This window comes from Neofelis nebulosa, chromosome 10, assembly GCF_028018385.1.
Source record: "Neofelis nebulosa isolate mNeoNeb1 chromosome 10, mNeoNeb1.pri, whole genome shotgun sequence".
In the NCBI taxonomy this organism is placed as follows: Eukaryota; Metazoa; Chordata; class Mammalia; order Carnivora; family Felidae; genus Neofelis; species Neofelis nebulosa.
In genome coordinates, this window is record NC_080791.1 from 62,568,059 (window position 1) to 62,712,237 (window position 144,179).

Genomic DNA, 144,179 nt, shown 5'->3' on the forward strand with positions numbered 1-144,179 from the left:
GGAAAAGCCTTACCTTGGGTCTGACACTGAGATCAGACCTGGAACTGGTGAAGGTATTTAGCATGGTATTTTCTGGCAAATAACAAAGCAGGCAGTGAAAGTGGCAAGTGGAAATGCCATGGATTGTACACATGCTTGCTGAATTTGAGAAGAATCCAGTAGGCACGGAGAGGCTGAGGGGATCAGGGTTAGAGCAGTGGGAGGCAATCCTAGAGATGCCAAAGAGTTCTAATTGTACAGGATGTTGTAAATAAATACAGGGATGTCACTTTTGCTCTGAGTGAGATGTAAGGAGCCTAAAGGTTTATGGAATGCCTAGATTTGTCTCATTTATTTTGTAAAGCAAAATAATGTAATAACACTAACAATAATTATGAATGCACTATATATTTTGCTTATTATGTTCCAAGTTGTGGTGAAAATTTCCATGGTATACTTAATGTTTCTATGGTTGCTCATTTTACAGTTGGGCAATTTGCTTTAACAAGCCATCAGTTCTAATCTTTTCATGCTTTCTAGAAAGAAAATTGCTTTCTTCATTCTTATATATTGATATATTGTTTCTATGGCATCATTTCAAAATGTTTCCACTTGTTAATGTAATGGGTGAGGACAGAATTTTGGGAAGATGGTGGCATTGGAGAACACTGGGCTCACCTCGGCCAGCTGATCGCTTAGATTCCACCCACATCTGTGTAAATAACCCAGAAAACTGCCAGAAGACTAGTAGAATGGACTCTCCAGAGCCAAGCATAGACAAGAGGCTCACAGAAGAGGGTAGGAAGGGCAGAGAGGCCGTGCATGCTACATGGACTGGCGAGAGGGAGCCAGGGCAGTGAAGGGTCAGCCCGCTGGACAAGGCAGAGCCCCCAAGTCTGGCTTGCAAAAGCGGAGGGGCCAGACTTCGTGAGTTCTGATAGCCAGTGGGACTTCACATCTATCTAGAATGTTAAAAGTCAACAGCTCTGCTCTCAGAGAGCAGGGAGGGTGAAAGGATGCTGGGAGGGAGAGTTGTTGGGTCCCAGAAGGACAGAGCTTAGTGGGGGAATAAAGGCGATGGCAAGCGCCATTTCCCTCTCCCATCTCCCAGTCAAAATTCCAAAGGGAACGACTTCCCATCACCAGAATTGTTGGCATCACGCAAACGCCCAACACTGTGCTTCTGTGGATCCATCCCTCCAACCAGCCGGCCTCCCTCGTGGTGCTGCAGGGCCCCTCCTGCAGGAGACCACCCATGGCAAAGCAAGATAAGCCTGCCCCTCCCACCCCTGTGCACCTAGTGGATCCACCTTGGCTAATATGCCCTTGGCCAGATCCCATCAAAGTAGCACCACAAGCCTGGCAGTGTGCAAGCAGTCCAGACAGGGTCCACACCACTCCACATACAGGGAAAGTGTCCTGTAGTTTGGAGCTACCACAGGGATTACCCAAAATGATGAGACAGGAAAATTCTCCTCAAAAGAAACTCCAGGAAGTAGCAACAGCTAATGAATTGATCAAAACCAATTTAAGCAATATAACAGAAGAAGAAATTAGAATAATAGTCATACAATTAATCGCTGGGCTTGAAAAAAGCATAAAGGACAGCAGAGAATCTATTGCTACAGAGATCAAGGAACTAAAAAATAGTCATGATGAAATTAAAAATGCTATAAATGATGTGCAAAATAAAATGGAGGTGGCCATAGCATGGATTGAAGAGGCAGAGGAGAGAATAGGTGAATTAGAAGATAAAGTTATGGAAAAACAGGAAGCTGAGAAAAAGAGAGATGAAAAAAATAGGAGTATGAGGGGAGAATTAGAGAACTAAGAGATGCAACAAAACAGAACAATATCAGTATCATAGCAATTCCAGAAGAAGAAGAAGAAGAGAGAGAGAAAGGGGCTGAAGGTATACTTGAACAAATCACAGCTGAGAACTTCCCTGATCTGGAGGGGAAAAAGCCACTTAAATCCAAGAGGCACAGAGAACTCCCTTCAGACATAACTTGAATTGATCTTCTAAACTAAATATCATAGTGAAACTGGCAAAATACAAGGATAAAGAGAAAATTCTGAAAGCAGCTAGGGATAAATAGGCCCTAAAATACAAAGGTAGACACATAAGAGTAATAGCAGACCTACCTACTGAAACTTAGCAGGCCAGAAATGAATGGCAAGAAATCTTCAATGTGATGAACAGAAAAAAATATGCAGCTGAGAATCCTTTATCCAGCAAGTCTGTCATTCAAAATAGAAGGAGAGATTAAAGTTTTCCCAAACACACAAAAACTGAAGGAATTCATCACCACTAAATCAGCCCTACAAGAGATACTAAGGGGGATTCTGTGAGTGAATTGTTGCAAGGCCCAGAAAGTACCAGAGACATCACTACAAGCATGAAACCTACAGACATCATAATGACTCTAAACCCATATCTTTCAATAACAACACTGAATGTAAATGGACTAAATGCACCAACCAAAAGACATGTATCAGAATGGATAAAAAAAACAAGACCCATCTATTGGCTATCTATAAGAAACTCATTTTAGACCTGAGGACACCTTCAGATTGAAAGTGAGGGGATGGAGAACTATCTATCATGTTATGGAAGTCAAAAGAAAGTGGGAGTAGCCATACTTAGATCTGACAAACTAGACTTTAAATTAAAGGCTGTAATAAGAGATGAAGAAGGGCATTCCATAATAATTACAGGGTCTATCCATCAGGAAGAGCTAACAATTATAAATGTCTATGCGCCAAATATGGGAGCCCCCAAATATATAAAACAACTAATCACAAACATAAGGACCTTATTGATAAGAATGTGGTCATTGCAGGGGACTTTAATACACCACTTACAACAATGGATAGATCATCCAGACACAGGATCAATAAAGAAACAAGGGCCCTGAATGATACATTGGATCAGATGGACTTGATATATATAGAATATATATATTTAGAATTATTTATATTTAGAATTCTGCATCCCAAAGCAACAGAATATACTTTCTTCTGAGTGCACGTGGAACATTCTCCAGCATAGATCACATACTGGGTCACAAAACAGCCCTTCATAAGTATACAAGAATTGAGATCATACCATGCACACTTTCAGACCACAATGCTATGAAACTTGAAATCAACCACAGGAAAGATTCTGGAAAACTTCCAGAAGCATGGAGGTTAAAGAACACCCTACTAAAGAATAAATGGGTCAACGGGGCAATTAGAGAAGAAATTTAAAAATATATGGAAACAAATGAAAATGAAAATACAACCCAAACGCTTTGGGATGCAGCAAAGACAGCCCTGAGAGGAAAATACATTGCAATCCAGGCCTATCTCAACAAACAAGAAAAATCCCAAATACAAAGTCTAACAGCACACCTAAAGGAAATAGAAGCAGAACAGCAAAGACACCCCAAACCCAGCAGGAGAAGAGAAATAATAAAGATTAGAGCAGAAATAAACAATATAGAATCTAAAAAAAAAAAAAAAAAAACCTGTAGAGCAGATCAATGAAACCAGAGTTGGTTTTTTGAAAAACATAAACAAAATTGATAAACCTCTAGCCAGGCTTCTCACAAAGACAGGGAGATGACCCAAATAGATAAAATCATGAATGAAAATGGAATGATTACAACCAAACCCTCAGAAATACAATTATCAGGGAATACTATGAAAAATTATATGCCAACAAACTGGACAACATGGAAGAAATGGACAAATTCCTAAACACCCACACACTTCCAAAACTCAAACAGGAAGAAATAGAAAATTTGAACAGACCTATAACAAGTGAATAAATTGAATCAGTTATCAAAAATCTCCCAACAAATAAGAGTCCAGGACAAGATGGCTTCTCAGGGGAATTCTACAAGACATGTAAAGCCTATCCTTCTCAAGCTATCCTTGAGATAATACCTATCCTTCTCAAGCTGTTCCAAAAACTAGAAAGGGAAGGAGAACTTCCAGACTCATTCTATGAAGCCAGCATTACTTAGATTCCTAAACCAGACAGAGACCCAGCAAAAAAAGAGAACTACAGGCCAATATCCCTGATGAATATGGATGCAAAAATTCTCAACAAGATACTAGCAAATCAAAATCAACAGCATATAAAAAGAATTATTCACCATGATCAAGTGGGATTCATTCCTGGGCCGCAGGGCTGATTCAACATTTGCAAATCGATCAATGTGATACATCATATTAATAACAGAAAAGAAAAGAACCATATGATCCTGTCAATGGCTGCAGAAAAAGCATTTGACAAAATTCAGCATCCTTTCTTAATAAAAACCCTCAAGAAAGTCTGGATAGAAGGAACATACTTAAACATCATAAAAGCCATTTATGAAAAGCTGACAGCTAATATCATCCTCAATGGGGAAAAACTGAGAGCTTTTCCCGTGAGATCAGGAACATGACAGGGATGTCTACTCTCACCGCTGTTGTTTAACACAGTGTTGGAAGTGCTAGCATCAGCAGACAACAAAAGGAAGCCAAGGGCATCAAAATTACCAAAGATGAAGTCAAGCTTTCACTTTTTGCAGATGACGTGATATTATACATGGAAAACCAGAAAAGTCTGCTAGAACTGATACATGAATTCAGCAAAGTCGCAGGATACAGAATTAATGTACAGAAATCAGTTGCGTTAGTGTATTCGTATACACTAATAATGAAGCAACAGAAAGACAAATAAAGAAACTGATCCCATTCACAACTGCACCAAGAATCATAAAATACCTAGGAATAAACCTAACCAAAGATGTACAAGATCAGTATGCTGCAAACTATAGAAAGCTTATGAAGGAAATTGAAGAAGATACAAAGAAATGGAAAAACATTCCATGCTCATGGTTTGGAAGAATAAATATTGTTAAAATGTCAATACTACCCAAAGCTATCTACACATTCAATGCAATCCCAATCAAAATTGCACCAGCATTATTCTCGAAGCTAGAACAAGCAATCCTAAAATTTGTATGGAACGACAAAAGACCCCTAATAGCCAAAGTAATATTGAAGAAGAAGACCAAAGTGAGAGGCACCACAATCCCAGACTTTTGCCTCTACTACAGATCTGTATTCATCAGGACATTATGGTATTGGCACAAAACCAGACACCTAGACCAATGGAACGGAATAGAGACTCCAGAATTGGACCATAAATGTATGGCCAACTAATCTTGACAAAGTAGGAAAGAATATCCAATGGAAAAAAGACAGTCTCTTTAACAAATGGTTCTGGGAGAACTGGACAGCAACATGCAGAAGAATGAAACTAGACCACTTTCTTACACCATTCACAAAAACAAACTCAAAATGGATTAAGGACCTGAATGTGAGACAGGAAACCATCAAAATCCTAGAGGGGAAAACAGGAAAAAGCCTCTCTGATATCAGCAACAGCAATTCCTTACTTGACACATCCTCAAAGGCAAGGGAATTAAAAGCAAAAATGAACTATTGGGACCTCATCAAGATAAAAACTTCTGCATTGCAAAGGAAACAATCAACAAAATTAAAAGGCAACCAACCGAATGGGAAAAGATATTTGCAAATGACATATCAGACAAAGGGCTAGTATCCAAAATCTATAGAGAACTCACCATATTCCACACCCAAAAACAAATAATCTAGTGAAGTAACGAGCAGAAGACATGAATAGACACTTCTCTAAAAAGACATCCAGATGGCCGATAGGCACATGAAAAGATGCTCAACGTCACTCCTCATCAGGGAAATACAAATCAAAACCACACTGAGATGTTACCTCATGCTGGTCAGAGTGGCTAAATGAACAAATCAGAAGACTATATATGCTGGCGAGGATGTGGAGAAACGGGAACCCTCTTGCACTGTTGGTGGGAATGCACACTGATGCAGCCACTCTGGAAAACAGTGTGGAGGTTCCTCAAAAAAATTAAAAATAGATCTACCCTATGACCTAGCAGTAGCACTGCTAGGAATTTACCCAAGGGATAGAGGAGTACTGATGAAGAGGGGCACTTGTACCCCAATGTTTATAGCAGCATTTTAAACAATAACCAAATTATGGAAAGAGCCTAAATGTCCATCAACTGATGAATGCATGAAGAAGTTGTGGTTTATATATACAATGGACTACTACTTGGCAATGAGAAAGAATGAAATATGGCCTTCTGTAGCAACATGGATGGAACTGGAAGGTGTTATGCTAAGTGAAATAAGTCATACAGAGAAAGACAGATACCATATGTTTTCACTCTTATGTGGATGCTGAGAAACTTAACAGAAGACCATGGGGGAGGGGAAAGGGAAAAAAAAGTTACAGAGAGGGAAGGTGGCAACCATAAGGGACTCTTAAAAACTGGGAATAAACTGAGTGTTGATGGGGAGTGGGAGGGAGGAGAGGGTGGGTGATGGGTATTGAGGAGGGCACCTGTTGGGATGACTGCTGGGTGTTGTATGGAAACCAATTTGACAATAAATTTCATATTTAAAAAAAGACATACCCAGGGAGACAGGTTTTGGTAAAACAAACAAAAAAAAAAGGTAATGGGTGAAAACACACAAACCAGCCACTTATATAGAAACAACCTTAGGGTAAATTTCTCTCTCTTTTCTACCCCCCCCCCCCACACACACACACAATGGAGAGATAGAAATATGGACAATGAATGTTAGAACTTTGGAAAGACTGTTTAGGGGTAAACTGAAATATAACAAAGGAATATATAAATTAGTTTTTGTAAATGCAATGAAATATACAATATACTGCTGCAGGAAAAATGAATAAGTCAAGTTGCAAACAACAACTAATGAAAAACTTTTAAAAATATAAGATAAAGAGGAGTTTTCTCAAAAACAAAACAGAAAGAAAGAGACCCAAAGTTATAATTTCAATCAAAAAACTTTCAGGTTAAAACAACTTCCCAGATGGGGCGCCTGGGTGGCGCAGTCGGTTAAGCGTCCGACTTCAGCCAGGTCACGATCTCGCGGTCCGTGAGTTCGAGCCCCGCGTCAGGCTCTGGGCTGATGGCTCGGAGCCTGGAGCCTGTTTCCGATTCTGTGTCTCCCTCTCTCTCTGCCCCTCCCCCGTTCATGCTCTGTCTCTCTCTGTCCCAAAAATAAATTAAAAAAATAATAATAATAATAAAATAAAACAACTTCCCAGACATAAAAGAAAGGTAGAAAGCAAACTGTTTTCAAAAACAAACAAATTATTTAAAAAACCTTTCACCCTATCCAGTATAATCTTCAGAGTTATTTGAGGCTAAACATAATATACTAAAGGGAACTAAAATAATTATGAATATTTATATAGCATGGTTATCTACATGGAAATTTGGGAGAAGCAAGAGAAATTGTGAGGATTACACGAATTTAACAATGTCATTGGTTAAATGCCAGTAGTAAAATCTTTCACGTTTACCAGCAAGAAACAACCAGATATATAGTGCAAAATGACTGTGGCCATCATTTGTAAGTCATAACCTATTATGTAATTTTTGACCCATGAAATCATGTCTTTGATTATTTTGACTTGGAAAATCCAAACTTGAAAGGTGTAGACTTGCAAAGTCTAGATCATGCTTAGCCCTATCATACCTGTGTGTAATAAGTAGACACATTTTACCTGCATGTAATAAGGGCCCATATGATTTAATTGATTATAATCCAGTAAACACATCTTCAAGGTCTTCTTGGAAGAGGAGATTATGTGAGAAGTCAAGAGAACCAGTGTTGTTTAAACCAGGACAATAAATTGGAAATTGGTCAAGGGAGCAGAAACAAGCACTAGTGAACAGCTTAGAATACGAGCATGTGCACACAGACACCCTTTACAGAATAAAATCAAGGGAGATCAGGTCTCTGCTATAACGTATGCACTATGTTAGTGTCCTTTTGATTCATTAAGAGGCCCAGGAGTACCTCAGTAGTATCAAACAACAGTGTACAAAAAGATTATTTTTCTCCTAAATTTTATTTATATTGTGCAAAATGCTTGTTCATCTTTTGTCTCAGAATGAAATTAATGTCACTACCATCTTCTTGTATAGGACATTTTTATTGGTATAGAAAGTAACATGCTTTGCAATTGACTATCATGTATGGAGTCAACAGCTCCAGCCTGACACCAAGATACTTCATTCTCAATGGGATTCCTAAACTGGAAGCTGCACACACCTGGATCTCCCTGACATTCTGCATCATGTACATCATTGCTGTCCTAGGGAACTGTGGGCTCATCCACCTCATTAGCCACAAGGAGGTCCTGCATCGGCCCATGTACTACTTCCTGTCCTTGCTGTCCCTTACAGATGCTAATGCATGTACTTTGCATGTCCCTAATACGTTATGTATCCTTTGTTTCAATCTCAAAGGGATCGACTTCATTGCCTGACTTGTGCGCGTGTTTTTCATCCACATGCTAACAAGTATGAAGTGTGGTGTGTTCATGCGTATGGCCTTGGATTGCTATGTGGCTATTTGCTATCCTCTGTGCTATTCTACCATCCTCACCAACACTGCAATTACCAAGGTTGGGTTTGCCACCTGCAGTAGAAGTGTGTTGCTCACAATCCCATTTACTTTCCTGATCACACATCTCCCCTTCTGCAGGGGAAACCTCATCCACCACACCTACTGTGACCACATGTCATTGGCTAAATTATCCTGTGGCAGCATCAAGATTGATGCTATCTATGGTCTAGTAGCTGTCATATTGATTGCAGGATTTGACATTTTCTGTACCTGCATGTCTTACACTCTGATTATCTGTGCTGTAGTAAATCTGTCATCTGCAGATGCTTGCCACAAAGCCTTTAGCACCTGCACATCACACATAGGTGCTATTGTTATCACCTATGTCCCAGCCTTCTTTAACTTCTTCACTCACCACTTTGGGGGACGCTCCATACCTCACCATGTTCATATTTTCATAGCCAACCTCTACATGTTGCTGCCTCCCACTTTGAATCCAATTGTCTCTGAAATGAAGACCAAGCAGATTCGTGAAGGAGTGATCAAATTATTTTTTACAGAGAAAGATATTTTGAGTATGAGCTAAGTCTATGTTATAAAATTCTGCATTTAGTATTAGGGTAAAGAAAAATATTCTGGAGGAAATGAATAGATGCAGAATTCACAACCATGATGTCAGGAGAAACTACCTGTCAATATTCTGCTATAATATTTATGAAATAATCGCAAAACTTTTAATCTGAGACTTTAAATAAAATCGATAGGAAAGAATATTATTTTCCACACAGGTAAACTTTAGTTAGTCCTGGTGAATGAATTCAGAGAATGGAAAATCTAAAATTTGATGTAAACTTTTGACGATTAATGCTTTTCGTCTAAGGCACTCTGTGGGAGTGTATAGAAAAGAACAAAGATGGTCAGATAGCTGAGAGACTCCAGAAGAATGGACAGTTTACATTAGGTGCAGGGAAGCCAGAAACACTCACCCACAATGTTTGTGCTGAATTCCAAGGGTACTGCCATCCCTTTTAAGCCATATTTATGTGAAACTTGTACAGCTTAGAGAACAAATTCCTCCTTGTCTGCTCATTTATTACTGATGTTCTGCTGCCTGGGTAATTATTTGGATTTCTATTTATGTATTCATGTACATACAAATGAAGCCAGAGTAAATATGATTATTGGAATTCATTGTAATCTGGGAAGTACCCTTTGGAGTTGATATCAAGTAGAATTTTGAGAAACACAATGGACATATGTGGCAGGTATTGAGTAAAGGCTTCATGAGTAGAAGAAAGGAGACTTAAAGAAAATCTATATAATTTTCCAGTCAAGGGTGTCTGGGCTTGACTTCTTTATTTGAATTTAATACTGGGGGAGAAATAGTGATCAGGGACATTGAAGAAAGGAGTATTTTATTTAGATTTCTGGAAACACCAGAGAAAAAAGTAACAGAAGTGAATGATAAATGTAGTATTCAGAAAGAGTGAGACTGAGTGAAAAGTGAAAAAGAATGAGAGCATAACCCAAGAAGTAATTGGAGTAATAGAATGTGATCAGGGAATGGACACAAATAGATAATTAGGTGGAAATATTAATTATATTGATAAATATTATATTCATATTACCTGCAAATATGTTGAATATATTTTGTTACATTATATATAGTCAAATGATTGTAAAATGTATTATTCACATCATGTATTTTGCAATGTAATTTCACATTTATAAGAAAAACTCATTTTGTTTTGTTTGTTTTATTTAATACTAACATAACAGTGCCTCTATGTAATGTAACTTGTGGACTTAAAATCAGTAAAGTTGCTGTATCTTGGAATTATGCTTTCGGATTTTGTAAATTTTACTCATTGGGGAATTTTATTTAAGCAACTAAAATAAAATACTTTTCCTAAACTGCTATTTAAAAAATTATATATTGGGGTCGCCTGGGTGGCTCAGTCAGTTAAGCATCTGACTTTGGCTCAGGTCATGATCTCGCGGTTCACGAGTTCGAGCCCCGGGCTTGGTGCTGACAGCTTGGAGTCTGCTTCGGATTCTGTGTCTCCCTCTCTCTCTCTGCCCCTCCCCTGCTCACACTCTGTCTCTCTTTCTCAAAAAATAAATAAACATTAATTTTTTAAATTATATATTGGGTCAGGTACTATAATAATGCTTCATGTATAGTATTTCATTGAACTTTAAGTCAAAACCATGGGATAGCTATAATTGTCCTCATATAGAAGAGGAATATGAGCCACACAAACAGCAGGACTGGATGAATCTCAGAAGATTAAGACTAAAATTTAAATGCAATCATGTTACTAGGCCTATGTTTTGGGGTGAGAGTGTGGGGGTGCTATTTGTTGCAATAGCAGCAAAACAAAACTTGAACACAAAGTTACAAATGTGGAGAAATAAAATGTAAAAAATAACATTTATCTGAGGCACCTGAGTAACAATCCCCAATTAATTTTATGCCATCTTCCCCATTACAAACTCAAAAATGGGATTAAGGAAAACAACAACAGCAGTATAACTCTGAAAACAAAGAATCACAACTGAACTAGAACCAGCAGTCCAGAATAGTTGAGATTTTTAAATTATAAGGTAGATCATGATGGAAGGAAGTTCTATACAGTATTCATGGGAGGGAGGGAGGGAAGGAGGGAGAGAGAGAGAGAGACAGAGAGAGAGAGAGAGAGAGAGAGAGAGAGAGAGGATTAAAGTACAGGAGAGGAAAAGACAGCAAAAAATTGTGGAAGACACTTCATTTCAAATTCCATCTCCTGCCCAAGGTCCAAGTTGTGAGCACAGCTCAATGTGCCTGGAGAGGCCCCACACCCCCACATCAACCTCACATAGTTTGATTAGCTCCAGAAACAAGGTATCAGGTATAAAGTACTCACACTTAGACTTCAATTTAATTCAATCAAAATTCTTTTCAAACTAAGAGATAGTAATATTCCCAAAAGGAAGGAAATGGAAAGAAATGACAAGGTGATATGTCACCTTGCATAGTGACATTATCCTGTTCCTGAAGCATCTCCAGAACCATTTGGCCCACCATTCAGACTGCTATATATGCAGACGTACAGAGATTGAGACAATGGAACAACAAAACAAACCTTAAAGATGGAGGGGCCCAAACAGCGAGCATTCCACATGACCCCTCCACAAGTCTCTACTAAGCACAAGTTGTGTTTCTCTTTTATTGAACTGGCAAAATTAACCCAAAATATGCTTGGAATCTTATCTCACCCTTTCCCTGAGTTCTGTCCCTTAGTATCAATGAATAACAAATGTGCTTTTCCTTGAAAAGAAAAATATCAAAGACACTGCTTGTATTTTCAAATAACTTAAACTATTTTCAGGGCACCTGAATGGCTCAGTCGATTAAGCGTCCGACTTTGGCTCAGGTCATGATCTCATGGTTTGTGAATTTGAGCCCCTATTCAGGCTCTGGGCTGACAGCTCAGAGCCTGGAGCCCACTTCAGATTCTATGTCTCCCTCTGTCTGCCCCTCCGCTGCTTGCACTCTGTCTCTCACATTCTCTCAAAAATAAATAAACATTTTTTTTAAAAAAAAACCTATTTTCAAAGAAGTTTTACGGAAAATCTGAAAAATGAACAAGACTGCACAAGATTGACTCAATTATTTTGTGAGATGATTATACGTGAGAATTTTGAATTCAACATTTCTACATTTTAGATAAGGAGTCAGAGGCATTCCAGTCAACAGAAAAGAGGTTTGATATTGGCCTGGGGTTTCCCCCTGGTTCCTGTGAAGCAATAAATATGTGTAGAAACTAGATAATTATTCACGTCTATCTACCAGTTGGGTACCTTTATGTTAAATTATCAATGCAAAGATATTTTTATCCAGCACAATGCCATGTTCACGTGCTGCGACATACCATAAACTTCTAAATTGCAATAGGGCATAGAGGGCAGTAGGCTAATGTGCACTAAGTGGTGCTGATTGTGCAGGGAAGAAAAATTGTAGATGTGGAGGGGGGCATTTGCCTAAGTATAGTTTTCAAAAGTGAAGTACTGCAACCTGCTGTAGTGATAAGAACCCTGGTTGCAGTGAAAGCCAGGAGTTTGGGGGTCATAAAAGAGGACAGTCCAGAGGAACAAAGGAGAGAGAGAGAAGGGGCGGAATAGAAGGGAAAGGAGGAGAGCTGATCACACTCTGAATATTGTACAGGAAGACATGGTACAATGCAAAAGAACAAGCAGCGATGATTTTAAGGAAAGGAAAAGGACAGATTTGGAGGAGGGGTGCAATATTCTCCACGTCTTATTACTACAAATATAGGCACTTCATTTAGACTAACATCTATATTAATTGTTATATTACAAGTATATAGTTATTGAATATTACACATAATAACTATAAAATGAGTAAATGAAGTACACAAAACTTTTTATTTTTTTAAGCTTTTATTTTTGAGTAACCTCTATACCCAAGGTGGGGTTCAAACTCACAACCCCGAGATCCAGAGTAGCATGATCTACCAATCGAGCCAGCCAGGCACTCCTGAGGTATAGAAAACTTTTTAGGGTGGTTATTCCTCTGTATTGGATTTACAAGTGATTTTCTAACTTTTTAATACTTTTCTGTGTTTTCCAGAGTGTCTACATAAAGGACGTATTTCTTTAGTAATAAGAGAAAAACAGGTTTTAAGTTTATTTATGTCTTTTGAGAGAGAGAGAGAGAGAGCGAGCAAACTTGAGCAGGGGAGGGGTAGAAAGAGAGGGGGAGAATCCCAAGCAGGCTCCACTTTGTCAGCGTGGCCCGATGTGGGGCTCCAACTCATGAACCAGGAGATCATGACCTCAGCAGAAATCAAGAGGCTGACATTTAACCCACTGCACCACACAAGTGCCCTGAGGGAAAAAAAAAGTTATTGATGTTCATCACCACATTTGGTGGTCACATTTCTCACTTGGGAAAAGGCATTAACTTTAATGTGTTTTGTTTTTGTTGTTCCCTTTTCTACTCAGAAGCTTCTAAATATAGATCTGTTACCACCAGGCCAGAAGTTTATTCTCTTTCAATGAGAATCCCTCTGAGACATCTACTTCTGGAGCCTCAGTCTACCTGGGACATCTCACTGGAGATTCTCCAGGGAAACAAAAATCCTATGTAAGAAGATGTCATCCCAGATTTTGAAGAACTCCTAAGTATTCTCAGCCATGAATAGAATTGTGCCTAACACTGAGGTGAGTTTGGGAAATTTTCACAAATGGTTATTTTAGGAAAGGTAACAACACTGATGGCTAAGAACACAATGGCCTAGAATATGCAGACAGTTTTAAAAATAGACATTAGCAAGGGGCAATGAATTCCTCTTTCCCTTTCACTTCTGCAGGGGTAATGAGTCTCTTTCTTCCTGTGTGGCTTCTGCTGGACTCTTACTTTCCAGTCACCCACTCATTTTATTGTGGTGTTCACATAAAAGACAGCGGACACGGGAGATTGTAATCTTTACATTTCTCTGGTCTAGGACAATGAAGTGCTGGTTCCTCCATGGGGGGGACATTTCTGGAGAGGTCTGGGAGAACTCTCTCACAAGAAGAGTTTATTTACATGAGAGGCAATCACCTTAGGAGCCAAAGACCACGAGCCAGTGAACCTTGTATTCTTCTGTATACTCTTTCCGTGGTGACTTCTATGTACCCTGGCCAATAGGAGTGGACACAAGAGTGATTTCCAGATGATTTAGGTAACAGGAATCTATGTCTTGTGTCTTTAGAACCATGTGCTACATGTCATCGTATTGCAAGTTTCTACACAGTCCTGCTGGATGGGGGATTGTTCCGCATTGATTTGCTGCATGGAAAGGTGCCCATCCAGAGCTTAAGGACCATTTTATGTTTTCGATGGAGAGAAACAGTTGACCATTTGGTAACTACAACTTTCCTCAAACATCCCTGAATCTGTAAATTCCTTGAACCATCACTCAGTTCTATTTTCTTTACAAGTATTAGCAATCCAAAAATATGATATTATCTTTTTTTACTGATAAACTGTCCAGCTATAATAAAAGAAATATTATTTACATTAAGCATTATAGACAATTAGTAATCCTTAGACCTTCAAGGGCTTCCTAAATATAAAGCTTGTATTAAAAATGGCTTGGAAACTAATTTAAGAAAATGCGGAAAAGCAGAGAAGCCATTTATGAAGTTGGGGGTATCTGATTGAATTCATCTCTTCAGTAAAATTTTTACAAAAATTCCATAAAACTTGCTAATGATTTAGAAGCAGAAGTACTTTTTTTCTTCTCAAGAACTTCCTTTGAAATTTCATTGTGTAAAAAAGCATGATATTGATATCAGATACTAAGTTCTTACTAATTCAAACAATCATTTGCTCATATATAGTTTTATTGAGTATCTAAAATGTGTTACCTTAAGCACGTTATAGGGAACATTATGGGAAGACTTTACCTGGATTATTAGCTTTCTTCATAATCTTCAAGGCAGGACAAAAGTCCTGTTGATAAGAACTAGTCGGATTAGGGTGATCCTCGAAACATACTCACATGATCATAGTGACAAGACTCAGAAAGAATCTGAGAGGAGAGAATAAAAGTGGCATATTGGGAGACAATTATGGCCCAGTTCACAGAATGTGGAGGAATATAAGAGGTGTGCGGGAACTTTAGAAAGTGAGGGTAGATACTTAGACAAAATATTCAATGAGCCTCCAAGTAGTACTGTTTAGTTATTTTTATACACCACAGTTCAAAGACTGTCTTGCTAGAGTAGAGGAAAAAAATAACAAGCTGCTACCATGACAAGGTTCATGGCATTTGTGAGTATTATTACCTGAACTACTCCCTCTTATGTGGTTTCTAAGCTCACCTCTCTCTCTCCTATGCAGAAAGCAGATGCTGATAAAGAGCATAAAATGCTCTCCTCTTCTCCACAGTCATGTGCGGGGAAAACAGCTCCAGCCTGACCCCGGGATTCTTTATCTTGAATGGGATTCCTGGGCTGGAAGCTGCACACACCTGGATCTCCCTGCCATTCTGCTTCATGTACGTCATCGCTGTCGTGGGGAACTGCGGGCTCATCTACCTAATCAGCCACGAGGATGCCCTGCACCGGCCCATGTACTACTTCCTGGCCCTGCTCTCCTTCACAGATGTCACCCTGTGCACCACCACTGTACCCAATATGCTGTGCATATTCTGGTTCAACCTCAAGGAGATTGACTTTGATGCCTGCCTGGCTCAGATGTTTTTCGTCCACATGCTGACTGGGATGGAGTCTGGGGTGCTCATGCTCATGGCCCTGGACCGCTATGTGGCCATCTGCTACCCCTTACGTTATTCTATCATCCTCACCAACCCTGTCATCGCCAAGACCGGTCTTGCCACCTTTGTGAGGGGTGTGCTGCTCATTATCCCATTCACTTTCCTCACCAAGCGTCTGCCCTATTGCCGGGGCAACTTCATTCCCCATACCTACTGTGATCATATGTCTGTGGCCAAGGTGTCCTGTGGCAATTTCAAGGTCAATGCTGTCTATGGTCTGATGGTTGCTCTCCTTATTGGCGTGTTTGACATCTGCTGTATTTCTGTGTCTTACACTATGATATTGAGAGCGGTAGTGAGCCTGTCATCTGCAGATGCTCGTCACAAAGCCTTTAGCACCTGTACATCCCACATATGTGCCATTGTGATCACTTATGTTCCAGCTTTTTTCACTTTTTTTGCCCACCGTTTTGGAGGACACAATATCCCCCACCACATTCACATCATTGTAGCCAACCTTTACCTGCTCCTACCTCCTACAATGAACCCTATTGTTTATGGAGTCAAGACTAAGCAGATCCGAGAAGGTGTGTTCAAGTTTTTACTTGGAGACAAGGTTGTCTTTACTCAAGACAAATGAATTGGAAAATATACATATTGTTTAGTAGGTGGGGGGGATAAAAAAAAAAGTGACTAAAATGGTATTAAACACATGAGTTCCTCTAATACGTAGATTCTCTGAAGGCTTTGCAAATATATACTATGAAACATTTCTCCTGTAAAGATCTGTCTAGGAAGAGAATGCAGAATAAAAAATTATATACCCATTCTTTACAAGTTTTATGTTTTACATAGGGTTTACAGACTCATATGTCTAGTGAGAACTGGCAGGTAGTAAGATGACTGATGCAGATCTGGTGTCAAAGTTCTATTGTGTGAGAGAAGTGGAGGCTATGGGGAGTGATGGGGAGCAAGGATGTGCTCTCTGTAAAGAACAAATGTACACAAATCAAGCATGTTATTGCCATGGGTAATAGGCCCAGTGTTGCAATATCCTCCAGTATTTTATTTTATTTTATTTTTTTAATTTTTTTAACGTTTATTTATTTTTGAGACAGAGAGAGACACAGCATGAATGGGGGAGGGGCAGAGAGAGAGGGAGACACAGAATCGGAAGCAGGCTCCAGGCTCTGAGCCATCAGCCCAGAGCCCGATGCGGGGCTCGAACTTGCGGACCGCGAGATCGTGACCTGAGCTGGAGTCGGATGCTTAACTGACTGAGCCACCCAGGCACCCCATATCCTCCAGTATTTTAAAGACAAGCTGGATTTAGATGTTTTCTCTCATCTAAAATTGGGTAAATCCAATTTTAATTATTGGATAAATGATTTAAAAAAAATTTTTAACGATTATTTATTTTTGAGACATAGAGAGACAGAGCACAAACAGGGGAGGGTCAGAGAGAGAGGGAAACACAGAATCTGAAACAGGCTCCAGGCTCTGAGCTGTCAGCACAGAGCCCGACGCGGGGCTCGAATTCACAGACTGTGAGATCATGACCTGAGCCAAAATCGGACACTTAACCAACTGAGTCCCAGGCACCCCTGGATAAATGATATTTTAAAAATACCCTATATTTTATTCAAGACATGTCTAGGAGTTATTTTTTCCCCCATTTCAACAGTTAAACCTCCATTTAGGATGTGCTTATGATATATAATTTTGATCTTTTAGCGAAACAGACAAAAGCAATGAATTAATTACTAGTATGTGTTATAATTCATTCACTAATTCATTAATTTTTTGAGAAACTTATTTAGGTCATATTATTTGTCATACCTTAGTTTTCATGGAGATGAGACCACCCCTTGCCTCAGGGTGCTCAGAAGCTAGGCCAAGGATGCACAAGAGGAATCGTAAGTGAAAGAAAGAAGAGGTGTGATAAAAATTTATGCAGTATGGAAAGAAGAAAAGTTGGTAGGGAAGAATGGGGGAAACATGAATTTTGTATTCAGATAGTCCCAAAATTTAAATCTTGTGTCTTAATTTCTAGTCATTAGACTTTAACAGGCTATTTTAATCTCTCTAAATTTCAGCTTCTATACTTTTTATTGATTGTGGGAAAAACATACCACAAAAATTTATCTGTCTGGTTAAATGCTCTAATGTAAAAAACAAAAAACAAAAAACAAAAACAAAACTTTAGTATAATTTCTAATATATACTAACTACTTAATAAGTTATACTGAGATTGTTGTTATTATAACCTATGTGTTTCAACTCTGATTCCTTCTGAACATCGTAGTTTGAGGAGAAATCTTTCCAATTATATAGGCAGTAGAAAATCAATTTTATTTTATCTCCCAAACATGTCATCAAAATCAGCGAACAAGGTTTTCTGGATACCTTCTATGTGACTGACTCCATGTTATGCACCGAAAAATATAAATGAATACAAGAACACTAATGCATTTCTAGTCTAGTAGAAGACATAAAATGCAGTTGAATCATTATTTTAAAATGGTAACAAGGTCATTGTACAAAAACATTATTACAAAATTCATGAAAATTAAATGCTTATCAACGGCCATTAGGGATGGTAGGTAAAGATTTTACAGAGAAGGCACTAGATGAGCTGAGTCTTGATATGTGTGTAAGTATTTTAAAAGAAAGAGTGGATGGGGATTATTATTTTTAAAAATGCAAAATAGGCTACACAATCATCGCCATTCTGAGCCTAGAGATGTTTCACGGTGACAGGAGATAAACAAGAAAGAAGGAGGAGCAAAAGACTGGGTTGGAAAGGCAGATGGAGGCACCACCCGGAAGTGCCCTATGAGTTTCAGCATGATCTCAGTAGGCCAGCCGCTGCTCTTCAACTTTGAGAGATACCAAGTTCTTAGAACTGCCCTTGACCCAAAAAGAAGTTACAGCCTCATTTGTCACTTGCCTGGACTCCTCAGATCTCCAACATAACCTCTGCCTCTTAAGCCTGTCTTGCTCTCTTTCTTCCTTCTCCAAAGTTCTTCTCTCATTCCTAGAAAGTCCATTTCTCAATTTCTACTCACTTCTTCAGCACCCCACAAGAGCTTCCCAGCATTTGAGTCATTCCGGCCAAGGGAAGATTCCTTATGTATTCCTCCTGAGTTACTTTCTGTCAAAGGGTTGACAGCTTGACCCCACAGAAAAATGGCTTTGAAGAAAATAGTAAGAACAGCAAGAAACATACCCAGCATTTATTTTCCACGTACTTTTCCAAGAATTGTATACGTATTTGATCCTAAAAACAACTATCAGAATGATGCTGTTTTATGCCCGGTTTACAGATAAACAAACTGAGGCACAGAGAGGTTAAATGACTAAATGAAACCAACATACCCAGTAAGAGACAGAGCATGGATTTAAACTCAGGCCATTTGGTTCCAGAGTCTTTGATTGTAATGTCTATAATGTACTGTGTGGTTTCTCCAGACAGTACCCTCCAAAACTTAAGGGTTTGTGGCTCACTCTTTATGACTGGGATGGTGAAAAGTCCCGTGATGACCCTGCACTACCTCAAATGATTTATTTTATATTTTTTTGGACAAAATGACATACTAAAATACAGAGGCCCGACATCAGATTCTTCAAGGTGCCCCACAGGACAGTGTCATGAGCAAACATTATTATTGCCTCTTTTCTGGTTCACTCTGACAGATGACTGCTACAAAGAGCCTGAGGACAAATTTTTGCAAGTAAATACTTCACATTGAAACTTCTGGACTTGCTCCCACCATGAATGTAAATATCAATTCCTTGTTCCAATGGGACTAAATCAAAGATGACCCGAAGACCATATTTGCAAGTGTTGCCTAGTACTCCTGATTTTCTTTACCTTGCTCTCATTTTTCATAGTGGTAGTTCTATTTTAAGATACATTTTTTAAAATTTTTATTTATTTATTTTTAAATATGAAATTTATTGTCAAATTGGTTTCCATACAACACCCAGGGCTCATCCCAACAGGTGCCCTCCTCAATACCCATCACCCATCCTCCCCTCCCTCCCACATCCCCATCAACCCTCAGATTGTTCTCAGTTTTTAAGAGTCTCTTATGCTTTGGCTCCCTCCCTCTCTAACTTTTTTTTTTCCTCCTTTCCCTCCCCCATGGTCTTCTGTTAAGTTTCTCAGCATCCACATAAGAGTGAAACATATGGTATCTGTCTTTTTCTGTATGACTTATTTCACTTAGCATAACACTCTCCAGTTCCATCCACGTTGCTACAAAAGGCCATATTTCATTCTCATTGCCACGTACTATTCCATTGTGTATATAAACCACAATTTCTTCATGTATTCATCAGTTGATGGACATTTAGGCTCTTTCCATAATTTGGCTATTGTTGAAAGTGCAGCTATAAACATTGGGGTACAAGTGCCCCTATGCATCAGCACTCCTCTATCCCTTGGGTAAATTCTTAGCAGTGCTACAGCTGGGTCATAGGGTAGATCTATTTTTAATTTTTTGAGGAACCTCCACACTGTTTTCCAGAGTGGCTGCATCAGTGTGCATTCCCACCAACAGTGCAAGAGGGTTCCTGTTTCTCCACATCCTCGCCAGCATCTATAGTCTCCTGATTTGTTCATTTTAGCCACTCTGACTGGCATGAGGTGATATCTCAGTGTGGTTTTGATTTGTATTTCCCTGATGAGGAGTGACGTTGAGCATCTTTTCATGTGCCTATTGGCCATCTGGATGTCTTTTTAGAGTAGTGTCTATTCATGTCTTCAGCTCATTACTTCACTAGATTATTTGTTTTTCGGGTGTGGAGTTTGGTGAGTTCTCTATAGATTTTGGATACTAGCCCTTTGTCTGATATGTCATTTGCAAATATCTTTTCCCATTCTGTTGGTTGCCTTTTAGTTTTCTTGATTGTTTCCTTTGCTGTGCAGAAACTTTTTATCTTGATGAAGTCCCAATAGTTCATTTTTGCTTTTAATTCCCTTGCCTTTAGGGATGTGTCAAATAAGAAATTGCTGCGGCTGAGGTCAGAGAGGTTTTTTCCTGCTTTCTCCTCTAGGGTTTTGATGGTTTCCTGTCTCACATTCAGGTCCTTCATCCATTTTGAGTTTATTTTTGTGAATGGTGTAAGAAAGTGATCTAGTTTCATCCTTGTGCATGTTGCTGTCCAGTTCTCCCAGCACCATTTGTTAAAGAGACTGCCTTTTGTCCATTGGATATTCTTTCCTGCTTTGTCAAAGATTAGTTGGCCATACTTTTGTGGGTCTCATTCTGGAGTCTCTATTCTATTCCATTGTCTATGTATCTGTTTTTGTGCCAAAACCATGCTGTCTTGATGATTACAGCTTTGTTTTTAGTTAGAGGCTAAATTCTGGGATTGTGATGCCTCCCGCTTTGGTCTTCTTCTTCAATATTACTGTAGCTATTCGGGGCCTTTTGTGGTTCCATACGAATTTTAGGATTGCTTGTTCTAGCTTCGAGAAGAATGCTGGTGCAATTTTGATTGGGATTGCATTGAATGTGTAGATAGCTTTGGGTAGTATTGACATTTTAACAATATTTATTCTTCCAAACCATGAGCATGGAATGTTTTTCCATTTCTTTGTATCTTCTTCAATTTCCTTCATAAGCTTTCTATAGTTTGCAGCATACTGATCTTGTACATCTTTGGTTAGGTTTATTCCTAGGTATTTTATGATTCTTGGTGCAGTTGTGAATGGGATCAGTTTCTTTATTTGTCTTTCTGTTGCTTCATTATTAGTGTATACGAATACACTAACGCAACTGATTTCTGTACATTAATTCTGTATCCTGCGACTTTGCTGAATTCATGTATCAGTTCTAGCAGACTTTTCTGGTTTTCCATGTATAATATCACGTCATCTGCAAAAAGTGAAAGCTTGACTTCATCTTTGGTAATTTTGATGCCCTTGACTTCCTTTTGTTGTCTGCTGATGCTAGCACTTCCAACACTGTGTTAAACAACAGCGGTGAGAGTAGACATCCCTGTCGTGTTCCTGATCTCACGGGAAAAGCTCTCAGTTTTTCCCCATTGAGGATGATATTAGCTGTCAGCTTTTCATAAATGGCTTTTATGATGTTTAAGTATGTTCCTTCTATCCAGACTTTCTTGAGGGTTTTTATTAAGAAAGGATGCTGAATTTTGTCAAATGCTTTTTCTGCAGCGATTGACAGCATCATATGGTTCTTTTCTTTTCTGTTATTAATGTGATGTATCACGTTGATCGATTTGCAAATGTTGAACCAGCCCTGCAGCCCAGGAATGAATCCCACTTGATCATGGTGAATAATTCTTTTTATATGCTGTTGATTTTGATTTGCTAATATCTTGTTGAGAATTTTTGCATCCATATTCATCAGGGATATTGGCCTGTAGTTCTCTTTTTTTGCTGGGTCTCTGTCTGGCTTAGGAATCTAAGTAATGCTGCCTTCATAGAATGAGTGTGGAAGTTCTCCTTCCCTTTCTAGTTTTTGGAACAGCTTGAGAAGGATAGGTATTATCTCAAGGATAGCTTGAGAAGGATAGGCTTTACATGTCTTGTGGAATTCCCCTGAGAAGCCATCTTGTCCTGGACTCTTATTTGTTGGGTGATTTTGATAACTGATTCAATTTCTTCACTGGTTATAGGTCTGTTCAAATTTTCTATTTCTTCCTGTTTGAGTTTTGGAAGTGTGTGGGTGTTTAGGAATTTGTTCATTTCTTCCAGGTTGTCCAGTTTGTTGGCATATAATTTTTCATAGAATTCCCTGATAATTGCTTGTATTTCTGAGGGATTGGTTGTAATCATTCCATTTTCATTCATGATTTTATCTATTTGGGTCATCTCCCTGTCTTTGTGAGAAGCCTGGCTAGAGGTTTGCCAATTTTGTTTATTTTTTCAAAAAACCAACTCTTGGTTTCATTGATCTACTCTACAGTTTTTTTTAGATTCTATATTGTTTATTTCTGCTCTGATCTTTATGATTTCTCTTCTTCTGCTGGGTTTGGGGTGTCTTTGCTGTTCTGCTTCTATTTCCTTTAGGTGTGCTGTTAGATTTTGTATTTGGGATTTTTCTTGTTTCTTGAGATAGGCCTGGACTGCAATGTATTTTCCTCTCAGGGCTGCCTTCGCTGCATCCCAAAGCGTTTGGATTGTTGTATTTTCATTTTCGTTTGTTTCCATATATTTTTTAATTTCTTCTCTAATTGCCCCCATTGACCCATTCATTCTTTCATTCCTTAACCTCCATCTTTTGAAGGTTTTCCAGACTTTTTCCTATGGTTCATTTCAAATTTCATAGAATTGTGGTCTGAAAAAGCATAGGTCTTTTTCCTATGGTTCATTTCAAATTTCATAGCATTGTGAGCATGGTATGATCTCAATTACTTTATATTTATTAAGGGCTGTTTTGTGACCCAGTATGTGGTCTATGCTGGAGAATGTTCCATGTGCACTCAAGAAGAAAGTATATTCTGTCACTTTGGGATGCAGACTTCTAAATATATCTGTCAAGTCCATCTGATCCAATGTATCATTCAGGGCCCTTGTTTCTTTATTGATCCTGTGTCTAGATGATCTATCCATTGTTGTAAGTTGAGTATCAAAGTCCCCTGCAACTACCACACTCTTATTAATAAGGTTGCTTATGGTTGTGGTTAAATCTTTTACATATTTGGGGGCTCCGGTATTTGGCGCATAGACATTTATAATTGTTAGGTCTTCCCGATGGATAGACCCTGTAATTATTTTATAATGCCCTTCTTCATCTCTTGTTACAGCCTTTAATTTAAATTCTAGTTTGTCTGATATATGTATGGCTACTCCAGCTTTCTTTTGACTTCCAGTAGCATGATAGATAGTTCTCCATCCCCTCACTTTCAATCTGAAGGTGTCCTCAGGTCTAAAATGAGTCTCTTGAAGACAGAGAATAGATGGGTCTTGTTTTTTTATCCATTCTGATACCCTATGTCTTTTGGTTGGAGCATTTAGTCCATTCCATTCAGTGTTGTTATTGAAAGATATGGGTTTAGAGTCATTGTGATGTCTACAGGTTTCATGCTTGTAATGATGTCTCTGGTACTTTCTGGTCCTTGCAACATTTCGATCACGGAGTCCCCCTTAGTATCTCTTGTACAGCTGGTTTAGTGGTTGATCAATTCCTTCAGTTTTTGTTTGTTTGGGAAGACCTTTATCTCTCCTTTTCTGCATGGCAGACTTGCTGGATAAAGGATTCTTGGCTGCATATTTTTCTGTTCATCACACTGAAGATTTCCCTCCATTCCTTTCTGGCCTGCTGAGTTTCAGTAGATAGGTCTGCCACTAGTCTTATGGGTCTCCCTTTATAAGTTAGAGCCTGCTTATCCCTAGCTTCTTTCAGAACTTTCTCTTTATCCTTGTATTTTGCCAGTTTGACTATGATATGTAGTGCAGAAGATCAATTCAAGTTACGTCTGAAGGGAGTTCTCTGTGCCTCTTGGATTTCAATGCCTGTTTTCTTCCCCAGATCAGTGAAGTTCCCAGCTATGATTTGTTCAAGTACACCTTCAGCCCCTTTCTCTCTCTCTTCCTCTTCTGAAATTCCTATTGTACGGATATTGTTCCATTTGATTGCATCACTTAGTTCTCTCATTCTCCCCTCATACTCCTGGATTTTTTTTATCTCTCTTTTTCTCAGCTTCCCCTTTTTCCATAATTTTATCTTCTAATTCACTTATTCTCTCCTCTGTCTCTTCAATCTGTGCTATGGCCACCTCCATTTTATTTTTCACCTCATTTATAGCATTTTTTAGCTTCTCATGACTATTTCTTAGTCCCTTGATCTCTGTATCAATAGATTCTCTGCTGTCCTCTATGCTTTTTTTAAGCCCAGTGATTAATTTTATGAGTATCATTCTAAATTCTTATTCCATTATATTGTTTAAATCATTTTTGATCAATTCGTTAGCTGTTGTTACTTCCTGGAATTTTTTTTTTTGAGGAGACTTCTTCCATTTTGTCATTTTGGGTGGTCCCTGGGGTGAGGCCGAACTGCAAAGCATTTCCCCTGTGCTGTCTGGAGTAACTTGTGTTGGTGGGTGGGGCTGCGGTCAGACCCTGTGTCTGTCCCCAGCCCACCGCTGGGGCCACAGTCAGACTGGTGTGTACCTTATCTTCCCCTCTCCCAGGAGCAGGACTCACTGTGGAGTGGTGTGGCCCCTGTCCGGGTTACTTGCACACTGTAAGGCTTGTGGTGCTGCTTTGATGTGATCTGGCTTATTAGCCAGGGTGGATCCACAAGGTGCAAAGGGGTGGGAGGGCCAGGCTTAGCTCACTTTGCCCTAGGTGGTCTCCTGTTGGAGGGGCCCTGAAGCACCGGGAGGGAGGCAGACCCGTGGGAGGGAGGGATCCACAGAAGCACAGCATTGGGTGTTTGCATGGTGCAAGCAAATTTGGTGACAGGAAATGGTTCCCTTTCCGATTTCGGCTAGGAGATGGGAGAGGGAGATGGCACTGGCCAGCGCCTTTGTTCCCCACGGAGCTGAGCTCTGTCTTCCAGGGCTCAACAGCTCTCCCTCCCATTGTCCTCTTGCCCTCCCGCTCTCCAAGCAGAGCTGTTGACTTATAACACTCCTGATGTTAAGTCCTGCTGGCTGTCAGAACTCACAGAGTCTGGCCCTTCTGATTTTGCAAGCCAGACTCGGGGGCTCTGCCTTGCTGGGCGGGCTGCCCCTCCACCACCTGGCTCCCTCCTGCCAGTCTATGTAGCATGCACCTACTCTCCACCCTTCCTACCCTCTTTCATGGGCCTCTTGTCTATGCTTGGCTCTGCAGTCTGTTCTGCTAGTCTTCTGGTGGTTTTCTGGGTTATTTAGGCAGATGTTGTTGGAATCTAAGTGATCAGCAGGATGAGGTGAGCCCCGAGTCCTCCTAAACCACCATCGTCTCCACTGCAATCTTGATAATATATCGATACATCTTTTTTTTAAATGTTTATTTTATTTTTGAGGCAGAGAGAGACAGAGCATGAGTAGGGGAGGGGCAGAGAGCAAGAGACACAGAATCTAAGCAGGCTCCAGGCTCTGAGCTGTCAGTACACAGCCCAACACATGGCTCAAACTCATCAACTGCGAGATCATGACCTGATTCAACATCAGACGCTCAACTGACTGAGCCACCCAGGCACCTCTATTTTATGATACATCTTACCTATTCATTATGTTACTGTTTCTTGGATGCCCTTCCCAACTCTGCTCTTTAGGATTTTAGTATCATGACCACAGACCTTTACCTTATTTGTTTACTGATGTGTTTCAAACTCCAGGGTGATAGCCTGTCACATGATAGATGCAATGAAAGCATTTCATCAGGGACTTAATCTAGACAAGGTGAGTAGGAGACTCAGAGTTGAGAAAGGGACATTTCATTTGCCACCTGAAAGTAGACAAAGAGCCAACTAGACAAAAAAAAATGATCCATATATGACATGTCTTATCATATAGTTATCCTGTAAATTATGAAACTCTCATTTTATTTTATAACATAGTATGAACATTTTCATGCCAATAAGTATACCCCCAACTTATAATTTTTGTTCTAGATAGTGATCATATATTTTGTTTTGTAGGGATGGAAAAGTTTCTTTTTAGGCTGGTCTGAAAATTAAACTGATAGTCTAGCAGAAAAAAAGCATGCACATTTTATTGAATTTTTACATGTACATGGGAGCCTTCACAAGAGAATGGAGTGAAGAAATGACCAGAGCAGGAAGCTTTTATACTTTATAGACAAAGAAACAATAGGTTTGGGGAGAATTGACACAGAGGTTTGGGCTCTGGGAAGTAAAAGGTGAAGAAGTAAATAAAAAGGTAACAGTGTAACAAGGTTTGTTTATAGGTTCCTATGATGCCATTGCTGGGCTGGGGAGTCTGTCTCCACTAAAAGAATTTATTTCTTGCCTCAAAAAAAGGGGAAACTTATTCTGTGCTTACTTCTTAATTGCTTTTAGCTCAAAGTAATTTTTATGCCAAAGACGCATATTGTGAGTTTATAGATTCCGGTCTTTCAGTTTTATACAGGAATGAAATTGAATATTGAAAATTACCAAACACTGTATAGTGATATAAAATATCTCACAACCCAAAACTCCTCTCTGGAGGCAACCACCATCATCAGATCCTACATGTTTTTCCAGATTCTTCCATGTGCATAGACTTTTTAAAATCTAAATGGTAGTATACTCATTGTTTCACTCCTTTTCATTTTATAATATATTTTGTTATTCCTATATGCCATATGTCTTTATACACAACTTCTTTTATCTTTGTATGATAATTTCCCTCTTTTACATTTGGAGTATATCTTGACAATGTTGGGGGGGGCAAAAACTGTACAAATCTCATTTTATCCATTTTAGCTTAAATGAAGCTTAAAAATTATTTCTGGGAGGAATTGTCCGATCATATCTTCTCTTTCTTCAGAAGGTGATACCAATTCACACCCCCATGAGCATAGGACAAGATCAACTTTTTTCCTACATCCACTAAAAAGTGTTTTAGCAGGTTTTCAAATATTTGCCATTTGGAGAGGTAAAACAATGTATCTTTGTAATTTACATGTTTTCTTCTTTTGAATGAAATTAACCATACATCCTTATATTTATAATTGATTGGTTTTTATATGCACTATCTATCCTTACCTTCACTTGCTGTTTTATTAAGAATTTGAAAGTGATTTTCTACAGCTGTTTACTTAGTTAGGTATTCATTCCTTTGCCTGTGATATGAAACACATCCTTCTGTGCCCTTGGGTCTCTCTCTGAATGTTTTTTGTGGCTATTTGTGAAAGGGAATTTAAAAAAAACATTGAAATGTTTTTATTTATATTTGAGACAAAGAGAGATAGAGCATGAGCAGGGGAGGGGCAGAAAGAGAGAGAGGGAGACACAGAATCTGAAGCAGGCTCCAGGCTCTGAGCTGTCAGCACAGAGCCCAATGCAGGGCTCAAACTCACAGACTGTGAGATCATGACCTGAGCTGAAGTCGGGCACTTAATCGACTGAGCCATCCAGGCACACTGGGAATTCTTTAAAGAGTGAAATGTATTGATCTTTCTTTTAATGGCTACTCAGTTTTATTGCAAGTTTAGGATAGTTTTTGTTCATCTGAGGTTATTAAAATAAAAATATTCTCTGGGGTGCCTGGATGGCTCAGTTGGCTAAGCATCTGACTTTGGCTTGGGTCATGATCTCACAGATAGTGAGTTCGAACCCTACGTCAGGCTCTGCTCTGGCAGTGCAGAACCTGCTTGGGATTCTACCTCTCTCTCCCTCTTGCTCTCTGACCCTCTCCCACTTGCATTCCCTCTCTCTCAAATAAATAAATAAACTTAAAAAAATATTATCCCATATGTTCTTCTATATTATTCTTTTATTTTAACCCTCACTACTTAAAATAAGTGAAATGTAACACATATTCAAAACAGTGCACTAAGCTTAATAAATTGTCAACACTCATGCAACTACAGCATAGATCAAGAAGTAAAACACTGCCAGCCCCCGGAAGCCACTGTCACGACTTTTCTACTTACTACCTTTCCTTCCACATACATTCAAATAGTAACCACTATCTTAACTTTTTTTGCCGATATGTTAATGGTTTTCTCTGTGTACTTTCATCATTTAGCATGCATCCCTAAATGTTTAGCTTGATATATTCTGTATTCTATCTTATATAATTGGAGCCATATAGTATATGTTCTTTTGTGTGCCTGGCTTCTATTGCTCAACATAAGAATAATGCATGTTGTTGCACATATCTCTGATTCAGGCATGTCTATTGCTGCATAGCAATTCATTATGTGAATATAGCACAATTCCTTTAATCCATTCTACCATCAATAGGCATTTAAGTTACTTTCAAGTTTGGGCCATTATGAATAATATTTTCACACATTTCTTCATACTCATTCATATGCATGGCATTCCCCTGATCCAGGTTGATCTGTTAATGGATACTTCTGAATGCCCAACCATCCAAAAGCAGAGACCAATGTTTGAACTTCTGATACAAGACCATTTCCATGGGAGAACGGCCAGCCAATTGTTGGTGGATTCCATGATGATGAGAGTAATAGCAGGGGTATCATTTCCTTATGTGAGGAGACATGAATGTCAAATACAAATATGCCTTTACTGTCTGCACTACTACTCACAGAACCACTACTTGTGCCTAGAGTTCATATTATACTATTCTGAGGCCAAATAACTCATTTTTCAAATAGAGTTGTAACACTGTAATCACACCAATAGGATTCATGAAATTTACTATGTACTTTATTACCCAAAGCAGATGGGCTGAGAGAATAAAAGGATAGATTATACATGATAAGGAAAGCTGACAGCTGGGAAAAAATCTTCAAATGAGAGGTGCTATTCCCTACAGCATATGGTATATGCTTGAATAAGGACATTTTATGGTGTCATATCCTCTCTAGCCATATTTCTAAATCCAGTAACCAAGGGATGGGGGTAGGAGTAAACTTTCTTACTATTACATGTCATAACTGAGGGGGTTCAGGGAAGGCCACTTCAGAATGTGCCTCTTTGGCATGTGGATTATTTAGAGCTGAAAGACAATCTAGGCCCAGAAGACACAGGAAGAGCTTTTTACCTCCCCCTTGCCTTCCTAAAAGAATTTAGATAGGGGGGACTGTACCAGGAAGACAGCTCTGACCAAAAATAACTTTTTATATGGGAAAGATGTATCTGCATGGTGTGGCAAAACTTTGTTTACTAAAGATGTATTCTTCTCAGCTTCCTGTGAATTGCCTTCCTCCCCTTTGAGACCTCATTTCCCTCTCCCCTTCTGCTTAGCTCAGGATGGTATATAGGTTTCCCTCACTTACCAAAAATAAAACATTTCTATAACATCTTTTGTAAGCTGAAATGGCATAAAGCAAAAGAAGAAATTACCATCAATTTACATGGAAGAAATTTTGAGCATATCCAGAATATATTTTTGTATCGTCATAACTATGGATTTGGCAGCTTAGAGGTCCGAGTTTCCAAGAGAGATAAACTTCTACTAGAAAATACAGCCATGATTCTATTTAATTAAAATGCAAGATTACCCCCCAATCATTATGGATATGTCATGGCATTTTCCTAGCTGGGATGGTTAATCTCGACTATCAAGAAGAAATTGTGCTGCTTTTACACAGGTTTTGAAAGATGAAATTAATTTATGGCTTGACTAGAAGCATCGCATATTTATCTCTGGAGATACTGGATGTATAGTTTTTAATTCCGGGACAAGATAAGGGCAGTAAGGTTTATGATGTGTCATTTAAAGTGTGAATTTTCCCTGGAGACCCCAAGGTCAGTTTGCAAAAGACCTCACTGATTAACAGACACTTATTAAAAGTAGAAATTTAAATGACCAAGAAATAAATACCAAGATTTTAAACCTCATTAGTAACAGGGAAATGCAAATTAAACCACAATGACACGTTTTGACATATTTAGCAATTTGCTACATGGAAACATTTTTCAATAAGCATGGTTAATCAGAAAATAGAGCAATGGAAGCTTCTATACTGTGAAGTCCAAAGTATAAGTTGGTACACTCCACTTTGGACAGTATTTTGAACTTACCAAGTGAAATTAAACATACCCCACGACCCAGTAATTCAACCTCAGGGATACATCCTAATGAAATTCATAATTCTGTCTGTGAGGATCTGGTTTTCCTAAAGTAGACTGCAGATGTCAACATAATGATCTAAAACCACGGATGACCAATGTAATAATTTACATTCCAGCGAACGAATGAATGAAGATCATCTGTATACGGCAATCCTCAAAACTGATCTCCCTCATCCTGGGGATAGTACATGTGAATGAAGTCAACAGTGGCTACCATGAACAGAAACGAAAACCAATTCAGGTGTACATTGCTTGCAACCATAGAACTCCCACTAGTAAGACAGGAGCTGTGAATCTGAGTGCCATTCCAAAGAAATATCTTACCTTTCTTCTTTTGGGATGGGGGGGTGGGGGGGGTGGTGAGTGGGAACAATGACAAAGATAAATGATCAAACACAATAGCAGTTGGGAGTTAGGAATCAGGTAGGGGCGCCTGGTGGCTCAGTCAATTAAGCAACGGACTCAATTTCAGCTCAAGTCATGATCTCACAGTTTGTGAGTTTGAGCCGCACATTAGGCTCTATGCTGATAGTCTGCATCCTGCTTGGGATTCCTCCTCTCTCTCTGCCCCTCCCTTGCTTGCATTCTCCCTATCTCTCAAAATAAATACATACATACATAAATAAATAGATAAATAAGTAAACAAACAAACTTTAAAAGAAGTTCAGAATCAACTAAATATTTAAGGATATCATATGTCAAGCTATGTAGTTTGTATTTTTCAATTCCAACAAATAATTGTTGAATAATAATATTTTTGTTGAATAATTGTTGAAATTCTTAAATAATTGTTGAAATAATAATCCCTACAAACCAACGGAACAAAACAAGAAATGAAGACAATTGGAAGTTTCTAATATTCCGGGGTCCAGTAAAGAGATTTTGGGGGGCTAAAACATGGAAAAACAAAAGATAGGTCATAAGAAAGCATTTTTAAACGTTAAAATCAATATTACTTCTTTTTTACTTGAATGTGTAGGATGTCATATCTGCAATATAATTCTAGTACTTCCAGAATGTAAATGTTTAATTTTGTCAATTTTTTCTTCCAAAATGAAAACTCAGCCCCGTCCTTCCTTTGGCTTACCTTTTTGTTCACTTAAAATTCCACTCTTTCATCTTCAATACCTGGCCTTTAAGTGGGCAATACGAATTAAAGTGTTATTTCGTAATGCCTCCTCCCACATTCCAAATCCCATCACTCAAATGTAAGTAATTCACTGGCTATCCATGCCTTGAGGGACAAAATGAATGGGGACTTATTTTGCATGAATTTGCTCACTAGTTAACAAGATAACAGATTCCTTGCCCTGGGATGCTTGAAGGACTTCAATACAGTTGTGTAAACTTTCTTCTGGATTCCATGGAATACAATAAGCCAGTCCAGTCTATTAGCCTGCCAGGAAACTTTGGACAAAATCACTCTTACAGCAATGACTCCTCAGTTTCAATTGTTTGTCATGTTGAGGATATTTTCTACCATTTTCTTAGGAAGAACAGATTGAATGAAAAGTAAAAGAAAAATAGGAGGCAGAATTCAGACATCAGACTGGAAAAAAGTAGCCTTTAGTGGGAGGTATAGTGGACAAGATCATTTTGATCTCTTTCTCTTCCTGGTAATTTGTCCTGCTGCCCAAGTTTATGGTGTAATAAAGTGAGGCTAGAGCATTTCATGTATTTTGAAGCTGCTCAGCCTTACAAGTAAAATGAGACCCTACAGATAGGGTGGCAGTGGGAAAGAATTAGAAAATATCTTGCTTAGCAGTGCTTCTGCTTTAAACATTGGGGAAGATGGCTTTTTAAACAAATGGAGTAGTGGGGCACCTGGGTAGCTCAGTCAGGTGAGCGCCCCACTCTTGGTTTTGGCTCAGGTCATGATCTCACAGTTTTGTGAGTTCGAGCCCTGCATCTGGCTCTGTGTGGGCAGCGTGGAGCCTGCTGGGGATTCTCTCTCTGCCCCTCTCCTGCTCGCACTGTCTTTGTCTCTCTCAAAATAAATAAATAAACTTTCAAAAATGTTGTTATCTCATTTAACAAACTAGAAGTTTCATTATGAGTTTAATTCCTAGTTATTGGTGGGGAACAGGATGGAGGGCAATTGCATATGTAACTAGAGTAGCTTCTAAAAATTATGCCTTTCATGGAGGAAATTTAAATGACACCTCTCATTGTACTTTTGCTACAGAGGCAGAATTCTTCCATTTTTGCCTCAAAAGCTTCAACTTATTCCAATGAGAGTTTGAAGGTTAGAGATTTAGCTCTTGGCTACCTGAGTTTAGGGACTTCCATGAACAATAGCACCTGCTTTAGCCATGGCCCATGGCATCTCTCAGGAACACACTGCTGCCAGACTCTCTCCTTTTGAGTCTGTCTGTTTGAAATCTCCATAGGTCATTTATACCTGTGCTGCAACTTCCCTTCAAACTGCCTTCTAAGAGTAAATGGCGCGACCAGAGTCATTTTAAAATAAAACCCAAGGGGAGCCTGGGTGTTTCAGTCAGTTAAGCATCTGACTCTTGGTTTCAGCCCAGGTCATGATTTCACAGTTCATGAGTTTGAGCCCTGCATCAGGCTCTGCTCTGACAGTGCAGAGCCTACTTGGGATTCTCTCTCCCCCCTCTCTGCCCCTACCCCATTCATGCTTGCTCTCCCTCCCTTTCTCTCTCTCTCTCTTTCTCTCAGAATAAATAAATAAACTTAAAAAAAAAAAAAAAAGCCAGAGCAGGTACTGCACAGAAAGTACCTTACCTGCCTTGGTTTGCATTGGGCCAAAACCTCTGGACTGGGCAAAATGGCAATTGTTTTAAGCAAGTGCTTGAGAAGTCAGCGAGAGAACAGACATCCTGATCACAACAGTAACTGTTGTGGACTTTCTGAAGGTAAAACCAGCAGTCTGTCAATGTATAGCCCAGAGTAGTTTACCCTGTTAAAACACTCATGGCAACTTGTTTCCTTTTTCTTTACCTCGTGTAATTGCCCCTTTCTTTTCCTTATAAAAATTCCTTGCTTTTGCCCTATTAGTGAGACGCTATTTGGGTTTCTACCTGAATCTATTCTCCCTGAATTGCAAACCTTTGATCCCAAGTAATCGCTCATTTGCCTCTCATTATGGCTCTTTATTTTCAGGTTAACAAAAGGTAATGATCACATAAAGCCTAGAATCCTAGAATCTAGAAAGTCCCTAACGCTGAAAGCATAGATGTTCAATCCATCTGCACCCACCACGGCCTGTCTGAGCCAAAGAACTACCATTCTTCATTACTACTTTCCTCCCTTTTTTCTCCACAGATACTTACTGTTAGCTTAAATTACACCTCATTAGAATTAACCTCTTAAAAGACATTGGGTTTGAATACTTATCACAAAGACAGAGTTTCATAGAAATGTGTACATAGCAGTCTTGCTATACTGAAAATGGAGGATGTATTAGATTATAAGTCAAACTCAGACTAAACTCATACTAAAATTCTATGACTGAAGAAACAATAAGAGTAAGAGAGCTCCTAAGGTCTTCTAATAGAGTACCAAATAAGTATGAATATATTTCTCAAGATTTCCTAAGTGCCCATTTTATCTCCCTCACCAATTATGCAATGATGCATTCTAACTTTTTTCTTGTTTTTTTTTTAAGTTTATTAATATGTTTTGAGGGAGACAGAGACAACACAAGGCATGGAGGGGGACAGAGAAAGAGAGAGATAGAGACAATCCCAAGCAGGCTCTGCACTACTAGTGTGGAGCCTGATGTGGGGCTCGAACTCACAAAACCGTGAGATCATGACCTGAGCTGAAACCAAGAGTCAGTCATTTAACTGACTGAGCCACCCAGGTACCCCACATTCTAACTCTTTATCTTCTTTTTATTTTCAAGCTTCTCTTACTTTATGATTGATTATACATATTTTGTGAATTTGAATTTATTCACCCATTCATTCATTTATTCATTCATTCGTTTGTTCATCCACCCCACAAATACATGTTGAGTACCTGCTGGATGCCAGATACTGTTACAGGAAGCAAGATATATTACTGAATAAAACAGTCTTCCCCATGTACACTGTTTACTACAGGCTTACTTCTTTCTTACGGTAAGGCTTTGAGCTCAGGGACTTTTCATTTTTCTCTCTAATAGCCAAGACCTTTCCTTCTTCAATTTGGATAAATTTTTACTCTACTCATTGCCTGAGTTTTTTTATTAGTAAAGACTGGACATAACATAGATAACTATTAACTGAAGACTATTTAAAAAGATTTCACACATAAATAAAGTTCAAAAGTATAAAGCAGTAAAAAAAATAAAGAAATAAGTATAGATTATTTTTGAAAGGACAAAATTAAAGCTGATACTAGATTGACATCTGGAGAGAGAAAATGAAGAATAAAGCTTCCGAAATTATAAGGAAACTTTTTTTCTACATAGTTCTCCAAACTGGGTGTTGCTCAATGCCAAAATAATAAATGTTTTAAATTTTGCAGGCCAAGAGGCAAAACTAAGGATATTATATAATTATACAAAAAAGAAAACAAATTTCTATATTTTTATTGACAAAAATTAAAAACATAATAATAATTATTTAGTACCTTTTGTTGGTCACACAGGTCTACTAGTAAGAAGAGAATCCTTTTTTGTCTGTGATAACATTTCACTTAAGTATAAGTGGGATTCAAAGTTACTGTTCCCTACCATCAGAATTGATTGCAAATGTTCATATGTTAATACTGATCTATAAAATAATCATAGGGTGAAAAAAAGAGAGGGGAAAATCAAGAAACAGACTCTTACCTATGGAGAACAAATTGATGGTTACCAGAAGGAAGGTTGGTAGGAAGATGGGTTAAACACGTGATGGAGATTAATGATTATGTAAGTATTGAATCACTAAATTGTATACCTGAAACTAATACTACACTGTATGTTAACTAACTGGAATTTAAATAAAAACTTTAAAAAATTCCTTTTCATGAAGATAAGAACTCTCAAATACTGATATTAATTCTTCAGCATACAATTTTAATTGAGCACATTCATCTCTTAGAAGGCACTTGTAGAATCCTATCAGACTTTCATCTTGACATTTGCCTTTTGCATTTTATTATATTGGAGATGATGGGTTCCGGACAGGGTACCCCAGGAGTGCCTCTTTCACATGCCTGTTATGGTCCTGAAGACAATCAAGACCTAACAGACTTAAGAAGAGCTTTTGGCCTCCCCTTAACTGCCTAAAAGAGTTTAGATAGGGGACCAGCAGCAGAAAGAGAGCTATTGCCAAAGACAACTTTTTTTACACAGGGAAGATTTTGCATGGCATGGCAAACTTTTGTTTACCAAACATTGACTCTTCTCATCTCCTGTGAATTGTCTTCATCTCCTTTGAAGTCCCAAACCCATACCTGCTTCTTCTTACCTCGGGACTGCATGTAAGCCTCAATTGCTTATCAGTGGGTCTCATATATTTGGAACCCCCATACTTAGGAAATTAAATTTATTTTTCTCCTCTTAATCTGTTCCATGTTAATTTAATTATTAGACCAATCAAAGAACAAAGAGGGGTTAAGGGAAAATTTTTCCTGCCCTAGAGAGATCAATCATTTCCAAATGAAGGTCAGATGTTATATTTCTTTATACTTAACTCCTTGCCCCATTTTCATAAAAAGTTTTCATATTCTCAGAAATCAGCAAATCCCTGCACTCTACATATATTGCAAAACTTTTTTTAGGTACAGCTGTTTTTAAAGTCCGTCTGTTCCTCATCTCATTTCTACTTGTAGGTGGAGGAAGGTAGTGAGGAGTTTGGGGTTCTATAATGGAAGAGAAAAAATATGTGGGAGGGGAAATTACTGATTATGGCAGCACTTTATATCTCTCAATTGAAATATTAAGAATACATATTGTTCATAGTAGAATAATTATAACCATATATAAAAAGTGCTATGCCGGGGCGCCTGGTTGGCTCAGTCAATTAAGCGGCCAACTTCGGCTCAGGTCATGATCTCGCGGTCTGTGAGATCGAGCCCCGCGTTGGGCTCTGTGCTGACAGCTCAGAGCCTGGAGCCTGTTTCAGATTCTGTGTCTCCCTCTCTCTGACCCTCCCCCGTCCATGCTCTGTCTCTCTCTGTCTCAAAAATAAATAAACGTTAAAAAAAAAATTTAAAAACAAGTGCTATGCCTTGTCACTCCTACCTAACACAGTGATATTAGTCACTACCCATTTTAAGTATGGGTGAGGATGTTAATTCTGTCATACCATGATTAAAGTACATACATTTCCCAAACTTTGTCATGTGTATTCATGTTCTTCAGGGTCACAAAGTGTGATTTTGCTGTGACAAGATTTAGGATTTTAGTTCCCTATTATAACTCATTTCCCCTGCGTAGAGATATGAATTTTAAAAATAAGTGGCATTTTGTTACACCTAAGACTAACCAGCCACCTCTCTACATATCAAGCTATCTTTATCCAGTGATGCTAGCATTCATGCATTATGGCTTTTACACAAAGTCAGTGTTCTGAAACCTAGAACTCATTGACTTTCACTGAATTGAAGATTACACAATCTCCAGGAATTCCATAGAGTCCTATAACCTGGATTCCTGTGTGGAAATGGTGTAATCAGGGGGAGTTGAGGTCCTTAGAGTTAAAACTCAGAGTCTGAAATACAGAAATGCTATTGGCCCTAAGGATTTTCCTTTGAAGAACAAGAATAGAGGCCTTGGCCCTGTGGAGGATAAAAACAGATGCATGTGGCCATCATACATGGGTTGGGGAATTAGAGTTCTTTTTGGAGAGAGAAGCTGGGAACTGGTCAGTAATTTCCTGGGTAGACTGAGAAAACAAGGGAGAAAACTGTTGGAAACATAGCAGGGCCTTAAAAAAAGGAAACAGGTGGCTATTTGATTAGTTTCTCCATGAATCATTCTAAGATAAAATCCCCTACTCTACTTCTACCTTGAGTTTTATACTGTTTGTAGCTGATGGGAGAAATAGAACACTTCTGAGGTTATAACAGAAAAATATATGGCCAGTATCCTTGGTACTTTACTCAAGATTCTAGGAGGCAGTGTAACCTGAGACACAAAAATCAATGTGACTAATTGAGGTGGCATGAGGAAGACAGAGGAAGGAGAAAACTGATGAGCAATTTCTGGAAGGCATATTCATCAGTGTCATTGGATTCCTAGGCCAGTATTCTTTCTTTACACTAGTGGTGCACAAATAAATATATGATATCTATGAAACAAATTTTCCAGTTGGAGATGCTTTTTCAATGTCATACATTATTACACCATCGAAAGAAAGAAAGAGAAAGAAAGAAAGAAAGAAAGAAAGAAAGAAAGAAAGAAAGAAAGAAAGAAAGAAAGAAAGAAAGAAAAATATAGATGCAGACAGAGAAGGACTGGGGACTGAAAACAGGAGTGTTAAAATTTTCAATTCATTCAAAGGTATAGTGAGCAACATGTTGCTACACTCAGTAATAAGTCTTAGGCAGATCTAAAGCGCTCAATCACATTTAGGTTTTTTAACAAGACTGAGAGCCCAACATGAAGCTGAAGAGAAAGGTAAGGAAACAAATAACATCCTGAAAGAGCAATGTGGCTGTAGTGATTTGAGAGCACCTGATATGGTGCCAGTAAATTTGTTCTGATGGGTTAGTTCCCTGTATTAGCCATGTAAAAACATTAATAAGTCTCCTTAATTAATGAGTTCAGTTTCATTATTCACTACTGATAAAACTACCTACGTTATAGGGAGAATAACCAAGAATATATGGTGCCTGGGTGGCCTAGTCAATTGGGCATCTGACTCTTGATTTTGGCTCAGGTCATGATCCCAAGGCCATGGAATTGAGCCCTGTGTCAGGCTCTGTGCTGAGCATGGAACCTGCTTGAGATTCTCTCCTTCTCTCTCTCTCTCTCTCACCCTCTGCCCCTCTTCCTTGCTTGCACTCTCTCTCTCTAAAATAATAATAATAAAAGAATATTACTGTGCTTTTATATCTCCTATTTCATAACCTGAAGAATAGTTAGTACCCATGATGATAAATAGATTTCCTTACCCATATCCATACACAGAAATAGAAAAATCCTTATAACTCATTTGGAAGTTCACTAATAAAAAGACTTCCAACCATCCTAATGTTCACTATTTGATACATTCTCATTGGTCTAAGAATGTAATAATGCTTAATTAGGAACAGAATACGAGAGCTTAAGAGATTTAGTATAGAAAAAATTTTTATCTATTATCCATCTATTTATCTATCAATCAATCAATCAATCAATCATCTATTTATCTATCTACCTATCAGTAGATAGATTATCTTCATGGTAAAGAGCCAAGAATCCTGGATTCAAGATTTATAGTCAATGATACTACACTAATATCAGTTACTCACCTACAATACCATAATAATTACCCTTATTTAATATAATAAATATCTCTCATGAGGTAATTAAGATAATTGAGATGATTTATGCAAAAAATTTTATAATACTAATTAATGCATTGTAAGCAATCAATACACATTTGCCTAAACTGTTCCTTTTCAGAGAGACATCAAAGTTAACGTCAAAGCTGAAGAAGGTAACATACCCTTTAACTGGTCGCCATGGATGCTTACAACTGTACTACACTGACACTAGCATCATTCCTATTGAATGGATTGCCTGGCCTATAAAGTGCACATGTGCCTTGTTACTGCACTGGGGAATTATGGGCTCCTCTATCTCATTCATCTGGAGGAGTTCCTACACTGGCCCATGTATTTCTTGGCCTTATTCTTCTTCATTGACATTGTTCAGTGTACTAGTTCTGTACCCAAAATGTATCTTCTGGTTTGATCTAAAAGATATTAGCTTCAATGCTCACCTGACCCAGATGTGCTTTCTCCATACCTTCACAGGGATGGAATCTGGGGTGCTCATATTCATGGCCCTGAACCACTATGTGGTCATCTGTTATCCTCTGTGCTATGCCACTATCATCACCAATTCTATGATTGCCAAGGCTGGGTTTCCCACCTTTTTTTTGAGGTGTGATACTCATCATTCCCTTTACGTTACTCACCAAATGCCTATTATATTGTAAGGGCAGTATAATTTCCTATACCTACTTTGACCACATGACTATGGCCAAGTTGTCCTGTGGCAATATCAAGGTCAATGCAATCTATGGTCTGATGGTTGCCCTTCTGATTGGGGGCTTCAACATCCTGTGCATCACAGTCTCCTAGACAATGATCCTCCAGGCAGTGGTCAGTTTCTTCTTAGCAAAGTCTGAAGGCCTTCAGCACCTGAACTGTCCACATCTGTCCACATAGGACATCACCTATGTCTGACCCTTCTTCACCTTTTTCACCCACTGTTCTTGCAGTTATACAATCCCCCACAGCGTTCACATTTATAGGCTAACTCATGCCTGCTCCTGCTGCCCACCCTGAATCCTATTATCTAGGGGATAAAGACTAAAAATATACAAGAAGCTGGAAGATGGCGGCATAGGAGGACGCTGGGCTCACCGCGTCCTGCGGGTCACTTAGATACCACCTACACCTGCCTAAATAACCCAGAAAACCACCAGAAGACTAGCAGAACGGATTCTCTGGAGCCAAGAGTAGACAAGAGGTCCACAGAAAAGGGTAGGAAGGGTGGAGGGGCAGTGCACACTACATGGACTGGCAGGAGGGACCTGGGGCGGAGGGGCAGCCCGCTGGCAAAGTGGAGCCCCTGAGTCTGGCTTGCAAAAATAGAGGGGCCAGAGTGTGTTCTGACAGCAAGCAGGACTTAACACCTGGAAGGTTATAAGTCAACAGATCTGCTCAGAGAGTGGGAGGGCTGGAGGACAACGGGAGGGAGAGTTTTTGAGCCCCAGACCACAGAGCTCAGCTTGGCGGGGAACAAAGGCGCTTGGCGGGGAACAAAGGCGCTTGGCGGGGAACAAAGGCACTCGCCGGCGCCATCTCCCTTGCACATCCCCCAGCTGAAACCACAAAGGGAACCAGTTCCTGTCAGGGAGGTTGCTTGCACTGTGCAAACACCAAACGCTGTGCTTCTGCGGATCCATCCCTCCGGTGGGTCTGATTCCCTCCAGGTGCTGCAGGGCCCCACCTGAAGCAGATCTCCGAAAGAAAAGTGAGCTGAACCTACCCCTCCCACCCCTGTGCACCTTGCCGATCCACCCCAGCTAATACGCCAGATCCCCAGCACCACAAGCCTGGCAGTGTGCAAGTAGCCCAGATGGGCCATGCCACCCCACAGTGAATCCCACCCCTAGGAGAGGGGAAGAGAAGATACACACTAGTCTGACTGAGGCCCCAGCGGTGGGCTGGGGGCAGACATCAGGTCTGACTGCAGCCCCGCCCACCAATGCAAGGTATTCAAGAGAGCGCAGGGGAAGTGCCCCGCAGTCCCTCACCACTCCAGGAACTATCCAAAATGACAAAACGGAAGAACTCCCCTCAAAAAAACCTCCTGGAAATAACGACAGCTAACAAACTGATCAAAAACGATTTAAACAACGTAACAGAAAGTGAATTTAGAATAATAGTCGTAAAATTAATCACTAGGCTTGAAAACAGTATAAAGGACAGCAGAGAATCTATTACTACAGAGATCAAGGGACTAGGAACAGCCAGGAGGAGCTAAAAATGCTATTAATGAGCTGCAAAATAAAATGGAGATGACCACAGCTCGGATTGAAGAGGCAGAGGAGAGAATAGGTGAACTAGAAGATAAAATTATGGAAAAAGAAGAAGCTGAGAAAAAGAGAGATAAAAAAATCCAGGAGTATGAGGGGAAAATTAGAGAACTAAGTGATGCACTAAAGAGAAATAATCTACACATAATTGGTATTCCAGGGGAGGAAGAGAGAGCGAAAGGTGCTGAAGGTGTACTTGAAGAAATCATAGCTGAGAACTTCCCTGATCTGGGGAAGGAAAAAGGCATTGAATACCAAGAGGCATGGAGAACTCCCTTCACACGTAACTTGAATCGATCTTCTGTATGACATATCATAGTGAAACTGGCAAAATACAAGGATAAAGAGAAAATTCTGAAAGCAGCTAAGAATAAACGTGCTCTAACATATAAAGGGAGACCTATAAGTCTCGTGACCAATCTCTCTACTGAAACTTGGCAGGCCAGAAAGGAATGGCAGGAAATCTTCAATGTGATGAACAAAAAAAAAATATGCAGCCGAGAATCCTCTACCCACCAAATCTGTCATTTAGAATAGAAGGAGAAATAAAGGTCTTCCCAAACAAACAAAAACTGAAGGAATTCGTCATCACTAAACCAGCCCTACAAGAGATCCTAAGGGGGATCCTGTGAGACAAAGTACCAGAGACATCGCTACAAGCATGAAACCTATGGACATCACAATGACTCTAAACCCATATTTTTCTATAATAGCACTGAATGTAAATGGACTAAACGCGCCAACCAAAAGACATAGGATACCAGAATGGATAAAAAAACAAGACCCATCTATTTGCTGTCTATAAGAGACTCATTTTAGACCTGAGGACACTTTCAGATTGAAAGTGAGTGGATGGAGAACTATTTACCATGCCACTGGAAGTCAAAAGAAAGTGGGAGTAGCCATACTTATATCAGACAAACTAGAATTTAAATTAAAGGCTGTAACAAGAGATAAAGTAGGGCATTATATAATACTTACAGGGTCTCTCCATCAAGAAGAACTAACAATTATAAATGTCTATGTGCCGAATACGGGAGCCCCCAAATACATAAAACAATTCATCACAAACATAAGCAACCTTATTGACAAGAATGTGGTAATTGCAGGGGACTTTAATATCCCACTAAACCAAGGAAACATAAACTAATTAAAAGGAAATCCTCACAGAGGAGTTTATAAAGTAACTTCCTATCACTGATTTCCATTCTCCAGATCTCTTCCCATTAAAAATATCTGATACCAGTTTCTTGTGATTCCTTCCAGAGCCAATTTATGCATGTCTCCTCATTTCTTTTGAAAGCTACATAGCATCACATTATATTGATGTACAGTAATTAAATGTAAATAGTTCTTTGTTGGTAATCATCTATATTATTTCTAATCTTTACAGTAAAAATTAAAAATATGAATACATTAATGTTCAAGAAGTTAGCGTCTTATCAAAAAAACACAGAAAAATAAAAATCTTTTGAGCACAGGGGCGCCTGGGTGGCGCAGTCGGTTAAGCGTCCGACTTCAGCCGGGTCACGATATCGCGGTCCGTGAGTTCGAGCCCCGCGTCAGGCTCTGGGCTGATGGCTCGGAGCCTGGAGCCTGTTTCCGCTTCTGTGTCTCCCTCTGTCTCTGCCCCTCCCCCGTTCATGCTCTGTCTCTCTCTGTCCCAAAAATAAAAAAAATAAAAAAAATAAATCTTTTGAGCACAGACATTTTAGCACAGTACAAGAAAGTATAGAAATAACTAAAGAGAAAGAAAATCATGATAATAACATGATTTTGTTCACCAGAACAATTCTTGGAACATATCAAGTGCTAAATAAATATTGGTTGGAAAAATGGACAGTTGGATGGACAACTGCTAGTCTATAAAATGGGAGTTCTTTCACCAGCTGGAAAGTCAAATAGATATTGAAAGAAGTTCTAGAAGAATTTGTCTGTATCATAGATAATACGGATAGAGTGGGATACTAAGGACGTTTGAGATCTACAATCAAATGGAGTTACAAGTTAGGTTTAATTGAAGGATTCTCTCCATGGATGCCCTCCAGAAATATAGTTGGCTCTTAAAACGTTCCATGAAAAAAACAGTCACTGTTCAAGCTTGTTAATATTGGTAGTATCCTAAGGTGCAGATCAGGGCACTTGTCAGCCATGTTATAATCAGTTACCACAAGGCTTGACTGCAAGCCGTTGGGTGATCCTGAAGGGTTTGATTCTCATCCCCTGATACTGAGTGGCAGAAAGTGGTGAGTGGTCAAGTCTCCCAAGTGACATACTGTTTAATCAGCATTATTTGGACCCATCCCCACCTCCACCCCCTGCAAGCTCCCTAATCACTCTAGTTATTATTCCCCCGTTTAATGAATGTGAGCTGGTAGAATAAACATAGAAGCCAGTTTTCTAGCCCATCTTATTATCTTGGATCCTGGTATCTGCTTATCCCAGGCAAGGGATTGGTAATTAATATAATTTAAGAACCCACAGCCCAAGGGTCAGTGTTCTTTTCCTAGAGTCTGACATCTGGCCCCACAAAGTATCTGCATACTACTCCAGAATAAATCAAAGAGCCACTTTAGAGTTAGGAACAGTCAAAGTGACAGTAACAAAGTTAAGGAACGGAATGGTGAGGAAGGCCATCAAATATTTATGGTGACTTGTTTTCCCATATGTGCAATTTCGCAGTGGTGAATATCTCATAAAAGAAGCAATATTCTAAAGTTGTTTTTTTAATGGCTCAGAAGGGCCTTAACCAAGATGTCATAGATTTATTGAAGGACAAGGTAAGCTAGCGTCTAGATGTGGAGGAAGGAGATGAACTCCAGTGTGCAGAAGAAAATACAATTTAGAAATCCAAATGTAGAAGAGACTGGTGATGAAATTCACTTGCATCTATAGGTCATAACAAAGTGAAAGAGACAAGTGAATTCCCTGAGTCTCATCCTGAGACTGAGAGCATCACTCAGATAGCACACCATAGCTGGGCTGCTATTTGTCCTCATTAAATGGGAACAAGAAGAGAGGTTTACTGTGTATGGTACATGTATGGTACTATGATTTCCCTTCTTCTTCCCCTCATTGTGTACTTGATAATTTGCAAGGCGAAACCAAGTCAGTTCACTGAGCTAACAAGTGACTTTCCCTGATTAAAGTGACAATTGAGATTTATTATATTTGCAACTCTGTTTTATGGCAAAAATCACTGGGTTTTAAGGGGTCTCTTCATGATTGTCAAAGCTCATGTACTCAGTGATCACTAAACTCACAGCATCTGGAAGATAAGGGTAATAAGAATTACAAAATTGTACTTCACCCCTAAGAGATTAGAATTGTCAAACAGTTATTCCACAGATGTGACCCTGGGAGAATCACATGCCAAATTTCCTCCTGGGACCCTAGAGTTACCTGATGACTTGAATGACAAATCAGAGATACTGACTTCCAACTATAGACTCTACTGCATACTAGTTTAAGCACTGCAAAGATAATTCACTAGCATTAGAATATCAAAACCTTATCTAATTTTTATACCATGCTTTATATCTTCAACAGGTCTGGGAGCAAGAGACCACTGGAAAGGCTGATACAAAGACAAATTGTATTTGCCTAGTGCCTGCTTCCCCTGAAGAATTAAATGAATGTTATTCATCACGACATAAACACATTGAATAAACTCATTCCTTATAAACTGAACCTTGGTGGTGTTCGTGAGTATATTTGTCACCATCCACCAGTGTCATCTTCAATGTGTCAGTGAGGAGACTCTCAGTATTATGGATTTAAATGGCCTGGGTTTCTGATGGAATTGGATAGGACAAATAGAAGCCACTCCCTGGAATAAGTGGTTAGATTTGAACAAAAAGGACATAAAGCTTAGAAAGCATGAGAAGGAATGTCTTAACTCTGAATTCTGACTTGGCAAAATAGGGCTGTTTCTTTCACATCACAGTGATGTTGGATCCCATGGGAGGGATACTGGATCTCTGTATGAATCCAAAATGCAATATGTAACAGAGGACCTAAAAACCCACTACTGCTCCAATTTCTGTCATTGGATTACACAATACTAAAATATTTGGCATGAACACTGTCTAGCCACCTTCCTTAATTTAAACCAGAGTAGGAATAACTCAGAAGGCCTTGGGGCCTCCTCCTCACTGCTATTCATTACAACTTTGACGCCATGACATTAGCATTATTTTTATATTCATTATTTCTCCAGGCTGTGTGATACATTTCCAATTATATTACCTTTATTTTGTTATTGTAAGTCAAAGTCAACACCTTTTAAAAGTTTAATGCTATTCGGCCACAGGTGAAACTGGGGCATAGAGTCTGTGGCGATGGTCAGAGTAGAGACTAATAATGGAAGGTAACAACCATAGATCCCATGGTTCAGAAATAGAGCCACTGGGGGATTACTATCTTTTTTTCAGGAAGAGGAACCTTCCAGACCCTAGGGATTAAGGGATCTGTGGGAGATGGGCTGGGGTTTGGAAGTCTGTTGCATCGCAAGTATAAACGTTCTTTTGTAGGCATGACAAATGCAATGAAGTCAGAAAGGGAGATATTGCTGTAGGCTGATCCTAAAAAAACCATCGTCATGGCTAAGACAGGTGGTGCTGCTCAAGGCTGTGTTCTGGGATCCAGACACTGTAAATAAGGGATAGAAGTCTGAAAACTAGTTGCAAACAAGAAACCCCTGAAATAGGGTTAGGGCTGAGGAACAGAAGAGCATAAGGTAAGTATTGTTTAAATATTTTTGGTAGGAGTAAAGTCTCTTACGTGGTTCTTCTTAATTTCAGGTTTTTTTTTTAAGTATAGATCAACCAGGGTATTTTTTAAGTGTATTTTGTTTTTGTTTTTGTTTCTGCTATCCAGAATTTTTAGAGTAAGTTTCTATAGAAATTGCAATAGAAAACTTGAGAAAGCTCTTGGAAATAAATACTTCCTTGATTTATCTTACCTGAATTTCACTGAGCTGAGGGGCTTGGGGAAACCTTCCAAGCAGCAGTACCTCACTCCAGCTTACCACACCAACTAAATACCAGAGAAAAAGAAGAAAGTAAGAAGGAAGAATTCAATTTCCTTCTTTACTCTTCACAAACTTGCTACCTGATCCCTTAGAGAGAGTCACCAGCTTTCCTAGAGGCCTTATTACATATACAGCCTTATCAAAGAAAAGCAATTATTATTCCTCCCAGTTCATGTACCACAGGCCCAAAAGAGTATCCTTTCCAGAATTCAAATCCAAGTGTCATTCCATGTCTTAACATATTTAAGGGAGGAGTGTGGGAGGAGGATGGACAAAATGGGTGAAGTGGAGTGGGAGATACAGGCTTCCAATTATGGAATAAATAAGTCACAGGAATAAAAGACACAACAAAAGGAATTTGGCTAATGATATTGTAGTAGGGGTGAAATGGGGGCAGATGGTAGCTACACTTGTGAATATAGAAGTTGTGCACTTAAAACTAATGTAACATTGTTTGTCAACTATACTCAAAAAACAAAAACTATTTAATGATCATTATTAACTTTACACTAAATTATCCCCATATTGCATTCATTTATCTGCTTCAAGCGAACTTCCTTCATGATAAATTTAAAGTGACACCAGCTTCATTATTATCCAACCATCATGTTTTGTTTTTCTTTAAGTCACTTATATCTCTTAATATCTACCTGATATATATGTGAATATATACATATATGACACCTATACATATTATGTATACCCACACACACTTATTTTTTGCTTATTTGGATACTGTCTGTCTCATTCCCAGAATAATAATATTATAAAATCAGATTTTCTTCGATTTGTTTGCTACACTTAGCAGAATTGTTAGTATTTTTTAATGTCTGAATGAATCTATACTTTCAAGGCTAGCATGAAATCTCTTTCACAATTTCCCGCTGATCACCACTCCAAATTTGTTGTATTCTTTTATGGGATATAGTATGACTTTTTAAATGTTTGATAATTTGTTTTCTCTGTGATTCCAAAAGAACAGAGAGAAGATGTCCCCCTCAAATGATACCAAGCTCCACCCCTCCTATTTCCTCCTGCTGGGAGTTCCAGGTCTTGAACAGATGCACATCTGGATTGGGTTTCCTTTTTGTTCTGTGTATTTGATTGCCCTTGTGGGGAACATCACTATCCTGTTTGTGATCAAGACTGAACGCAGCCTTCATCAGCCTATGTTTTACTTCTTGGCTATGTTAGCCTCCATTGATCTGGGCCTGTCCACATCCACTATCCCCAAAATGTTAGGCATATTCTGGTTTAATTTAAAGGAGATTAGCTTTGAGGGCTGTGTCACCCAGATGTTCTTTATTCATATATTCACTGCCATGGAGACTGTCGTATTGGTGGCCATGGCCTTTGATCGCCATGTTGCTGTCTGCAACCCTCTGCGATACAGCCTGATTCTCACTAACAGAACGATTGGTCTCATCCTTGTTGTTGTGTTTGGTGTCAATTTCATTTTGGTTATCCCTCTGGTGTTTCTCATCTTGAGACTTCCCTTTTGTGGACACCATGTAATCCCCCACACATACTGTGAGCACATGGGAATTGCTCGCCTAGCCTGTGCCAATATAAAGGTCAACATGATATTTGGATTAATTCTTATATCACTGGTGTTTGTTGACGTGGTTCTGATCGTCATCTCCTATGTGAGAATACTCCGAGCTGTCTTCTGCCTTCCTTCCCAGGATGCCAGACTCAAAGCACTTAATACATGTGGCTCCCATATCTGTGTTATCCTAGCCTTCTTTACTCCAGCTTTTTTCTCCTTCATGACTCACCGGTTTGGCAGGAACGTTCCCGTATACATTCATATTCTCCTTGCCAATATATATGTGGTTGTTCCACCTGCCCTCAATCCTGTCATCTACGGAGTGAGGACCAAGCAAATTCGAGAAAGGGTTTCAAGCATCTTTTTGAAAAGAGGCTGACATAAACTGTCTCAGATATTCATTTTAATCTAGGTAAAAGAGATTGTGTTTCTCAACTACAGAATCTTGCAACAGAAAAAAAAGACTCTAAACTTAGTATTATTTCATTAATAATATCCCTAAATATCCCATCTAGAGCATATAATGGGATTAATGTCCAAACAATCACTGTGAAAATTTATGGAATACCTAAAGCTTTGGACAACTTAGTTACAAAATTTTATTACTTTCCTGTATAACCTCTACAGAGCAGGTCTTATGGACACGACTATGTGGAATAAAATGCTTCTTTTTATTTGCAAACAGTTAACTCTGTTGGCCACATTACCAAATGTCTATCTATATCTATATCTATATCTATATCTATATATATCTACATCAAGGACTATAGGCATTAAGTACTTGTGACAGATTCTTTCCTTACTTTCTTAATTGCTTATTTGTTTTTATCCATAGTTTTATTGATACTTTATTATATGCCAGAAACTTATAAGTCATAGAAGTATAAAAATAAAAATATAAATGGTGTTTCAAGGTCTCATAGGAAAAAGAATTAGGAGAAATTTTCCCCATGATTGACTCTGTGTGGAATCTTCCCAGACTCATCATATCTATGCAGATCTCCCATAAGTGTCTTACTGTTCAAAGTGAACTAGTCTGTCTGTAGATGCATGTATATGCAATACTGCAAAACTTATAGAAATATAAATGTATTTATATTTCTATCAATCTCTATCAGTGAAGGGGGACTTCACAGAAGTATCAGTATGGTAAGGAATTTAAGATGCTCAGGAATAATACCTCTAAATGGGTGAATTCCTATACATCTCAATTATATTCTCAAAGGTCGAATCTAATGCCATAGATAGTAATTACTCTTAGATTCATGAACTTTAGATATTCATTCATTCATTATTAAGCACTTTGGCACTTTTTAATTTTCACTTATTCCTCATGGCTTATCAGATAAGCCTCAGTATCCTATGCTCATTTTATAGTTTTTGATCAATGATATGTATTTGGCCAATGTTTACTTCATGGTATCTTGCTGCTCACATCTTAGATGCTTAACAATTTTTTTCTTTAAAAAATTCATCTTCCAAAGAAGACAGAGAGATGGCCAACAGGTGCATGAAAGGTGCTTAGCATTACTAATAATCACATAAATGCACATCAAAACTACAGGGAGATATCACTTCATACCTGTTAGAATGACTATTCTCAAAAGACAAGAAATAACGAATGTTAGTGAAGATGTGGAGGAAAGGGAACCTTTTTGCTCTGTTGGTAGGCATGTAAATTGGTGCAGCCATCATGGAAAACACTACGGTAGTTCCTTAAGAAATTAAAAATAAAAATTATTCATCATGATCAAGTGGGATTCATTCCTGGGCTGCAGGGCTGGTTCAACATTCACAAATCAGTCAATCAATGTGATACGTCACATTAATAAAAGAAAAGATAAGAACCATATGATCCTGTCAATCAATGCAGAAAAAGCATTTGACAAAATACAACATCCTTTCTTAATAAAAACCCTCAAGAAAGTCAGTATAGAAGGAATATACTTAAACATCATAAAAGCTATATGAAAAGCCCACAGAATATCATCCTCAATGGGGAAAAACTGAGAGCTCTCCTCCTGAGGTTAGGAACATGACAGGGATGTCCACTCTCACCACTATTGTTTGACATAGTGGTAGAAGTCCTAGCCTCAGCAATCAGACAACAAAATAAAATAAAAGCCATAAAAATTGGCAAAGAAGAACCCAAACTTTCACTTTTTGCAGACGACATGATACTCTACCTGGAAAACCCGAAAGAGTCCACCAAAAGACTCCTAGAACTGTTAAATGAATTCAGCAAAGTTGCAGGGTACAAAATCAATGTACAGAAATCAGTTGCATTTTTATACACCAATAAGGAAGCAACAGAAAGAGAAATCAAGAAACTGGTCCAATTTATAATTGCACCAAGAACCACAAAATACCTAGGAATAAATCTAACCAAAGACGTAAAAGACCTGTATGCTGAAAACTATAGAAAGCTTATGAGGGAAATTGAAGAAGACACAAATAAATGGAAAAACATTCCATGCTCATGGATTGGAAGAATAAATATTGTTAAAATGTCAATACTACCCCCCAAAGCAATTTACACATTCAATGCAATCTCAGTTAAAATTGCACTGGCATTCTTCTCAAAGCTAGAACAAACAATCATAAAATTTGTATGGAACCACTAAAGACCCCGAATAGCCAAAGTAATATTGAAGAAGAAAACCAAAGTGGGAGGCATCACAACCCTAGACTTTAGCCTCGACTACAAAGCTATAATCATCAAAACAGTATGGTATTGGCACAAAAACAGACACATAGACCAATGGAATAGAATAGAGACTCCAGAATTAGACCCACAAATGTTTGGCTAACTAATCTTTGACAAAGCAGGAAAGAATATCCAATGGAAAAAAGATAGTCTCTTTAACAAATGGTGCTGGGAGAACTGGACAGCAACATGCAGAAGAATGAAACTAGACCACTTTCTTACACCATTCACAAAGATAAACTTAAAATGGATGAGAGACCTAAATTTGATACAGGAAACCATCAAAACCCTAGAGGAGAAAGCAGGCAACAACCTCTTTGTGTCAGTTATATCGCAATAAAAATATTAGAAGATATTAACAAAAAATTTTCAAATACAACATACACATAGTAAAATTAAAGAATCTTACACATACAACTTGATGGACTTTTTATGAACATATAAAATATATAGGGTCCTGAACTTTGGAATACCATTCTTTAAAGTGTCTAAGTCCCTTTCCAGTGGCTGGGACTAGTTACTCTTTCCCAAGCTCAAAGTATCCCTCTCAGGCTCCTTCCCTGTTTCTCCACTTTAGGACACTCCTTTTTGGGACACCCCTAACCCAATAATCTGCATTCATTGAACTCTGCATTCATTCATTTGAACAGATGTCCAGAGAGTTCCAGGGGAAATGCCTATAGAGTTTCCCAAGGCTTTTTGAATAGTCTCAACTCTAGGGTGGTATCCTGGAGAGCAGATCGCTCCACTGGGTGGTGCAATATTTATTTCACAGGATTGCTAAAGGCTGATCTACCAGAATGGTACTGGCATGCTGATTTAGAGTGATTCAAATTTTATATGTGGTCAGAGTCCCTACAAAAATGTTTTCTGAGTGCCTACACACCTTATAGGTAGCCCAGAACATATGTCACCACTGCTTAGAAGAAAATATGTAGCACTACTAACAACTCAGAATACTTCATGCCCTTTATCAGTCGATTACTTCCAGAGTTCATTATTTTTTGTATCTACGACTATAGATTGTATAGTTTATGATTTTAATAGTAATTAAATCATATAGGTCTTTTGTGATGGCTTATTTCACTAAAAATTATGTCTGTTAGATTAATTTATGTGATTGCATTTAACTGTAGCTTGTTACTTTTTATTGTTGTATAGTATTCCATTTTATAAATGTACCAAATTTACTTAATAATTCTGGATGGACGTTTGAGTTTTATCTCATTTTTTACTATTTTGAATATGGTTCTTATTAATATTTCTCTACATGTTGTTTGACGGACATTTGCAATCAGTAATAATTCCTGTGTATGATTGCTAAGTGATTGGGAGGGTGTGTTTTTATCTTTATTAGAAAGCTCCAACAGTTTTTCATATATATATATATATATATATATATATATATATATATATATATATGATTTTACACTTTCACCTGTTACATATAAGCCAATTGCTGCACATCCTTATCAGCACTCTTGGTTTTGTATATGTGTTTATGCGGGGGTAGGTATGTATGTCTATTTGCTTCCATTATTTGTTAGCATCATGTAATGCTATTGGATGTGGTTTTAATATACATTTCCTTACCACTAATAATGTTGTAAAAACTATAGCTATTGGCTACTTGGATGTCCTCTTTAGTGGAACATCATTTTATTTAAAGTCTGTGTCCATTTCTTTAGAAATGTGTTATATTTTTCTTAGGAAGCTGTAAAAGTCTGTGTATGAATCCTTTCTTAGATATATCCCCTGAAAATATCTGCTTCCACTATGTGAATTGAATTTCTACTCTTCCTATGGAAATTTTGAGGAATACAAGTTTTCATGTTCAATGAAGTTGAATTCATTAATATTTTCAGTTAAAGTTTTTGTTCTTTGTGTCCTGTTGAAGAAATCTTTGTTGAACTCAATAACATGATGCTATTCTTTCAAGTTAGTGTCAATATCATTTTTAAAATTTTTTAAAAATTCTAGTTAATATACAGTGTAACATTATTTTCAGGTGTACAATATAGTGATTCGACACTTCCATACAATACCTGATGCTTATCATGACAAGTGTACTCCTTAATCCCCAACACCTATTTAACCCATCTCCCTGCTCACCTCTCTTCTGGTAACAATCAATTTGTTCTCTGTAATCGAGAGCCTATTTCTTGGTTTTCCTCTCTCCCCCTCTCTCGACCTTTGCTCATTTGTATGTTTCTTAAATTTCACATATGGGTGACATCATATTATATTTGTCTTTTGATGACTAATTTATTTTGCTTAGTATTGTACTTTCTAGCTCTATCCATGTTGTTGCAGATGGCAAGATTTCATTCTTTTTTATGGCTAATATTCCATTGTATAGATATACCACAACTTCTTTATTTTTACATTTATGTCTATGATCTATCTAGAATTGATTTTTGTGTTTGATGTGAAATAAGGATTAAATTTTCTATATGAATATCTCAGTTGATCCAGAACAATTTATTGAAATGTCCTTCTTTTCCATATTGTACTTTATGCACTTTTGTTGTAAATCAGATATTAGCATATAGATAGGTCTTTTTCTTGGCCCACTCATCTACTTTTCTATCCATGTGCCAATAATTTACTGTCCAAATTACCATAATTCCATAATAACAAATATTAGTATCTGGTAGGATCTATACATCATATCCAGGAGTTTGGATAAAAGTAAATGAAGATTCCAGATCCTAGGCCACATCAAAGATAAGTAGGTCCATCAAAGCAGCAACACAAAGTGATCAGTGGGAAAAAGTTGGCAATCATTCCAGATTTTTATTGACATGGGTTATCATATTTACTGAAGGTGACTGGAGGGGAATGAAAAAAAAGAGACTAGGAAAAGAGGAAGAACAGACAGAAGTTTAAATTCCTTACTGCCCCAACTGGGATCTAATTCTAATCCTTTTAGTAGTCCTGCAAGGCAGAGAGTTGGTCCCCAAATCTGTTCCACAGTTCCAGCATTTGAAGGAACTTCATCTGCTCCTGCTCTAAGGTCCAAACACTGCTTGAAATTTATCTGATATAGCATGTTAGAGGCTTGATTCACCACTTCATCATTTTACCAAAACCAGTTGCCTTCATCTGTTTGCATTTAGCTGTATCCAATTTTTATGGAACTGTGCAGGAGGCCAACCCCATCCCTAAGTTACCAGACTGCAGGGAATCAGTCAAATGATCCCTGCCCTCCTACCCATAATATATTTGAGATTTCTCAAGCTTCCCTTGGAACTTACTTTAGATTTCATAATGCAGCCAAATTTTCCTTTATAATAATCTGTACCACATATTTTTTATACTACCATTCAACACTTCATCCACCTATCCATCCATTTAAATGCCAGTGTTAAATATGTCAAGAAGTGTCCAGGAACTGAGCATTTAATTGCTGTATCCTTGTGGAGTGCATTTTATAGAGCGGATTCTGTGCTAGGTCCTGAAATTCTTGTACCAGTGACTCTTAAATATCCACTTAATGATATAAAATTAACCTCTTTGACCCTGAGTTATTTTTTTATTCTATAATTTTTATTAGCAAAGGCTAGACATAACTTAGAATACTGAATACTGAGAAAATTTTAACAGTATGTCATATGTCAATAACATGTAATTATAAATAGTTGTGGGAGGACAAAGAAACATGCTTAAATAGCTATAAATAAAATAAAACTAGCATGAAAGCTGGTCTCTGGGAGGAGAAACAAGAGAAACAAAAGTCTTTGAGGTGAGTATTTATACAATTTGGTGAGTATTTGTAAAAATGATTCTTCCATATGCAAACTCCTCCTCATCATATACACACAGACCTTACACATCCCGCGAAAATTAACTCAAAATGGATCACAGACTTAAATGTAAAACACAAAACTATAAAACTCCTAGATGATAATATAGGAGAAAGCTAGCTGACCATGGGTTTGGTGATGACTTTTTAGAATCAACATCAAATGGAGAATCAATAAGGCTGGAGTTTGTTAAAATTAAAAACTTTTGTTTTGCAAAAGACAATGTGAAGAGAATGAGAAGGCAAGCAACAGACTGGGACAAATATTTGCAAAAGATACATCTGATAAAGGACTGTTATCTGAAATATACAAAAACTCTCTTAACACTCAACAATAAGAAAATAAACAACCCAATCAAAAACTGGGCAAAAGACCTGAATAGGCACTTGACCAAAAAAGACATGAGGATGGCAAATAAGCCTATGTAGTATATTCCACATCACATGTCATCAGGGAAATACAAATTAAAAGGACAATGAAATGCCTGTCAGAATGTCAAAATCCAGAATATGAACAAAACCAAATACTGGCAAGGATGTGGAGCAACAAGAACTCTCATACACTGTTGGTAGGAATATAAAATGATACACTCAGTTTGGAAGAATTTGGAAGTTTCTTACAAAACTAAACAGATTCACCATGTGATCCAGAAATTTCACTTCTTAATATTTACCCAAAGAGTTAAAAACTTATGTCCACATAAAAACTTGCATACGGATGTTTATAGCAGCTTTACTCATAATTGCCAAAACTTGAAAGCAACCAGGATATCCTTCAATGGATGAATGGATAAATAAACTGTGGCACATCTAGACAATGGAATATTATTCAGTGATAAAAAGAAATGAGTTGTTAGGCCATTAAAAGACATGGAAGAAAATTAAATGCATATTACTAAGTGAGAGAAGCCAATCTGAAAAGCCTACATACTATGATTCCAAATGTATAACATCCTAGAAAAGGCAAAACTATGGAGACAGCAAAAAGATCAGTGATTGTCATGAGCTGGGGGTGGGGAAGAGGGGAATAGCACAGGAACACAGAAGATTTTTAGGACATGAAACTATTCTGTATGATTTTGCAATGATAGGTGGCATGCCATTATACATATGTCCAAACCCATAAAGAGTACAGCACTGTGAGTGAACCCTAATGTAAACTATGGACTCTAGGTGATAATGATGAGTCAGTGCATGTTCATCAATGATAACAAATGAGTGATGTTGACAATGCGGGAGGCTAAGCATGTGTGTAGGCAGAGGGTATAAGAAAAATATTCATACCTTCTACTCAATTTATCCATGAATCTAAAACTTCTCTAAAAATAAATTCTATTGAAAATATGGTACTTGTATTATCATTTTAAAAATTTACAAGATATAATACACACTTAAAAATATTAATATTGGCTTCTCTTTCTTCTAATTGAGTAGGAAAAGTTCTATTTTTACTTCTTCAGGTTTTTAAAAAAAATTTTTTTAGATAGTACTACACAAAGGTAACCACCAACCAAATAAGCATGTAAAAGTCCAGTTCCCAGGCACAACTAGTAAGCATATAAAGATTTTATTAATGACCTAGGCTAGGGCATTGTAGCAGAGCTCTCCAAATACCTACCAGAGTACATATTCACACAGTAAATGTAAACCCTCTATGCATGTTCAGTGAATAAATTTATATTTAAATATTTTTAGCTTATAATATTCAACATTCATTATTAGAATATTTTATGAATTATATCCAATAGTCTAGAAATATTTATAATGGCTATATTTACTTAAATGGAATTAGTAACAATTTGTTTTAGTTAGTGCTCACTAATTTTGCACCATTTTGTGTTCCTATTTTTAGTTTATTTCTTGCTTAACTGAAATGTTTGACTAGTTGTCTCAGGTACACAAGTAGTATAATGTATGAGGTATAAATCAAAAGTTTTTATTTCCTTTATGTGATTGTGTTAAAAAATTAAGATCATGTAGATTCATCAGGTTGTTTTCAGTTCACAGCTATTAAAATAAAGCTGCTATGAATATCCATGTACAAGTCTTTGTATGAACAAGTAAGGGATAAATACCTAGGAGTATACTTGTTGGTTCATAGGATAAGTGTACGTTAAATGTTATTTTTAAAACTATAAAACTGTTTCCAAAGTCTTTCTTCCATTTTGTACCCACCTAGATAGAAGTGTATGAGAGTTCCAGTTATAGCACATTAGGTATGGACAGTCTTTTGAATTTCAGCAGTTTTATTATAATGGTATCCCATGTGGTTTCAATTTGTATTTCCCTAATGACCAGTAAGGTTAGCGTATTTCACGTGCTTACCGACCATTCACATATTTTTTTGTGTGTGAAATATCCATTATAATTTTACCTTCCTTTTTTTTTAATTGGGTTTTTACCTTTTTATTATTGACTGTAAAAGTTCTTCATATAGTCTACATACAAACCATTGTCTATGTGTTGCAAGTATTTTCTCTCCATCTGGACTTGCATTTTGCATTTTCTCAGTAGTGTATTTTGTCTTTTTTTTAAGTTTTTATTTAAATTCCAGTTAGTTAACATACAGTGTAATATTAGTGTCAGGTATATAATATAGTGATTCAACTCTTCCATACAACACCCAGTACTCATCACAATAAGTATACTCCTTTTGAAAACAAATATACATATTTCTTATTTTTATGGAGTCCTTACAGTCATAGTAAGGACTTTGTAGGTCAGGTGATCAGTGGGTCTCCAAAACCATTATTGTGGTTCTTTCTCTAGTTCCAGAATGCATAATGTGAATAGATATACTTAGCAACTGGCAGAATCTCTCTTGCTCTATGAAGGTCAGTCTTTGTTCTAGGCAAGCCTTTAACTGATTGGGTAAGGCCAACATATATGCAACTAGTAAGATTTAAAAAATTCTCATTAAACTTGTGAGTTGACTTAGGTGAGGCAAAAGTGTTTTTCCATATTTTTAATCATTCACAACAAAGATGAAGTTCATTCTGTACAACCTAGGAAAGGTCCTAGGAGTTGTGCCTCATTATTTTTTATCTTTCTACATTTACCTGTTCTGTTTCTTTTTCCTGCTATATTTTACCTTGACCTTAGTTAAAGCCTAAAATGAGTATACCCTGTGAAGTCCCATGAGTCCTTTCAAATATTTGACTCTATGTAGTTGCTGCAGTTGCTATTTCAAAACTTATAAAAATGGAGTATTACAATGATGTCTATGGTGTTTTGTTGATTATTTTCTTCCCTGCGGTTACATGATTAAGGAAACCAACTGTACCATGGGAGAAATAAAATCAGTACTTAATTTCTTTGATTGTTGCTCCAGGAACCCATACCCTATAGCATGTTTAGTCAGTCCCATTACAACCATGACTGTGCTTGGCAGCTCAACATTCCTCCACCATAACCAGTGAATTCTGTAAAGAGACTAAACAATATTACGTGAAAAAAAAAATAGTACTTGAGTTGTGCTAAGACTTTATCCCCAAATCCTGATGTTAATGAGTTCAGAAATAAGTGACCCCTATTTATTTAACAATAATGTTTATAGTTAGTCTAGGAACAACTATCTGCTATGTAAACTCATCTTTAATTTTATACTGCACATAAATGAGGAAACATGTTTAACATCATATTCTGTAAAGCATTTGCTCTATAGAAGCTTAACAACTTAAAAGAGCTTCCCTCTTTTAAGGAAAACATTTTGAAGACTCTTTCCAAGACAAGAGGTTAGAGTCAAACTTCCTTAAAAAGGAAGATCATCACCACCCGTTCTCGGATCTGCTTAGTTCTCACCCCATAAATAATGGGGTTAAGAGCAGGTGGGATTATCACATATAAATTTGCCAGGAGGATGTGGATATAACGTGGAATATTGTGGCCAAATCGATGAGTCATAAAAGAGAAAAATGCTGGAGTGAAAAAAGCTAAGATGACACATACATGGGAACCACAGGTATTAAGAGCTTTGAGCCTGGCCTCCCAGGATGGGAGTCTGAAGACAGCACGTAGAATCTTCACATAGGAGATAGCAATCAAAATAACATCCAGAAGTATCATAGAGATAAGAATTAATCCAAATAATATATTGACCTTTATGCTGACACAGGCCAGACGGGCAATGCCCATGTGCTCACAGTAGGTATGGGGTATAATATTATGTCCACAGAATGAAAGCCTTAGAAGGAGAAACACAAGTGGAAACACCAAAACAAAATTTTTCAACATTCCTACTCCAGCAATAATACAAATAGTTCTGTTGGTAAGGATTGTGTTGTATCGAAGAGGGTGGCAAATGGCAACGTAGCGATCAAAAGCCATGGCAACAAGCATGAATGTTTCGAAACCTGTAAACAGGTGTATGAAGAACATTTGAGCTAAGCATCCCCCAAAGTCAATCTCATTGAGACCAAACCAGAATATGCTCAGCATTTTGGGAATAGTTGCGGTGGAGAGGCCCAGGTCAGTGAGAGCCAACATGACCAATAAGTAGAACATGGGATGGTGAAGGCTGTGCTCAGTCTGGATCACAAAGAGGATGATGCCATTCCCCAGGAGGGCAATCAGATAGACTGTACCAAATGGGACACCAAGCCAAAGCTGCATATTTTCCAGTCCTGGGATTCCCAACAGCAGGAAAGATGAGGGGTGAAAACATGAGGTATTGGCTAGAGACATACTGGCAAAGGCTTCTGATAGTCACACTCTCTTCATCTTATATAAGGCTCCTCAACTCTTCATCAAAACTGCTAATATTGAATAAGAACAAAAGAGACGTCAATACTATATTTTCTCTAGGAATACAGAAGAAACATCATGTTTTCCCTATCTTTTCTTCTCTTTTACTTTCATTGATACGTACATATTACAAATGAAGGAGAATATTCCTTAAGAAATGAATGGATATTTAGATATTGGATGTGATTATCTAAATTAATTTTAGTGAGAACATTGACTAAGCTAGTTGATATGAGTCTATATTAGCCTCTAACTACTAAAAAATATTTAATTATACATTGGGAGAAGATCTGTATACACTGATATCCCACAGATAAATGATCACAGTCCGTGAGCACTGACAATACTGTAGATTTCAGAAGCATCCTTTAAGATCATTTGTTTAAAAACAAACAAAAACCAGAAACAGACCCATAAGTACAGAGAACAAACTGATGGTTGCCAGAGGACAGGGTTATGGGAGGATGGACAAGATAGGTGAAGGGAAGGGGGAGATACAGTCTTCCAGGGGATAAAAGGTATAGCATAGGGAATATAATTGTGGGTATATAACTGTGGTGGCAGATGGTAGCTATAGCTTTGGTGAACATAGCATAATGTATAAACTTGTCAAATCACTATGTTGTACACATGAAACTAATGTAACATTGTATATCAACTATAGTTCAGTAAAATAATAACAGGAAGAAGAAAGTTATAGATCATTTGTTTAACTAGAACAATATACTCCTCTGTGCATTTCCACTTACAACCATTGAACTTTTTTTAAATACCTTTTAATGTTTATTTATTTTTGAGTGAGAGAGAGACAGAGCACGAACGGGGGTAGAGAGAGAGGGAGACTCAGAATCCGAAGCAGGCTCCAGGCTCTGAACTGTCAGCACAGAGCCTGATGCGGGCTCGAACCCATGAACTGTGAGATCATGACCTGAACCGAAGTCATACGCTTAACTGACTGAGCCACCCAGGCGTCCCTACAGCCAATGAACTTTTATTTCTGCTACTTAATGTGGCCTATGTTTCTTCCTCAACTTGTTTATAAATAACTTTCATCAAAATATAAGCATATTTTTTTTCTAAATTTGTGTTACTTTTGTTATCAATGGATGAGGACATTTTCTTTAGTTTTTGAAATAAAGACCTTGCTTTAGGAAGCCATCAAGTTCACAAAATTCAGTGTAAATTGATTAATCTTATATATAAAACCACTGTTTATAGAAAGATTGGCTGAAGCTTAAAGCATTGACTGAACCATTCAGGCTCCCCATTTATTTCCCTTATTCCTCATAGGAGACAAGTTGGATTCACTTTATTTGTAAAGAATCCATAATATTTCCAACTTTGTCCCTAAATGGGAATTTATTATTATTATTATTATTATTATTATTATCATTATTATTGCTATTAGAAGGGAGAGAACAATTTCAGAAATAATAGTATTATATAAGCATTTAATATTATTTATTTCAGTTTCACAAAGAAATTTCAGACAAATTACACCACTTGTTACTCACATCAGCCACACAGAAAAAACAGGACAGATTCTAGCTCCTGAATCAATGAATGTCTTTTATGTCTGGATCACAGAAGCATATCTCCATCCTCAAAATGACTGCTTGGTTGCAGTCACCAGCTCTTAGATCTGGTATTCATAGGTTTCTGCCCAAATGCATGTATTTATGGAATTTTCATATAGTCTCAAGGGTTTAGCCCTTTATTCAGTTTCTTGAGCTACTTTGCCCTCATAATCAGCACCCCTAGGTTTGTTCCCAATTTCCTCTTCTTCATTCTCTACATCTCTTGCATATTTTACTAATATAATTGCTATAAATTACAACTCTAAAGAACTGGGAGCCAAAGATGAGTGTCTCTTAATTATAATCCATAAAGAATAGCCCTTTGAAGAGGATGAAATAGTGTTTATATGAGAAAGGACCTCTTCTTACAAGCCAAGGAAGTTAGGATGTTGCACAATATACTATGTACTTGGGATTACAGACAATCAAAGTAGATTTTTGAGAATAAAAGAGAAATGATTCTGTGGGAGAAAAGAGAGGAAGATGAAATCTGTAAAGGTGGAAATATGCTGTAGGAGAGATCCTCCAGACAGCTGTGAGGAAAAGGGAGGAGGAACCTGCATCATCCTCTTGTCAATTCTCTACATCTTACCTTAGTTACCCACTTTCAAAAAGGCCTTCACTCAATTGAGTGGACTGGCTTATAATACTCTCTCCTAAGACCTTAGTCTGCTACACAGCTCTCTGTGTCTACCTAAGCAATACCTGAGTCCCCATTTAATTGTAAGCTTCATGAAGAGTTGCAGAGGAGGCCAGGAAGTTTTGTTCATCATTATTTTTCTAGCACAACATCTGGCAGATAGCTGCCACTCAAAACATTTGTGAATGAAAGACTGGGTAGGTGAGTAATTGTTAATTTTAACTCTTGGTCAAAAGTCCTCAGGTTAGAAGGATGGGAACAGAAATCAAATAGTGTACCCAGCAGTTAAGGATAGAGAAATGAGAAGCAAAACCATGATCCTCATAAGAGGATACTCTGAATATATATAAGAAAGATAACTCTTTGATCAGAGGCTTTCCTGACTAGGGGTCAATTAATGGGTCTCTGGCATAACAAAGGAAGAATACAAAGCAGAGGCTACAGGGAAAGCTTGGTATAAGCAGGGGATGACAATCAGAAATAGGCAATAGAATTTTATTTGTATCTTATTCTTCTCATGGAAACTTTTGACTATTGTACTCCTCTATGGCATTAACAAAGTATCAATAAAATAGTTTCATAGTGGTACATTTTCCAAAATCTGAGTTATTTGGTCTTTTACAATGTCAACTTGTTTTCACATAAAAGCGCCATTTATACTAGAGTGCCTAAACAACTAGAATGTTCCAAGTCCAAAAGGATGAGGTCAGAGACTTGTAAAATCTGTAATCAATGCCTTAGACTTGCAAGGGAACTCAGGAAGGCTCATATAAGACAAATAGATTAGGACAGGAGGTAGAAGAGTAATTGCTGAAAAAGAACCTCATTCTGCATGTCACCTCCAGGAGATGCTTATGCTTTCTATCTAGATTTTTATCCGTGCATAGAATGAACAACAAAAGTTCAAGAACTGTATTGAAATCAGCAACATGTTCTATCAGGTATTCTGCAGCGCTGGGTAAAGGGGGAGACTCCTCTGAGATCGGAATTGTTCCTTTGCACACCACTGAGCAGGACTAGTTCAGGAGTCACTGCCAAATGCCAGATTCATATCAACCCACATGAGATCCACGCTCCCAAGCCATACCAAATATACAGGTGGAGAGCTAAATAAATGCAGACATGTTCATGATGTGGTGGAGGGAAAGAGTATCATCTTACTTTTATCAAACGAGGCCCTAGTATTAGGAAAATAGTAAAAGATAGACTGGAAAAGTCACTAATGATGACTGAGTGAGTTCTGCCAAGAGGAAAGTGATGTCTTTAAATAAACCTATTGTTTCTTTCGATTGTTCTGCATTTTTTACCTACAGCTTATATATGTAATGCTAAAACTGCTTGATAAAAGGGAAGACTAAAGCAAGAGTGAATATGTCTGTAAACATGTACTGTATAGAATGCATAAATCAGAATGAAAAAAAATCATTACATACTTTTAAGAAGATACATGCTCTTCAGAAGCTGAAGGTATTAAACAATTGGTATTCTTCACCATTAGTGACAATGAAATAAAAATAGAAAATGTATTGATCTGATTTGGGAAAATATTGAGAGTGTCAAATTTTTTTGATATTAAATACAAAAGAAATTATGAAATAAGCAATCACATGAAAAAATTAAGTAGAATTGGGCTAAAAGAGAGTTAGAAATGGGAGGAAGAGGAAGAGAGACAAAGAGAGGAGGAAAGAGAACAGAGAAAGGGGGAGAGGGAGAGGGAAATGAAGCAAGACAGAACAGAGAGTGAGAAAGAGAAAATAGAAGAGAAATGCAATAATACTTCAACAAAATAAGTTATTTGACTGCTTAGTTTTCTATTTTCCTTATTATTAAAGTGGGTATGCTTGTTATGAAAAAATGATAAAATACTAAAATATGCAAAAGTACCTGAAATTCTACCAATTAGAAATTTTAGGTGAAATATGTAAAATATGTCCTCCAAATTAAGATTTGTATCATATATAAATATGAATTGCCAATTTAGCGAGGGGATTAAATTAATAGACCTGAGTTCAAACCTTCCCAACCAAATGTTTAAGTACATATAGCAGCCAAACCTGTACCCAACTCACCAGCCTCAGGGACAGCCAGTATTGGAAGAAGCTACAATCATGACCAATAATTGTTCCAAGTGTGTCTCAGCATCACAACTGTAGTTCAAGGAGAAAAGTTTATACTGAGATTGAAAAATCCTCTTCCTGATGGGGAGTAGCTGCTCTTCTGGGCCCACATGGGATGAGAATATGAAAGATAATGAATTCACAAGTTCTCATCACAGGTTTATGGGCAGAAAAAAAGCACAGGGCACAGGAATCCCTTGGGACATTGAAGTTTCTCCCTTTAACTTCCCAGCTTGAAAACATTTCTCATTTACTACCAACCCACTCTTTCTAATCTTTCGCCATCAATCCCCCAAGAGTCAGTCTGTAATTTCTCCCTCTCATTAACCACAGCTGTTCTACCCCCTAATGATTGTGTCACTCTTTTCCAGCAAATATCATTTACTTGATCTAGAAGTCAGGTTAGCCATTAAGCAAGCACTCATTTAAAATTAAGTATGTAGTCAGTAATGTTTTGTATATGTAGATCTTTCCCCCAAGAAACTTATATTCTGGTTGCATAGTTAATACTAACCATGTATAAATATGCAAATAACTAAGTTTTTTTAAGTTTATTTATTTATTATGAGATAGAGAGAGACAGAGCATGAGTGAGGTAGGGGCAGAGAGAGCAGGAGAGAGAGACAATCCTAAGCAGGCTCTGCACTGTCAGCACAGAGCCCAGTGTGGGGCTTGAACCCATGAACCATGAGATCATGACCTGACCTGAAATAAAGAGTCAAACGTTTAACTGATTGAATCACCCATGCGCCCCACAAATAACTAATTTTTTAACATATATGGAGCCAACTTTAAGCAGGGAACTAATGAGTTTTCTAGACTTTCTAACTCAATTTCCTTTAGAAGAGGCTTAGAAGGTGGCATAATAAAAACTGCAAAGTAAAACAGAAACATAAATTATTTGAGGACATCATAGAAAGATTATGTACTGTGTTTAGCCTGGATAAGTATAGAATCATGAGATACTGGCTTTCTTCCAAGAAAGAAAATAGCAGCTCTAATATCTGTCAACTGATAGCTGACCTGATAATAACATCTTGACTGTAATGACGTCCACTTAATATAAACAGTTTCACTAAGTATAAACATCAGGCAAGGTCACTTTGTGTTTGTGTTGATGGAGTGAAACATAAACCCTTCTATAAGCATGTCTGAGTGGAGACAAAATCTTCTCCCACTTTCTATATAAAAGTTATTGATATCCAGTAATAGAATTAGTTCTTTCTCTGAAAGCATCTACTTCAGAAAAATATCCCCTAATCAAGTCCAAATCCAATATCAAATCTTTCCTTAAACACTCTTACTGAGACCCCTAACATTGCACCACTGCATGTGGTATCTCTTGTTGTAACAGCTAATAAACCTTCCTTTTTTAAAAAGTATAAATATACTCCTGGTGGCTGTTGGCTAGAGAGCATTGATACTCCCTATGTATAAGAGTGTTGGATGGCCCACGTGCTCACCAGTAATTGGCATTCTGAACATTTTTTAAACCGCCAAAATGGGTTCTAATGCTGCCTCATAGTGTTTTATCGTGCATTTCCCTGCAGTCCAGTGATGCTGAGCATCTTTTAATGGGTTTATTTGCCATACATATAATTTTCTTTGGTGAAATGCCTCTTCAGATTATTTGTCGTTTTTAAACTGGGTTGTTTTATTATTATTGAGTTTTAAGAGTTCTTTATATATTCTAGATACAAGCCTTTCATGACATATATGTTTTGTACATATTTTCTACTACTCTGTAATTTATTTTCTCCTTCCCTAAAGAGTCTCTTTTAAAGAGCAATTTTTTTTTATTTTTTAAGGTTTTATTCGTTTTAGTGTCTATTTATTTTTAGAGAGAGAGAGAGAGAGTATGTGTGCACAGCACACAAGCAGGAGAGGGGCAGAGAGAGAGAAAATCCCAAGCAGACTCTGCACCATCAGTGCAGAGCCCGAAGCAGGGCTCAAACTCATGAACTGTGAGATCATGACCTGAGCTGAAGTTGGACACTTAATGGACTGAACCACCCAGGCTCCCCTAGTTTCATATTCTTTATCCCTTAAAATAATGAGGTACCAAATACCCCCTTGATTTAGACATTTTATGCTGGATATGAGTTGTAAAATATGTGATGGGGATTAAAGAGTACACTTGTGATGAGCACAGGGTGATGTATGGAAGTGTTGTATCACTACATTGTACACCTGAAACTAATATAACACTGAAGCTTTACTGAAATTAAAATAAAACCTTAATAGGGGCGGCTGGATGGCTCAGTCAGTTCATCATCTGACTCTTGACTCTGGCTCAGGTCAGGATCTCACAGTTCATGGGAAAGCTGGAAATATCACCAAACACCAATAATGTCTAACTTAGATGGGCCAAGCAGATATTTCTAATTTTTATCTTGTGTCACTAAAACCCATATTTGCAAGTGATATATTCTTCCTCAAAAATCTTCAGGAACATTTTTTTTTCTTACTGGGATTATTTCATCCAAAGGTCCAAGTTGCTGTAAATAATGTTACTAATTTTTACATTTACTTATGTCTGAATGTGATATTATTTTTGTTTGTTAAAGTACCAACAGATAAGCTCCTCTATTATGAATTTGAATGACTAAAGCTTTGTTACCTTATTTAGAGTCAGAGGCTTTGAATATACTGATCACCTTGACAATTAGTTTGTCTGATGTCTCCTTATTCAATTGCCCTGGTGTGCTCTCTTAGCCTCTTAGATTTTCTAAATACAAAACATTTAACTGTAGTATGTGAATATTGCTAACCAATATTATATTTGAATATCTATGCTGTCCTATTTACAGTATTTTTGCTAGAATTAACTACAAGATTTAAAATATTTTTTAACGTTTATTTATTTTTGAGACAGAAAGAGACAGAGCATGAACGGGGGAGGATCATAGAGACAGGGAGACACAGAATCTGAAACACTCTCCAGGCTCTGAGCTGTCAGCACAGAGCCCCACGCAGGGCTGGAACTCACGGACCGCGAGATCATGACCTGGGCTGAAGTCAGACGCTCAACCGACTGAGCCACCCAGGCGCCCCATAGAATTAACTACAAGATTTAGAAGGCCGTATCTAAATTTTTTTTATTTCTCTATGACACTTTCTGGTCATGCAGTAGAATTTCCATGCTCATAAACTGATGAAGAATCAGAGGTCTTAAATGAAGTAAAAGAGAACACAACTCTGGCAGACTCTCTTGAATGTAGTTTCAAATAACCTCTTCTTAAAAATCAAAACAAAACAAACAAACAAAAAAACTAGGTTTTTTTTGACTAGGTCAATAATTTTCCATGTCATTATTTTAGAAATTCAAAAAAGGTCAAATACATTTCTAGTTTTGTGTGGCTAACTTTAATATATTGGCCAGCATTTGGGATATTTATTGAATACTATTACAAAGTTTCTAAAAAATAGCCTTCCAAATATAAGTTAATATGTAATCTTATAGCATAATGTTTTTTTGCCTTAATAGCCTAACTCCCATCATTGTTTTCTCAGGACATAGGATTCTGTCTTTCCATTTGTCTACCACCAAACAGTGACATATAATTGAGCACATGTAGAAGTTAATGAATATTCATTTAATAAATATATCTTTCATTGTTATGCACCATTATCCCTGCTCTCTTTATTTCATTTCTAAATGCATGGCTACTATTTCTCTAGATATCTGGAGCCAAAATCTCAATCATATTTTTTTATGGAGAGTTTTTTAATCCATAGTTTACTTATATGAAAATGCAAATATTAACAGTAGCCACATCATAGAATTCAAACAAGAAATAGGTGTGTTAATGTAAGTAGATTATTTAGAACAGTATATCCTAATGAGTTAAATAATGTCATTGTTATTATTTCAAGAATTCTGTCACCAAAATTGTCTAAAATCCCTGAACAAATTCCACTCTGTTGCCTTCATATTTCTTCTGGTGATTCTAAAACTACCTGACTTAATAATCTACTTCTCATGAATAGTTGAATTTTCAGATGAATCTTTTAGTGATCCTAAGCATCAAACTTTCATTTGAAAATTTGTGAATATGGCAACTACTTTATAGAACTACCTTGATTATCAAATAGTATAAATATAAGCACTTTGTAAGAGATGTAATAATTACAAATTGTAAGATTATCACCAATAAATTTATTATCTTTAAACTCAAAGGATTATAGAGAAAGAAATGTTATTACTGTTCATATTCACCTTTGCTACGTCTCTTCTTTTTAGACAATAACCCCCTTTTAATGAGCAAAGGGAGCAAATATGAACTGTAATTCTAACACTACCAATGGTTAACTGTCTTTTAAAAAGATCCTCAAAACCTGCTCCTTAATCTTCTTGGTCCTGACCCCATAGATTACAGGATTGAGAGCTGGCGGAACAACCACATATAGGTTGGCTAAGAAAATGTGGATATATTGGGGGATATTGTGGCCAAAACGGTGTGTCAAGAAAGAGAAAAATGCTGGCGTGAAAAAGGCTAAGATAACTCCAGTGTGGGAGCCACAGGTGTTGAGAGCTTTCAACCGGGCCTCCCAGGAAGGCAGGCAGAAGACAGCATAGAGGATCCTGACATAGGAGAGAATTATAAGGAGCACATCCAATAATAAAATAGACATATCCCCAAGACCAAATATTATGTTGACTTTGATGCTGGCACAGGCCAGGCGAGCAATGCCCATGTGTTCACAGTAGGTATGAGGGATGATATAGTGCCCACAGAAGGGCAGCCTCAGGAGGAGAAATACCAGAGGGGCCACCATGCACAGGCTCCTCAGAATAGCCATGCCTGCAATGAGGCTGATGATTTTGCTGGTGAGGATCATGGTGTACCGAAGGGGTTTACAAATGGCAATATAGCGGTCAAAGGCCATGGCCACCAACACAATGCTCTCCATGGCAGTGAAGAAGTGGATGAAGAACATCTGGGAAAGGCAGCTTTCAAAAGATATATCCCTGAGGCTGAACCAGAAGATGCCCAGCATTTTGGGGACGGTGGCTGTGGACAAGCCCAGGTCGATGGAGTCCAACATGGCCAGGAAGTAGTACATGGGCTCATGGAGACTATGCTCAGTCTGGATCACAAACAGGACAGCAGCGTTCCCCAAGAGTGCAACAAGATACACAAAGAAAAAGGGAAATCCAATCCAGACGTGCACATCTTCTAGCCCTGGGATACCCAGGAGGAGGAACGAAGAAGGATGGAACTGGGTGTCATTAAGAATGGACATTCTCTCTGCCACTGTTGGTGAGTGCATATAACAGAGTGAGATGTCAACTTGTCATTAGTGATTCTTCCTCCACTTCCATCTCTTTCCTGACTCCTGGTTAAATGCAAAATAAATTTGTAATATTCATTTTCTCCCATTTCTCCCTATGTTATCAAAATTTTTCTGCCACCCTTACCTGAAGATCAGATAGCTCCAGGAATAGAGCCAATCTCTCTATTCCCCATATCATTCCCATTCATCAAAGGTTTAATAAGAAAGAGGAGAAGAATATCCATCTATCAGGTAGATCAAAGTGAGGAGTAGGAATAATACAGGTTTTTGTTCTTTGTATCTCATGGTGTTACACACACTGCATTAATTTATATGAAAAATGCTTTTTCATATGTAATTCAACCCATTATCTTTTAGGGAATTTGAGGACCAGTAATGTGTGTGTGTGTGTGTGTGTGTGTGTGTGTGTGTGTGTGTGTGTATTATGTATATGTATATGCATATATATATGTAAATTTGCATGTCTATATGTGTATATTTATTTGACTGTGCATATAACTCTATTTGATTCTGAAACAGAAGCCAAAAATTTACTTCTTTTTTACTCGTGCACCTAAAACTACTTCACACATACAAATTCTCAGAAAAAGATAATAACATTTATTAAATGAATAAGTCACAGGAAAGTCATAACAACAATCAGCGTGCCCCAGATTATTAGTAACATAATTTCCATCTTAACTAACTCTTCCAAAAATCATCTTCATTCAGAATATTTTGGATCATGTATAAAAACAATAAAATAGAGACATTTGCATAGGAACTTTTAATGTGATAGTGAAACTTGGATTTATAAAATATTTTAAATTGAAATTATCTCATTATACACTGAATCCATAAATTTCCAAATTAATTTCAGAAGCTGTTTTGGGAAGTCTAATCAGGGATACCTAAAGAGTTTCTAGTGTTTTGAGCACTATCCTATTCAAATCCTATCTATTCGTATTTATACAAGGAAAAGGGAGTATTACTTTGGACATCCTTGAAATTAGAGTCCAACAAAGCGGTCCTCTATTCCTTGAGGTCTTCCTGGATATCTCCTTTTAAGGACTAAATAGCAAGTAATTTATTAAGGGATTTGTTATATAGAATTAGCTTGAGCAGCAGAATGTTGGAGCTACTTATCCTGAACTAATATTTTAGGAAAATCAGGAAAAGATAAGTTCTTTATCGACTAACTTCTTGAGATAAAATGATTTTGAAAACAGTGTGTAAATGATAGATGGTTGGGATAGATGGTTGGAAACTGGCAGAGTTCATACTTGAGTGGGACTAATCAGAGATAGATGCACAGAAAAAGCATCACAGCCTGTAGTGAAGAAAGTGGTCTATGTGAGGCCTGTTTGAAGTGGCAGAAAGATGGGATAATTCTATCTTGAGATAGAAATTTAGATAGAAAAATTGAATAAGATCTGACTGATGCCGTCACGGTGTAGTGAGGGAAATACAAGTGGAAAGATGAAATCTGAATAAAATGTTGCATTGTGGTAGAAAAATACAGCAAATGCTGTGGGTATGAATAAGACAAAAGAAATTCCATGAAAGAAGTAGAATGGATCAAGGACAACTTTGTGTTTCACAGACAAGCATAGGAAGTTTATTCTAGGTAGAGAGAAACATATGTATGATTTTTAGAACAGGAATCAAAATTTTTACTCACCCTACCTTGTAGGGTGAGTACGCTGGTTTGCCATCTAAGTCTTGGGCTCTGTGGCCCTTTTTGCAATCTCTTCCAGATTCCAGATTAATGGTTCTATCTTTAAATGAAAACTGTCTGGGTTACTCAAGTGAACTACAGCATGAGGATGTAGAATTATTATGGTTTTACATCCAAAGAAGGAAGCCCATCTTATTCTCACCCCTGATTTTCCAGGAGCATTAACCTCCTAAGAATTGGTTCCCTTCTAAGTGCTTAAACAGCTGCATTTCCGAACCAGTTAACCAACCAGTTACTTAATTCATTCCATAAGTATATGCTGATCTGTTCTATCAATATATGTTCACATATCCTTAAACCTTTGCCAGGTTCAGTGATGAGACTGGGCCCCAGCTTCTCCCCGTGAGGATCATGATTTCTAATGTCCTGAAATGAATTATATCAGACAGTCATTTCCTCAGTTCTGTATCATGTTACTCATTACTTTACCATATTCCACAACCTCTACCTACCATACACATAAACACTATTTCATGTCCTATAACTGATAAAGAATGGAAGAAAGATTCTTTATTCCAGTGTTTTGTAACCAGTGGTCATTTTCTCCCTAGGGTATATTGGCAATGTCTGGAAACATTTTGACTGTCAAAATTTGGGTGAAGTGTTACCACTGTCTAATGCGTAGGTGCCAGGGGTGCTGCTAAATATCCCACAGTGCACAGAACTGCATAAATTTAAAGAGATATATGAACATATAGGAATGTCTGTAGCCATGATAGTTTATGGGTGTACAATTTGTAATGGCCAAAGCTTATCTGTGTATTCTCCTTATCCCTTCCCTGTATTTATGTATTTCCTGTATTTATCTTCATTATGTACTTACTTTCCTTCCTTCTCCCTATTCTAGGTTAGCATTAACTCATTCCCCATTTCCCATGCTATTTCTCACAGCCCTAACCGAAGACTACACAGCCTTACCTTGCTTTCCAAGTGTATTTGAGAGGGTGGACTTTGGAAACATCATCTGACATCTCTCTGGGTCCACACTTTCCTAGGCAAAGAATGGGCATTTATATTGATGCAGCTACCCTGCTTCCAATAGGATGGGACTGTAGTCTCCCTGGGTTCTTGGCATAGACTGTGATATTCACTGGAGAGTTCTCTTAAAAGACCTCCCTGCCTTCACTAGAACTATGAGGCAAAAGTCATCTACTTTTTCTTTCCAATGAAACTCTGTATCTTTTCTGCTTTCCAAATTAAAAGTCTAAGCTCCTGATTAACACCTGAGCTGTTAAGATTATTATCAGCTATCTTCTTCAATGACACATTCCATTAGTCTGCCCTGGCTCTTTTGGTTCTACATTATCTGTGTTACAACTTAAGTCTGATGTGTCTGTAATTCCTTTGCCCTACTCCTCATGAACTATTTTGGTGAAAGACGGATAAAGCAACAAAGATATGAGAAGCCAAGATCCTGCAAAGAAGGAAGTTCAATAAGGTGAGCCCAACTTCTTACTCATCATTTCCCCACTGGTTGTTTAATGATTATAGGAGCAGGGAAAGAGGCTGATGACCAAGGCAGAGGAAAGACACTCAGACACAAGGAAACTTACAGAGCTTAGATCCATACACTCTTGTATGGTTAACTGAGCCCGTCCATCCACTTTCCTAGCCTGGGTCCCAGATATCAACGTGAAGAAACTAGCTTAGGGTCACCTACTCCATCTGTTGCAGTTCTTTAAAGCAATCTTATCCATTTCAGTTACCCCAGCTAAGACTTTACATTTTGCAGAGAAAATAAGAGCCTCCCCTAGTATGCTTTTTCTGAATTGTTGACCTATAAAATCTGTGAACATAATAAAATATATGATCTGTTGACTTTATACTATGAAGTTTTAGAGTGATTTATACATAAGAATAGAAAACCAAGAGAAAATCTGCCACCTTTAATCAGGTTCCATCTTTTTTTAAAATTTTTATTTATTTAGTTTGAGAGAGAGAGAGAGAGAGACAGACAGACAGACAGACAGAGGAGGATAGGGACAGAGAGAGAGAGGGGAGAGAGAATCCCAAGCAGGCTTCACACTGTCAGTGCAGAGCCTGACGCAGGGCTCAAACCCGCAAACTGTGAGATAATGACCTGAGCCAAAACCAAGAGTTGGGTGCTTAACCAACTGAGCCACACAGTAATCAGGTTCCATTTTATGAAAACCCAAAATATGTGTCATTAGTTTGACAACTGTGATAGACAGGAGATTGATAGGTCTAAGAAGACTGTAGGTGAGGGCAGAAGAAAAGTGAGGAAGACAGAATTGAAAGCTTAGGTAAAAAGGATATTTTCTATGTGGAAATCTAAATTTGACCAAACTGTTACATTCAGTAACATGGAAAATAAAAAAAGGTTTATAACAAACTGATAGATTTGGCCAAAGAGATTTCCAGGCAGAATGCCAAAAGTGCCAGGTGGTTTCTTTTAGCTATGTATAATAAAATTTAGACAGAGAGAGACAAGTTAAAATATGAAGGAGCCAGGACTTAGTGGCTTTTAAAACCAAGTCTATTTCCATTCTCACCCTCTCCTCACTGCAAAACATTCTCAAAATAAGAAACAGCTCCAAGGCAAAGATCATACGAGTGTGACTGTAAAACCTTTAAGATCTCAGTGGCTTAAATTAGTTTCTCATACAGAATTTCTGACAGATTAAAAGGTTTTACAGGATGATAGGGGCATGCCTCAGAGACTCTCTTTATCAATTGTAAAGCTACTAAAAATCTTAATGGCAGTACCCCTAAAGAAGCCTCACAGAAGGTCCAGATGTATCTTGAAGGGAATTCTAATTGTGGCTTTTGTTTAATGGACCAGATTTTTAAATTGACACATAAGAAACCCGCAAAATTTTAAAGAACTTATATGAGCTTGGGATGAAAAAGACAAAAACAGTAAAAAGGAAAAGAAGACTTTGGACCACCGAATTTTGAAAGACAAGAAGGAAGTGGAGAACAATTACCAAGGTTTCAGCGTGAGCTGTTTTATTTAAAAAGAAGGATGACTCAGACGGTGGAATCAAGAGCCCAGAGGGCAAAACCAAGAGCAATAAGGAATCACTTCCAGAGCGATAATCAGCAAACATGTTCTCCAGGGCCAAGGGCTAGTGATTACTGTGTCTCTCTCATTTTCCCTTTGTTAAATCAGAATGTCTCATGTGCTTGTGCTCTGCCTATTGTATGTTGGATATGTGTAGGGCAGGATACTTTCTGTATGAATTCACAGGTCTCTATATAAAGGTAAATAATACTCAGTGAACCACAGAGTCTCATCTGCACCTGAAACTGATTTGGAAAGTGAGATCATGTGCCTTGAGACTAAGTATGATAGTATAGTGGAATAGGAACTTCTTTATGTTTGTTTGTTTGCTTACATGAAGGAGGAACATAAATAATTATGGCCTTCTGGTAGACTATGATTTTATTTCTAATGTTTTTTAATTGTGAGAAAATACATATAAACTCTATCATTAGTGACATTTAGAACATATACAATGTTTTGTTACCATCACCACAACCCAGTTCCAGAGCATTTCAATCACTTCAAAAGGAAAGTGTACTCATGAAGCAGCCAGTGTACATTTCCTCCTTTTTCTCCAGATCCTGGAAACCAATTTGCTTTCTGTCACTGTGGCTTTTCCTATTCTGGGTATCATACAATCTGTGGCCTTTGCATCTGGCTTCTTTTACTTTCCATAATGTTTTAAGGCTCATGCATGTGGTAGCATGTGCCAGTACTTCATTATTTTTTTATGGCTGAATATTATTCAATTGTATGGTTCTACTCCATGTTGTTTACCCATTCTTTAGTTGATGAACACTTGAGTTGCTTCCACCTTTTAGCAAGTAGTACCATTAAAAACATTAGTATAGAAGTTTTTGTTCAGACACCTGTTTTCAGTTCTTCTAAGTATATATCTAAGAATAGAATTGTTGGGTCATAGGTCAGTCTAGGTTTGAATTTTAGAGAAACAACCAAGTTGTTCTCCACAACACCTGCACTATTTTACATTCCAGACAAAAATATATGAGAGATATGACTTCTCCCATCTTTATCAATACTTGTTTTGTCTTTAAAAAAATTATTATTATAGCTTTCATTGTGTGTCTTGTGATATCTCATGCCTTTTATCTGCATTTCACTAATGACTAATGTTATCGAGCACCTTTTCAAGGGTATGTTGGCCATTTACATATTTTATGTAAAGAAATGTCTATTCAGCTTCTTTGCCCATTTTCTGATTGTGTTGCTTGTGTTTTTGTCGTTGAGTTGCAAGAGTTGTTTATATATTCTAGGTACTAGACCCCTTTCAGTTATATGGCTTGCAAACATTATTTTACCATTTTACAGGTTCTCTTTTCACTCTCTTGATAGTGTCATTTGATGCATTTTTTAAATTTTGATGAAGTCCAAATTTCAATTTTTCTCTTATTTCTTGTATTTTAGTATTATATCTAAGTAACTATTGCCAAATTCAAGGTCTCAAAGATTTACTCCTTTGTATTCTTCTAACATTTTCATATTTACGGTTCTTGTATTTAGTTCTTTGATTCATTTTCATTTTATGTGTGTTTATGTGATGTCAGGTAAAGGTCCAACTTCATTCTTTTGCATGTGGATATCTGGTTGATCTGTTACCATTTTTAAAGAAACTATTTGCTCCTCTTTTGAATTGTCATGACCACAGATATTTGACTGTATATACTTGAGTTTGTTTCTTGAATCTCAGCTCTATTCCATTCATCTATATGTCTATCCTTATGCCAGCACCACATTGTATTAATTACCATAGCTTTGTAGGCTGTATGAGTGTTTCAAACTAGGCAGGGTTTTTTTTAAGATTATTTTGACTATTTGGCACCCCTTGTAATTCAATATGAATTTTAAGATCTGAGTTTCTAGTTCTGTAAAGAAGGTTGTTGAAATTTTAATAGCTTTTGCATTGAATCTATAGAGTGCTGTGGAGACTATTACCATCTTAACAATATCATCTTCAACCTATGGCCGAAGGATGCATTTCCATTTAATTAGTTCTTTCATTTCTTTCGTCAATGTTTTGCAATTTGCACTGTGCAAACTTTGTTTAAATGTGTTTTTAAGTATGTTATTCTTTTAATGTTACTATAAAGGGAATTATTTTAATTTACTTTTTGTATTTTTTAATTAATAGTGTATAGAAATATATTGGTTTTGTGTGTTTCTTTCTTTTCCCTCCAACTATGCTGAATTTTTATTATTATATGACTATGAATATGTTAATATGGTCATTCACTCTAATAGGTTTTTTATATGTATTGCTATACATATAAAATGGCTAGAAATTTCAGTACTATGTTGAATACCAAGAATGAGAACAGGCATTTTTGTTCTGTTCCTGATCTTAGAGAAAACTGTTCCATCTTTTATCATTAAATATAATGTTAGCTGTGGATTTTTCAGACGAGATCGGGCGCATTCAGGGTGGTATGGCCGTAGACCAGCTGTGGATTTTTCAAAAATGGCCTTAATGGTGAGAAGTTCTCTTTAATTCCAATTTGCTGAGTGTTTTATTATGAAAGGGTGGCCTGTGTTCTTTAAAAAATACTGACACTTCACTCATCAAAAACTGTGTTTGACTCCTCTCTCTATGAATTAGAGGAGGCAAATAGTTGTTTAAATAAATACAGTATGGTGAAGGCGTGCTATATAATCTCTCAGAATCGGTTTTGATAGATCATGCAACTTCCATTTTGTATTGCTGGGAAGACTACTTGTTGGGGCCTTTGTAAGAAGGTTGATCCTGATTACACCATACTGGAGAAACCACAGGCAGTTTCTCTGGATAAGAGTTCTGGATTGAGCCCTTCAATTATCCTGGCCTAGAAAACAGACATGAGAGTAGAAATTAGTCCAAATCCCACTAGTCCCAGCCACCAGTCATATGGGTCACCCTCAACAATTTGAATGATTACAGCTAACGTCCTAAACATTATGAAGCAGAGAACAGTCCTTACTTAACTTTTCTAAATTCCCAGTCAATAAAATTTATGAGATTAATTTATTTGTTTCATGCCTTCATGCTGCTAAACATAAAGTTGATTAAACAGTAATAGATAACCAAACCACTTACATTTATCTGGAATCACATGAGGCAAGGAGACAGAAAATGACATAGAAGAAATAATTTGAAGGATTTCTGCTAACATATGATAACATATACATTATAAAACTACAGAAAGACATAATTCCATACATGGTTTCCTTTGATGTGCAAAAGATTTTGTTTTGATGCTGTCCAATAGTTTATTTTTCTTTTGTTTCCTTTCCCTTAGGAGACGTATCTTGAAAAAGTTGCTATAACTAATGTCAAAGAAATTACTGCTTATGTTCTAAGAGTTTTATGGTTTCAAGTCACATATTTAGGTGTTTATCCATTTTGATTTTATGTTTGTGTATGGTGGCTGAAAGTGGTCCAGTTTCATTCTTTTGTATTAGCTCTTCAGTTTTCCCAGCACCACTTACTGAAGAGAGCAAAAGAAACCATCAACAAAACAAAAAGGCAACGTACTACATAGAAGAAGTTATTTCAAATGACATACGATGAAGAGTTAGTATGCAAAATATATAAAGAACTTACACAACTCATCACCAAAAAAAACCCCAAAATCCAATTAAAAATGGGCAGAAGAAGCAAGCAGACATTTCTCCAAGTAATACACACAGATAGCCAACAGACAAGTGAAAAGAAGATCAGAGAAATACAAATCAAAACCACAATGATATATCACTTTACATCTACCAGAATGGCTAGCCTCCAAAAGACAAGAAATAACAAGTGTTGGAGAGGATGTAAGGAAAAAGAAACCCTCATGCATGGTGGGAATTCCCTCATGTTGGTGGGAATGTAAATTGGTGCAGCCACTGTGGAAAACAGTATGGAGGTTCCTTAAAAAAATGAAAAATAGAAATACCATATGATGCAATAATTCCACCACTGGGTATTTACCCAAAGAAAATGAGAACATTAATTTGAAAAGATATATGCATCCCTATGTTTATTGAGCATTATTTGTAATAGCCAAGATATGGAAACAACCTAAGTGACCATTGATACATGAATGGATAAAGAAGATGTAGTACACACACACACACACACACACACACGACAGAATATTACTCAGCCATAAAAAGATGAGATCTTGCCATTTATGACAACATGGATGGACCCAGAGGGCATTATGCTAAATGAAATAAGTCAGACAGATAAATACAAATACCATAGAATTTTACTTATCTGTGGAATGGAAAAAAACAAATAAAAGAACAAAAAGAACAAAAAGCAGAATCATACTATGAAAACAGAGAACAGAGGGGAGGATACTATGTGGATATGTACAATGGGGGAAGGGGAAGGGGAGATACAGATTCCAAGTATGGAATGAATAAATCACTGGAAATAAAAGGTACAGCATAGGGAATATAATCAATGTTATTGTAATAGCATTGTATGGTGACAGGTGGTAGCTACATTTGTGGTGGACATAGCACAATGCATAGAGTTGTTGAATCACTAGTTGCACACCTGAAACTAATGTAACATTGTGTTAACTATATTCAAATAAAACAATTTTTTAAAAACAGCCACAAATCTCAATAATGACATATTTTTTAAAAAAATAACAGTATATCAAGTAACATTGTCGAAAACCAAAGACAAAAATAATTAAAAGCTTCAAGCTAAATAAGACACATCACCTTTGAAAAGTATGAGTGATTTGTCTCTCTCTTTCTCCCCTGTTCTCATTTGTTTTGTTTCTTAAATTCCACATATGAGTGAAATCATATGGTATTTGTCCTTCTCTGACTTATTTCACTTAGAATTATACTCTCTAGCTCCATCCATGTCATTGCAAATGGCTCAAGATTTCATTCATTTTTATGGCTGAGTAATATTCCATTATATATACATATACATATTCATATACATATACATATACATATACATATACATACCACATTTTCTTCATCCATTCATCAGTTTATGGACACCAGGGATATTTCCATAATTTAGCTATTGTAGATAATGTTGCTATAAACATCGAGGTACATGTATCACAGAAACAGGCTCTTGACTATAGAGAACAAACTGATGGTTACCAGAAGGGAGATGGGTGGGAGATGGGTTAAATAGCTTATGAGGATTGAGGAGTGCACTTGTAGTGATGAGCACCAGGTGTCTGATGGAATTGTGAAATCACTATATTGTACACCTGAAACTAATATTATACTATATGTTAGCTAACTGGAATTTAAGTAAAAACTTTAAAAAATAACAAAAAAATATAAGGGTGTATAAACTTATGTGTAGTAGCATGTGGGAGTAGCTATATGCTTAACTCATAAAAACTTCAGTGTATTTAAAAAAAAAAGTCCAGAAAGAGATAAAAAGAATCTCAAAGTGAAACCATAAACCATGCCCCAAAATGTTGAAAACACATCATAAATAAAGCATACCATCGTCAATTTGGTTCCATAGAAATAACTTCTGAGATGCAGAATTTCATATACAAGATATACTGAAGAGTACTCTCAGGAATTACAGCTTTAAGGGAGCTTGTATTGTACAGAGAGAAGGGCTAACATTTAACACTATATTTTTAATAGTTTTTCTATTTTAATATTTTTAATATTTTTTCTATTTTAATTTTTCCATTTAATATTTTTTCTATTTTAATTGAGTAAACTGAGTAATTATATAATTATTTAAATTTTTTTTTACATTTTATTTATTTTTGATAGACAGAGACAGAGCATGAGCGGGGGAGGGGCAGAGAGAGAGGGAGACACAGAATCTGAAGCAGGCTCCAGGCTCTGAGTTGTCAGCACAGAGCCTGACAAGGGGCTCAAACTCACAAACCGCGAGACCATGACCTGAGCGGAAGTTGGACGCTTAACCGACTGAGCCACCCAGGCGCCCTGAGTCATTATATAATTATAATTAAATTACAAGAGTTCTCTCTATATTTTTAGACAACTCCTTTGTCTTACACATGATGTATAAATATTTTCTCTCAGATTATGGCTTTCTTTTTCATTTTATTACTAGTATGCTTTGAAGAAAAAATATATATACTTTAATGAAGACCAATCAATCATATAAAAATATTTATTGCTGCTGTTGTCATATCTATGAAATTTTATGTGAACAATATTACAAATAATTTTATGTTGGTTATTATACTTTAGCTCTTGTCTTTAGGTCTCTGTTCCATTGTAGGTTAATTTTTTCTATGATGTAAAGTAAGGGTCTAAATTAATCTATTTGCATGTGGATATCCAATTATAGCAATCTGGTATCATCAATGCACATATTATTAACTTCAAATATAAAACCTGCCACTCAAACACAATTAATGTTATTGGTCTCAATATTCCCCTCAATTTTTCCTCTTTCCTACTGGGTTAGACATAAGGTAACTAACTCTAATTTTCACAATGCAGGAAATGTGAACTCTAAAACAGACCTTCCAAGACCTCTGACTAGTTAGCTATCTGTCTTGAGGAAAACCCTCAGGACTCGCTCCCTAATCTGTTTGGTCCTGACCCCATAGATTACAGGATTGAGAGCTGGCGGAACAACCACATATAGGTTGGCCAAGAAAATGTGGATATATTGAGGGATATTGTGGCCAAATCGGTGTGTCAAGAAAGAGAAAAATGCTGGTGTGAAAAAAGCTAAGATAACTCCAGTGTGGGAGCCACAGGTGTTGAGAGCTTTGAGTCGGGCCTCCCTGGAGGGTAAGCAGAAGACAGCATAGAGGATCCTGACATAGGAGAGAATTATAAGGAGCACATCCAATAATAGGAGAGAAATGTTGCCAAGACCGAACATAATATTCACTTTGATGCTGGCACAGGCCAGGCGAGCAATGCCCATGTGTTCACAGTAGGTATGAGGGATGATATAGTGCCCACAGAAGGGCAGCCTCAGGAGGAGAAATACCAGAGGGGCCACCATGCACAGGCTCCTCAGAATAGCCATGCCTGCAATGAGGCTGATGATTTTGCTGGTGAGGATCATGGTGTACCGAAGGGGTTTACAAATGGCAATATAGCGGTCAAAGGCCATGGCCACCAACACAATGCTCTCCATGGCAGTGAAGAAGTGGATGAAGAACATCTGGGAAAGGCAGCTTTCAAAAGATATATCCCTGAGGCTGAACCAGAAGATGCCCAGCATTTTGGGGACGGTGGCTGTGGACAAGCCCAGGTCGATGGAGTCCAACATGGCCAGGAAGTAGTACATGGGCTCATGGAGACTATGCTCAGTCTGGATCACAAACAGGACAGCAGCGTTCCCCAAGAGTGCAACAAGATACACAAAGAAAAAGGGAAATCCAATCCAGACGTGCACATCTTCTAGCCCTGGGATACCCAGGAGGAGGAACGAAGAAGGATGGAACTGGGTGTCATTAGGCATAGCCATTCTTTCTGCTGCAGTGTTTGCACAATTCTTTGTGCACATCAGAGACAATTATTGACTTCTCATTAGTGAATTCTTCTCCTCTTCTCCCTTTGTCTAGATTCCTAGTAAAATGCAAAAAGCACTTTCTTCTTCCCTTACTCTTTTTCAGAAAGAAGTTAAATAATTATTTTAGCTAACAATACCATATTATATACTTCAAAATTGCCAAAAGACTGTATCTAAAATGTTCTCGCCCCAACAATAAATTGATAATTATGTGATGTGGTAGGAGTGATAGCTAAAGCTATGGCGGTTACCATACTATAATACATAAATGCATCAAATCAAAACACTGTACACTGTGAACTCACACAATGCTTTATGTCAATTATATTTCAATTATTTTAAAAAGGAAAGAAGATTAAACACACTCCTTACTGTGTGCTATCCTCTCCTGAACATCATCTGGCACCAGGAACAAAACCAGCCTTAATCTGCTGCCACTCTACCTAATAAAAAGAGAGACATAAAGACAAGAGGGCAGAAGAGTATCTCCTGCACAGCTGAAAATCAAACTCTGGAGTGTAGCCAGAAATAAACGAAAAAGATAAAATTCCACAGTCTATGTATCTGATTGTGTCCTACATATTTTTACTTACTGTGCATAGTGCTTTCTTTGGTATTTGTAATCTCAATTATTCCCGTTAGGGAATCTAAAATTCGTAAAGTGTAATGTGCATAATCCTGTGTGTATGTGTGGAGGGGTTGTGGGGGGGTGGGCTAAATGTGTAAGGGGCACTAAGGAATCCACTCCTGAAATATTGTTGCACTATATGCTAACTAATTTGGATGCAAATTAAAAAAATAAAATTAAATTAAAAAAATCCTGTGTGTATGTGTGCATGTGTGCAAATGTGTGTTTATACATTTTTATAGGTTCTTGCAAATACTAGATATGTGACTCTTAGAGCAGAAGAAATTATTTATCTTTGTTTATTCATATGCATGAACAAACTGCCATATGAAAGTTCTCAATTTAAACATTTGTAAACAGATGAATTAATTAAAAAGAGACGGGACAGAAAACACTTTCAATGTCTTATTTTATAAAATAAATACTCAGTTCTATCATAATTTAGTTTTTAAAAAATTTACCTATAAGATTTTAAAAATAGATAATGACTAAGAAGGGGAGATATTTGACAAAGAGTATTTTGCAGTTATGATGAAAGATGAATTGAGAGATTATTTTAATCTAGGTAAATTTATCATCTGGAGAGTACATAAGTAAACATATACAGTAAATAAACTGTCCAGGTATAGGCCAGCTGGGGGAGGGGAGACTAGATATTTGGGGCTAGACAGCTTTCAAATATATCTCTGTCTTGTATCCATGGAGACAGGGCAGGAGCATCTTAGACATCCTAGAATTCAGTTCCTACCAAGATTCTATCCTAGCTCTCAGGTTTTTATGGGTGTCTCCTTTAAAGTAATATCGGAAGAAAAAGTATCAAGTGATTTTGTTTTACAGCATTTATCCAGAATATGTGGGAATTCTGAACTTATTTATAGAAATTAAAAATTTAAAACAAATAAGGGAGAAGTCCGTTACTGCACAGTTTATTTGAGAAAAGCTAGTCATAAAGAAAATGTGACAGTGATTGCCACATGCAGAAAGCTTAGATTCAACTTTTGGAATACTTGGTTGTTGGAATAAGAGCTGACAGGCATCCATTAAAGATAAGTACATATAAAGGTCAGTACCTCCTACTTAAAATCCATAACAAGACAAATGACTTGCTAACTGTGCCCATTTGAAACCTATGAAGGATAGCAAAAAAAATGAGAGATAATTTTGTAATTGGAGAAATTGTCTCAGGAAATATATGTCTGTGTGTATGCGCATGTGTAATTAACCTGGTCTGCTAGGGCCGGAGAGGAGACAATTGAAGTTCTCAATTTTGCAATGTGAAACTATCAGAGATAGTTTTTGCCTTTCATTAGTGAAAAATATGCAAGGTAAGTGGAGAGGTTCTCTTCACAATTTATTCCATCAAATATTTATGAGGTCCTCTGTGCACCAGCATTGATTAGGAAATTTGAATACAAGTTCAAAGAAAACTTGTCACATACTCTCAAGGAGGCCATTAAATGGAAAGGGAGATAAAATTCCAAAAATGAAATTAAAAAATTGTATTGCAAGTGCTATGTTAGAAATATATAGAGAATGTTGTAGGTATGGAGGTAGATCAAGAAAAATGCCATGAAGGAGGTTCAACTGATGCTAAGATTCACAGAACAATTCTTCATCCAAAGAAGGAAAAAAAATTTAATCTATATAGAATGAAGAGAAAGAACAAACTGAAAATAAAAGTATGATGGCCAGTCAGGGCATGAAAAAGGAATCTGTTACCGTCTTGATGACTTTATCTAGAAATTCAGTAGATTGACAAACAGACTGTTAATAGTTTCATGTCTTGGTCACTCTTGGGGCTCCATATAGCAGAAACTTAAAAAATAAAATAGGGCTACATCCCTAGAAAATCAACGTGTCCCACTTAGTTCTGTAGATTTTCTAGGAAGGCTTGCAAATTGGTGCTTCTGAGAAAAACTCATTTTCAGTCTGTAAACACTGATCAAAGCAACAATTACTTAATCATTCTGCAATTATTTCATCATCTATTCACATATCCTCCAATCTGTTGGGTTTAGAAATAAGACTGGGTCATAGCCCTTCATTTGACCTGTTACTTCTAAGGTGATACATGGGATTACATCTGTCTAACCAACAATCATTTCCTCCATGTGCCATCCTCTTAGTCTACTTTACTCCACTAACCTCCACCACACACCAATATCCACATTCCCATTTCTGGAACTGCCAGCAGAAGGAGAAGAAATGATGGACACCGCCTCATGCTTGCCTAATCTTCCAGTATCATGACTTTTTCACTTTTATGTAACCTTATTCCCTTCTTCAGACGCTTCATCACCATAGGTCTTATTTAAAAAAAAAAATCTACATTTCATGGCCATGCTTCATGATTCATTTACTCCCAAATTGATTAATTAAAAAGAATTTATTAGTCACGTTTACAATACCTGACACTAGAAATAGAAATAGAAATAGAGAAATAGAGAAATAGAGAAATAGAAATAGAAATAGAGAAAGCAAGTCCTTGCCCTCCTGATACTCACATTCATGCACCTGTATAAATAGTCAGAAGAGTCAAAAACAATCGGTAAACTGACACCAGATACATTTGTGCATCTCCTTCCACATCTCACTCTTTAGTTTTGTGTGTGAGATTTTGCATGGTCATAAGTACAAGTGCATGCAGTAAAAGTGTACCCTCAAGAGGTTAGGAGTATGAGCGTGCATTCTCTCTTGATCTTGTTTTCATGTTCATCTGTCCTCCATCTCTCCATATTACCTTGCCTGCCATCAACTCTTTCCCCATCCCTTTTGGTATTTTTCACAATTTAATCATGATATGACTTACATTGGTCTCTAAATCTCTACGAAATATTCCTTGGCATCTTCTTGGGACATGTCACTTATTATGGAAATACCTATGAATGGAAAGTATTTATATTTTTCTTACAACCCCACACCCCCTGGGATGGGGACATAGAGTGTCTTTGAGATCCATTCCCAGAGGATTCTAATTATTTGACCTGTCTGGCAGGTACCAGAAAATAACCCCTCACAGGATGCATCTTTATTTGTCCTGACTCAAAACTCACTTACTGTGAACAGCCTCTTCCCTATTAGTCAAAAACAAGTAATAGAAATTGTCTAAGATTGCAGCTTCCTGAAGCAATAATATTATTCGAGCTAATAAAAGGCTGACCAAAAAAGTTACAAGAAAAAATAGGAAAATGAATTGACCATACAGAGTTTTTCAAAGGTCTGAAATATTTCTTAACTATAAAGACACATACATGTACATGACTACACACATCCCCAGGAAAGTCCTGAGAAAACCCTAATCTGTCATCTTTGGTGAATATTGAGGAAATAATATCAAAATGCAGAATATGGGGTGTTGGGGTGGCTCAGTCGGTTGGGCATCTGGCTCTTGATCTCTGCTCAGGTCATGATCTCACAGTTTTGTGAGTTCAAGCCCTGCATCTGGCTCTGCCCTGGGAGCACGGAGCCTACTTGGGATTCTCTCTCCCCCTCTCTCTCTGCCCCTCTGCTGCTCGCACTGTCTCTTTCTTTAAAAAAAAAATCTTAAAAAAAAATACAGAATGCAGTTCATTCTATTAGAAAATATCTGGTATACTCCAGAAGTCATTTATCTCTCTCTGTCTTTCTGTCACACACACACACACACACACACACACACACACACGGGGTGGGGTTGCTACATTGCAGAATGCACATATTTTTAATTTAAAAAACTACAGAAAAATATCTCACTGAGTACAGATAAAAAAAGTCTTCAACAATCTATGAACAAATAAAATCCAACAGCATAGTAAAAAAAACATTATATAGCATGACCAAGTGTAGTTTATCCCAGAAATACAAGGTGGTTCAAGATAATAGAAACAATCAAAATATCACATAACATTAAAGAAATCAAGGGGAAAAACCACATAACCCTCTTAATTAATGCAGAAAGAACATTTGACAAAACCTAAAAAAGCTTTTATAACAAAAACATTTTACAAACTTAGAGTATAAGAAAACTTCCTCGACATTATAAAGGGCATTCATGGGAAAAAGAAACAAACAAACAAAAACTGCAGTTCATATCATAGTCAATGGTGAAAGATTGAAAATAATCTCTCTAAGATCATACACACAAAAAGAATGCCTGCTTTCAACATTGCTGTCTAAAAATTTACTGGGAGTTTTAACTAGAGCAATTTGGCAAGACAAAGTCATTCAAATATGAAAGGAAGGAGGGAATCTCTCTCTCTCTCTCTCTTTCAAATAAATAAACTTTAAAAAAAGAAAAGGAGTGAGAGAGGGAAGATGGCGGTGTAGGAGGACGCTGGGCTCACCGCGCGTCCTGCTGATCACTTAGATTCCACCTACACCTGCCTAAATAACCCAGAAAACCGCCAGAGGATTAGCAGAACGGAGTCTCCGGAGCCAAGCGCAGACGAGAGGCCCACGGAAGAGGGTAGGAAGGGCGGCGAGGCGGTGCGCGCTCCACGGACTGGCGGGAGGGAGCCGGGGGGGAGGGGCGGCTCACCGGCCAAGCAGAGCCCCCGAGTCGGGCTGGCAAAAGCGGAGGGGCCGGACGGACTGTGTTCCGACAGCAAGCGCGACTTAGCATCTGGGAGGTCATAAGTTAACAGCTCTGCTTGGAAAGCGGGAACTGAAGGACAAAGGGAGGGAGAGCTGCTGAGCCCCCGGACGACAGAGCTCAGCTTGGCGGGGAACAAAGGCGCTCGCCAGCGCCATCTCCCCCACCCATCCCCCAGCCAAAATCCCAAAGGGAACCAGTTCCTGCCAGGGAACTTGCTCGCTCCGTGCAAACACCCAACTCTGTGCTTCTGCGGAGCCAAACCTCCGGCAGTAGATCTCACTCCCTCCCACTGCCACAGGGCCCCTCCTGAAGTGGATCACCTAAGGAGAAGCGAGCTAAGCCTGCCCCTCCTGCCCCCCTGCACCTTACCTACCCACCCCAGCTAATACTCCAGATCCCCAGCACCACAAGCCTGGCAGTGTGCAAGTAGCCCAGACGGGCCACGCCACCCCACAGGGAATCCTGCCCCTAGGAGAGGGGAAGAGAAAGCACACACCAGTCTGACTGTGGCCCCAGCAGTGGGCTGGGGGCAGACATCAGGTCGGACTGCGGCCCGCCCACCAACTCCAGTTATACACCACAGCATGGGGGAAGTGCCCTGCAGGTCCTCACCACTCCAGGGACTATCCAAAATGACCAAACAGAAGAATTCCCCTCAGAAGAATCTCCAGGAAATAACAACAGCTAATGAACTGATCAAAAAGGATTTAAATAATATAACAGAAAGTGAATTTGGAATAATAGTCATAAAATTAATCGCTGGGCTTGAAAACAGTATACAGGACAGCAGAGAATCTCTTGCCACAGAGATCAAGGGACTAAGGAACAGTCACGAGGAGCTGAAAAGCGCTTTAAACGAAATGCAAAACAAAATGGAAACGACCACAGCTCGGATTGAAGAGGCAGAGGAGAGAATAGGTGAACTAGAAGATAAAGTTATGGAAAAAGAGGAAGCTGAGAGAAAGAGAGATAAAAAAATCCAGGAGTATGAGGGGAAAATTAGAGAACTAAGTGATACACTAAAAAGAAATAATATACGCATAATTGGTATCCCAGAGGAGGAAGAGAGAGGGAAAGGTACTGAAGGGGTTCTTGAAGAAATTATAGCTGAGAACTTCCCTGAACTGGGGAAGGAAAAAGGCATTGAAATCCAAGAGGCACAGAGAACTCCCTTCAGATGTAACTTGAATCGATCTTCTGCACGACATATCATAGTGAAACTGGCAAAATACAAGGATAAAGAGAAAATTCTGAAAGCAGCAAGGGATAAACATGCCCTCACATATAAAGGGAGACCTATAAGACTCCTGACTGATCTCTCTTTTGAAACTTGGCAGCCAGAAAGGATTGGCACGAGATCTTCAGTGTGCTAAACAGAAAAAATATGCAGCCGAGAATCCTTTATCCAGCAAGTCTGTCATTTAGAATAGAAGGAGAGATAAAGGTCTTCCCAAACAAACAAAAACTGAAGGAATTTGTCACCACTAAACCAGCCCTACAAGAGATCCTAAGGGGGATCCTGTGAGACAAAGTACCAGAGACATCGCTACAAGCATAAAACATACAGACATCACAATGACCCTAAACCCGTATCTTTCTATAATAACACTGAATGTAAATGGATTAAATGCGCCAACCAAAAGACATAGGGTATCAGAATGGATAAAAAAAACAAGACCCATCTATTTGCTGTCTACAAGAGACTCATTTTAGATCTGAGGACACCTTTAGATTGAGAGTGAGGGGATGGAGAACTATTTATCATGCTACTGGAAGCCAAAAGAAAGCTGGAGTAGCCATACTTATATCAGACAAACTAGACTTTAAATTAAAGGCTGTAACAAGAGAAGAAGAAGGGCATTATATAATAATTACAGGGTCTATCCCTCAGGAAGAGCTAACAATTATAAATGTCTATGTGCCGAATACCGGAGCCCCCAGATATATAAAACAATTACTCATAAACATAAGCAAACTTATTGATAAGAATGTGGTCATTGCAGGGGACTTCAACACCCCACTTACTGAAATGGATAGATCATCTAGACACACAGTCAATAAAGAAACAAGGGCCCTGAATGATACATTGGATCAGATGGACTTGACAGATATATTTAGAACTCTGCATCCCAAAGCAACAGAATATACTTTCTTCTCGAGTGCACATGGAACATTCTCCAAGATAGATCATATACTGGGTCACAAAACAGCCCTTCATAAGTTTACAAGAATTGAAATTATACCATACATACTTTCAGACCACAATACTATGAAGCTTGAAATCAACCACAGGAAAATGTCTGGAAAACCTCCAAAAGCATGGAGGTTAAAGAACACCCTACTAAAGAATGAGTGGGTCCACCAGGCAATTAGAGAAGAAATTAAAAAATATATGGAAACAAACGAAAATGAAAATACAACAATCCAAACTCTTTGGGATGCAGCGAAGGCAGTCCTGAGAGGAAAATACATTGCAACCCAGGCCTATCTCAAGAAACAAGAAAAATCCCAAATACAAAATCTAACAGCACACCTAAAGGAAATAGAAGCAGAACAGCAAAGGCAGCCAAAACCCAGCAGAAGAAGAGAAACAATAAAGATCAGAGCAGAAATAAACAATATAGAATCTAAAAAAACTGTAGAGCAGATCAACGAAACCAAGAGTTGGTTTTTTGAAAAAAATAAACAAAATTGACAAACCTCTAGCCAGGCTTCTCAAAAAGAAAAGGGAGATGACCCAAATAGATAAAATCATGAATGAAAATGGAATTATTACAACCAATCCCTCAGAGATACAAACAATTATCAGGGAATACTATGAAAAATTATATGCCAACAAATTGGACAACCTGGAAGAAATGGACAAATTCCTAAACACCCACACTCTTCCAAAACTCAATCAGGAGGAAATAGAAAGCTTGAACAGACCCATAACCAGAGAAGAAATTGGATTGGTTATCAAAAATCTCCCAACAAATAAGAGTCCAGGACCAGATGGCTTCCCAGGGGAGTTCTACCAGATGTTTAAAGCAGAGATAATACCTATCCTTCTCAAGCTATTCCAAGAAATAGAAAGGGAAGGAAAACTGCCAGACTCATTCTATGAAGCCAGTATTACTTTGATTCCTAAGCCAGACAGAGACCCAGTAAAGAAAGAGAACTACAGGCCAATATCCCTGATGAATATGGATGCAAAAATTCTCAATAAGATACTAGCAAATCGAATTCAACGGCATATAAAAAGAATTATTCACCATGATCAAGTGGGATTCATTCCTGGGATGCAGGGTTGGTTCAACATTTGCAAATCAATCAACGTGATACATCACGTTAATAAAAAAAAGAGAAGAACCATATGATCCTGTCAATCGATGCAGAAAAGGCCTTTGACAAAATCCAGCACCCTTTCTTAATAAAAAACCCTTGAGAAAGTCGGGATAGAAGGAACATACTTAAAGATCATAAAAGCCATTTATGAAAAGCCCACAGCTAACATCATCCTCAATGGGGAAAAACTGAGAGCTTTTTCCCTGAGATCAGGAACACGACAGGGATGTCTACTCTCACTGCTGTTGTTTAACATAATGCTGGAAGTTCTAGCATCAGCAATCAGACAACAAAAGGAAATCAAAGGCATCAAAATTGGCAAAGATGAAGTCAAGCCTTCACTTTTTGCAGATGATATGGTATTATACATGGAAAATCCGATAGACTCCACCAAAAGTCTGCTAGAACTGATACATGAATTCAGCAAAGTTGCAGGATACAAAATCAATGTACAGAAATCAGTTGCATTCTTATACACTAACAATGAAGCAACAGAAAGACAAATAAAGAAACTGATCCCATTCACAATTGCAGCAAGAAGCATAAAATACCTAGGAATAAATCTAACAAAGATGTAAAAGATCTATATGCTGAAAACTATAGAAAGCTTATGAAGGAAATTGAAGAAGATATAAAGAAATGGAAAGACATTCCCTGCTTATGGATTGGAAGAATAAATACTGTCAAAATGTCAATACTACCCAAAGGTATCTACACATTCAATGCAATCCCAATCAAAATTGCACCAGCATTCTTCTCGAAACTAGAACAAGCAATCCTAAAATTCATATGGAACCACAAAAGGCCCCGAATAGCCAAAGTAATTTTGAAGAAGACCAAAGCAGGAGGCATCACAATCCCAGACTTTAGCCTCTACTACAAAGCTGTCATCATCAAGACAGCATGGTATTGGCATAAAAACAGACACATAGACCAATGGAATAGAATAGAAACCCCAGAACTAGACCCACAAACGTATGGCCAACTCATCTTTGACAAAGCAGGAAAGAACATCCAATGGAAAAAAGACAGTCTCTTTAACAAATGGTGCTGGGAGAACTGGACAGCAACATGCAGAAGGTTGAAACTAGACCACTTTCTCACACCATTCACAAAAATAAACTCAAAATGGATAAAGGACCTGAATGTGAGACAGGAAACCATCAAAACCCTAGAGGAGAAAGCAGGAAAAGACCTCTCTGACCTCAGCTGCAGCAATTTCTTACTTGACACATCCCCAAAGGCAAGGGAATTAAAAGCAAAAGTGAATTACTGGGACCTCATGAAGATAAAAAGCTTCTGCACAGCAAGGAAACAACCAACAAAACTAAAAGGCAACCAACGGAATGGGAAAAGATATTTGCAAATGACATATCGGACAAAGGGCTAGTATCCAAAATCTATAAAGAGCTTACCAAGCTCCACACCCGAAAAACAAATAACCCAGTGAAGAAATGGGCAGAAAACATGAATAGACACTTCTCTAAAGAAGACATCCGGATGGCCAACAGGCACATGAAAAGATGTTCAATGTCGCTCCTTATCAGGGAAATACAAATCAAAACCACACTCAGATATCACCTCACGCCAATCAGAGTGGCCAAAATGAACAAATCAGGAGACTACAGATGCTGGAGAGGATGTGGAAAAACGGGAACCCTCTTGCACTGTTAGTGGGAATGCAAATTGGTGCAGCCGCTCTGGAAAACAGTGTGGAGGTTCCTCAGAAAATTAAAAATAGACGTACCCTATGACCCAGCAATAGCACTGCTAGGAATTTATCCAAGGGATACAGGAGTACTGATGCATAGGGGCACTTGTACCCCAATGTTTATAGTAGCACTCTCAACAATAGCCAAATTATGGAAAGAGCCTAAATGTCCATCAACTGATGAATGGATGAAGAAATTGTGGTTTATATACACAATGGAATACTACGTGGCAATGAGAAAAAATGAAATATGGCCTTTTGTAGCAACGTGGATGGAACTGGAGAGTGTGATGCTAAGTGAAATAAGCCATACAGAGAAAGACAGATACCATATGTTTTCACTCTTATGTGGATCCTGAGAATCTTAACAGAAACCCATTGGGGAGTGGAAGGGAAAAAAAAAAAAAGAGGTTAGAGTGGGAGAGAACCAAAGCATAAGAGACTGTTAAAAAACTGAGAACAAACTGAGGGTTGATGGGGGGTGGGAGGGAGGGGAGGGTGGATGATGGGTATTGAGAAGGGCACCTTTTGGGATGAGCACTGGATGTTGTATGGAAACCAATTTGACAATAAATTTCATATATTAAAAAAAAAAAAGAAAAGGAGTAAACTATATATGTTTGTAAATGATATAATCTTATATAAAGAAAATTATAAAGAATATACAAAACATCCATTAGAACTAATAAATGAATTCACAAAGTCACACAATACAATGTCAACATACAGAAATTAGATATATTTAAATTCCACCAGTGAATAATCAAAAAGAGAGTTGAGAAAAATTCCATTTACAATAGCCTTGAAAAATAAGAACATACATATTTAGGAATAAATTTAACCAAGAAAGTGCAAGATTTATATATTAAAAGCTATAAAACCCTGATAAAGGAAAGTCCAATATATTCTCTAGATATATCTGGAGTTTGAAAATGGGACTACATATTGGAAATATACAGGATTAATAAATTATATTCAGAATATTCTGGACTTGATATCAAGATGGCTTTGTGTTTAAACCATAGATTATTCTAATTTCCTTTTCAAAATTTTCTAAATTTTGAAGGGAAACAGTATATATAGCAAACAAGGGAAATTTTAGGTACAATTCAATTGGAACTAGAAACAGAACACATATAATTATTCACATCTAAAATGACTTTGCTGTAAGTGAGGAAATAATGTCATGTATACCTAATCCTAAACTGTAGTCTCTTACATTAGCCAATTCTCAGAGACTGAATTTATTGGGTAAATAGTAAGAAGGAGAAAGAGAGAAACAGATAGAGAGGTAGAGAAAGACAGAAAGAGAAAGAGAAAAATTGAAGGAATCGGGTTAAAAAGAAGAAAGGGAACAAAAATGACAGTAAGAACAAGACAGGGGAACCATTAAAATGAAAATGAGTAATGACTCTAGAGAAGGAAGACAAAACTTGAGGATTAATATACAGAATATAAATCTGTGGAACAGATGCACTAATTTAGACACTGTCACCAAGCCATGGCTTATACCTTATTTTCCTCATCTACAAAGTGAGATTGTTGGATGAGTGTTCCTTCAGGGTCTGAACGTACCTAAAGAGAAGACACATGGAAAAATGGGGAGTGTTCTCATCTTTTCCCACCAGCCATTCTACTCCCAAACCACTGCTGCCTCCAGGACATCTTCCTTTTCCATCAGTGCTTTCCCTTCGTCCAGTTACATGGGGTGGGTGGGTAGAGCAGACAGCAAAGTTACCTGTCAGCTCTAAATGAATTCCAATAAAAAATAAAAATCTGGCTACTGCTATCTACTCTAATAGGAAATTTGAAGCAGAGCTCAGATTATTAAAATGTGGGTGGTATGTGGATATATTTTCCAAATGTTGACACAGAACTATTATTTCTGTACAAATATCTTCACAACTCTCTCTCTGATGTGTTTGGTCCTGACTCCATAGATGACCGGATTAAGGGCCGGTGGGACAGCCACATAAAGATTAGCCAGAAGAATGTGGATATAGCGGGGAATGTTTCTGCCAAAACGGTGTGTCATAAAAGAAAAAAAAGCTGGTGTGTAAAAGCACAGCATGACACAGACATGAGAACCACAGGTATTGAGAGCCTTTAGCCGGGCATCCTGAGAAGGAAGGCGGAAAACAGCTCGAAGGATAAGCACATAGGAGGAGGCAATCAGGATCACATCCACAATGATATTAGAAATCACCATGAGCCCATAGATAATGTTGACCTTGATGGGTGCACAGGCCAACCGGGCAAGACCCATGTGCTCACAGTACGTATGAGGGATGATGTGATGCCCACAGAAGGGCAACCTCAGAATGAGAAACACGAATGGAGTCACAAGAATTAAATTTCTTCCAACAACAAGAGAAGCTAGGATGCTGATGGTTTTATTGGTGAGGATCATGGTGTACTGGAGAGGGTTGCAGATGGCAACAAAGCGGTCATAAGCCATGGCCACCAGGAGAACGGTCTCCATTCCTGTGAACATGTGGATAAAGAACATCTGGGCAAGGCAGCCCCCAAAGCTGATCTCTTGTTGGTTGAACCAGAAGATGCCCAGCATTTTGGGGATGGTGGACGTGGACAGACCCAGATCGATCATAGACAACATGGCCAGGAAGTAGAACATGGGCTGGTGGAGACTGTGTTCAGTCTTGATCACAAAGAGAATGGTGATGTTCCCCACAAGGGCAATCAGGTACACAATGCAGAATGGGAAAGCAATCCAGATATGTACAGTTTCCAGTCCTGGGATTCCTAGCAGGTGAAACAAGGGGGGATGGAAGTGGGTGTCATTGATGGAAGTCATTCTCCCAGCAAGTGTCATTGAATTCCTGTTGAGGTGTAGGTATCTCACTCTCGTTATGACCTTTTCTTTATCAAGGTCCTGGAAAGATGTAAGAACTCTGTGTGTGTTAGAGTGCTATGGGTGGTGTGCTACAGGTCTTGGTATGAGTAGTTGGTTACAGACATTAGAGATTCTGCTCTTTGCAAAGGGTAATTGGGTAACTCTCTTTTTTTTTAATAACTTTTATTTTTTAATATTTATTTATTTTGACAGAGAGAGATAGTGTGAGTGACTGGGGGGGGGGGCGGGCAGAGAGAGAGTGATAGAGAGAATCCCATGCAAGCTCTGCACTGTCAGCACAGAGCTTGACACAGGGCTTGAACTCACAAACCATGAGATCATGACCTGAGCTGAAAGCAAGAGTCAGAGACTAAACCGACTGAGCCACCCAAGCACCCCCTTTTTAAAAAATGTTTATTTACATATTTTGAGAAAGAGAGAGAGTGAGAGAAAGAATGTGAGCCAGGGAGAGGCAGAGAGAGGAAGACAGAGGATCCCAAGTGGGCTCTGCGCTGACAGCGGAGAGCCCAATGAGGGACTCAAACTCAGAAACCATGAGATCATGACCTGAGTTGAAGTCAGACACTTAACCCACTGAGCCACCCAGGCTCCATTCTGATTTCTTTTTAATCTCCCCTTTTTACTGATGCCCCAGGCCCTAGTAACCACCCTTCTACTTTATGTTACTGTGAGTTTGGCTTTTTTTTTTTCAAGATTCCATAATAACTGAGATCGTGTAATATTTATCTTTATGTGACTGGCTTATTTCACTTTGGTATTTTGTCCACAGATTCATCCATGTTGTTGCAATACAGGATATCCTTCTTTTTAAAGAATGTATAATATTCCATTGCATATATAGACCACCTTTTAAAGTTTCTTTCCCCACGTAGAAATTTAAGATAAATTGGCAAAAGTGAATGTTAATCAGTGAAGTTTCTTTCCCATATGAAGCTTCTTTTTCAATAGCTGTTGACTTTTGTAACTGTTGAGAAAAATTTGAGATCAGATCTAATAATCTACTGCCTAGAGCTGGAAGAATGGGAAGTGATTGATTAATGGGCATAGGATTTCCTTTTGAATTGATGAAATTTTATAGAACTAGATAGTGTTAACAGTTGTACAATGTTGTGAATGTACTAAGTGCCACTGAATTGTAAAGTTTAAAATGGTTAAAGTGGCACTTTCATTTATATTTTATAATTTAAAAAAATTTCTGGTTATATAGATACCCCAAAAAGCCCAAAGACTTAGTCCAAGCATTTCAAAGACTGAAAACAGAGAATAAGGAAAAAGAAGGCGAAAAATAAAGTAAAATACTACCTGTTGTATATTTTATGTGAAATAACAAGAACTGACAATCGACCAAATAGCAGACAGCAAGGTTCATGGGGATTTCCCTAGAGCTTCTCTTCAGCAAGTTTAATGACAAAAGGGAATTCCTATTCATTTTAATTTCAATGTCTGAGACTCTCTGGCACCTGGAGACTTCATTATAAATCCCCTCAACACACACACACAAGAACAATTTATAAACATCTCTTAGGGCATATTGAGGGTGTATAAATACATAATTTCAGTAATTAAATGCACAGTTGCCAAATGATTTCCTAAGATGGAACATAGGGAATGTGGTAAGTGTTTGTGATCAATGCATCTGCAATGTGTGCTTAAGACTGGAATTTGGCTTCACAGAAATTGAGTTAAGACCTAGAGTACTGGGACTGGGAATGGTACAGATCACTGGTCTGGAGAAAGGTAGGAGGAAGACTAAGATTGGAGAGGAAATATCTACACCTGTAATATTTCAGGCATATATAACCTCATCTACTCAACCCAATAATAATCTGAGATAGATAGTACTATGTTTATTTCCAGATGAAACTGAAATACAGAATATGTGTGACTGACATAAGGTCAGAAGGCCAGCAAGAATAGAATCAGGACTCTATCCCATGCCACAATGCAAGTGATATTACATGGTGTCTACTTCTGCTTCTTTTCCCATACTGCTTTGATAGTGAGTGAGACACAAAGTTTAAAAAAATAGTCATAGTAGGCAAAAAAGGAGAGAGTAATGAGTTTGAACTCCTTTATAATTGAACTGATTCTACACATTCTATACCCTTGATATAAGAAAGGACACAATATGGTAATCAGTTGTTGGTCTCTCTCCATGCTTTATATTTCGAAAGGATTAAACGGAATTCAAACTTGATTATTGGGAGACCCAAATTCATGATTGACGCCATGAGCCAAGATAAGCCAAGAGGTGAAAAGCATAGCTTGTTACAATAACAAAAAATGTCTTTGGAACTAAATGAATAGATGTATAGTGAGGAATTTTGCCTTACCCAAAAAGAGGTCTGGACTTTGTGTCCAAAATACATAAATTTGGACACCAAAGCTCAGGTGAGCCTCCGTGGTTGGCAATATAACTATGCATATTGTCACACATTAATTCCAGGAGGGTAACTCATTCTGATTCCATGAGGGAGGACAATGGATACTTCACATTTGCAAACCTCACATTTTACCATCAGCATCTCTTCCTTTGTCTGATTTATGATTTTAATCTTTCCCTATAGTAAACTGTAACCATGAGTATAATAGCTTTCAGTGAGTTCTGTGAGTCGTTCTAGTAGATTAGTGAACCTGGAGGTAGTATGGGAAACTTCCTGAACTTGCAGTTGATGTCAGAAGTGAGAACAGTGTCAAGAACTGTGCCCTCAAATTTGTGGTTTGGCCAGCTCCAGGAAGCAGATCAGATCTGATGTCACATTTCCCTCTCACCAGTTACAGAAGTCAACAGGTTCTTCAGAAAGATCTTTATATGGGGAAGAAACTTCACAGATTATCATTGCCCCTTGCCAACATATCTCAAAATTGCTACTTGGGCATACCCTAAGAATTATGTGGATCTCCTTCTAGATTCTCAGTTCTGTTCCATTGTCTCTTTTCCTTTCTTTTTTTTTTTTAAATAGCAACACTGCCATAATCATCATAGTTTTATAGAAAATCTCAACATTTGGTAATGAAAATCTTTCAGATTTATTCTTCTTTGAGGTAGTTTGGTTATTCTAGGTCCTTTATTTCTCCACCCCTTATCTTTCTCTCTCTCTCCTTTCACTACTTTCACTAACAAGTTTACAAACACAGGTCCATATCAGTGTCACAAAGCTTAGTTTCTCTTAATTTCACATCTTGATTCTGCTGCTTATTAGCAATGGGCAGTTAATGAGCTTATCAAAACCTCTCTCTTCCATAAATGAGAACTTGTGTCACAGAATTGTGGGGGGAGAACTAAATGAGATAGTGTATGCAAATAATGACAACAACAATATCTGAAAAATTGTAGGTACTCAATTAATGATAACCATGATTATTGTGCCGGCTATTATTATGATCAATTTTATTATCTCCTAATAGTATTTATTTCTTCAGGAAGAGGAAAATTAATGCATTTAATTCCTCTGAACCCATCATTTTAGGAAAGACACAATGTTAGCTTCTACATTGTTTACCACTTATACTGCAGGTCAGGAGTGATACTGGGATAATTTATGGAGAGCTGAAAAGGGGTAAAGAATCAAAGGCCTTTAGAAAAATTTGTTCCCATTATGAATCCTTTGTTAAGGAATGTTTTTATCTTTAATTTTTGTAGATCTCAGTTAACTGTGGATGAATTGTCCAGTGGGAACCACCAACAACTTTTAAAAATCACACCATCATCAGCCTGCTGGAGAATGTCTTCTCCCAATGTCACTGAATCCCATCCTTCTTCATTCCTACTGCTGGGGATTCCAGGGTTGGAAGTTGCACAAATCTGGCTTGTATTTCCCTTCTGTGCTGTGTATCTGATTGCTCTTGTTGGAAATGTTATCATTCTGTTTGTTATCTGGGTTGATCATAGCCTTCACCAACCTATGTTCTACTTTCTGGCCATGCTGTCAGTGATTGGCCTAAGTCTCTCTACTACTACCATCTCCAAGATGCTGGGGATCTTCTGGTTCAGCCTTCAGGAGCTGTGCTTTGGGTGCTGTGTTGCTCAAGTGTTTTTTATCCACTTTTTTACAGTCATGGAGAGCATTGTACTTCTTGCCATGGGTTTTGATCATTATGTGGCTATTTGCAACCCCCTCAGGTACAGCATGATTCTTACCGACAGAGTGATTGGTGTGATTGCTGTGATAGTGGTACTAAGAAGCTTATGCATGATTGTTCCCATCATTTTTCTCCTCCTGAGGCTGCCTTACTGTGGACACAGAATCATCCCTCATACCTATTGTGAGCACATGGGAGTGGCATGTCTAGCTTGTGCCAGCATTAATGCCAATGTCTACTATGGTCTTGGAAATATTTCTATCTTGTTTCTGGATGTGCTTCTTATCATTGTCTCGTATATTAGGATCTTATATGCTGTCTTCCACCACCCTTCCCAAGATGCCCGCCTGAAAGCTCTGAATACCTGTAGCTCCCCTATTTGTGTTATCTTGGTCTTCTTTGGTCCAGCTCTCTTCTCTTTTCTCACTCACCGCTTTGGTCATGACATCCCCGAGTATATCCATATCCTCCTGGCTAACCTCTATGTAGTCATACCCCCTGCCCTCAACCCAGTCATTTATGGCATCAGGACCAAGTAGATCCAGGAATGGGTAGAGAGTCTCTTTGTTAAAACAAGATTGATGAGAGGTAATTCATTCAAGTCATGAAATTATAGGGTCTGAAAGGACTAAAATTTATGATAAAATTAATAAATTTCTTTCACCAAAATTAATTTTCTCTCTATATAGATATCTATAGCTATAACTATAGATGATATATATAGATATAAGATGATATAGATATAGATATAGAGATAGATATAGAGATAGATATAGAGATAGAGAGAGAGAGAGAGAGAGATAGAGATAGAGATAGAGATAGAGATAGAGATAGAGATGATAGAGATACAGACATAGATATAGATATAGATATATGTGAGATATATATCAGAAAGAATACTGCCTGTAATTGTTGGAGGTATGTACACTTCTGTGTGTCTGAATGTGTACTTGCAATGATACTCTCTGTTGACCTCTGGCAGAGAATATTACATACAAGAATAAATTTAAAGGAGGAAAACTTTGATTCACTGAAATAACTTTGTGTTAAAACTGTTTGGTGTTCTAGATCTCTTTCAGGCAATAATAAGATTTCTTTGACAGAGGTGTTCAATTAGAGATCACATAACCAATTACAGGTATTAAGTAAACTGCAACAAGTTTCTATAATTAATAAAGTACTGCTTAAAAATAAATACTACAGTTTTTACTAAAGCTTATGCAAGCAAAATATGGGAATTAGACTAGATTTTTTGGTGTTTTATTTTTTCCTTTTCTGTTCTCTCAAATTCCTGATCCTATGAAGTTCCTTATAAGCCTAACCTTCAATATAATACACCCTCATTCTTTTTTTTAAAGATTGTTTTTTAATGTTTATTTTTTCAGAGAGAAACAGAGTGCAAGTGGGGGAGAGGCAGAGAGAGAGGGAGACACAGAATCTGAAGCAGGTTCCAGACTCTGAGCTGTCAGCACAGAGCCTGATGCAGGGCTCAAACTCATGAACTGTGAGATCATGACCTGAGCAGAAGTGAGGCACTTAACTGACTGAGCCAGCCAGGTGCCCCGATACACCCTCATTCTTGAACTGACAAATTTAATACTATGTCATCTGGTTAGCCCATCCTGGAGTTAGTGTGGAACAAATGAAAATTGCAAGAGGGAATATTTTTCAACAGAGAAATTAGTTAAAAAAAACAGACAATAAAAAGAAATAATGTTACTTAACAATTGAAGTCATAATTTAGAAAGATTAAAAGACGCGTTCAGTGGCCTGAAGTTTATTGAATAGAAAATTGAGTAGTACTAAAGTATATGAAGTGGTGAGTAAAATGAGTGTGTGGATTTTTAGAAAGTATTATCTCACACTAGCATTTAGAAAGGATAGGAGATAGGGGTGTCCTGGTGGGTCACTCAGTTAAGCGCCCAACTTCGGCTCAGGTCATGATCTCATGGTTGGTGAGTTTGAATCCATTGGTAGCACAGAGCCTGCTTCAGATCCTCTGTCCCCCTCTCTGCCTCTCCCCTGCTTGCACTCTCTCTCTCTCTGTCTCTCTATCAAAAAGAAATAAACACACACAAAAATAGAAAGAATAGGAGGTAGAAGATTAGTGAAGCACAAAGTTAATCTTCAGGTATCTATGATTCGAGAAGAACTGGAATTTGGATAGAGGTAATGCAAATAAAGAGAGGGTATCGCTCTGAAATAAAAAAGAGCCATAAGGTATGATTTAGCCACAAAGTGGCAAGAGACATCATGGATGACTACTTATTTATTTATCTGTTTTTAACTGGATGGCTTTGGGTAGGCATTCAAATATGTAAGAAGAAAAAAGAAAATTATTCATGAACATGAAAAATGCAAATATAAGAAAGGGGATGGGAAAAGAAATTGGACTGTAAAGAACCTTAGAAAATTTAGAATGTGAAAAAGTAAATGTAACAGGATTTTCTGAAGTGGATGAAGTCAGTACAAACAACGCACTATGGTTTTCAAAAACAACAACAGAAAAGAAAGAATGATAATGTAAAGGAAATTTTATGCGACACCTGTGTGGCTTAGTCCATTGAACATTCAACTTTGTCTCAGGTCATGATCTCCAGTTCGTGGATTCAAGCCCTGCATCAGGCTCTGTGCTGACAGCTCAGGGCCTGCTTCAGATTCTGTGTCTCCCTGTCTCTCTCTGCCCCTCCCATGCTTGTGTTCTCTCTAAGTCTCTCTCAAAAATAAATAAATAAACGTTAACAAAAAAGGAAAGTAAATTTTAAAGACATGACTGACCTAAGTAAAATATTTTTCAGCTTAAATAAAGTCAAATTTAACTTTGGATGTTATAATACTGATCACTTCATCTAATTCTATGATTTTCCTAGTCATTTGTATTCATTTATTATACAAAACAAATTTTTTTAAGGTATATTATTAATGATGATCATTCAATCTCAGTGAGAAGAGTTAATATTGAGGTAACGGTAGACAAGAAACAATAGAGCTAACATGTACACAAGTTTTTATAATCACCCATTTAATTTTGCATATATTATTTACTTTCTATTATTTTTAAAATTTTTAAATTTATTTTGAGTGAAAGAGAGAGAGCAGGGGAGGAACAGAGAGAGAGGGAGAGAGAGAGAATCCCAAGCAGACTCTGTACCAGGGGGGACCAGTGCAGAGCCCGAAGCAGGGCTCAAACTCATGAACTGTGAGATCATGACCTGAGCTGAAGTTGGACACTTAATGGGCTGAACCACCCAGGCTCCCCTAGCTTCATATTCTTTATCCCTTGAACTAATGAGGTACCAAATACTCCCTTGATTTAAACACTTTATTCTGGACTTGTGTTGTAAAAGTCTTCCTAAATTTCTATGTTGAGATATATTTTTTGAGTCCAAGTATTTACTTCTGATCTCCTTCAAAAGCACATTGAATTAATAATAAGCTAGAAATAATAAAAATATAGAATTTTTGGTGATTACAATATAGGTCATCAACAGACTGGATATTTTTTTAAAACTTCAAGGAAAGAGAAGGAAAGTGAATGGAAATATTGGATAATATAAACAACAACATAATAAAACAAATGAAATATAGTGCTTCCAGGATAATGAAGGTCACTTTTTTTTTCCAAATAGCACAAATTGTTTCCAAATTCAGAGCCAAACAATACAGTAAGTAGAGCAGACCATGAAGCAATCACCAGGATACTAAACAGATGCCTATATTCATGGAATGAATGGGCCAATAATATTTCCTTATATTTTATACACAGAGATGTACAGTGAACTGATTGCTACTTCTATCCTCCAGAAAAAACATAATCTGATTGGTATCAAAATTCTCAAATGCAAAAGTGGATGTTAAAAAAAAGTCTACATGACTTGAGGAAAATTATTTTGTGTTAGAATTCAGTGTTCATTCAGTCCATTATTCATGTCCAAGAGAAAAATGAAGACATTTTGAAAAATTGACAGAATATTTAAAACATGTTTTAAAGCATTAGATCGATAACAAAGTAGCAAAGATAAATGGGACAAGATGCCAGAAAATAACAGAAAGTAAACAAAAATGAATCCTGCCTTTGGTGGTGTTTTTCCTCAACATGTACTACACATTTTCTGATTTAGAAGAGCTCTCAGAAAGTCTGGTAATATCAGGAGAGCTTTAACAGTATCACAGCATTGGGTAGGATTAAGCCTTGGAGTTCAGAGCTTGACAAGGATTAGGGGAAATAGATCACCAAAGGAGTGCCCAGAGAGTGAGGGTAAATCAGAAATACAGCATTCATCACAAAGTATGTAGCCTGTCAGCATTAGCTCAGTGCTAATTAGAATGGCATGATGTGCTTTTACCCTAACTGCTTATCAGAACTGAAGTGAAACCTTTTTTGGTGATGATAACAGTACGGATGACATAAAAGTATTCTGACAAGTTGTCCTTCATAAACTCAGCATTTAATAATAAAAAAACATATAACAAACACAAAAATTAACAGAACCAAAAAGCAAACAAAAAGGTAGAAAAATATTCAAAAGGGAACCAGATACTTAGATTACCAAATAACTATGATTATTATACAAAGCAAATTGGATGGCAAGATGAAAAATTTCAGCCATGAACCAGAAACTAATAAAAATCAATTGAAGAGGAGTGACACAAGCAAGATGGTGGAATAATAGGTCTTCAGCTCATGTCTCCTCCTTATAGAAACAAATATTTGACAGTCATCCATGAACCAAAATGCCTTTGTGGGAGCTTTGGGATCCAAGAAGAAGGTTGTAAGACCCAGGTAGAGCCCATGACTGAAAAAGGGTAGCTTTGAGAAGGCAAGCCCATACACTAATGGCATGCCTCCTGACCATAGTCCTGGCTACATACTGCAGGCAGCCATGTCTTCTGTGAACTTGGCTCCAGTCCCACCTATATGTAATCCTGATACTAGCCACTTTTGCCAAGGGACTCAGTAGAATCCATGCCCATCTCTGCCCTTTGTAACAGGTATGCCAACCTCAGACCGGATTGTGATCCCTGAAGCAGTCGCCATGGCTTGATTCCAGCCGCACTCTACCACAGACCAGGGGCAATTTTGCCTGAATAGAGACAAGCCTAGTGGCCCAATGGGAACCAGTGGGGGCTACACCCATCTGCAACCCTGCTAACAGATCTGCCAACCATGAAGCCGACTGTAGGCCAGATGATAGCCACAGACCTGGTTCCAGCGCTACTCAACCATGATCTCAGAGGTAGTCCCATCAGTCCAGTGACCCAGCAGAAGGACTTTACCTGCCAAAATAAGTCTAATAATTGGAAGGGGTATCTGTTCTTTCAAACACACATACCAACTTAAGTTACATAGATCACAAAGAATCAGATAAACATGACACCAACAAACATAACTAATGAACTCCAATAGCTGGTCCTAAAGAAATGAAGATCTATAAACTACTTAATAAATAATTCAAAATAATCATCTTAAGGAAGCTCAGTGCACTACAGGAGAAGATAGACAACTAAATGCAATCAGGAAAACAATACATGAACAAAATGAGAAGTCTAACAAAGGAGTAGGTACTATAAAAATGAACCAAACAGAAATTATACAGTTTAAAATATAAATACTAAACTGAAAAAATTCAACAAAGATAAAATGCAGTCAATATATACATCAGAATATTATTTAACCTTTAAAAAGAAAAACATCCTGCCATTGAAGAAACATGGATGAAACTGAGGACATGACTCTAAAATGAAATCAGCCAGTCACATGAAGACAAATATTGCATTATCTCAGTTTTACATGGAAAAGAAAGAAAGGAGGAAAGAAAGAGAGGAGGGAGGGGGGAGGGAGAGAGGGAGGGAGGGAGGGAGGAAAGAAGGAAGGAAGGAAGGAAGGAAGGAAGAAAAAAGGGAAAGAAAGGAAGAAAAAGAAAGAAAGAAAGAAAGAAAGAAAGAAAGAAAGAAAGAAAGAAAGAAAGAAAGAAAGAAAGAAAGAAAGAAAAAGAAAAAAGAAAGAAAGAAGCCAAACCAACAGTCACAGAGAGTAGAATGGTGGTTACAAGAGGCTGGGCATGTGGAAAAAGGGAAGATTAAAAAAAAAAATTAGAAATAGAATGGTAGTTGCCAGAGGAAGGGGTGAAGAGTCTATGGGGAGTTATTGTTGAGTGGATAGAGTTTTCAGTTTTTGCAAAATGAAAAAGTTCTGGAGATAAATGGTGGTGATGGTTATAACAATAATATAAATGTATTTAACACTACTGAACTGTACATTTAAAAATGGTTGAGATAGGGGCACCTGGGTGGCTCAGTCAGTTGAACGTCCATCTTCGGCTCAGGTCATGATCTCGCGGTCTGTGAGTTCAAGTCCTGTGTCGGGCTCCGTGCTGACAGCTCAGAGCCTGGAGCCTGCTTCGGGTTCTGTGTTTCCCTTTCTCTCTGCCCCTCCCCCACTCATGCTCTGTCTCTCTCTGTCTCAGAAATAAACATTAAAACTTTTATTTAAATGGTTGAGATAGTAAATTTTATGTTATGTGTATGCTACTACAATAAAACTCAGGGGAAAAAATGGTAAAGGTAGGAAACACAAAACCCAAGGAGAAAAATGTGTATGTTATAATAGCAGTACACATTGATATAAAAATAAGAGACTTGGAGATTGTGTTTTTCATCTTGTCATCCAATTTACTTTGTATAATAATCATAGTTATTTAGGAGTCCATGTATCTGGTTCCTTTTTGAATGATTTATACAGAAGACCATCATAGAGAACATGAGAATTGGTGGAAAGTTGAAGGAAAGTGAAAATGAGCAGTAGTTATTTTCTAAGTAGGACTATTGATCACCTAAGACAGAGTAATGTTTTGGAGAGTCATGAAGTAGAATTAAAGTTTACAGTTTGGTTGGGCATTTGCTGAAGTACTTTGCCAACAGTGGTGTATATACTTTATCATATGAAGCCCAACGTATATAATGGAGAAGCAGAGGGAATAAAAAGAAATCTTAAGTAGAGATTAGATAGAGTCAGGCTTGATTTGTAAAGGTAAATGTTGAAACAATGGGGAAAATGGATACCATGAGGGAGTGACCAGAGAGAGGCAAGGTATGTAAGCTTTTCATTCATCAAAAAGAGAAGAAATAAAAAGGAGAACATATCAGATCTAACCAGAATCTCTTTTGGAACACAGATATTATCTTCTCTCTCTTAACCACTCAAAATTATCTGAACTTAGAAGCCAAAAAAAAAAAAAAAAAGATTTTCTAATGTATTCAACTGTCCTTCAGTCTTTTCCTGTCTGTACTCAGGAAAATCCTGACCTAAGGCATGCCCTGGTACTAGAAGGTCTACTTCATCATCATCAAGGGAGGGAGACAAAGAAAGCTAAACTTTGAGCTCTAGCTAGATTCTGTTTTCTCAGGAGAATGTGGAGTTTCCTTCACCTTCTGTCAAAAGAGTTAAAACACATGAAAGCCCCTCTCCAAAGACTTTATCTGTTTAAAATGAGTTATAGGTTGTAAGGAGAATCTTTCTGAGTTGGAAGAAAGTTGATACTATTATCTACAGGGATGAACACTGTCAAAAAATAGACTGTTGGTACAGGATCTAATGTGTCTATTTTAGGGGTCTCATCTTTTGAAATCATGGTCATAACACCAGACTGCATCAGGATTCACACATTTCTATTAAACAAAGCAGAAGAGTCACTAATAGCTGTTTCCTAAGAAGTCACACTCCGAAGACTTAATGGCTTAAACTTAATTATTTTCATGACATCATCCCCCAGAAAGACTCCCCCCACCCCTTCAGGATATTTTGCTTCCTAACAGCTCATGAGACATAATCTCCCCTGACCTAGAAGTTACATCTGATATGGTGATTTGTTTCTGCAGATGGTAGGGAGGAACAAATAGTTCGATGGGCTTAATGACCCATCAGCCCAAGTTTATGTGCCCAGAGGACTCTGAAGGCTAAGCTCAGGGATCCTGGGACATGCTTAGACTTAGGGATGTTTTCACTCATTATAAAGATTTTCTCCATGTGACAGGATGGACTTGGGACCTGGAGGCTTGAAGGGGCTCCAATCACCATGTGTAAGCACCTAGGCTTATGCTGTTGTATTGCTCCAAGTGAGGGCTGACAGAGGAAATATTAGAAAGGTAAGGATACATAGACAGGGGAGATGAGACACCATAGTGAGGAGGAGAAGAGGTAAATGAGGATAGAAGGGGACAGTAGTCTCTTCTCTGCTCAGGAGTTATCCAAAGCCCCATTATCCATTCTCTTCACAAAAGAACACAACAGAGCACATGGGACTGGAACATTCAGCAGGTGAGCACAGAGATATGCCAACAGGCAATATGCAGAAATTCTCTCTCCTCTCTGTCTCCCTCTCTCTCTTCCACACATACGCGCATGCGTGCACACACACACACACACACACACACACACACACACACCCCTCACATAGTATACTCCTCACCGCTAGAAAGCCACAAATAGTTTTCAGTAGCATAACCACATGTATTGTCTCTAAAGAAGATTGCTTTGACTAGCAAATTGTTGGCAGGGAAGCAGACCCAGCAACCAGGCTTGCTGTGATTCATCTGAGGCAGAAGAAGGCTACTGCAGGCCACTGTCATATGTTTGAGGCTAGATGTAGAAGTGTGACTGATGTCATATCCAAATAAAATGATTTAGGCATTATACATTTGGTCTGCCCTATAATCTTATTTGTTTTCTCCTGCATAATCCTGGTTTAGAGGTTCTCAATTCTACATTGCCCCCCTTCCCCCACCATGCACCTACTACTTTATGGAAATGTATCCAAGCCTTTTTAATGGAGCCCAGTACATCTGCTAGTTTAGTCATATCCAATGTCCCCCTCTAGTTTTCTGTGTCATAGCCTATTCATGACAGTGCCTGAAAGAAGTTATTCTCATCAATTGGTTGATCCCACCCAGCTTGAGAAATCTGTAGAATGAGAGAGAACACAGTTTACTTTCCAACTGAACTGTATTAGTTTATGTGTGAATCCATAGAATTCTAGAAATAAATCTAAATGTGAAGCTCTACACTTCTCATTCACTTTGCAATATTCTGGGTCATCCCTCTTTCCCTGCCTCCTTCATCTTACCCTATAGTCACCATGAATTATTTGTAAGTAATAAACTCTTTATAATCAAGTAAGTTATTTGTGCTATTAGGTGACATTCTTAGCTATTTAGAATTAAAAGAAAAATAAAATTTGGGGAAGGACTAATAGTTTAAATAAGTACCACTTATTAAATATATCCTAAGAGCTAGTCCTTTACATGCATTGGTCATGTTTGTGCTTAAAACAAGTCACATGGATAGAACTTATTAACTCAATTTTACAGAAAAAAACTGATGTAGAAAGTAAAGGAATTTGTTCAAGGATTCCCATTAGTATGGCATAGCAAGATTTCAAGGCATGTTTGAATGAATTCAAAGTCTGTATAAATCATCTATAATATTCTACTATAACAGTCAAAGGAAAAAGAGCCAGTGGGGTAAAAAAAAAACACAACTTCAATAAATTGAGAGTTGGTGGGCACTAAAAGGGAAAGATCTCTAACTATTATCAATTAAGCTTTTAAAATGGACTCTGGGCTTTTTGTCCATGTGCACATCTAGAAAAAGATGAAATTACTACCTTGCCTTCCAGGAATAATCCTTGAGCTTATTGGCCCACACTATCTCCCACTATTTGTGGCACACAACTGCAGCAGAAATAAGGCAACTTTCTGACCAAAATTGTGAGAGGGTGGGTATCCTACTGAATTTGAGGTATATTATCAAAAAGAGCTCCCTCTGCTTCTCCCCTGGAAAGCTCCCCCCCTCAGCCAGTAAAGTATCATTGAAAAACAGCAGCCCTGAAGATGGGGCTGACTCTAGACTGTGAATCTCATGATGTGTCATCCTACTTACTTCCTCAGACTCTCCTAAGTCCCACCAGCCATTGCCCTCTGATTTCTCAGCCTTGCATACTCCCATCAACAATGGCAAATATTGTTTTCTCCATATATATGAATAATTTTCTCTCTAGCTTCTTTGGGGACAAGAGACATTCCTCTTTCTCAAGCAGGGCAGGTGACTACCAATTCCCTTGCCTGGGTATTACTACTCAGCAATAACTAGCTGGCAAAGTTACATGCAATCACATACATAATAAGAATCAGTTTAATAACTAACTCTCTTTTTCTCTATCTCTCACACATACACACACATAAGTGCACACTTACACAAATCCTGATTCTATTCAACAGCTAAATTCTGAAAAACTTGGAACTATACACTCCTGTGGCAGTGTTGGGAATATTAAAATGAATATCCCCCAGTTTTTGCCCCCAGGCAGCAGCATTTCTATTGGTAACAAATAGATAAATACATAAAAGAAGTCATGTTGTATTAGATGTAGCATAATTGTACAATATACTAGTGGCACAAAGTGTTAAAACAATTTCCTTTATTCATTTCAGGGATCAGGAAAGATTCATTAACAACACTTCAATTTTGGTGTCACTGAAATTTGTTACTTGTTTTATCTATTCATACCTGAAGCCAGGAACAACTTAAGGACAAGGTGTAATTTTCTATGTTCATTATATGTTGTAAGAAAGATGAACGTAGTTTAATTGATAAGGAAAAGGTAATTGATTGTAAGAACATTAGGGAATGGCAGAATAAACAGTCTGGAGGTGTGGGATAGGAAACTAAGGCATTCCATAAGATCAGGAATCATCAAAAACAACAACGGTCTCATAGGAGAGATAGATTGAGGGAAATTTAAAGAAAGACCATCTGATTGACCACCCTTAAGTCATGTGCCTATATGAGATCCGTTAGGTAAATCCCTACATTTATATTATATCAAAAGACAGCCAATGGTATAATTCGGTCTTTCTCATTTGGACTTTGGATTCTCTAACACCATATCGCACTTTGAGAAGTGCCGGGTATAGCAGTTTCCCAAAAATAAAAAAGGAGCTATTTGAAAAAAAAATGGAAAAAAATATCAAGCAGATAAGCATACACCACTAGGTGAAAGACTATAAGTTCCTTCAAAGAACTCACATTATTACAAAAGTTAAAGGTACACAAAATATTACCCACAATTAATCTCAGAACAATAACATGTATTGAGAGTTACTCAATTACCCTCTGGAAAGAGCAGAATCTCTAAAGTTTGCAATCAACCACTCCTGCTACTACCTCCAGCACACCAGTTAAGGTTCTCTTCATTTTCTATGACCTTGATAAAGAAAAGATCATAACCAGAGTGAGATACCTACGCCTCAACAGGAATTCAATGACACTTGCTGGGAGAATGACTTCCATCAATGACACCCACTTCCATCCCCCCTTGTTTCACCTGCTAGGAATCCCAGGACTGGAAACTGTACATATCTGGATTGCTTTCCCATTCTGCATTGTGTACCTGATTGCCCTTGTGGGGAACATCACCATTCTCTTTGTGATCAAGACTGAACACAGTCTCCACCAGCCCATGTTCTACTTCCTGGCCATGTTGTCTATGATCGATCTGGGTCTGTCCACGTCCACCATCCCCAAAATGCTGGGCATCTTCTGGTTCAACCAACAAGAGATCAGCTTTGGGGGCTGCCTTGCCCAGATGTTCTTTATCCACATGTTCACAGGAATGGAGACCGTTCTCCTGGTGGCCATGGCTTATGACCGCTTTGTTGCCATCTGCAACCCTCTCCAGTACACCATGATCCTCACCAATAAAACCATCAGCATCCTAGCTTCTCTTGTTGTTGGAAGAAATTTAATTCTTGTGACTCCATTCGTGTTTCTCATTCTGAGGTTGCCCTTCTGTGGGCATCACATCATCCCTCATACGTACTGTGAGCACATGGGTCTTGCCCGGTTGGCCTGTGCACCCATCAAGGTCAACATTATCTATGGGCTCATGGTGATTTCTAATATCATTGTGGATGTGATCCTGATTGCCTCCTCCTATGTGCTTATCCTTCGAGCTGTTTTCCGCCTTCCTTCTCAGGATGCCCGGCTAAAGGCTCTCAATACCTGTGGTTCTCATGTCTGTGTCATGCTGTGCTTTTACACACCAGCTTTTTTTTCTTTTATGACACACCGTTTTGGCAGAAACATTCCCCGCTATATCCACATTCTTCTGGCTAATCTTTATGTGGCTGTCCCACCGGCCCTTAATCCGGTCATCTATGGAGTCAGGACCAAACACATCAGAGAGAGAGTTGTGAAGATATTTGTACAGAAATAATAGTTCTGTGTCAACATTTGGAAAATATATCCACATACCACCCACATTTTAATAATCTGAGCTCTGCTTCAAATTTCCTATTAGAGTAGATAGCAGTAGCCAGATTTTTATTTTTTATTGGAATTCATTTAGAGCTGACAGGTAACTTTGCTGTCTGCTCTACCCACCCACCCCATGTAACTGGACGAAGGGAAAGCACTGATGGAAAAGGAAGATGTCCTGGAGGCAGCAGTGGTTTGGGAGTAGAATGGCTGGTGGGAAAAGATGAGAACACTCCCCATTTTTCCATGTGTCTTCTCTTTAGGTACGTTCAGACCCTGAAGGAACACTCATCCAACAATCTCACTTTGTAGATGAGGAAAATAAGGTATAAGCCATGGCTTGGTGACAGTGTCTAAATTAGTGCATCTGTTCCACAGATTTATATTCTGTATATTAATCCTCAAGTTTTGTCTTCCTTCTCTAGAGTCATTACTCATTTTCATTTTAATGGTTCCCCTGTCTTGTTCTTACTGTCATTTTTGTTCCCTTTCTTCTTTCTAATCTAATTCTTCCCATTTCCCTCTCTTCCTCCTTCTCTCCCTCTTTTTCCTCCCCCCTCCCTCCTCCCTTCTCTCCTTCTCTTTTTATCTCTCTCTCTCTCCATCTCTTCTTCACTGTTCCTCCAATAAACCAAGTATCTGTGAATTGAAGAATATGGGAGAATACAGTTTAGATATTAAAGATATATGACATTATTTCCTCACTTACAGCAAAGTCATTTTAGATGTGAATAATTGTATGTGTTCTATGTCTAGTTCTAACTGAATTCTACCTAAAATTTTCCTTCTTTGTTACACCATTTACCTTCATATATACAAGATTCCAGAAAATTTGGAAAAGGAAATCAGCATCCTCCTATGGTTTAAGCACAAAATCAGTCTTGATAGCGAATTCAGAATGATCTCAGTATAATTTATTAATAATGCAGATTTCCAGTATGTAGTACCATTTTCCAAACTCCAGTTATAGGTGGAGAATGTAGTTTGCTATAAACTAGATGAAAGGATCACTGAACTTTAATTTGTGACTGACTAGGGCTCTTTTTAAAAAAAATCAGAAATCTTCATCATATCTTCTGTTTCAGAACCACATTCTTGTTTTGCATGATGGTAAGCAAAATACTCAAAAGCACACCAGAGTGGAATATCAGAAAATGAGGATAGATATAGGTAAGAGTACAAGCAAAGCAACAATACCTGTTGCAATTTCTGTAAATCTGGGCAATTTAGGTGAATCTGAGCAGCTCTTGGTCTGAAGTTTGATACTGGCAAAGCAAAATTCTTGGGTCCTATAGCACCTTGTGAAATACCCTTACTCCTGTGAGCATGAATAAGTTTGCTTGTTTGTTTTTTTCAGCCTCTGTCTCTTAGTCCTAAAATCTAATGGACAAAATATTTTGAAGTTGGGAAGACAATAAAATTCACCTGATCTTTCCCATTTATTTTATATTTCTCCTTTATTTACAAGTAAGAAAACCAAGGTCCAAATAAAGGCAGGAACTTGTGTGCATAAAATGTATGCATATTTAGCAGCATTTTGATTATAACAAGAGTAGATAACTCATATAAATCATATAAATCACTCATACAAATCATATAAATCTACAAACTCTTAGCTCTTGTAAAACATTTAGGTTGAAAATATTTTATGTATGTACATGAGGCTCAACCATTGGTCCCATATGGAGATATCTAGGAAAGTGGGAGAGAGAGCGAGTATCCTAGGATTGGTGTTGGTGATGACAGAAAGGAGAGTACAGAAAGCCTAAGTACAGGAACAAGCAGAAGAGTAACAGAGTGAAACTGGTACAGTCCTCACCAGTGTGGTCCATCAGTGGTGAGTGGTAAAGATTGGCCAACTCCCTGGTCATCCATATCTATACCACATATAAACATACTAAAGACAGGGTTTATTCTGCAGTCAATGATATGAAGCAGTCTATGGCATGTATACAGACCGCTGGTTAAATCTATATATGATATTGGTAAAATTCAATGTAAAAGTAATAGTGTACATAATGTGGAATGGGATTCATTATAATGCTGCTCCTGAGATGGACCATGAGCAAACTGCTTAGACCTGGTTCAGTCCCTGTCCTAGGCTCCCTTCCCAGGGTACCTCTGTGCTTTGGAATAGCTTCCTCAAAATTTTCTAAGTTTGTTTCTGGTACATGGGACTGGTTGGGGACAGCACTGCTGTCTGACAGGGTGCCCTGAGCCTAGATCCGGCTGAGCACATCAGCCCAGTCCTCAATTCTCCTCTTTAGAGAACTCTGTGGCTCTTTTTCCTGTACCCACCAGCTTGGAAAATCAGCCATTTGACAGAAGAAGCTTTGTGACCCATATCTATGGGGTTGTCCTGAGATCTCATGGCTAGGACCTGGGTTCAGTAGAGCGGCTTGGTGAGCAGATAAGATTTTCTGGACAGCGAAGTTTCTCTTTCATGGAATTCCAGAAGATGGAGCCATCACAATAGTGCTGACATGCTGATTGGAGGTGATCCTCACTCATCACTTACTGCAGACACAGGAGGAGTTCAGGGCTCTGATTTAACCATTGGTCCTCTTCTGAACCTTGGGCTTGAGTTATGTGTTAGAGCTGTTCACTGACTCCCACCCATCTATGTTCAAACTTAGTGCTGCCTCCTAGCTACAACACCCAAGGGTGGCAGTGGGAGCAGCATATATCCTCTATCTCACTGCCTCCTCTACCATAGCATTGGTACCCAGAATGATTATCCCAACCCTTCCATAGGCTCTACACTACCCACCAGGTGTTCCTCCAGAAATGGTTGCATTTACCACTCCAGAGTCTTTTGAGAACACTGTTCTGCAATGTCATTAGCTACTTTCAATCTATGTCCTATTTTATCTCCAATTGATATGATAACATGCTTTCTTGAGCCAATGTTAAGTAATGTCAGATGAGGTAGGGGCATTCCTTGTATGAATGGGAAGGTTCTCACTCTACCCACGTGCCTCACCTATACTCCAAGCTGGTGACACTGAGTAAAAGGGAGCAATGCAATCAGAACTGAAAAAGATCACTTTCTAGATATATAGTGATTAGGGACTAAATATTTCAGGTGGCTAAAAGATGTGTTTTTCTAAATTAATGTTATAAAATTCAAAAAAATAAATTTAACATGAACAGAAAAAAACTATCATGCACATTTTCCTGAATGATCTGGTTAAGCCTGACATTTATGGTCATCACCAATGAAGGACAAGACAAACCTTTGAGAGATCATTAGAAGCTGCTATTCATAAGTAGTACAGTGAGTGATGCAGCATCTTAAGTAATGGTGCAATTAGTATTAAATAATTAGAATTGGAAATGCCAGAAGCAAGACAATCTATATTGTTTTGAAGAGCCATGGCATTGTAAGTAATAACAGTGTTAGTACCTTACCTTTGTGGCAGGAGAAATTAAATGGTCAGAATTGGTCTGTTTGACAGTTTAAAAAACATGAATAGAAAGTTAATGTAATGGAATAGAAAGAAGAAATTATCTGGAAACTATAAAGGATCTCCATGTGCAGTGATTGAACAACCAAGAATATATATATTTTCTACCCATTATCCTAAATCTTCATCAATAAATTATTATATATCACATATGTACATGAATTTTATAATAAATTTATAGTCAAATTGTTAATATATTCAGGAGACTTACAAAAATATTTGTCCAGGCACTGCACACAGTGTAGGGCAAGTCCTGCACACATTTTTATATCTAGTCTTGGTTTGCCCAATTTCTAACTTCCTTTTGCACTCTTGTGATGGGTGTCAAAATAATAATGCGCTGGACCTGGAGCATGATCCCAATGTCTTGGGAATAATCTGTATGCAGTTTGACTATTGGTTTGTGGATGAAACTATATGTATGTGTATGAATGTACACATGCTTATGTTTGTGTTAAATGTGGCATAAATTTACTAGTGTCTGTGATTATTAAATGCATTTTCACATAGGCTTAATATTAAATATGACATAAGAAGAGAAAAATATACAAAAAATAAAAATAATTGAGGAAATGATGAAAAAATACAATAACTTCCATGTTTAATGATATTTTATCAGATTAAATGTTTCAAGACAAAGCTGTTTTCTATAAACCTCCTCTGCCCTCCCAGTCACTCCTTCTTCTTGGGAATCCTTTATGCAACACCCAGTAGTTTACAGAATATAGAAGCCAGTCTAGCTCATTGAATATCAGTACTGTTTATCTTCAATACTGTTATCCACCAAGACCTTAGAAGCAGACATAACTCAATCTCACATAAAGAAGTAAACGTTCATGAAATTTAAACCAGATACAATATCTTCTCAAATCTGTTTCAAAATTGACCTACTAAGTGGTTTTTCAATCCATAGATCATGATAATTTAGTCAGAGCCTTGATATTATCCTGCTTTAAAACAAAACACAAAAAAACACAAAAAAGCTCAACCAATCAAACAAACAAACAAAAAAACCTTGTAAAAATTCCAGATGCCTGCAGACCCTTCCATTTTCCACATGCCAAGTTTTAAGAAAATTTCCAACAGTTTTCCCAAGTGGTTTCATGATTTTTACACCTGTACCAACAAATATGAGGGTTCTAAGCACTACATTCTCACCATTTGGTCTTTTTGGTCTTTTGAATTTTAGCTACTCTAGTGAGCGAAAATCAGTATATCATTATAGCTTCAATTTCCATTTTTCCCATGGCAAATAATGTTGTTCATATGTTAGCAGAAACCATTTTTTCAATCTTTTGTGAAATGTGTTAGTCTTTTCCAAGAACTACAAAATAAACTACTTTGAGAAATATTTCAGTGTAGTTCAAAAGTCTTTTAGAAATTGGTGTTCAAATGAAAAATTGCTTATGTTAAAAGTAAAATAAGACCAGTAAAATTATATTTAGCATATGTAATATGAAATATCATATATTACGTATGGTATATTATATAAAATAAAATTAAGTTTAAATAGAGGAATCTTCAGGAAAAGATAGGGCTGCCTGTTGGCTATATTAATCAGAGTTTTGGAAAAAGCGGTTGGCAAACACAAGCCGGGCCCCTTATATTACAACAAACTATTGGCACAAGGAATGATAAGGATAGTGCAGGTGAGGATATGTACAACTTCTTGGCCTGAAGACAAGAAGTTGTTCTTGGAACTCAGAGACTCAGAGAGCATTATGAAAAAGGCTGCCTGATAGGAGCTGAGATTTGTTTTGAAGGACTCACCCAACCCATGATGACCTTCATGTCACCTGCAAGGAGAGAGCAGGTTGAAACCAGAATATCCTGACTTTACTTCTGTCCTATCCTCTGATGGCACTTTCTATTTTTTGAACCCAACCAGATGCCAAAGGACAAGGGAGGATATGGATGCGGTGCATACTTGTGAGTACTCTAGGATACAGAATATGGAGTGCTCCTGGAGCAGCAAAGAGAAGATATCCAGCACATTGGCCCACATAAATGAAAAGCTGGAGGAAAATTCTGAATAAAATCTTCAAAGCCTGCATTCATATATATTTCCCTTTCAATTACTACTCTATATTCGTTTTTCAGGATTATATGTGTGTTATCAGATATTGTCTCTTTCTACTTCTTTTCAAATTTTTATTTAAAATATAGTGCATATACAGTGCACTACTGGTTTCAGAAATAGAATTCAGTGATTCATCATTTACATACAACACCCGGTGTTCATCATAACAAGTGTCCTCCCAAATACCCATCACATCACCCATCTAGACACCCCCACCCACCTCCCTCCATCAACCCTCAGTTTGTCCTCCATCATTAAGAGTCTCTCATGGTTTGTTTCCCCTCTCTTTTTCCCCCCTACCCTATGTTCATCTGTTTTGTTTCTTAAATTCCATATATGAGTGAAATCATAAGGTATTTTTCTTTTTCTGACTTATTTCACATAATACATCTAGCTCCATTCACATCGTTGCAAATAGCAAGATTTCATTCTTTTGATCACTGAGTAATATTCCATTGTGTGTGTATATACAGAATAGAATACTGTGATTGATATGTGTGTGTGTGTGTGTGTATATACCACATCTTCTTTATCCATTTATCAGTTGATAGACATTTGGGCTCTTTCCATAATTTGGCTACTGTTGATAGTGGTGCTATAAACAACAGGGTGCATGTGCCCCTTCAAATCAGCACTTTTATATCTTTTGGATAAATACCTAGTAGTGTAATTGCTGGGTCCTAGGGTAGTTCTATTTTTAACTTTCTGAGGAAACTTCATACTATTTTACAGAGTGGCTGCCCCAGTTTGCATTCCCACCAACAGTGCAAAAGTGTTCCCCTTTCTCCATATCCTTGCCAACATCTTGTTTCCTGAGTTGTTACTGTTAGCCATTCTGACAGGTGTGAGGTGGTGTCTCATTGTGGTTTTGATTTGTATTTTCCTGATGATGAGTGATTTTGAGCATCTTTTCATATGTCTGTTAGCCATCTGAATGCCTTTTATTTCTTTTTGTTGTCTGATTGTTGAGGCTAAGACTTCTATGCTAAATAGTAATGGTGAGAGTGGACATCCCTGTCTTGTTCCTGGCCATATAGTAAAGGCTCTTAGTTTTTCCTCATTGAGGATGGCATTAGCTGTGAGTCTTTCATATATGGCCTTTACAATGTTGAGGTATGTTCCATCTACCCCTACTTTGTTGAGGGTTTTTATCAAGAATGGATGCTATATTTCATCAAATGCTTTTTTCGCATCTATTTACAAGACCATATGGTACTTATCCTTTCTTTTATTAATGTGGTGTATCACTTTGATTGGTTTGTGAATGTTGACTCATCCCCGAAGCCCAGGAATAAATCCCACTTGATCATGGTGAATAATTCTTTTAATATACTGTTGAATTTGATTTGCTGATACTCTCTCTTATTGTTCTCAGGGTTCCCTTAGAAGAGATTTAAATTTCCTTTTATGCTTTTAACAAGACCAAGAGTTATGCAAAATAATGCTGATTTTAAAAAAAATCATGTGGCCTAATACACTTTGAAATCAAATATGGTATGTTTACCTTAAGGGTTAAAATTAAAAAAAAAAAAAAAGAAGGAATGAAATAATCATGTAATTGCCACCCATGTTCTATGTTTGTGTTCCTAGGTATTCCCACATAATTTCAGTACCACAGTGAAATTTAAAATGTAGGTAGGAGGCATTAAGCCTCTGACTGGCTAGTGAGCCGGGACCTGTTTGAGAACAGTATTTGATGGAGGATGCAGATTGCTTATCATCTGTAACTAGAAGGTATTTCTGACCAGGAAACATAGAGCTCTACCTCAAGGATATGGAAATTTTCCATCCCATACTCCAGGCCCAGGGACATGGCCCATTGTGAGAGGCCCTTCTCAGGGGACTAGGCTCTTATATAACTCCTTGGCCCTGGCTATTGAGACTCAGTCACACGCAGCTTGCAGTCTGTGACATCCAGACTGCAATGACTTCTCAGATGCTGGGCAGAGGTAGGTGAGTCAGCTCCTGTATATGCTGGAAGAAGGTTCACAATGGCAGTAACAAAAGTGTTCGTGTGATGAGGGAGGTCTGCTGGCTCAGCCAGAGTCTTTGTAGCTGGGGCCATCTCCAAGTGGTGCAGCAAGAGAGAGAAGTTGTGGTGAGAACAACACGGATTCTTAGCTACACATCAGTCATTCCCACAGAATGACACTGCAAAACACTCACAGTGCTAAATAATAAACTGGTATCAACAAACCCAGGATCCTTATATGTATATACAAACAAATAACAAAGAATGTCATATTCAAACATGAAGGAAAATATCAATGGTAACTCTCATTAGCTGGCCCAAATGAAATCTTTCCTTCCCTGCATCCTTCTATATTGTCATCTTGGAAGCGAATCTCTTACACTGGGCACAGCTATCCTAATGAGAGAAGGCTACAGCATATCTAAGAAAGGGTAACAGGTTGAAATATGGAAAGCCTGGGAACCTGCTACAGAGGTTATTTAATTCTGCTGCAAAGAATGGAAGCCAGTCTAGTAGAAGTCCAATAGTTTACCAGAAATTTGAATGTCTGAAAGGAAAGAGAGAGGTTCAGAAAAGGAGAAGAAGAGAGAGCTCCAGAGAGTTATGTGAATATAAACTTAGGAAATATACATGGAAGTGCTTATTACACAGAAAAAAATCAGTAAATGGGGAAGATGACTATGTAAGTAATCATAATGGTTACAATAGAGGCAATGATCTAAACAGACAATAATTTTTGCCAGTTATGAAAAGCTTATTGACTGAGGACATTGTGAACCTATAGTATATTTAGAATACCAAAGCACCTTTTGGGAAGTTTCCCTATAAAGACTGGTAAATAATGGAAGGATAACTATGACAGTAGAAAGCAAAATACTGGAATTAGTCGAATTTAAGATCAATGAAATTGGAGACTTCAAATGCATCCCTGCTGCATGCCTACATTTGGAATAATACTTGGCAAATAGTAAGCACTCTATAAATATTCATCAAATGAATTAAAAGATTCATAACTGAGAACTTCTATAATAGATTAAGGCAGAGGGTGGTAGTAGTGGTAAGTTTGCAGATGATAATAAGTACAGAAGGTGAAAAAGTTATTGGGAGAAGTTATTAGAACATGTAACAATCTATAAGATTTTAGAGCATTGATACATGAGCTTAATCTTTTATTGCAAGAATAATATAACAAACCCAACCAAGTGAAATAACCTCCACTCCCCTGCTCACCCTAAGTTCCACCATGAGAAGTGAGCAGAGGACATCTCAAACTGTTTATGAGCCCTCAATCCCTCTCCCCTGGTTCTGCACAGAGTCCCTTGCTCCTTTCTCTTAGGATGTGAATCACTGCTTCTCAATCACATTTTATTAACAGGATTATATCGATTAGATATATGTTTTTCAAAAGAAAAAAACATTGAGGGCCATTGGTGAAGAGGGATAAATTATAGAAAAAGTTAAGATAAAATATTATGGAAGTCTTAATTTACTCAATTATTGTAAACAGGAAGAAAAGTTAAATTTGACAGCTATTTCTGAAGACTAACCCTATTAAATTGTTATAAAGTTGGCCTACTGCAATCCTTCTCCATCACTAATAGCATGGTACAGGATAACATCATCTCCAACCTGGATGTTTGTGATAAGTTTCTAACTGATCTGATTACAAATGCACTTCTTGCCCTGAATACATTTTGACAGTGAACCAGAGTGATTTTTTTGAAATGTAAATTGCATCATGTTACACTGTACCTTATAATCTTACAGTGTCTTCTCATCGTTTCTAGTATGAAGAGAAAATTCCTTAAAATTAACCATAAGTACCTACACAATCCCATCCCTCAGTTTTTGCATTTCCTGTTCCCATTAACTAGAAGCATTCTTCTCCACTCATTCCTCTCTTCACTTACTGTTACTGGACTCTTATCTTTCAGCTATCAATTTAGTTAACACTTCTTCAGGAAAGCATTCCCCATGAACTCTGGTCAGGTTAAATGAGCTTTAGTATACAGTGACTCTTCTTTGTAGCCCAGTTGTTACTTTACACTATTTAAATGTATTTGGTTAAGGTTGGTCTCTCTCACTAGACTAAATGATCCTGAGAAGAGGGCCTGGATTTGATTGAATTTGCCCACACAGTACTTTAAACACTAGGACTAGGCACCTAGTGGTTGCCAAATTACAGTTAACTGTGTTTAAATGGAGAATTTCCAGGATTTAATGCCTGTTTGGATGTGAAGCATGAAGGAATATAGAGAAGAGAAAAGTATAGATGATGTCTCCAAGGTTTCTTGCCTGGGATACTGTGTATATAACACCATCAACTAAAATTGAGGAAAATGGAGAAATGGTTTCAGAGTAAAGATGACCAACCTACTACAGAACTTGGTGGATAAGATGTGCCTTAGTTATAATCGAGGCAGACATTCTGTAAAAGTATTTGGAGATGTATAGTGAACTGTGAAAGAAATATTCTAGAAACGTATTTTGAGAAGCACCAGAGAAAAAATGTAGTGCTTACAGTTAGGAAAGTGAATGGAATCATTCTTAGGAGGCACCTGGGTGAGTAGAGACTGCAGACAAGGACAGAACACTACTTAAAAGAAAGATAAAGGAAGACAAGAGTAAGCACATTTCAAAAAGTATTCTGAGAGTTAGATGAAAAACACAAAGAAGTGTTTTAAAAGCCAAGAGAGATTTCTTGAAGAAGATTTCATGGAGATGAGGACTTTAATAGATGACGAATTTACCGTTCCCTGGTTGTAGGCATGCCACAGCCAGTTATCTTTAGTTATTTCTAGTCTCCAGGTAATAGGAAAGCTGGAGTTATAATGACTGTGTGAGATTCAGTCTCAAGCCCAGAAAAAAAACAAAATCAGAGCATGTATTCTCAAGTGACAGTTACTTAGAGTGAACTGAGATCTATAAGCTTTTCTGTAGTACACTAAAGTGTGTGTGTGTGTGTGTGTGTGTGTGTGTGCATGTGCCTGCATTGGAAGTGGGGATTATGTCTGATGCATCTCAGAAAGGTTGTTTTATTGAACTAGGAATAAACATGAATTTTATTCAAAGCCACAGAGCGTAGCAAATTAATGTTTTGCCCCAACCATAGAGTTACAGAGAATATTTGCAAGTAGAGAAAGAAGACAGAGTGAGATGTGAGGTTTAAATGAAGAAAAATAAGTAAGGAAAGACTGTTTCCCAAGACTAAAGGATAAGATAAGGCCAAGGGAGAACAGAGACACAATGCCATATGTAGCATGTACTATGGTATCTCTCCCAAATCTGTTTTTTAGGACCTACCCATCTATCCCTCGGCTGCTGGGGATATCAGATTCTGAGAGCTCACATCTGCACTCCGCCCTGGAAGGAACTACCTCATCCAAAGTTGTGCCCCATCACACAGGGTGGCCCATGGTCAATGACTAGATACTATGGGAATACAAATAACTGGCTTCCTTGCCTCATTGTGGGATAATTTAGAAGGGCTATTCCAGCTCCAAAGCTTCCCATTTTATCATGGGAGGTGTCAGATGCAACCTCACAAAAGGTCGGTTTCTCCTTTGAACAGATCCTACCTTATTGACTTTTTCACCAGTATGTTTCCCCAGAAAACTCAAATTTCCTTCTGCACACCATTCTATATCCCAGTTGTGTTCCTATGGAATTTAATCTAAGACACTGTATATAACAGGAAAGATTGTTATTTCTACTCTCTTTTCATTTGTTAATTATTGCTTGCCACTAATTAATGACCACAGCCTGTCACTGTATAAAGTATCCTGATATCATGGAGATAAATCTGACACTGGCTTGGATGCCAAGGAAATTATACCCCAGTGTTAGATGTCTACCAGTTTCTCAAGCTGGAATGAGCATCAGAATCACCTGCTGGGTTTATTAGCAGATTATTGGACCTCACCCCCAAGTTACCGGTTTAGTGGATTTGGAATATTGTCTAAGAATTTTCATTTATAAAAAAATTACCACATGATGCTGATACTCCTGGACTAGGGACACATTTTGAGGACCAGTGATAACTAACATAACAGAGAAATAGACTTCTGGAAAAAAAAATAACAAAAAGCATAAGTAATCCTGAAATAAGTCAATTAGGGAAGGCACTGTGAATGGTATATCATTAAATCTGGGTCAAGAACTATTTTGTTGATTGGAGCTTGTAGAGAAGATTTCCTCATTGGAAGAAATAAGAAGACATGAAGAAGAAAGTATTCAGAAAGTATGAAGTTCAATTTAACCGAAGTGTAGAGGTAAGACTATATAGGTGGGTCATAATTAGTGTTTAAGAGTCTTTGGTGCCATTTTATAAAGTATTGACTTTTTTTCACATAAGGCACTATTGCTGGTTTTATTCCTGTATGCCAGAGTTGGCAAACTTTCTCTATAAAGGGAGAAAGAATACATATTTTCAGCTTTGCTGGCCAGTTCTTGAGCATAACTGCTCAACTCTGCCACTGTAAGGTGGAAACAGCCATAGAAAACATACAAATTAACAAGAATGTTTGTGTTCCAAAATATCTCTATTTACAAATGCAGATGGTGGGCCAGATTTGGCTCATAGCTCAGAGAATGGAGATTTCATTTGCTTATGATAATGAATCTGATAAAAATAAAATTTTTCTTTTATTGGCACATTCACTAAAAAGGAGAAGCTAACTTACACTTTGAGTCTGGAAATGATTTTTTTCACTCACAGGAGAATCTACACAATTTTTCAGTTGTTCAGCTTAATTATGACAAGAGCATTTAAGTCATTGTGAGACAATTGGTTAATTGTGACAATGTTAGTGAATACATACAAGAAGTTTAAAACTTCAAGTGAACAATATAACTCTTCAGAGCTAACATTTTAGAAAAAGTAATTCCTGTAACAAACACATGATCTTAAGGTTAGAAATAACAGCCATCAAGTTGGAAGCTGCATATCACAGAAGAACCTGTGTTTATAGTCACAGGAACCGGTGAATATATAAAATAAACTTGAACACAAACTTTGTTCCTTTTGCTAATTCTTTCCCATTGAATTCTTATTTCCACCACATTTAGGTATTCCATATTCTGTCCTATTTCACTGACAGATTAAATCATTTAGCCCTGAAGTTTAAGTTTTGTGCCAATGAAATGTTGTCTATAGTTTCCTAGTTAATACTATTGTGATTTATTATAACCTCTATTTTTCTTTTATCTTTCAAAATGGCCATGGACGAATTAAGTATTTTAAATGTTTTTTTAATGTTTATTTATTTTTGAGAGACAGAGAGAGACAGAGAGAGACAGAGCACAACTAGCAGAGTGGCAGAGAGATAGGGAGACACAGAATCCAAAGCAGGTTTCAGGCTCTGAGCTGTCAGCACAGAGCCTGACGCAGTGCTCAAACTCTGAATGGCAAGATTATGACCTGAGCCGAAGTGAGACAGACGCCCAACCGACCAAGCCACCCAGGAGCCCCAGGAATTAAGTATTTTAAACTAGTAATAATTATATCCCACAAGTAGGGGTGTGATTATCATATTGGTATTTATCATCGGTCCCTCTAGAAGCAGTAGATGGGAGGAAACACAAAAGCTGAAAAACCAAGTAAGACAATTTGGTAATAGATCAGTTTCACAATGTTGGTCAGCCAAGGTATATTGGCGAAAATAAAAATAGAAAAATAGGAAAAAAATGAAGATAAAAACATAAATAGTATAAATTTCAAAAACAGAGCCAACAGTGCTTAATAATTAATTAGAAGAAATAATTAGGATGAATAAATTATTCATAGTTTTCAACTATTTGTTACTGAAAAGATACTACACATTAATAGAAATAAGTACATTGCATGAGAAATAATAGGGAATTCATGGCAGGAAGTGGCAAGTGGAATGGAAAGAGGTGGTCTCAGGAAATATTTCTCCTTCTTCTCCTCAGTGCTGACATTTACATAGAATCTCTATGCAGGGCAGAGTAGCAGCATCACGTGTCTACAACTTTGAATTCTCAGACCAGCCCACATGATCCGTGTTGTCACTCTCAATTTCCAATTTTTACAATTTGATGATTAATAGAAGCAATTATTAATTTGGATATAGTTTTTAATCCTTTTGCCTGAGCTCCATTTACCCTCTCTTTAAATGGGGACAATAGTGGTACTGATCTCAGACCTGTTTTAACCTTTATGCATAATAATACTTGCAAAGTACTGAGCAAGTACTTGGTGCATAATGTAGAGCTAGACTTTTTTCATCATAACACAACCTGAGTTATTTTTCTTCTTATTAGAAAGGAAAATGAAAAGAATTCTCTGACATATTAAAGGGTGCATAGAAAGGTGAATCTAGTTAAATGTAATGGGGGGGTGGAAGGTGTGGATATTGATTTTCATGGGATCAGACCCAATTAGAAGGAAAAAACTGGGGGCACCTAGGTGGCTCAGTTGGTTAATCGTCCAACTTCGGCTCAGGTCATGATCTGGCAGTTCATGAGTTTGAGCCCTGTGTTGGGCTCTGTGCTGACAGCTGAGAGTCTGGAACCTGCTTCAGATTCTGTCTCCCTCTCTCTCTGCCCCTCCCCGACTCATGTGTGTGTGTGTCTCTCCCTCTCTCAAAAATAAAATAAAAACATTTTTTAAAAAAGTAGGAAAAGACTGGACCAACACAATCCAGAGAGTGAACACCTCATAACGTATTTTCCCTCCTCCAGTAGGATTATAGCACATCTTTGAAAGCAACTCCATAGTACATTATTTTTAAAAATTAGACACAGTATGAACAAATCCCAATCTAAATGAGATATCATTGTACCTTCAAAGAAGTTTTTGAGGCCTCTATTAAAGCCACGTCATGGGAATTTCTGTAAAATTGGTACCACCATATCAGAACTCATTGCACTCTCAAAGGAACATCAAGGCAAAACATATGGCACTGCCTTAGATGTAGCAGTGCCCACACTCAACAAGCCCAGTCACTGTAGGTATTTCACCCATGCCCCAGAGCACCCCACAGAACACACCCTGTAACAGAACAGTTTCTAATGGTTGGGCACATCCAAGAATCCCACAGCTCCACCATGTTACAGGTTACATCCATGGCACAGGGCCAGTTACAACACAGACTCAACCACAAGGCACACCAGATAGAGTCCACTGTTAGAGTAAATAAGCCTGATGCCAGCTTCAATACATTAGCTTTCATCACTATATAAGGGAAACTAGCTAAAGCACTAATATAACTTAACCTGTTCCCAAATGCAGGCAAGTATCTGGCCTTGGTACTGCTCTAACTGTAAAAAAAGATAGACATATTGTCACTATCCAGGCAGCATGAAGGATTATCCATTAATACAATGCATCATGAAGAAGGCAGAAAAGAAGATCAAAAATCACAAAAGGCTCTTCAAAATATCTGGGAACAACCAGTGTTAAACTGTTTAGGAATGAGAATGTGATTTAACCTATTGAATGATAAGACTTTGTAGTTCTAGGAGGGTATTACTTTGCTTGAATCACATAATAGTCTCCCAATGTGTCTAAATTTCTTAATCCATTCCTTAGCTCAGATCTAAGCACCAGCTATACAGTCCCTCTATTTTGCAAGTATCATTCCCCTGAACCATCCATCTCATTCCCAGTCCTGTGATACTACACATATACACACTCACACACACACACACACACACACAACATCTTGTTTATGCTTTACATCCTTGTTTATGATTAACAGACAAAACTGATAATAAATATTTGCATATGCAGATTCTTCCTTACACATGGAAGGGAAGAAACATGCAGGACTGCTGTATTTGGAAATTTTTTACATGGTTTTCTATGTAGATGAGGCAAATACTTTGAAGTAAGAGTGCCTTTTTAACTGTGCCTCACATTGCCTCTTTAGGCCTCCTCTGCTGTATTATGGAATTAAAGAATGGATTTTCTGTTTCTCCAGAAAGTAGGCAACATGCTATGAAAGAGGTTAGGGTGTCTCCCTGGAAGCGAGAAAACTCCTGCAAGAAATGAGTCTATAACCAACTCCCACCAATATGCTGCATTCCAACAATACACAGTTTCACCCCTCTTCCTTCCTTCTGGTGGGGATTCCAGGACTAGAAGATGTGCACATCTGGATTGGCTTCCCCTTCTTTGCAGTGTATCTGACAGCCCTCCTAGGGAACATTACTATCCTGTTTGTGATCCAGACTGAACACAGCCTCCACCAACCCATGTTTTACTTCCTGGCCATGTTGGCCTGCACTGATCTTGGCCTGTCTACAGCCACCATCCCCAAGATGCTAGGAATTTTCTGGTTCAATCTCAGGGAGATTGGGTTTGGTGCTTGCATCACACAGATGTATACTATCCATATATGTACTGGCCTGGAGTCTGTGGTGCTGACAGTCATGGCCATAGATAGATACATTGCCATCTGTAACCCCCTGAGATATAGTATGATCCTCACCAATAAGGTGATAGCTATTCTGAGCATAGTCATCATAGTCAGGACTTTGGTGTTTGTGACTCCATTCATATTTCTCATCCTAAGATTGCCTTTCTGTGGTGTCCGGGTTATTCTTCACACCTACTGTGAACACATGGGTTTGGCAAATTTGGCTTGTGCCAATATTAGGATCAATGTTGTCTATGGCTTGATTGCTTTCTCAGTGGGATACATCGACCTTTCTGTGATTGGATTCTCCTACGTTCAAATCCTCCGAGCAGTCTTCCATCTACCTTCCTGGGATGCCAGGCTCAAGGCACTTGGCACATGTGGCTCCCATGTCTGTGTCATGGTAGCTTTCTACCTACCAGCCCTCTTCTCCTTCATGACACATCGCTTTGGCCACAACATCCCTCATTACATACACATTCTTCTGGCCAATCTGTACGTGGTTGGTCCCCCCGCTCTTAACCCTGTTATCTATGGGGTCAGGACAAAACAGATAAGAGAGCATGTACTAAGGATGCTTAACCCTAAAGGCTATTGACATTTAACTCTATAAGGATTTTTTATGACGGGTTGGGGAAATAATAATAAGATCAAAGCAGAAGTAAACATTGGGAATATTTTTGTAAAACTCCAGCACTCCCACACAGGACAATCACAATATATTTCCCCCATTCCTCCCAATTTGCAAAGCCACTGGAAGGAATATCTCAGAGATTCTAAAACTATCTCTTTACTTTGCCACAAGAAAAATACAAACAAAACAAAACCACTCACATTTAAACCCCACAGATATTACAAAATTCCTAAAGAGAGAATAAGATTTGCAAAAAGGTATGGCCCCAGTAACTGCCTTGAATAATTTCCTTCCACATTGAACTTCTCTTCATTCACATGTCAGAAGGTGAAGCTCATGTCTTAAAATGATGTGGGATTTCATCAATATCAAGTAGGATATAGTTGCAAAATAAATTAACTTAGAGTCATAAGAGCCAGGTTTAAATTCAGGCTCTGCCCTTGACTGAAAGATTTACCTGAGAATCTCACTTAAAGCTCTTTGAACTTCAGTATACATGCCAATAAAATGCTATAAAGCAATATTAATCTGGCACTGTGAACTCAAAAAAATGTTGAAAAAATCTTTGAAGTTTGTAAAACATGAAAAGATTTGGAAATAGTAAAAAAATGTATTTGTAGTGTGGTTGTTACTTCTAGCATATGTAGATTTAGCTTACTAAACCCAATTCTAGTATATAGTCACTGGTATGAGGTGAGGGGTCCATTCTGGGTTACCTCAGTGCTTGGGGCTCTTAATGACCCTCATCCCTTACCTTGGTCAGAGGGTCTGTCTGTCAGGAGACTAGAAAGCCCAAAGAATTATGAGGGCCCTATCTAGAACTCTCTTACCTTGTTGTTAAGAATGCAAACTGGTGCAGCCACTCTGGGAAACAGTATGGAGGTTCCTCAGAAAGTTAAAAATAACACTATCCTACAACCCAGCCAATTGAACTACTAGGCATTTACCCGAAGGATACAAAAATACTGATTTAAAGGGGCACATGTACCCCGATGTTTATAGCAGCATTATCAACAATAACCAAATTATGGAAAGAGCCCAAATGTCCATCAACTGATGAGTGGATAAAGAAGAGATGGTATATATATACCATGGAATATTACTCAACCATCAAAATGAATGAAATTTTGCCATTTGCAACAACATGGATGGAGCTAGAGAGTATTATGCTAAGCAAAATAAGTCAGTCAGAGAAAGACAGATACCATATGATTTCACTCATATGTGAAATTTAAGAAAAAAAAAACAGATGAACATATGGGAAGGGAAGGAAAAATAAAATAAGATAAAAACAGAGAGGGTGGCAAACCATAAGAGACTCTTAGCTATAGAGAACAAACTGAGGGTTGATGGAGGAGAGGTGGATGGGGGATGGGTTAGATGAGTGATGGGCATTAAGCAGGGCACTTTGGTGTGATGAGCACTGGGTGTTATATGTAAGTGATGAATCACTAAATTCTACTCCTGAAACCAATGCTACACTATATGTTAACTACAGAATTTAAATAAAAATTTGAAAAAAATAAATAAAATAAAGCCATTTTGGTAAATTGGAAAAAAAAAGAAGAAGGCCCTATCTAAATTTGAGGCCTTAGGGAAACCCTGTTGCCCACAGTTCTTATTAGGGTAAGCTTTAGGACAAACTGTAATACAGTGGCTATTGACTTAATATAAAGTCATTCTTATTAGAGCATGTGAGCTAGGTAAGGCAATTGATTTCTTTGGGTATTCTGGGAGCTCCAAAAATATGAAGCTGGCTTCTATTTGGAAATGAGACTCTGGCTGAAACTCAAGGTAGGGGGAACAAGAAATATGCAGAGAACTGGGATAAGGTGATGATAATGTAACTTAGAGAGGAAAAGAATGGAAAAGATGATATTTTGTGTCAAATATACTCAAATACATAAATAAATGGAAAAAGTGATCAGGAGATCATTTTCTAAATAGAAAGCATGAAATTGACACAAATAAGATTTAGAAAATTGACAGATCAAAATGGTGGTGAAAATGACATAAAAGGCATCACAGATTTTCTCCCAAGTAAGATGCCAAAACACAATAGCTTTTCATATTTCTTATGTTATACTAACTGCTTTGCAATACTAAATAAATTTGCAAAGCTTTCAAGATCATTTTAGAAAGTTAACATTATCATGATGGTAAAGTCAGAAAATAGAGAAGAAAGAAAATATAGAAGAAAAAATTCAGAATAAAGAAAACTACAGATCAACCACACATACAAATGCAGGTAAAAAAAAAGTGTAAATAAACTTGAAAAATAAATTTGGTTACATATTCTTAAAATGAAATAATGGATATTATTAGAAGAGTACATACATACTGAGTGTCAAGTGTTTTATTTTCATTACCTCATTCATTTTTAATAATCCTAAAAGACAGACACTAGTATTAATATCAGTTTGTGTAAGTGAAAATTAAGACTTCAAAATGATAAATTTTGTCAGTAATTTCATGTATCTACTATGTGTAATCTCTCTAGGTTCTAAACCTGTATCATCAACTACCCATATGGAACAATTATAGACAAGAACAATGGTTCAATATTAGAAAATATACAAATTAAATCCACTATATTGATAAATTAATGCATAAATATTATATAGTAAACTCCATAAATTTTGAGGCTAGTCAAAAAGTTAAAAATATTAACTCTTTTTAAAAAGGGGAATAACAAAAGTAAAAAGGCAGTCTATTAATGTGGAAGAAAAATTCTTCCTCTTTAAGTATATAATTCCTATTAAAATCAGAAACTAGTATAGGTTTCTCTAATAAGCTTTTTGAAATTATTTACTAAAACATTGCTTATATATCAACTTGATACAATGAAACTCAACTAGGAAATTAAAGAAACATGTTTTGTGTTGTTTTAACAATTTATTAAGTTTATTTATTTATTTTGAGAGAGAGAAACAGAGAGACAGAGAGGGCAGGGGATGGGGCAGAGACAGAGAGAGGGAGAGAAAGAATCCCAAGCAGATTCCACACTGTCAGCACAGAGCTGGATGCAAGGCTCCATCCCATGAACCATGAGATCATGACCTGAGCCAAAATCAAGAGTCAGACACTTGACCGACTGAGCCACCCAGGCTCCCCAAGAAACTTGTTTTTTGAGAAAATTAAAACTCATCATTTTTTGTAGGTAATACAGTTTCCTTCAATTTTGACAGAATGATCTGAAAAAAAATTGTTAGTAACAAAGTCTTCAATGTTACCAACTAAAAAGTATATAAAAACCCAGATATATCCAATGAAAAACAGTTACACATAATACCCAAGGTTCACATCAGGGTAACAACCACAAGCATAAATGTACATACTGTTGGAGGAAGTCATCAATAGGATGTGGCCACTAGTTGATCCATGAGCTAGACCTGGGCAATCAGAGGCTTCCCATCCCCTTCCTTGTCCATGGAATGTATCTTCCACTTATCTTCCCCACTCTCCTGCTCCAAGGACATAACCTTGAGATAGTAATGTATTGTTGAGACCATCTGGATGGAAGATGTGACTGAGCCCAGTAAGGTCTCTGTATAAACTTTTAAGATTCTGGCAGGTGGGTACAGAGAGGTAATCTTACAGGCACTCAAGATAAGCCCTGAATGTAAGTTGCCTTGCTTATTAAATCTGCCACCTATTGATCTGGATGGGTCTGCTTCTTTATTCAGTCTCTCTTTGCTCTCTATGTGTGGGGACCAGTTTCAGATTTCACCTGGGGAACTCTCAAGGTTGCAAACCTAGACACACACACACATATACACACACACAAACACACACATACATATGTAGATATAGAAGTAGAGGTAGAGGTAGAGGTAGGTGTATATCTATGTTCTCATTGACCCTAGGAAAATGATGGCTGCTTTATTGTGACTCTTACCATACATACTCCCAAAAAAACATAACATCAGAAAGAGCATGAATAAAATCACAATGGCCCATTCCTTCAACATTAATAGAAGACATAGGATGGCATGATTTCAAATCAATTTAAGAAGAGAAAAAGAGTTATGGCTACAGATCCCACAGCTGCCACTGATGTTAGCTTCAGAGTACGGGTGGAGGGGAAATTAAAAGGCTATTTAGAAAGGAAGTGAGGGTGTGAAAGACATATACATGGCATAAATAAGAAATAAAGGGGGAAAAAAGCTCCACTAAATCCTAAAATATTAAACACAGGTCAGGGATGTTATTGAAAACAGCACTGGATACAGGAAAGTGGTTTAAAAGCAAGAAGGACCAGAAGTGGCAGCCTTAGAAATGTACTGTGAAGAAGGATAACCGGAGGAAAGGGGGGTCCTCCTTAGAGATATGGTAATAAAAAAGAAAGGAGGAAATCAGAGGGGGAATCAAAATCCTAAACAAACCAAGGAAAACCACAAGACATGGCAACCTTTCCCTGCTCTCCTGGCAATGTTTTATTCCTCAAATAAACTGATCATGAAACTGACAACAGGGTGCTCTTTCAGCGAAATAATGAGAAATAGGAAAAATCAGTTCAAATCTATAAAATGTTACAGTAAGAAGTAAATAAAATTACACCACAAAAATTAATTAAAGATGTATCAAAAACCTAAATGTAGGAGCTAAAACTATAAAACTCCTAGGAGAAAACATAGGGATAAATCTTCATAACCTTGCATTATGCAATGTTTTCTTAGTTATAACACAAAAAGAACAAGTGATTAAAGAAAAAAACAGATAAATGGGACTTCATTAAAATTTAAAACTTTATACCTCAAAGAAAAGCATCAAAAAAGTGAAAAGATAACCCACAGAATGAGACAAATATCTGCAAATCATATACATAATAAGGTTCTAAAACTAGAGCATACAAAGTCTCTTACAAGTCAACAATAAAAACCAATTAACACAATTAAAAATGGACAGACATATTGTGGTTTAACCTCACAAATGAAATATTATTCAGCCATAATGAAATACTGATACAGACACAAATAGGTGAACCTTGAAAACCACGTGAAAAGCATAATGGCCATATGTTGTATGATTCCAATTAATATTAGAAGTCCATAATATACAAATCTACAAAGATGGAATGTAAATTAGTGATTACCAGGGACTGGAGCAGAAGAATGAGGACCTTACACTTGGGTCATTAACTTAAAAGGTTAGTGGGAGGGGGGTCTCAGATATTTGAGGACGGTGCTGCCTTGAACTGGTACTAGTGTCACAGTGATGTGGGAAACAAAGGCAGAAGGAAATGGCAGAAAAAATTAAATGTCCTTATTACCTGCAGCCCATTGACCAATACTTGAGGCAGGCAGAGTAAAACTTTTCTCCAGGAACTCCCTACTGTCTTAATTCTAATGATTTGCCAGAGGGAAAAACAACCTTAGCTTGAGGATAGCTAGGCCTCCCATATCCTATGAGTTTTCTTTAGCATATGAAAATCTCATTGGAAACTTCCCCTGGACTTGACCTCTCCCAACTCCATAGTATTTGACCAGTCTCTCCTCAAGGCCCAGTGGCAGCTATTCCTGCCCATGGGTCCTGTCCCTGTACTTTAATAAAATCACCTTTTTGCACCAAAGACATCTTCAAGAATTCTTTCATGGCTGTCGGCTCCAGACCCCACGAACTCAACTATCACCACAAAAATCTCATCACAAACCAAACACAAACCCAAATCCCAATCAAATTCAAACCCAACACCCAACCAACACTGGAGCCTAGCATCAACTTCACTGCCAGGTGAAGAATCATTGCTCAGGGATACTGACAAGATAGAAACAGACAGGAAGAAGCAAGTATCCCTTGCCCTGCTTCAGCTTTCCAGTATTTTCCTGTTGTTCTCTGTGGGTGGAAACTAACAGGGAGCCAGCTGACAAAGAAGAGTGCCAGAGTCCAAGTCCCAGCATCCCAAAGCAGATCTGGGTGGATGGGTTTGGGGCTAAGAGACAAGAGTTAACGACAATGAGACTCCTATCAGTTCTGACGGCTTATGACCACACAGAATCAAGCCCTCCCATGTAGGTACATGCAGAGACATGACACTAATTACATAATGTTACAGGGGAAGCTTTCATAGCTGTGAAAGAATTTGGAGTTAGCTGTCACCAGGAATAGAGAGTGATTTCATCACATTGTGGGGATTCCACAGAGTAACTGCACCTCAGTGCTGCTGTGGGCTCCAGGGCAGACTCTTCTACACTCAGTAATGGCAGGAAAGGAAAATGACATCCATTTGCTTACAAGAAGGGGCTTTTAATACCCTCAGGCTTGGCTCTCATTTCCTCAAGCCCCAGCCACAGGTGTGACTCAGCATTTGTCATTTTCCACAAGAGAATACTCTCCTAGGGCTCCCTCCATCTCATGGCTATTAGAAGAGTTTTATCCACCACCACCTTCCTACTGTCCCTCAGAGGACAGAAGGGCCAACTTCAAACACGATGGCCTACAATGATACTAATAATCTCAATGTTCTTATATACTGATAATAGTGATAGTCATGACAATAAAAATAAAAGCTCAAATGTTTTGAGCACTTGTAATTTGCCAGCATCTGTGCATAACATTAATTTTCAGAAAACACTTCTGTGGATGATTATAAAAACAAGCTTCTAAGAAAATCTAACAGAAAGGATACAATTCATAGGAACCTGATACATATTGTCAGGTGATATTGATATGGAGAACAAGGGCAAAAGAAATGCAGATAAAATTAAATTTCCTTATAACCAGCAACCCACTGACAAATACTTGAGGCAGGCAGAGTGTAAAGTTTCTCTAGGAACTCCCAACTGTCTCAATGTTAATGCTTTGCTGGAGGAAAAACAACCTTAGCTTGACAATAGCAAGGTGTCCAGGATCCTGTAAGTCTTCTTTAACATGTGAAAAAGCTCTCTCAGAAATTCCTTTGTCTTTACTTCTCCCAAATCCATAGTATATAATCAGTCACTCCTCACAACTCCAGTGCCCCCAAATCCTGTCCCCATGCTTTAACTTTAATGAAAACACTTTTTTGCACCAAAAATCTCTCAAGAATTCTTCCTTGGCTGTTGTCTGTGAACTCAAACAGTTCAAACCATATGAATATTGTCCAGCATTTGGTCCACTCTGTTGGTCTCTCTAGGAGTGCTTTCTCTACCTCTGCTATGCTTGTCCCAGGTGCAAACCCAGAAGGGACTCAAAGAGGAATCGTTATTAGTTGGTCATATTCAGATCTTAATTCCTGCATCAGGTTTCTCTAGATCAGTACAAATGGCCAACATAATTATAAGAAGTTTTACTCAAACTGGGTGTACACAGTTATAGAAACTACAACTTGTGTTAGGGGTTTGTGAGGGATGTAGGGGCCAGCACACCTGTTGTCATTTCTCACAATGATAAGCACAACCTAGGGCACATCAAGGGACTTAGTTTATGATATTGAAATGGCTAAGAGAAGAGTTAGCCAATAGTGTCTACAATTCATCTCTAGTTCCAAGTAATAGATCCCTAAGTATAAGAACAGACAAGCCACATCCTCCATGTTGGCTCTCCCTTCTAATCCTTGGGAGACAAGTTAAGAGGACCACAGTTTCTCACAGAATTCTCAAGCCCAGGGCAGGTGGCTTAAGCAAGTGGACACAATAGTCCTAAGACAGATTTTGGGATGAGTCCTCGTACATATAAAGTAGATGAGAGAACAGCATTACCCAAAGAGCCAGATCTTAAGGGGCAGATACAACTTTGCCATGAAGTTCTTATAGCAAAAACAAACAAACAAAGAAAAACGTCCTCTTAGTACAGTCTTTGAACATGTCTTCTTGGTAGAATGAAGTAATATAAACTAAAGGCATTTTAAATTGGTAGAGTACAGATGTTTTGTCAGTTTAACTGAGGAAATCTGTGGAGCCGCTTGGCTAACACAGACTGACTATGGCCAAGTTGTACTGGAAGAGGGTGTGTTAAAAACATGAGAAGAGGGAAGCGAGGGGCCAACCAATAGTCACTCACCTCACCTTCTAGTTTGAAGATTAGGCACTTTAGAATGAGGAATATACATAAGGAGCACAGCCTTTTGAGAGAAATCTGTATATTTTGAACAAAATACTATAATTGAACACTGCCATTCAGGACCAGTACAGAGTTAAATCAAAACCCAGTAGCAAAAGGGAGCAAAAATTAAATATCTCTAGGAAAAAGGGAGTATATGCTGGTGACCAGTGCCCAAAACAAAGACCTAAACATTGTTGAGAAAACTGAACTACATTTTCCACATATAGTAATTTTTTTTGTTTTATTTATCATTTTTGAGAAAGAGAGAGACAGAGTGCAAGCGAGAGAGGAGCAGAGAGAGAGGGAGATGCAGAATCCGAAGCAGGCTCCCAGCTCTGAGATGTCAGCACAGACAAAGCCTGATGCAGGGCTCGAACTCACCAACTGTGAGATCATGACCTGAGCCATAGTTGGACTCTTAACTGACAGAGCCAACCAGGAATCCCTCATTTTCCACATATAATAAAGCAGAGTTTGGGACCCTCTTAGTAAATAGTCATCCTGATACACTATTGTTCTTCATTCTAAGCATTTGGGTGTTAATGAGATCTGTGACCTGAGAGCTCCGGTGTCAGACATCAACACTGCAGCCACAAAGTCTACACAGCCTGGAGTTACTGCCATGAGTAAATAAATGCTTCATAGCTGCAAGTCAACACTACTCTCTTGTGGTTATGGACAGGAAAAGCAATACTAGGGTGAATTCAGTTCTCAGCCTCTGCTTGGTGTGTGAAAGAGGACTGACAATTCTGTTATGAAAATTCCTGGGATTTTGAAGACATATAATGCAGTTAAACTGACAAAACATCTGTACTCTACCTATTTTATTTTTTTAACGTTTATTTATTTTTGAGACAGAGAGAGACAGAGCATGAACGGGGGAGGGGCAGAAAGAGGGAGACACAGAATCTGAAACAGGCTGCAGGCTCCGAGCTGTCAGCACAGAGCCCGACGCGGGCTCGAACTCACAGACCGCGAGATCATGACCTGAGCCGAAGTCAGACGCTTAACCGACTGAGCCACCCAGGCGCCCCACCCTACCTATTTTAAGTGGCTTCAAGAAGCAGATACTGTACTTCTTGCTCATTAGGTATGTGGGGATTTGAATGATTAATTTAAAAATAAATTAATTGTCAATGATATCTAAGATCAATATCAAATCAATGACATGGGCCAGGTATTCATATTTACCTATATCTCTATATTTAATAAGATGTTACTTTAGCACTACTGGCTAAAGACTATTTGTAATAATAACATTTATTAATACCTTTATCTACTAAACCAAAATTAGTTATTGGGTCTTTATATGTGATCAGCACAGAACGGATTAGCATAGATAATTACCAAAAGGTAACCTACTCTCAGAGTGATTATATTCAAAACAGCTCATGAATATTATTATTCTCATTTTTGCAAATCAGACAACTGAGCAAAAGATAAATACTAATGATCATTTAGCTACTAGGAACCTGAGACAGGAAAGAGAAATCAGGCATGTTTGCTAACTAAATCCATTTTGCCTATCACATTGTCTAGGGATTTAGCTATGTTTTTGGACTTCACCTGAACGGCTTTGTTGTTTTCTTTTTGTTTTCTGAAGTTTTTGTGCTCTAGATTATACATGGCAAAGCCAGTGCACATCAAAATCCATCATATATTGAATTAGTCAATGCAGGCAAGGTTGATTACTACAACAAAGGTACCACAGTAACATAACACAATAAAACTTTATTAGTCATTCATAATCCATTCCAGTGCATAGGGGTTTGACTTCATGTCAACATTTAGGGACCCAACCTTCTTCCATATACAGATCCTTCATGTATCAAGCCCCTTCATGTAAGTATCTCCTAAGGTACTTATGAATCTGGCTGACATAGAAGCAAAGGGAGAAAATGTTCAGGATCTTGTAAGAGGTTTTAGGGGTTCAATCTGGGAAATATTTACATCATTTTTTCTATCATCCCATTGGCCACATTCCTCACATACATCCAGCTGCCTACAGACAAGGCTGGGTCACTGAATATTCATTTTTTGAGAGAAATGATACAACAGAGACTCTTGAATGTAAAATATACTTACCCTCAAGGAAGACCATCCAAGATCTCATGCAGTCACTGTATGCAGCCCAAAGTCCAAGGTCTCCATCAATGAGTGCCTTCTGCATCAGGTCCTGATGTGATTCCTTGTGGACTCATCATTTCCCTCCTCACACCACATATGTAATGGTGGAGCAGACACTGGTACCAGTCATTAAGATTCCCATTTGGAAGTGAGGTATGGGATTCATTTAGCAGGAGCTTATCCACAGTAATGCTGGAATACATTGGGGGCAGGCACTGTAACATTTTTATCCACTGAAGTGGTGGAAGTACTCTGACTAGACACTGGTTATGTTCTCTGAGATGAACTTGCCATTGTTTCTATGATCCCTTGTTCTGCCTTTGGAGGGCTGTGTCTTCTTCATTGCCCTTCATGGCATTATGTCATGCTGTCATGCAGGCATTGGAACACGTGACTTCTTTTGTGTTACTACATTTGGAGCCTGTTTCCAGCTCATAAAATATTAAGATCAATAATTGTTTTAATTCTTGATCAAAAACTTTCTTTAAAAGCCAGGATCAGGTGTCTTTGGCAATAACCACCAGCTACACACATAATCTGTTCTCAAGGCTGGTTTCTATAAATCCTCATTTTTTAAGACAATTTAAAACTTTCTCTTAACCTGTGCTCTCCCAAGGACAATTCTTCAAGACTCTATTTGTGGGCTTTCTCTATTATCATTAATTTCTGCCTGAAGACCAGCCAACTTTCTACTAAGTTCATTTGCTTATCATAATAACTTGTCAATGGAAACAATTGTAAACACACACAATTATTTTCAATTGTACCTACCATTTCCCTAAGACTTACTATTTAGCACACATGTCAGCTTTCCTAATTGTGTGATCTTTCTAGCATTGTCTGTCAATTTTCTCATTGTCTGCAGCATTATCAGGATAGCTTGTTGGCTGTTGAAACAAACAATTCCAATATGTCAGTGGTTAAACACAACTTTCTTTCTTTCTTTCTTTCTTTCTTTCTTTCTTTCTTTCTTTCTTTCTTTCTTTCTTTCTCTTCTTTCTTTCTTTCTTTCTTTCTTTCTTTCTTTCTTTCTTTCTTTCTTTCTTTCATTATTTTTTATGACATCCACCTAATGCACATGGAAGCGGAAGCTCTCCTCCATGCTGTCTTTCAGGGACCTAGTTTCCTTTATCATTTCTAGGGCTTCATGTCTTCAGTGGATTAAGTGAAACTGGCCAGAGGTCGGGAGGAAAGAGTATAGGAGACATCAAGGAGGCTATAAAGGTTGTACCTGGAAGAAGTGCCTGCCACCTCCTTGGCCAGATTCAGTCTTACAGCCCCATCTAACTAAAGGGGGGTCCTGGAAAATGTAAGTTTATTTGTGTGTCTAGAAGGAGAAAGAACTTTGTTTGGTAAACTTAGCCTTGTCTCTGCCATTTATACACATTGATTGTCAGCTAAACTCCAAGCTGTGCAGTGGGAAGGGTGAGAAGTGGTAGGAGACCTCCAGAGATTTTGTGGTTCTCCTGGTCTCTCTGAGACACTGTCAGCCCTAGAGCCTGGTCTGCTGTTTGTTTGCTTCCTCCAGAAGCCTCATTAAGTGGATCATCAAGTTTTCTTTTAGATTCATAAGAGAGAAGCAAAGGGACCTTTCAGGCCCCTTCCATTTTTTCCAGTCACTCCCATATCAGTGGTTAGAATGAAGAGAGGGACGTTGATACGCTGCATCTCAGGACTAGAAGCTCAGTTGGACAGGTGCAGAAATTTGAACCCAGACCTGGTTCCTAGTCCAGCACTGTCCAAACATATTCCTGGAACCTCCTTGAGATTTCTTAGGATAATATCAGGGGCCTGACATGGGATTCAAATGAGCAGTACATTTTCTGCTCAGTCCTTAAGTTTATGCAGAGTTCTTGTGGTCTATTAAGAGAGACTGCTGTTAGGACACAGGGGGAAGCGGTTTGATGAGTTAATATTCCAGGAAAGGGCAGACCTTGGTGTATTTCCTCCATGAAGTCACTGAATTTATTGCATTTACTTGTATGTTTATAATAGAATTGAGAACTGTGTCCTGTTTGAAAAAGAGGCTGTGAGTTTCCTTAGACCTATGCTTTCTCCTGAAAAAAGTAAATATTGATTTGTCTGTAGATGGAGCCAAAGAAGTCTGTTTATGGGTCCATGTGCTGTGCTTCCACAGAGCTACGTGAGAGCAGTCTCTTTGACTTCCAGATATGCTGCTGCCTTTGGAGGAGTCTGAGGAAGTCTGTACACTATGTTTATCCTGCCAACTACTATCAGCTAGAACATATTTCTGAGACTGTAAGATTACACTTCTCTGTATGTTTTTTTTTCCCTGTTGTGGAGCATATACTGCCTTGGTTAGTATCATCACCTTCACTTTCCTTTTGCTCCATGTTGAAATGACCACCGTGCTTCATTCTTCCTGGTCCGTGGTCCCCAGAGAGTGAGGAAATGATCCATGTCCCTAAATGCTCATGAAAAAAACAAAAAAAAAAACAAAAAAACAAAAAACCTCTGACACTCACTTTTAGCATACAGCATCCCAGAGTTCAAATGCGAAAGTCAGGTTTAGTGTCCTAGCTAGACTACTGCTAGCTGTTTGCACTGGGTGTATAATTTTCCATTTCATTCTCCACAAAGATAAGGCAATTATTTCACAGTGAGTTTTTACTCAATTATATACATAAAAACATTAACTATAGTCACTCAATACCTTTGTTCTTTTTTCTCTGTCCTATCTATGTCCTCCTTTATTCTCTCCTTTCTTCTATTCTTTTTACAAGAAACTCAGGTAAGTTATTCTGCTCTAGACTGTGACACCAGGGCTTTTACCTGTCTTTTCATAATCTTTTCCTCCAAAGTGGGTCACCAGTATAACATAATTCAGGATCAGTGGTTGCTGTGGATAATCTCAGTACATGTTTTCAACACAGGTAGATAAAGTACAAGTAATTAGCTTAATTACCTGTCCAGCCAGATCCAGAAGGAGAGAAGATAATTACATAAACAGAACTAACAAGCGTATAGAGTATAAACACTTGTTATTTATGAAATTTTCTCATGTTCCACACGAGGGTTTACTCCATATACAACATGTGTAAGTGAGTCGTGTTCTCCCTATAAAGAACATTTCTGACTTCCATTTCATGGCAGACCATGTAGCCTAGAAAATCCTCATGTTGCTATATAACATAGTAAAATATAATGAACCTTCTCTCAAATGCATATGTTTAAAAGAAAGTAAAGAAATTTGCAAGTGGACAAAAAGCAATGGGAGATGTAAAAAGACTGCTCAGTACATTTGAATCTATGGCTGTCATGGGAACATTTATCAGTTTTTACAACAAAGGGGTTCGAATTTTAAATGATCATACAAATAAAGAACACAAAATTTGGATATTCGTAAGGGTATGAACAGAATTGAGACATACAGGTCCCCAGAGTACGAGGGATCTTGAGGGGCTATAACTTTAGTGAAGGAGCAGACAAGAAACACACACACACTTTGTCTTGAACTAGGCTTTAGGGAGAATAAAACAAGTTTCCCTCACATAGGTTTGATTTAGAATTTACAATATGTGCCAAGGGGAATCCCAAGTAGAGAAATTAACATATTGTTAGGATGCTCTTAAGTAATCCCATAAAAATAGCTTCATTGATCATGAGCTCACAATCCAAAATGATAAAACATGAGCAAGAATCACCAGAATTACACTAAGTAGTTAAGGAGGAAAAGTCAAAATCTAAGAGAAGGTAAAAACTGAGAGATAAATCCAGGATTTAAAGCTACTTCTGCTCTGAGGACTTTGCCTATCCTGAAAAAAAAATCAGTATAAAATCAGTATAAAATAGAGCACAAACAAAAGTTTGGCACTTTCCTGGCATGAGGAGATAAAAATTAAAGCCTGAGGCTAACAGAAAATAAACTCTGATAATCTTCCTCCCATAGACACATTTTATTTTTTCTAATAATTTCTAATGTTTTTTTGTTTTGCTTTGTTTTTGTTTTTGTTTGGTTTCAGGAGTAGAATATAGTGATTCATCATTTACCCATAATACCCAGCGCTCACAAGAAGGGCCCTCCTCTATACCCATCCCCCATTTAGCCCATTCTTCCACCTACCTTATTCCATCAACCTTCAGTTTGTTCTCTATGGTTAAAAGTCTCTTATGGCTTGCTTCCTTCCCTCTCTTTTTTTTTTCTTCCCTTGTGTTCATTTATTTTGTTTCTTAAATTCCACATATGAGTAAAATCACATGGTATTTGTCAGTCTCTGAATGACTTATTTCACATAGCACACTACATTCTGGTTCCACCCACATCTTTGCAAATGACAGGATTTCATTCTTTTTGATGGCTGAGTAATATTCCATTATATATACATATATATCCTCTTCTTTATCCATTCTTCATCCTATGGACCTTTGGGCTCTCTTCAGAATTTTGCTATGTTTTTTTTTTTTTTTTTTTTTAATTTTTTTTTTTCCAACGTTTTTTATTTATTATTTTTGGGACAGAGAGACAGAGCATGAACGGGGGAGGGGCAGAGAGAGAGGGAGACACAGAATCGGAAACAGGCTCCAGGCTCCGAGCCATCAGCCCAGAGCCCGACGCGGGGCTCAAACTCACGGACCGCGAGATCGTGACCTGGCTGAAGTCGGATGCTTAACCAACTGCGCCACCCAGGCGCCCCGAAGAATTTTGCTATGTTGATAATACTGCTACAAACATTGGGGTGCATGTGTCCCTTCAAATCAGTATTTTTGTATCCTTTGGGTAAATACCTAGTAGTACAATTGCTGGATTATAAGATAGTCTTATATTTAACTTTTTGAGGAACCTCCATACTGTTTTCCAGAGTGGCTGCATCAGTTTGCATTCCTACCAGCAGTGCCAGAGGGTTCCCCTTTCTCTGCATCCTCACCAACATCTGTTGTTTCTTGTGTTGTTAATATTAGACATTCTGACAGGTGTGAGATGGCATCTCATTGTGGGTTTGATTTGTATTTCCCTGCTGATGAGTGATGTTGAGCATCTTTTCATGTACCTGTTAGCCATCTGGATATCTTTTATGGAAAAATGTCTATTCATGTCTTCTGCCCATTTCCTAATTGGATTATTTGATTCTTAGGTGTTGAGTTTGATAAGTTATTTATAGATTTTGGATACTAACACTTTATCAGATATGTCATTTGCAAATATTTTTCTCCCATTCCATAGGCTGCTTTTTAGTTTTATTGATAGTTTCCTTCACTGCCATACACACATTTTGAAGTGAAACCTTGGGATACACTTCAAGGCATGGTTGAAATGAAGTTTATCTGTTTTTGTTAACTGGTAACTTTTTTAATTTTTTTTTAATGTTTATTTATTTTTGACAGAGAGAGAGACAGAGCATGAACTGGGGAGTTTTTGACAGAGCAGAGAGAGAGGGAGACACAGAATCCAAAGCAGACTCCAGGCTCTGAGCTGTCAGCACAGAGCCTGACGTGGGGCTCAAACTCACTGACCACGAGATCATGACCTGAGCCAAAGTCGGACGCTCAACTGACTGAGCCACCCAGGTGCCCCTGGTAACTCTTAATTATATCTGCAAAGACCATATTTCTAAATAAGGTCACATTCACAGGTACATGAAAGTGGAGTTAGAACTTCAACATATCTTTGTGGACACATTTCAACGCATAATGTGTAATTTTTTTTAATCAGGAATTGTCAACTATGGTTTTTGCCTATAATAATTAGGCATCATTAGGGTATTATAAGAGTTGAAGGAAATGTCAGATAATCAGAATAATGTGATACATTTTGAGCTCTGGATATTTATTATTACTATTACTAGTGTTATTCTTGTTGTAACTTTATGTAAAGTTTGAGTCTCCCTGTCTATGGTGGCAGTAACCATTCTTTGATTATGTATTTTGAATATGTGGTGTTTTCTACAAAGTAGGGTCAAAATGTTTTTTCAATGAAAACGTAAAAGTAATTTTACCCTTGCAAAACCCTCTGTCAGAAAGTTTATTATCCCCATATTACAAATGAGAAAATTGTGGACTTATGAAAACTATACAGGAAGAAGCGATCAGGCTGTCGTAGAACAAGAGTTCAAACTTAAGCTTCCAATTATCTCTTCCCAGCATCATTATGACCTGACAGTGAAAAGAGATTAATCATTTATAAGAAATTCTTGAGAACAAGGATATTTTGCTTAGAGTAAACTGCATGCTTTAGCAACATTCTTTCATGGAACAATAATTCACTCATGAACTCATTTTCTTCATTTGGTATGTCTATCAACCCTATTTTATGCTGAAAAGATCTTTAGTGCTTTACCTAGACCTGCTAGGTAGCAAGGCAGAGGTGGGGCAAGGAGAGTAGTTAGTGCATGTAGGGAACAAGATTATTTTCCAGGTACATTCCTGCCCTGATGTCTTCTTCAGCAGTTGTGGGTAAGAAGTGTGAGACCTAGAACCAGACTCCACTTGCTCTCCTCTTTCCAAGATTCCTGTGCCCCAAACCCCAAAGATCCTACATTTAGCTGGAAAGTCCCTATCCTAAGACGCATCTGGGAAGGTCCACAGGAAAGGCTATTTTCTAAGTCCTACTGTGCATCAATGCAAAGAGGTGGCTGCAATGGTGGAAGTTCCACTTGTTCCCCAAGGAAGCCATGCCAAGTGTTGCCCTGTGGAAGGTGAAGATTGTTAACAATTGAACTTTCCCATACTTATGTGACAGAGTTTAAACCAAGCACAGCCATGAAGGTAAAATCTTGGCCATGAGACCACGTGTGTGTAAACAGGACCCCTCCCAGGGATGTGCTTGTGTCAAGACCACTGGTGCTCCCACTGCAGGAGAGGGGCTCACAGAGAAAGTGCTCCTTGGCCCCTGGTTGCCCATGGTCCATGCTCCTCTGAGGCCCATGCTCCTTTGATTTCTGGGGATGTTCCTCTGTCACCTCCTCCATGGAGTTATAGGGCTGAGGAGAGTTTACTCACTTCTTCCCCTCAGGTGCATCCGTATAAATTTTCCCTGAGAAGATTCTCATCATGCAGTTTCCTTACCCTTCTTTTCCCAGAGCTTCTTTATTTAGACTCCCCAAGAGCCCCCTGCCCTTACTTTATTGAAAATGCTGAATTAAGCCTTTTACAATACGTTCTCTTGGGAAATAGACCATAGGGCCTGAGGGCCCAAGTGTTTAACAAGGGCACCACCTCTGGGGAGCAATGGAAAGAGA

At 37.9% G+C, this 144,179-nt stretch overlaps 10 protein-coding genes and 1 pseudogene across 10 annotated transcripts; 7 read left to right on the top strand and 4 right to left on the bottom strand.

Moving 5' to 3' along the window:
• Positions 1-7,958: 7,958 nt before the first annotated feature.
• LOC131486603 (olfactory receptor 52N2-like) lies at positions 7,959-9,049 on the top strand. Its single transcript, XM_058686511.1, is given in 1 exon segment — positions 7,959-9,049. A coding segment is annotated over 1 exon segment (963 nt). The 5' UTR covers positions 7,959-8,086.
• A 6,356-nt stretch (positions 9,050-15,405) lies between these two features.
• On the top strand, positions 15,406-16,371 carry LOC131488692 (olfactory receptor 52N2). Its single transcript, XM_058690554.1, has one exon. It carries the CDS (start codon positions 15,406-15,408, stop codon positions 16,369-16,371), a length of 966 nt encoding a protein of 321 aa, XP_058546537.1.
• A 22,727-nt stretch (positions 16,372-39,098) lies between these two features.
• LOC131486604 (olfactory receptor 52N1-like) lies at positions 39,099-44,690 on the top strand (annotated as a pseudogene).
• A 2,440-nt stretch (positions 44,691-47,130) lies between these two features.
• Positions 47,131-48,069, top strand: LOC131488693 (olfactory receptor 52E4-like). The gene has a single exon (XM_058690555.1). The coding sequence runs from the start codon at positions 47,131-47,133 to the stop codon at positions 48,067-48,069; it is 939 nt and encodes a 312-aa protein (XP_058546538.1).
• Positions 48,070-57,943: 9,874 nt separating this feature from the next.
• On the bottom strand, positions 57,944-58,885 carry LOC131488694 (olfactory receptor 52E8-like). Its single transcript, XM_058690556.1, has one exon. The coding sequence runs from the start codon at positions 58,883-58,885 to the stop codon at positions 57,944-57,946; it is 942 nt and encodes a 313-aa protein (XP_058546539.1).
• An 8,702-nt stretch (positions 58,886-67,587) lies between these two features.
• LOC131488695 (olfactory receptor 52E8-like) lies at positions 67,588-68,556 on the bottom strand. The gene has a single exon (XM_058690557.1). The coding sequence runs from the start codon at positions 68,551-68,553 to the stop codon at positions 67,588-67,590; it is 966 nt and encodes a 321-aa protein (XP_058546540.1). The 5' UTR covers positions 68,554-68,556.
• An 11,247-nt stretch (positions 68,557-79,803) lies between these two features.
• On the bottom strand, positions 79,804-80,784 carry LOC131488696 (olfactory receptor 52E8). Its single transcript, XM_058690558.1, has one exon. The coding sequence runs from the start codon at positions 80,782-80,784 to the stop codon at positions 79,804-79,806; it is 981 nt and encodes a 326-aa protein (XP_058546541.1).
• An 11,772-nt stretch (positions 80,785-92,556) lies between these two features.
• On the bottom strand, positions 92,557-93,946 carry LOC131488698 (olfactory receptor 52E4). Its single transcript, XM_058690559.1, has one exon. The coding sequence runs from the start codon at positions 93,860-93,862 to the stop codon at positions 92,909-92,911; it is 954 nt and encodes a 317-aa protein (XP_058546542.1). The 5' UTR covers positions 93,863-93,946; the 3' UTR covers positions 92,557-92,908.
• A 3,657-nt stretch (positions 93,947-97,603) lies between these two features.
• Positions 97,604-98,526, top strand: LOC131488699 (olfactory receptor 52E8-like). Its single transcript, XM_058690560.1, has one exon. The coding sequence runs from the start codon at positions 97,630-97,632 to the stop codon at positions 98,524-98,526; it is 897 nt and encodes a 298-aa protein (XP_058546543.1). The 5' UTR covers positions 97,604-97,629.
• Positions 98,527-109,217: 10,691 nt separating this feature from the next.
• On the top strand, positions 109,218-110,530 carry LOC131488700 (olfactory receptor 52E4). Its single transcript, XM_058690561.1, has one exon. It carries the CDS (start codon positions 109,306-109,308, stop codon positions 110,257-110,259), a length of 954 nt encoding a protein of 317 aa, XP_058546544.1. The 5' UTR covers positions 109,218-109,305; the 3' UTR covers positions 110,260-110,530.
• A 15,326-nt stretch (positions 110,531-125,856) lies between these two features.
• Positions 125,857-126,798, top strand: LOC131488701 (olfactory receptor 52E5). Its single transcript, XM_058690563.1, has one exon. It carries the CDS (start codon positions 125,857-125,859, stop codon positions 126,796-126,798), a length of 942 nt encoding a protein of 313 aa, XP_058546546.1.
• The last annotated feature ends 17,381 nt before the right edge of the window (positions 126,799-144,179 follow it).

Excerpts from the sequence above, each read along its gene's own strand:
- LOC131488692 (XM_058690554.1), top strand. The coding sequence starts at position 15,406 with ATGTGCGGGGAAAACAGCTCCAGCCTGACCCCGGGATTCTTTATCTTG.
- LOC131488693 (XM_058690555.1), top strand. The coding sequence starts at position 47,131 with ATGTCCCCCTCAAATGATACCAAGCTCCACCCCTCCTATTTCCTCCTG.
- LOC131488694 (XM_058690556.1), bottom strand. The coding sequence starts at position 58,885 with ATGTCTCTAGCCAATACCTCATGTTTTCACCCCTCATCTTTCCTGCTG.
- LOC131488695 (XM_058690557.1), bottom strand. The coding sequence starts at position 68,553 with ATGCACTCACCAACAGTGGCAGAGAGAATGTCCATTCTTAATGACACC.
- LOC131488696 (XM_058690558.1), bottom strand. The coding sequence starts at position 80,784 with ATGTGCACAAAGAATTGTGCAAACACTGCAGCAGAAAGAATGGCTATG.
- LOC131488698 (XM_058690559.1), bottom strand. The coding sequence starts at position 93,862 with ATGACACTTGCTGGGAGAATGACTTCCATCAATGACACCCACTTCCAT.
- LOC131488699 (XM_058690560.1), top strand. The coding sequence starts at position 97,630 with ATGTCTTCTCCCAATGTCACTGAATCCCATCCTTCTTCATTCCTACTG.
- LOC131488700 (XM_058690561.1), top strand. The coding sequence starts at position 109,306 with ATGACACTTGCTGGGAGAATGACTTCCATCAATGACACCCACTTCCAT.
- LOC131488701 (XM_058690563.1), top strand. The coding sequence starts at position 125,857 with ATGCTGCATTCCAACAATACACAGTTTCACCCCTCTTCCTTCCTTCTG.